The following is a 101,324-nucleotide window of genomic DNA, read 5'->3' as shown; positions in this document are numbered from 1 at the left end:
ACATTGCTAACACAAGAAAGATAAGCTTAATTCTGTTTCCAAGTGAGCACCCGTTCGATTGGGCCCCACCTCAGCGCTACGATGAGGGTGCTGCATTCTCAATTGATGTTCATTACAGCCTTTTGTGGGAGCTGCTATTTGTCTCCCTGGTATAGGACATTGATATTTCATGACATTCACGCCCACATGGCTGGACTTGGCAACCTCCATGTGTCCAGTTTCCCAGGTAGTCGTATTTGTGTTCCCTCTTTTGGCAAGAACACTGTTGAGCATCCTGCTTGGTTCATGGGACCTTAGACACCCCTGGCTCCATATCAACCACTCATATTAGAGTGGGCTCAGGGGTCGCTGAGCTGGGGTGGAAAGTGGGCTTTGGAAACACTGGAAAATGAAGGGCCATGAACAGGCTGGGTCTGGCTGAGTGCCTGAATGAGCTTCATTAGGCGGGCTTCCCCAAGGGTCGTTTCTGTTGTTACCACCTCAGCCCCATCCTGAGCGAGAAACATACATCTTCTGGCCTCTCTAAAAGTCCTCAGTGTCACCAAGTAGCTTCTCACCACAGTCTGGGCTGCTGCCCAAGGTCGAACCTGCTTTCTCTGTGAGTCACTACAGTGTCACAAACTTCTGGCCTCACTGCTAGCTGCTCACAAGTAGACGGCCCGGGACCCTGGTCTTGTCACTTCACTTTGCTTTTGCTTCAGCTGGCTTTTCAGGGGGAGGCCCAGGAGTTCTCAGCCTACCAGGGCCTCCTCCCCACAGTTGGTGAGAAGAAGTTCTGGCCATATCTCTGTGTGCGGCCAGACCTTATATACCCTCTGACCACTCCCCTCAACCCGATTTTTCTCCCTAGCTGCACCTCTTTGCAATCTCTTTCCTGAGTCCCCTGCTGGTTGCCTCCGACTACCACCACTGAGCATATAATGTGCCTCAAAGGCTCAGGGCAGACAGCTAAGGCATCAGAAGTGTGAACCTTTGAGGCATGGTACAGAGATGCTCTATGTGTCCTAAGGTCAGGGTGGTTGCCAGCCACGAGCTGATGAGGAAAGGTGTGGAGCCTGAGGGTACAGCCCAAAGGGTAGCAGAGGGGCTGCCTCAGTTTATCAAAACTGCAGGGTCAAAATGTCTCATGTAAGCCCAGAACCTGAACGTGTTGGTGAAGAGATCAATCTCTCCCTTGACTTCCGTCCTCTTTGTAATATTGCAGTATTGATAATACCATTCAATTCATTTCCCTTCTTCTCTCTCTCTCTCTCTCTCTCTCTCTCTCTCTCTCTCTCTCTCTCTCTCTAAATATTCTCAAATACCAAAGTATTAACAGTATGGCATGTATACTCATAGGTTAATGGAATATGTTATAGGGCAGGCCATTTTTCATTAAAGTACCACAGGGATCCGCAGTCCAGAGGTGGAGACAAAGGATTTCAAATGCGATGTCAGAATGCTAACAGTATTGATTACTGAGCCTAGAAATATCTGAAGTAAATCTCCACTAGCAAAGTGAATGTCACTCAGGATATCTGGCTGCCTAGAACATTGTGCAGTCATTGTTGGCTTGGCCTCAGTGAGTAAGAACATGGTGCCCACTTTGGGAGCTTGGCACAGGATAAATCAGAACAGGGGTTCCTCCTTCAAAACGTTCCGGCCAGCTCTATGTCTGGGTGTCTGAGGCCAAAGAGGAAGGTGTTCCCAGCTTTTGCACTTTAGGAAGACTGGCTGATGGCTTACTGCCCCAAGAGTCCTGCCTGATAGTGAGGTCTCAGAGAGGAGGCTCTCAGGAACCAGACATTTGCTGAAGGCCTAACTGGCAAAATCTGGTTACTCTCCAGCTTGTAGACCACGCCCACCATCCACCCCAACACACCAACCAGAGAAACAAGCAGTGATGCGAAAACAGAGAAGGGAGTCAAACAGAGTCCATTGGAGTGGTTGGCCGATGAAGGGGTCCAGTGGCCCCAGATTTGTCTTGGGGTGTTGACAGAAGCTTTGGGTTCAAACGGGATGAACCGTGGCAGGCAGATAGAAGTTTGTATATTTAAGCAGTCCTAGTCAAGGGTTGGCCCTTCATCACCTTGGCTTCTGACCTTTAGGATTCTTAATCATGGCTTTTGTCAGAGGGTCCAGTCTGGTTCTGCTAAGATAGGTGATCTGCTCCAGGATTTGTGCCTGCCCTCATGTCATGGGTGGTCTATCTTGCCTACTACTGCCTCATGTTGCTGCAGGGTAAGGACCAGGACTAAGTGTTTGAGCTTTAAAGGGGGATGAGATTAGGTGGGAGCTTCACTTTTTAGACACTTTGGCCGAGGAGGTGACTGTCAGGCAGTTTTCTAGCAGGAGTTTGACCCAAAGTAAAGGAGACAGGCACAAATTACAGATGGAAGTGCCTCACATCCTGTGTCAGATGCCTCGTGAGCCCAGGCAAGGAGTTGGAGCTTCGTAGGAAAAGCATCTTCTCTATATCTGGTAGGGTTGCAACCGTGTGTCTGCAGCCTTTCAATCAACTTCTTTCAGTTAGAAATACCCACTTCAGTTTTTTACATTGTCTTTCTATAGTGTGGTAAGTCAACCCCTCTTAAAATTGATCCCATTGTCATGGTGTCCGTCAGCCATGCTCGACCTTTGTGTCCTGTAAGTTAGAAGTCAGCATAGGCCAGGTCTAAAGTGCACACAAGTGAGCAGTTATTACAGGGAAGCACGTTGGGTTACTCAAGAGCCACAGGAGACGACCTCATCGGCAGGTCAGCCACGAACAAACGTGTATATTTCTGTTTATGGGGAAGGGTTAGAAAAGGTTTGGGGGACACATTGCTCATGATTCAAAATGTGTCTGTCTTTGTGTGAGAGATAACCTAAGATCCACAGAGATTTTATTATCTAAAGTCTGCCATGCTGGCCTGGAGAGATGCCTCACTGGTTAAGGGTGACTGATGTTTTTCCAGAGATTCCTCATGTTGGTAGCTCCAGGGGATCTGATGCCCTCCACTGGCCTCAGATGGCACCTGGACACACTTGGCACGCACCACACACACACACACACACACACACACACACACACACACACACACACACACACACAATGCTAAAGCATTATAACAAAGGCGTATCGAAGCTCCTTGGACCAAGGACAGTCTGGTTAGATTGGCATCCATCTTGGCAGTTACTGGTCCTAACCGGTTTGCCCTTGCCTTCTTGCTTTTGCTTGCTTTCTTGAGTGTTGCTGCTTCGGCAGGATCTTTACATTCCCTGGCTCAGCCCTAAAAAAAAAAAAAAAAAAAGCAACAAACCAGTCTTTCAGATTAACTTTCAGAACTCTTCTGTTTGTGTTCTGAACTTACTCTTGTCTCTGGGCTATCCTGGCTTGCAGTTGGTCTGGGGCCCACTTCAGTCTAAGTCACCCAGTTTCCACCGAACCTGTTCTCTATGGTGGCACCTGGACATTGAAAAGGAAACTGGAAGGGATCAGGAGCAAGTGCCCCACCCCCACCCCATACTTCCTCTCTGTACAGGAGGCTCCGAGTAAGTGAAGATCCCTGGAGAGGCCTGCAGTGCCAAGGCCCAAGGCTCTTTAAGTCCCTCAACATCAGAAGAACTGGCAGAAGGAAAGGGAGCTGCTGCCAGCTTCTCCACCCAGTGGGAGAGGAGTTTCTGAAGCAAAACAAAGGAGCCCATCTCTACCTTTCCCCAGCCTGCTGCAACTGAGAACAAGAGAGAGCCCCTGGAAAAGGCCTCAACACAGCCATCTTTGTTTGCAAGGTGTTCCTCCCTGGGGCTTCTGAAAAGCAAGTCAGGCCCGCAGCCAAGAGGCAGCACTTTTCCATCTCATCGGGCTGGGCTAGTCACTCAACAGGTATTTACTGAGCTACAGGCTCCCAGGCAGAGGGCCAGGGGCTGAGGAGGTGATGCTAACTGCGGGAGAGAGGGCAATGCTAGTTACCCTGACAAGTGGTGCCAGTCATAACAAGGAGACAGGCACTGAGAGCAGGGAAAAAAAGATTTACACATATTAAAGGCAAGATGAGACTTTATTCAAGAGGGTCTGAAGTGAGGGGGAGAGGTCAGATTCAACCTGGAGCACAAGGACAGGTAGAGATTTGTAGGAGGGTGTGTGGTGGTGGTGATGGTGGTGGTGTCCCATTGCTGGGGTTAGAACCCAAAACTTGGTGCGTGCTAGGCAAGTTTGCTCCTGAGAAGCCGTCTCCCCAGCCCTTTGGTAATTGATTTATCAGTTCAATAAAATTATTGCAGAAGGCAGGTCGAAGTGGGAAGATAGAAGGCAGAGAATGAGGAATTGGTCAGATCCAAAGGGTGTGGTTTTCTTGCTAAAGTAGGACTAAGTACATCAGGGTAGAGTCTGAGCATCCAAAGGGGGACTTGAGAGGGCCAGGGGGCTAAGAGGTTGATCCAAGAGAGAATCTGCAGTCTGTGTCCTTTTCAGAATAGGAAGCTCTGCCACCCTGCTCCTTGCCTCTCAGGGTTATGGTTTTTGAGCAGGGAGCTCCTCTTATCCCAGTAGCTGGCACGCTCTCTTGTGTTTTGCCCCAACCAAAAAGTAAGAGCCAAAATTCAGGATGAATCATCCTCCTGCTCCTGCCAAGTGGCTGTAGGTCCCAGGTCTACAGAGGCTTTCCCAATGCCCGTTAGATACTGTGTGTGGGTCTTCATCCAAAAAGAGTAATTCACAGTGGACTGCGGGGTTGGGAGGGGGCTGAGAGGGGACAAGAGGGAAGGAGAGAGAGAGAGAGAGAGAGGAGAGAGAGAGAGAGAGAGAGAGAGAGAAGGGGGGAGGGAAGGAGAGAGGCATGAAGAAAATGCTAAGCAAGGAGAATTGTTGGAAATGTCTTCCTTTGCTTGGGAACTGCTTTGCCTATGTGCCTCAAGCCTGCTTGCAGAAGATAAGCAGGTTTTTAACAGTAAACCTAAGGTAGGAGCTAAAGGTATCTGATGGGAGACGGGCTGGGCTGCTGCTTTATTTTGTAGCCCAGGAGCCAAATATTCAATGAAAGAAATTTATTTGCTTGAGATTACAGAAACGCCAAGTGGTAGAACCGTAATATCTGTTTTATACCTCTGTCACGAGAGATTGCTTGTTCCTATAAGGACACTGATGGGTGGAAATTGGGCGGGAAAGAGGATACAGAGCCCCACAGGGAGCAGAGACACCAAAGTTATGATGTCACTTCTCTTTACATCCATACATGTGTTTGTTTATTGTAGTGTATTTGTAGAGGTCAGAGGACACCTTACAGGAGTTGGTTCTCTCCTTTCACTATGTGGGTCCCAGAGATTGAACTCAGGTCATCAGACTTAGCAGCAAGTGCCTTGAGCAGATGAGACATCTCACCAGCCCAGTATCTTTTCTAAAAAGAGTCATGACGACAGCAAAGATGTTTGTAATCCCAGTAATACCAGTTTGTAATCCCAGCATTCAAGAAACGGCGATGAATCATGAGTTTGAGGCCAGTCTGGATTATGTAACAAGACCCTCTCTCAAAACAACAACAAAACAAAGAAACAAACAAACAGCAACAACAAAAAACCAAGTCTGACTTTATTATGAGGTCTTCTAGTATAGTCTTCTAGTGTAGCCGAATTTTCCCCTAATTAATTGATTGGATAATAAAGATGACAAGAAGCCAATCACTGGGTAAGAAGGAGGCGGGCCTTCTGGGTCCAAGGTGAGGGAACGAAAGAGAAAGGAATGCCCCGTTTTTGGAAGATGAGGGGAGCAAAAGCAGGCAAAATGTAGCCTGGGGACTGTTAGGTCTGGTGGTGGAATCCACCTGAATCCACCATGGGAAGATTTCTAACAGAATAGTTGATGAGTTTAGGACGATAGATCCCGAGCCCAGCGGTTCTGTTAGCTGTTGATTCTAAAGTAAGAGTGTCTGGTGTTTTCCATTTCACCTGAACTCAACTGAGCCCCAGGGGGAGGGTAACTGTAGTGGAGTGTAGGTTGGTGAGAGTGTGGCCCCAGCTGGCTGCAGAAATTTGGGAGTCTGCGCAGTTTGGCCGCAGCTAGCTGCAGGGGTTAGTGAACTGGAGGAAGTTGGGCAGACCACTGCATGGGGCTAGCCATGGGGTCAGGGAGACGCCCAAGGCCCGGAGAGTAGCCAGTGACAGTGTAGATTGTTTTTAAATCATTACACACAACATTCTAGAACTATCTTTTTTTAAAAATTGCATTGGCTGGCGTTTCTACTATAATGTGGAGGAGCATTGGCAGTTTTTACCCATTACCTGATCTTAGAGGAAACACCCCTGATGCTTTTCTACTTTTTTATTCTTAGAGACAGGGACTCATGTAGTCGAGGCTGGCCTTGAACTTCTGACCATCACTTGTCAGGTACTGGTATTACAGGCACGGGTCACCATGCTTAGTTTATGCAGTGCTGAGGACGGAGCCCTTCATACATGCCTGGCAACACTACTATCTGAGCTACATCCCGGGTTCCAAAGTATATATTATTTATATTAAGATGGACCCATATCTGATATTAATGGGTTTCTATTGGCACAACTCTTGAATTATTGAACAAACCCCACTAATTCGCGATGCTTTATTTCTTAATGGAATGTTGGACTCTGCTAATGTTTAGAAAGTTCCCAATGGTATTTGTCGATGGTATTTGTATATTTTTTTTACACTGACTCCCTCTTGTTTCCACATAGATATTATATTTGCTCTATAAAATTTTTTTTGTGCTCTGAAATACCTCTGAGCATTGGGCTATCTGATCTCTGACATATTCATAGGGATAGTAGATTTCTTGTTCTGGTTCTTTTGGGGAGGGGATAGTTCTCTGATGTATGTCTGTAATTGTGTGATATATTTTCCTTCCATGCCTTCTGGTACATGCTTTTTAGGGTCTTCGTTTCTGGGAGGCTCCTGTGTCATGTAAAACCTTTATTAAGTAAACTTCCATGGTTTTATTTAACTATATTTATCTTGTTCATGAACCTATGATGAGTGATGGAGATTTTAACCCCCTCTCCTAAGATTTCTTTTTAAGTGCACCACAGCGATACTGGATGCCCGGAGGCACTTGAGGATTTATCCTTGCTGGGGTTTGTCACAACTCCATTTGGAATAGGAAGCTGCTGTCCTTCAGGATGGCTCAGACAAGAAGCTGCCTGCATTTACATATCCCGAATGTGCTTTTCAAGTAATGAATAGATACCGGGCACAATCCCAGACACTGGGTGCTATGGTTGATGGAACGAAGCAGTGAATTCTGACAAAATCAGAGACTGCAGCAGGTCTCATGTGGGAGGTTTACTAAAGGGAAGGGGTAAGGGGAAACAGGCTGCCTCTGGGTGGAGGAAGGGAAATGGGGAGGAAAAGAGAGGCTTTTCAATTAGGGCTGTGGTGCATGGACAGGAGGAGATGTACGGAGGACATGGGACAAAGGCAACAATGGGAATATGTCACCTCTGGAGAGCTAGTGATGACCTGTCTTGTCACTGGGTCCCTTGGGGCTGACCGTGAAGGTGCCTGATGATCCCCTTGTTCAGGTCCTTCGGGGCTGGCTGTGGAGATGCCGATTGCTAACAGTGGTGAGTATGAAAGGTCTCCTAAAGTCGCATGTGCTTGAACACTTTACCCCCAGCAGGGCCAACGGCCTGGCCCTAGAGGGTCACACAAGGAAGGCTTTAAGGTTATATCCACTCCTGGCTCTGACCTATACTCTGTTTCCTGTTGCCTAGGTGCTATAAGCCTACCCCTATCTCCACACGTTTTCCCCAGGCTTCCATACCTTCTCTGTATAATGGACTGAAACGTCCTTGAACGGTAACCCCAAATATAACTCTTTTGCTTTCCTAAATTGCTTCTGCCTGCTGTTTTGTCACAATGATGGAAAAGCTAAAACAGGAAATGTTCAGTGAGTGGAGAAGATAGTTCTCACCAGTTTGTGGGTTCTCTCCTGCGACTAAGCAGGGTAGAATTGAGGGTATTAAGGAGCCAGCAGGCTGCTGTAGGTAGGGAAGGAGAGTTGTAGATGGTAGTAGTTGGTCCTAAAAAGGACATTAGTGGTCACAAGCAATGGTTAGTTAGATCCAGGTACCCCTAAAATCCCTGTATACCAAAGGCAGTACTGCTGACCCAACACCAGAAGTCTCTGTTGCTTCTCTATATTCCTGGCCAACTGATGACTTCCCCAAACACCCATGTTACATAGACTGCCATTATGCTGATGGAATGGGCCAAGAAGTGAACGAGACAGGGATCTCGTCATCCACACAGCACTCACAAAGTGACAGGGAAGAGGCGCAGAGGGCAGATGCCTCAGTTTAATATGCTCAGCTCTGGGAAAGGCCTGTCCTGCCACTTGGGGGTGGGGTGTGGTGGGGTATGGCAGAGTGGTGGTAGTGGTGGTGAGTGGTGCGTTGTGGGGACAGCCTGGAGTCTGAAGAGGACTTCTGCTGACAGCCACTGAGGCTTGGAGGACTGTGTGGTCCCAGGCACCTCGAGGAATCACAGAGGCTGTGGCTGGACAGAAGTTGGAATCAGGCTTGGGATGCACTGAGGCCTGGGACTTCATCCTGTCTGTCCAGCCCGAGGCCTGGAAGCTAGCCACCTGCCGTGAGGTTCCACGTGTAAACAACTGGACTCTTCTTGCAACGTTATTGCAGAAACCTTGAGAAAGGTTTGGGATTTAAGAACCAAAATACGAATTGCATGCAAGATTATCAAAGAAATCATCAAAACTGCAAGGGGCAGGGGTATTTTCCTTCAGAAGTGTAATAGTAACTTTTATTGCCAGACGTAATTGTCATCTCGGAGCTTTACTGCTAAATAAGGCCACCCTTTCTAGTTCTTTCTGAACTCTGGCTGGCTGGTTCAACTCAGCTGGTCTAGCTCAAAATTCCTCTCCAAGTTGACTGATTCAAACCAGCTTCTCTCGGCTTCTGACTTGGCTGCTCTGCTTGGAACAACTGTCTCTGGATTTCATGAAGTGAACTGTACTGTGATTGCACTGTTTGCATAAACTGAACGGAATTGCACAAACTCAACTGCACTGAACTGAACTCGATTCTGGAGTTCGATTGCACTGCCTGAACTTAACTGACCTCCCTTAATTGGTTGTCATTTTCAAAAATCACCACTTCCTTCTACAAACTAACCTTACCTACCTCGTTTAGGACTAAAGGTGTGTGTACTAAGGACATGTCTGTTTTGTAGTCAGAGGGATTAAAATTTTGTCTGTATTCCAGTCAAATCATAAAGACCCAGGTCTTTGGATGTGGTCCTTTGTGGGGCAGTGGAAGGGGCTTAAAAGGACAACTTTATATTTAAAAGTGTGGAAGGAAACCTGTCTTAGGCCACGAGGCTTCTGGATGCTCTTTGGGTACTTAGGCTGTCTGTCATTGTATGTCCCCTCCCTTTTCAGTTTTCCCAGATGTGTGGCTCTGCATTAGCTTTCCAGTCCCCACCCTTCCACCGGCTCCTTCCTCTCCTGTGGTCTGGCCATGCTGCTCTGGCTTCCCCAGAGTTCCTTAAGCAAGCGGAGGACCTGTTCCTGACTCAGGGCTTTGAATGCCCCAACCTCCAAGCCTGCTGCTCTCAATCTGCATCAGGCTTTCCCACTGTCACACTCACACACACACACACACACACACACACACACCCACACCCCCCTCTCTTCTACACAAACTGCAACCTTCCATACTTCTTCACTCATCCCCCCTCCGCCCAGCACGCACCGTGATCTGAGAGAACTATATATTTTACCTTTATCTTTTATCTCCTCCACTGGCAAGTAAATTCAGACAGGCAGGGATTTTGTTTGGGTTCTGCCCAGCTGGACAGAATTAAATCTGAAGCCACTCTTGGTGACTGACTTTGGTAATCTAAAAACAGCCCAAACATTCCACTTAACACTAAAAGACCTTTTGATTCACCACTGGGTATTTAAGGTATTACAAATAGTTAAGGTTTTGTTGTTGTTGTTTGTTTTTGTTTTGTTTTTTAAATAGGAAGCTTTCTCGGTGCATTTCCGGTTAGATTGCACTTCAAAGAGTTCTGCTTCCACATTACTTTTTTGTTTTAATTACCCATTGGTCAGTTTCGTTGTGTTCAGGAACAACATAAACCCATTATCCATTTGGCTTTCAGATTGGAGCAGGCAGTAGAAAGGAAACCGACTCTGTGGGAGCGGGTTGGATGTCTCCGGTGCATAGCTGGGAGGCAGATAGGCACTCGGCCCAGAAGTTTTGAGCGGGGTCAGTGCAGTCCGCGTTCCCTGATCACAGAGCTGCTGCTGCACGAAATCTGCTCAGCGCCGGATGTTCTGATAGCAAGCGGCTGGGGAAGCAGGGTCAGCGGACAGGGAGACCATTTTCTCTTGAAACCTTTTGGGTATCACTGTCCCACATCCTCCAGAATGCAACTCCAAGTGGATGTTGCACACCTCTGAGTTGTAGAAATCGTGGGTGTCCCAGGTCAGGAGAAACAGACCCCAGGGTTAGATTGGCTGAAACTCTGAAAACCCAGTGCCAGGGGTGGAGGGAACCTGGTGGAAGGAATGTTCTGGAATGTGGGCAGAAGCCCACGAAGGGTCTGTGCTTTCCAGCTTGATAACTTTCTTTCTCTGCTTGATTTGCTTTTTCATGAAAGTAGCTTGAAAGGCAAAACAATCGAGGTGGGGGCCTTTCTTCCCTGCTACGCCCTCACCTGCTTGGAAGGATAAAGCCAAGGATTACGGGATGGCTAGAGAATTGAGAATGATGAAGATACTGTGCGCGCTTGCCTTCATCTGTACCAGCGATGAGGAGTACCGCGGCATTTTGCTGTGCGCCACCAGGAGGCGGCAAAGTACCACAGTTTGACCCAACGATCGGGGAAGACCTAAAGTCCAGAGACTTTATCAGAGCTGTTAGCTCTATGGGCATGTTACTGTCCCCACGGGTGCTGGGGCCTACCCGGTGTGGAGGGCAGGAAGCATTGTGTCCTGATGATGCTGTACTTTTGTGACCAGCGATTTTCTTTGATTTGTGTGTGTGTGTGTGTGTGTAGCTCAGAGATTGATAGTGATTGTCTTCCTTTAGTGCTTTCTACCGTAGGTTTTTTTTGTTTTTTTTTTTTTTTTGTGGGTCTCTCCCTGAACCTGAAGGTCACTCACAGCCTATACTGACTGAACAGCAAGTCCCTCTGGAGGCTGTTGTGTCTCCTTTCTGCTCTGCTGGGATTCCAGGCCTGTACAGTCACACTGTCACACTGGAGTAATGGGCCCTGAGGATAGGACCCAGGTTCTCATGCCTGCATGTAATACAAGCACCTTATTATATGAGCCATCTCTCGTACTCACAAATTAATTTTTAGTATTGATTGTATTTAACATTGGGCTGCCACACACCATGGCTTGGGCTGTCCCCACAGGACACTATATACACTGACCCTCTGGTGAAGCCTCCAGAAAGAAAAAAAAAAGGCTGTGGTGATTTTCTAAAGATCAATGGCCCTCTGGAATCACCAAGGTTGTGGCAACCCTCAGCTCTTCCTCCTCCAGCGTTCTCTTCATGAGGAACAGGGCTGGTTTGGGGGCACGGGGAGAGAGCTGTCTCTCTCGCTGACTGGGAGATGAACGTGTTTCCTTCAGGTTCTCCTGTAGAATGCTCTGTGAATTTCTCCTAGGGACTCAGAATGCCAGTCAGCTGCATTCAATCTGGGCCCTTTTAATTAGCGGTTCAGTGTCCTTGGCCCACTGCCCTCTGGAGGATCCAAGCCTGTTTCCTTAACAACAGTAGGAGGATGAGGAGGTTCTGCAGTTGCCATGGGATCCTGGGCATGGGAAAGGGTGGAGTGTGTGGCCAGGAAGGGGTTTATCTTTGCAGAAGCAGGAGTTGTTCTTTCCAGCTTCCAGTTTTTGGAAGCAAACTTAACATGGGGATGCTCTTGTATCTGCTGATGCCATAGAGCACGGTGGACCAAATTCCCTTTACAAATAAAATGTTCGGAGTTGGGCAATGGTAGAAGGAGGGATGCTGGGCCAAAGCTATTAGCGGGTGTTAAGGAGCATAGCGTGCTTGGGCTGGGTGCCTCAGGCTTCTTCTCTTCCCACCTGTGCTTGGGTTCCTTTGGTGTGTGGGAGTGAGGCACTCCCTACAGCTCAGCCAAGTGCACTTGTACTGGCCAGCAAGAGGCCTGTGTGAGGTGTGACCTCTGGCCCCAGCAGGGCTGGCTGTCCCAAAGAAAGGCCGAGGCCATAAGGATAGACTGGCATGGAGTTAGCCACAGCTGCCCATCACTTCTGTGATGGAAAACCACAGGAGGGGTTTGCTGTATTGCCCAGTACTCAGCAGCTGAAGTATGTGCGTGCTGATGGCCATGAAGCCTACCAGTCAGCAGCAATGGATATGCACTGCCACTCTCCTGACATCACACAGTCCTGGTTCTGATTAGCTTCCCAAATCTCGTTTGCTCTTCTATGTCCAACCACCTGAACTTGGAGTCACAAGGGGAGAATTCGAGGAAACAATAGTCTACATTTTAAGTTGACTCAGGGAATTCTATTGTACTCTCTTTATGCTGATGAGAGCATGTGTGGATCTCTTCAGCGAGCTGCTCCAGGGCCTATGCCTTTGAATTGTATGGTCTCCACCAAATGACGGGACAAACCCCTGGGTGGCCTATAAGAAGGGTCACTGTAGTGTAATCAGCCTCCCTCCAGGGCTCCAGGACCTGACCTGCAGGAAGAGCCTGCTCTTAGCCTCTGGGCTTGCAGAGTGGAGCGGCAGTCAGCAAGTTCCAGCCCAGACTCTGCCTGCGGTTGTAGTGTCCTCATCTAGAATGTACCTGTGGGTAGGCGAGGTCTGTAAAACGCATTCCTGCAGCTGCGCATTCGTTCTCTCATTATTCCACCAGAGGGAGTCTTACCTCGTGTTTGGTTTCTGAAGCCTGTGGTTTCCTTGAGAGAAAGCAAAGGAAGCGCTGGGAAGAGTTGAACATACATGCTGAAGCAGTGAACAATTAGAGATGTGTACAGTTCTTCAGTCACCTCATCTGCTAAAGCCACCCTTTGCCTGCCAAACTGGTTGGTCACCGGAGTCAAGCACTGCTGGGAGAGGCTGGCTTCCTGGCTCTCGTGTGTCTATTCGGAACACCAAGAGTCCCCTCTCCACTCTCACAAAGTAACAACCATAAAGTAACAACCACCCAGTTCATTCCATGCTAAATGAAGAAATTTTAAATTGTGGTAGAGGATATGAAAACATAAAACGTTTACCACTTTAACCATCGGAAATTTAAAATCAAGTGAGATGCATTAAACATAATTTGCACTGCTGAACTTGAGGACCTCACACGCTCGAGGTGATCAGTCTACTGCTGAGCTGATGTGTGTGCGTGTGCTTGTATGTGTTCTTGTGTTAAGTATATGGGCGTGCATGCACACATGAAGACTCGTGTGTAGGCCAGGGGCCAACAGCAGCAAATGTTCCCCTCAGCCACTCCAGCTTATTTTTTGAGACAGGGCTTCTTAATGACCCTAGTGCTCATAGATTCAGCTAGATTGCTAAACCAGTCTTCACTTCCCCAATGCTGGAAATGCAGACTTTTTACATTAGTGCTGGGGATTGAACCCAGGTCCACACGCTTACATGGCAAGCACTTTGTCTACTAAGCCTTCTCCTCCAGCCACATTACTTGTTTCTAAGTGAGCAGTTTAGTAACCAATGAAAATACACTCTCCCACTGTTGTACAATTAACCCTCAGGGGTCACACAGTCTGCAGTGACTTTAAAGAAGGGATCACTTCGTACTTGAGGACTGGAACCCTAGGAGCACATTTGCATTCAACATTGGAATGCCGTTATTTCTATGTGCCTTAACGTCTTATTCATTAACAAAATTAACCAACCGTTTGGCTTCCTATAGGGCCTGCTATGCTAACAGTTTTTTTACCACCCTTTCAGCTGCAAAAATTCTGTTAGTATTAGACACATAGATCTCACAAGATGAACATACTCAATGAGGTCAAGTAACCCAAGAGCAGGTAAAACAGGACTTTTAGAAGACTAAATCTAGCTATTCTGCAAGCCTTGCGGTGGCTTGGGGTTGGTGCCGGATGAAGGGGTGGGGCTTCGCAGGGGCGGGATTTGAGGAGGGGCGGGGCTTACACACAAAAGCAAGCTGCTCACAACAAGCTCATTCAGGGGCCCCTGGTGATTCAGTTTTGAAGCCATGTCTTTTGAGCGAATACAGAGATCGGAGAAGTAACTCTTCCTTCTCTCCCTGTGGGATAATGAGAGCGAAGTATTTCCTTTGCCTTTAGGACTCCCCCGGAGGACGCTGGTGCTACCCAGTTTAGATGGCCCTTTTCCCTAGTGATGAGGGTGAGTGTTATAGAGGGTAGTTCAGCTGGCAGCAAGGAAGGCAGGGCAAATGGGAGTCTGGGCCTCTTAGTACTGCTTGCAGCCAGGGACACAGCGGTTCTCTTTGTAGCAGTAGCTTACCAGGGCCAGGGCAGGAGGGTGGGGTGGGGCTTTCTATCTCATGCAACTCCTGGTCGATAGCAAAGGTAGGCCAAGTGAGCCAGGGAGAGTGGTTTGTGACCTTCTCAGAAGACCTTGTGTCATCTCACATGAAGGAGAGAGGGGGTTTTGGGGGAAGAGATGACAAGCAGTAAGCAAAGATTCCTGTTGTAGCTCTCGATCCCATCTAGTTCTCAGAGGGAGGAGTGCCAGTGTGGTTACTTCAGAGGTGACTGGGTAGAGTGCTTTCAAAACTGGTGAGGAGACGGGGTCCAGCACAGCCAGAACCATTTGGGCAGTAACTAGTTTCTTTCTTTTTTTCAATTGGATATTTTATGCATTTTTATTTTAAATGTTATCCCCTTTCTTGGTCCCCCTTCCCCAAATCCCCTCCCCCCGCTTCTATGAGGATGCTCCCCCTCCCACCCACTCACTCCCACCTCAGTACCCTGGCATTCCCCTATGATGGGGAAAGAGCCTTCACAGGCTCAAGGGCTTCTCCTATGGATGCCAGACAATGCCATCCTCTGCTACATATGCGACTGGAGCCATGGTTCCCTCCATGTGTACTCTTTGGTTGGTGGTTTAGTTCCTGGGAGTTCTGGGCTGTCTGGTTGGTTGATATTGTTGTTCTTCCTATGGGGTTGCAAACCCCTTCACCACCTTCAGTCCTTTCTCTAACTCCTCCACTGGGGTCCCTATGCTCAGGCTAATGGTTAGCTGCAAGCATCCTCATCTGTATCCGTAAGGCTCTGGCAGAGCCTCTCAGAAAACATCCATATCAGGTTCCTGTCAACAAGCACTTCTTGACATCAGTAATAGTGACTGGATTTGGTGGCTGCATATGGGATGGTTCCCTAGGAAGGGCAGTCTCTGGATGGCCTTTACTTCAGTTTCTGCTCCATACTTTGTCCCTGTATTTCCTCCTGTATTTTGTTCCCCCTTCTAAGGATTGAAGCATGCACATTTTTTTTCTTTTTCTTTTTTTCGGAGCTGGGGACTGAACCCAGGGCCTTGAGTTTGCTAGGCAAGCGCTCTACCACTGAGCTAAATCCCCAACCCCAGCATGCACATTTTGATCTTCCTTCTTCTTGAGTTTCATATGATCTGTGAAGTTATTTTTTTGTTTAGGTATTCTGAGCTTTTGGGCTAATATCCACTGATCAGTGAGTGCATACCATGTGTGATCTTTTGTGACTGGGTTACCTCACTCAGGATGATATTTTCTAGTTCCATCCATTTGCCTAAGAATTTCACGGAGCCATTGTTTTTGATAGCTGAGTACTCCATTGTGTAGATGTACCACATTTTCTGTATCCATTCCTCTGTTGAAGGGCATCTGGGTTCTTTCCAGCTTCTGTCTATTATAAATAAGGCTGCTATGAACATAGTGGAGCACGTGTCTTTGTTATATATTGGAGCATCTTTTGGATATATGCCCAAGAGAGGTATAGCTGGGTCCTCAGGTACTTCAATGTCCAATTTTCTGAGGAACCTCCAGACTGATTTCCAGAATGGTTGTACCAGTCTGCAATCGCACCAACAATGGAGGACTGTTCCTCTTTCTCCACATCCTCACCAGCATCTGCTGTCACCTGAGTTTTTGATCTTAGCCATTCTGACTGGTGTGAGGGGAGTCTCAGGGTTTTGATTTGCATTTCTCTGATGACTAAAGATGTTGAACATTTCTAGGTTCTTGGGCTGTGAAGGAGAAGCGGCCCTTGCCTCTTGCAGGTGTTGTGGGGATTAAGGTATCTATGGTGCTTTGACAGGGGTCTGGCCCAGAGGCCTGGTTCTAGGACCAGCTGAGATTCCCATTTCCACTGTGCCTAGCAGGCCGAGATGGGCACTCTGCTCCGTGTGATGGGAGAAAAGGCTCTGTCAGAGTTTGGGTTTAGTTGACTTCTAAAGCAGCCACTTTAGAAGCATCCAGTGTGGCTGTGTTGGGGAGGGACTAAAGAGCCACAGCTGAGCGGAAGGTGATCAGGTCAGGGCACACCTCCCTCCAGGAAGGACAGCGTCTTCTAGGAGGAATGGGATTGGCTTGAGTTACTTCTTTCTAGAGCGGGTGGTTGAAAAGTGAGGACACCCATGGGCTTGGCCACTTCTGCAGGCCCCTGCTCCCTTTCTGCTTTTCCACAGGGGCCTCTGGACAGGGCAGTGGTGTGAGGCTGCTCAGATCTTCCAGAATTGTGAATCAAGTGATTTCCTCTTGAAGTTACTGTCCATCTTTTTTCTTATAATTAAAAAAAATATTAACATTAAAATTTATACTTATGTATGTATGTATGTATGTATGTATGTATGTATGTATGTATGTATGTGTGTATGTGTTGAAGACCCTACCAGGCTAATTGTGATTGGAGAGTGGAGATGTTACCAGAGCCCAGCTCTGGGCTCTTTTTAGCCTCCCTTACTGGCAATCTATGGCACCCACCTCTGTGTCTGACCGATGAACCCTTTTAGGATACGACAGATCACTTCCTTCTACCAACACAGATGCCAAGAAAGGCATCGGATTCCACTGTGCGTTTGAAAGGTGCCTGGATCTGTAGCTCTCTTTTGTTCTACAACTATGAAGACCCCGTAAAACTTACCACACTGAACATGGGATTTGGGATAGCCTCGTCTGCATTTCTAGGTTATGCTAGCTCACATCTGGCTCTAGAGCAGTGGTTCTCAACTTTCCTGCAACCCTTTAATTCATGTTGTAGTGACCCCCCACCATAAAATTATTTTTATTGCTACCTCATAACTAATTTTGCTACTGTTATGAGTCATAATATGAACATCCTGACGTGCAGGATATCTGATAAGGGACCCCTGTGAAAGTCCTTCAAACCCTGAAGGTGTCATTACCCACAGGTTGAGAACCACTGCTCTAGAATAAATTCCCTCTTCTTCCCTTTGAGATGAGAGTTAAGTTTTGGGTTGACAGTTACCCTGTGATGCTGTGAACTACAGGTATCAATAAGAAAAACAACTTCTGGGATGCCCTAGATTTAATTACTGAAGGCCAGAGGGTGATGAGAAGAAACGAAGAGGGGCTGACCAGGAGTAAACTACAGGCTAAAAGGCACAAAAGGCCTGTTTCCTCGGCAGCCACTGTTTCCCTTCCTATGGGTTACTGTGGGCTGAAGGTCACAGGGAAGAGCCCACCTGTGGGCTGGTGACCTGTCATCGCATCAGTGACCATCCGGGAGCCTGCCTGTGCAGACCAGCAATAAACCCTTGGGTTGGTAGCTCATGAGATGATATATTCGTTTCTCAGAGTTTTTTTAAAAGTGTCATTATTCCTCACTGCTCTTGAGCCCTGCTGCTGGTTGTTGGACGACCCTGTTTTTCTGTCTGCTACCTGAGCTGTTCAAGAGATGCTTTGAGGGACCTGTGGTAGTTGTGTGCGAGTCTGAAGTCCCAAGCTCTTTTCTAACATAGTGACCTTTTTAGTTTTAGATATGATCCAGCAGTGAGGCTGCTGGATCACAAGGCAAAAATTATATATTTTAGTTCTTAAGGAATTTGCATGTAACATCACTAATTTGCATTTCCTTTTATTCTCCTTTCTCCTTGTAGGGTGCCAGCATTCATTCATGCCTGTGCCTTTTGCCTCAGTGCGTTCCACATGGAACAACTTCACCTCCTTGTGGCTTTGAGTCTCTCTCCTTGATGATCAGTGATGTTTCCCATGGTGCCACACACCTGTTGTGCGTTGACCCATTTTTTTTCCCCTTTTCCTGTTTTTGAGAAATATCTGTTTAGGTTCGTTCCCATTTTTAAGAAGATTATGATGGTTGCTACTCGTCTCCTTACGTTGAAATCACCTCTTGTTAGGTGCATACTTTGAAAATATTTCTCTCATCATTTTAGGTTGTGTCTTTGTTCTTCTGTCTCCTTCACTGGTGTAGAAGGTTTTCAGTTCGCCGTGAGCTCTCTCGCCATTTTTCCCCCCTATGTTTTCTTATTTCACCTATGTCTGCTTCTACTTTTTTTTATGTGTGTAAGAGACAGAAGTTCAGTTGTGCTCTCCTGCATGGTCCCGTGTGTTCTGTTGTGCCGTGGGCCCATATTTTACATCAGTAGCACGTTTCAGTTCTTACAGCTTTGTAGTGTACTGTCAAGTTAGATATGGTGATGTGTCCTACGTTCTTTGGGCTCAAATTTGCTTTTATTTATTTATTTATTTATTTATTTATTTATTTAGATTTGGTTAGTATTTATTTGGTGCTTTCAAATGTATCGTAGGGTCTACTTCTAGGTATGGGAAGGAAGTCGTTGGCATTTTGGTTGGGAATAGTTGGTATGAACGTATTAACCAGCATCAACTCTTTGACCGTGCAGACACAGATACCTTTCTGCATCCGCGTGGCTTCTCGGTTCATTTTGTCAACGTTTTATAGCTTTCAGTATGGAGCTCTTTTCTCCTGGATAATTTATTTTTTAGTTGCTGTGTTCTGTTTTAACCACTTCACCATTGCTATGTAGAAACACTGCTCCTGATTTCAGCCTGTCTTGTGTCTTCTCTGCAACCATTTTGGAACTCACTTATTAGGTGTTTTTTGTTTTGTCTTTTTGCTGAGTCTTTGGAGTTCTCTAAATATAAGCTCACATCATTTGTCTCTTCTGCTTTCTTTATTTCTCCATGCCTCAGTCTTGGAAAGTCGTATACGGTATGAACCATACTTGGAATCTGTCCATCTTTTAGCTTATCAGTTTTTTGTATCCCATTTCTCACAGTCTCTCTCTGTTTTTACACTTTGTAGTATGAGTTGTATCTCTTTCCTGTCTGCTTTTGTGTTTGGTTCCTTTATCTTTTCCTTCATTGTTAAGTTTGTTTCTGGAAAGACCAACTTTTCCTTTTACTAATGGTTCATGTTTTTTCTTTAGTTTCTCCTCTAATCTTTATTTTTTCCTTCTATTAACTCTGGGGTTCAGCTTTGCCTTGCCTTTTCTTCCTTTCAGGAACAATGATAAGCTTCTTACTTAATAACCTTCTTTCTCTTCTTCATCCCCTTGTTTATTTCCCTTTTCTTCTCCCTCCCTATCTCCTTCCCTCCCTCCTTCCCTCCCTCCTTCCCTCCCTCCTTCTCCCCCCTTATTTCCTCCCTCTCTTCTTCCTTCCTCCTTTCCTCCTCCCTTCTTTCAGTTTTCTTTCCTTTTCTTTGTCCCATAGGTTGGAATTGTTATATTTCTGTTAAAGACATCTAATTTTTTTTACTTCATTATTTGTTATCTAGGAGTTTGTGGTTTAATTTCCATGTATTTGTAGTTTTCAAAGGTTTTCTTAAGATTTCTTAACAGTTTATTGCATTGGCATTGGCTGAGATGTGTGGGGTTAGGAGAATCGGTTGAGATTTCTATGGCTTATGATCATTCGTGTGATTTCATGTAAAGAGTTCTCCATATGCTGTTAAAATGTGTATCTACAGCAGCTGGTAGGAATGTTTGAGCTGCTTGGTGTGCTTGCAGTGGAGTGCAGGTTCTCTCTGCCCATTTCTTGTTGATTTTTCTGCTACATCCATTTCAGAAAGTAGGATGATAAAGTAACTTAGTTAGCATTGCATTATGGTCTATTAATATTTGTTTTACATTCTTCAATGATGGGCATGTATATATCTATAATCATCCTTTTGTCTTGTTGAATTGACCTTTTAAAACATTTTTAAAATCACATATAATAGCCTACCTTGCCTGTTGTGGTTTGCCCTGAAGTTATCTATTTTGATTCTAATTCCACTGCCCAGAAGACAGCTGCCAAGTCTCTACTCAGAACTCGGGTGACTTCACCAGAACCACCTCTCCATTGAATTTGTAAAGTACAGGTGAGGGGCAGGTACAGGATAGAAGGAAGCCTGTCATTGGAGGAGAAGGAAGGATGGGCAGAAGAGAAGTTTGAAGGAAGAGGAGGAGACTGGAGAGAGAGGAGAGAGAAAGGGGAGAAGCCATGGCAGGTGATGTTAAGATTCTGCTCTGTGTATTTACAGGTTGTTATCAATGTTCTTAAGGGATGGATGGTACCGGGCTTTGAATGTTTAAGTGGGCAATTATATCTTATCAATTGGGTCAAAGATTATTGTGTTGTATGTTCTTTTACGTGAGGGTTTGAGTGTAGGAAAGTACGCGGCTGGGATGTGTTTCCACCAAGATATTTAGCAGATACCTTGGGACACCGCGGTGCGGACCCAGCGGGGTAAAAGACATCCATACTCTTTTCATTTTTATGTTTTTATAATAACACTTGCCCATTGTCACGGACTCTGGTTTGAGGTGAATTTCAGCTGATCAGAGGGCAGCTGCTGACACTTTCCTTTGTGTTCCGTTTCCACAGAGCGTCTTTCTCTGCGGCGGTCACATTTGTGTGACACACAACTTAAGGGAGGAAATACTTATTTCGACTCACAGTTTCAGAGGGATCGGCCAGGTGCTGTGTGCAGCAGCGCACTGCACATCATCATGCGCCAGGGAGCAGGGAAACGTGGAACGCCAGTGCTCGACTGGCTCCTTCTTTTGCTTTTCCGTTGCATCGAGGCCTCCAACCCATGGGACAATGACATTCATGGTCAGGCTAGATCTCCCCCACCTCGGTTAACCTGGAAACACCCTCATAGCTACACTCAGATGGATGTCTTTCCAACCTCCTATATGATTCTAAATCCAGCTATGTGTGCAATGAAAATGAGCTCACACACCACCCTGTCAGCGTCTGTCCGTTACATATCTTTAGAAGTGACTTTCTTATAGGCAGCATATAGTTGGCTCTTAGGTTTTAATCCATCTGTTGATGCAGTAAGTGGGGGACAGGACCAAACTTACAATGCTATGGTGTGGTGTGCTAGTGGCAGGAGACAGCTACAGCTGTAGTTGATGCAGACTAGGCTACGAATCGATTCCATGGAGCCTCAGTTCTCTGACCGGAGCCAGAATGGCCCAGAGTCTTCATTCAGGAGCACTAGTTTGGGCGGAGTGTCACTGGGTTCTGCCTAGTTTGAAGTTTCCTGCTCAGTCTTGAATCCTAAGTCAATGTACTGTGCTTACACGTTCCTGTCCCCAGCAGATGCAGTCTTTCCCTACATTCCACTTCCTGAGGTCACAGGGTGTTGGAGGAAGTGGTCTGTTGGCCACCAAATCAATGTTCATGGACACTGGATCAGGGCGGAGAGCATGGACTCTCTACCAGGCTGGTATTTGGTTTTAGGTTTAAGGGCAGCATTCAAAGTTCTTTCCCTTCCATAGGAGCATCATTTCCAGGTTGTGTATTTGTGGCAGGAGAAGGGATGACATAGGCAATTCTTTTGTCAGCACATTTTTTTTTTCTTGTAATCATAGGATAACAAGATCCTGTGATCTCTCATCTGGTTTTGTTAGCTCTTGTAAAATCAGTGTTAACAGCGAATCGAGCTGTCTAAGATGTTTCTGTGGGGAGACAACTGTTGGAGGGTTTTAGTCCACTATCATCCTTTTTAAGCTTTTCAACCTTAAGGATTTTATTACAAAGATACAGTAACAAGAGGCAGGGCTGCTGGAGCACAGCAGGCTGCTGCCTCCCAGGACTTCTGGTAACTTGGATGTAGTCTCTAAGGGACCTGAACTAGCTTTGCAGGAAAGGAGGAAGATTATGTCCTAATGAACACTATGATAGCAGCAGAGCACCAGGTCTTCTGTGATGGGAGCCCTCTACCCCACTCATGCCCACGGGCAGCAGCAGAACCATGTTACCAAAATTTGAAAAGTGGAATTGCAAAGAGTACTAGGTAAAAGGCTTCTAGACCATTCTCACACATCCTCAGGTTGGTCCTGAGGCACTGTTTTCCTCCGGCTCCAGCCCTCAGTGAAGACGGCTTCTGTTTTTTTTAATTTTTCTTGTTGGAGGAAGGATTGATTTCTGCTTCTCTCCTTCCTTCAGTGGTGCTAGATAAATCAAAAGGGCTCCCTCTCCCTTTCAGGGTGTTCCAAGGAGACAGAGAACACTGTGGGGGTGACAGGCTACCCAGCCAGTCTCACAAGATAAGTAAACACCCGGGTGGCAGGCAGTCTCCATAATCTTTAAGGTTGGAAGAGGTGACTTATTAAAGACAGAATCCTCCCTCCCTGAACACAGCGCCCCATTCTTCCCTGAAACAGTAAGACGTCCAGAGACAAGGGGGTGAAGTCCTTGTTTATTGTTCCAGCAATTCTTATACAGACATTAGCGTTCAGTTAAATAAGGAGAGAGCACATTAAATACGTCACAACCCCAAACCAGACAACTGCCGCTACGGCACGAAGAAGGGGAGGGTGGGCCGGGACCGGTGATCAGACTGTCAGAGGAAATACATTCAGTGGGTGTGCAGTATCAACATTCCAGGCTCACGTGTAGATATATTTTATTTATATATATTTATATTTATATATAGAGATCATTGAGTTTCGTGTATACAAAGAACGATATTGTTACAAATACAATACTATACTTCTCCCGATGTTTTACAGTAAGCGCTAAAGCACCCCGTTGCAGAACAGGGGTGCGAGTTCGTACTCCAGGTGCTGTGCTAAGTATGTACAAGAGATCTCGTTCCCACGCAGTCATCACACATTGCCTTAGATGGAGGGAAGGTCAAATCAGAGTTGTGTACTCAGTGGACCTAACCAGGGGAGGAGCAGACAGAGGTGAAACTCAAACTAACAGGTAGCCTTGTGAAGGTGAGAGTTAAAACATCAGGAAGAGGTGGCCCTTGGTTGTAAACATTGGTGACAGCTACACCAGTGGGTGGAGAGACCTGGGCAGGGCTCTGTGGGTGGGTTTTCATCAGTGTGCCAAGGGGAGCATAGGTGTGGGCGGGGCCACAGGAGGAGGGAGGGGAACGATGGGGGAGGTAGTAGGTTACTCTGGACTCCCTGAAGGCCAATGTTGATGGGCAAAGTTCAGAAAGCAAACCTGTGTGCAGGGAGATGGCAGCCTGCCGCACACTCTGCTCTACCCCCGCCCCTGGACTCCCACAGAGCCTGCTGTGAAGGAAGGGATGGCTCAGGAAGTGGGCTCCTGGCCTGGATCTGTGAGGCTTTCCTCCGCTCGTGAACTCAAGGCTGATGGTGGCTCCCTGAAGTGCTCCCGAGGAGAAGGCAGAGGCAGAGTGGGTTCTAGTGCAACCTCATTGGACTGGGGGGAGGGGTGTGGATCTGGAAGCCTGCCCCAAAGCCAAGTCACCAGCGTGTTCCAGCTGAGTGGGCAGAGTGGCTTTGTGCCTTGCATTTTGAGGGAGGCAGCTCTGTGTGTAGCTGGCCCCGTTTCTGGGAGCTATGAGATATTTACATATGTAACTATGTATATGAGGATGCCAGATGAGACCTGACCCCAAGTTTAATCATTCAGTCTGATGCTCAAAAGAGGAAGAACATGCTTCAGCAGGGGGCCTGGACCAGGCTTTCCTCTGGGAGGGAGGAACCCTCCTTAACACAAAAGACTAAGTAATCCTTACAATCCTGCTAAACTATTAGTTCCCTAGGAGAGCTCACAAGAAAAGCCTTGCTTTTCAGCCCCTCTTAAGGCTTCCAGGGTTGGGAGCAACAAGAATAGAAAACACTTTCTCTTTCCTCTTCCCCTGGGGTGATTACTGGGAGTGAGGACTGTGGGGTCTACCCCTGACTGGTCCCAGGTTAGCCTCTGAGGTCCTGCTTCTGCCTTCCTGTCCAGGTGCTTAGGCGCCTGCTCATGGTGGCCACCCTGGGCCAGACGGACGGACATAAGCCTGTCAAGTGACTTTACCCAGGTTCCCAATGCCAGAAATGGCAGCAATAACGTCTCTCTTTGTTCTAGCTGTCCTCTCTGGCACAGATGGGCCTCACCCCTCAGCGTGTATTATATTAGATATCTGACAGATCAGTTATTTCAGGAGATGTAAAGAAAACCCAAGCCATGGTGCCTGCTCTCCACCTTTCCTGGGGTTTGACCTTGGGCCTGGTCATGCAGGAGCATTCAGTTAGACAGCCTTAACATCAAGTCCAGACGGCCTGGCTCCTAGGGTCCCAACTCCACATAGTTCTCACAGCAGCAGGCCCAGCCCTTCTCAGGCAGCTATCTGGGCAGCCGGAGTCTCATATCACTGGGACTTCTTGTGCTAGAGTAAAACTGAGGGCTCACTGCAGTTCCCAGCAAGCACGGGGCTCTCCAGAGTCTCTCTAGACAACTCATCAAGTCAGAGACCCCAGGGGTTGGCTGTTTCCCACCCTGGCTGAGGCCTCCTGTTCCCTCTCTTCTTCTATTCACATCTCTCCCTCCCCAACACTGCTCACTGAACTCCCATCTCCAAAGACACAATATAAATATCCCAGATGCAGAGAACAGGGATTATATCCATACTACAAAATATATTAGTTTTTCTTCCCCTGTCTCTACTGAGGTCATCGATGAAACAAAACAAGAACAGAAAAAAAAAAAAAAAAAAAGAGCCACATTCCACATGGAAACAAACTGCTCTTTGGACCAAGAATAAGTGGAAACTGGCTCAGAATGGCATTATTAAAACATGCACGGACTGAGATGTGATCAAAACGTGAGGCATGTGGGGGAGACCACGAGCCTCCCATACCAGCTGCAAACTCCCAGATCTGCAGGACAGTAGAGGATGTGTCTGGGGCACAGTTGGGGGTTCCTAAGGCCCAACACCAAGTGCGAAGTCTGCCTGATGTAGTGGCTTATCTGTCCTAGCCTTTATAATATCACATCCTCACTGGTAGTGGTGAACGGGCCCAGGCTGGCTTAGCCTTCAGGCAGGAAAGCATGACACTAGGGCACCCCCATCACGGTTTGTCCCTCAAGAACAACCTCCAGTTGAGTACATGGGGTGGGGGAGTCCTGGAGGGGACTCTGAGCCAATTGGGATAGAGAAGGCCAGGAGAGTGTCGTCTTAGGACAAGGCCTGCAGCTTTCTGCCTAGGGCAACCTTATGCTAGGGGAGGGGAGATCTTCCAGAGAGGTGCTGGGGGGTTCTCCACAGGGTCTGTGTGCTAGGTTTTTAGACTGCTTGGATGCAGGCAGAGGGCAAATGAGACACTGAGCAGGGCTCGTGTGTGTGTGTGTGTGTGTGTGTGTGTGTGTGTGATACCTAAGTGCCTGTGCAAGTACGTTAGGACAGTACCTGCCTGTGGTTATCCTCCAATTGGTAACCTTGGAAATCTGGGGAACCTTGGAGGCCCCGTGACTTGCCAGGACCTCTGAGGTGGATGTCACAGCATCCTTGTCCTTGTTTCTCAGAAGTTAGGCCTGAACTAGCACACACATTGCAACTAAAAGAAACTAGGGAAGGGATTTCAAAGTGGCTCAGAAATTCTGGGCAGAAATAATGTGCAGGGTTCCAACCACACAGCAGGCAGCAAACATCCTTAAAGATGTGGGCTTTAAGGATATTCAGTGCTGTCACCTGTCACCAGCCATCTTTCCATCAGTGAGGTGAGGAGGGCGGAGAGATCAGCAAGTGAGTTTTAGGCACTGCTCAGTCATCTCCTGTGCTGCCTCTGGGAGCTCCTTCAGGGAAGTATGTGTCTCCTGGGGAGGGATGATGCCTCCTTGGGCAGTAACAACCACTTTAAGATCCCCCAAAGGCCTCCACCATGATCCTAGGTAGATTAGCTGCTCTCCACCCTCAGGAGGGTACACACCAAACTTCCCTGGTGTTAAGGATCAAACATAAAAAAGCAAACTGGAGAGAGACAGAGAGCAAAGAGGCCCTTGCCGACTCTTCTCTTCCTGTGTAAGACCAAACGTTGGGCGCGAGAGGGGAATGTCTCAGTGGACACACAGATGCGGCACAAGAAACACAACCAGGGTGAGGAGAGTCCTCCATGCATGCTGCCACGCCGCGGAGGTGCGGCTCAGATGTAAACGGGCTGCTCCTGGGCCGTCAGCAGTCTGTACATGGCTGCTGGCATTGTCTTCATGTGGATCTGAGGGGAGAAAGCCATGTTAGCTGGGGCTAAGAGTAGGGCCTCAGAAATAGGGTCTCTCGCTACAGACACTTTCCAGGACTGCCCGCCCCCGGCCCCTGGACCTGGTCTTGGAAGACTGAAGCCCACAGGCTTTGTAGAAAGCTTCCATGACTCTTAAATGGTAAGAAGATAGGGGTAAGGCTTCACTTTCCAGTAAAAGACTCCAGCTTCTACAGCACTCTGAATAGAGACGGGACCACGGGGAGGGCTCTGGCTCTGGCAGCCTGCTTCCCTTTCTTGGCAACATGGAAATGCCAGACCGTCTAAAACTGCTCAGCTACTGAGGCAGGAGAGCAGATCCAGAGATAAAGTTAGGACTGGGTGTGAGCCCGTGCCAGTGCTGGGGATACTGCCTTGATGGGTCTTGAATCTAATTTTTGTCTTCTAAGCACATTTGGGTAGGATTATTTGGGGAGAAACACAACAAGAGCATTGAAGAGAGGTAGCAGGGGAGAGGGTTACATCAGCCAAGCCTGAGGCAGAGGGGATGCTTCCTAAGAAACATCTAGGGAGGGGAAAGCAGGCTCTAGAAGGTTCCCAGCAAGGCTAGCATGGCGCCGGGTGCACACACGGTACCTCAATCCTGTTCAGCCCCAGGCCTTACTCCTACCTCCCCAACAGCATTGGAGAGTATGTGGACGATCTTCTCGTGCGGCGTGGCTACGACACTCTGGCCGTTGATTTCAATGATCCGATGTCCCACGCGGACGCCTCCTCTCTCAGCTATTCCCCCTCTCATGAGGCTACAGATCTACCGGAAACAAACATCAGGTTACACCTAATGGGCAGTGCCCCACCTTAGAACCACGTCAGGGTGGAAGACGGTCTTCCCTGGAACCCTAGTGCCCTAGCATGAACACCCCTGAGAAGCTGACTTGGTGAGGCTTGGGCCATGTAAATCTCGCAGATTCTTCTTATGAGCGATGGGTTCTGCGGCCTGGTATGGAGCCTAGTGATTGAATGTTTAACCAGCATGACAGATCCTGTGTCTGATCCCTGGAATCATATCCTGTGGCAGCAAAAGCAGGTTCTGTAGGCCCGCCTGGTTGCTAGTGCAGCAGCTTTGCACAGGATATGACAGGTATGACCTTACTAGTGTCCTGAACTCTGACCACTTCCTATCCTTGTTGGGCCTATCAACCAGTGGTCAGTGTTTCAATCGGCTTTCCACAGTCACAAGCAGGCTTACCCATGGAACTGTTTGACACTGTATTTGGGGATTGCTACTGTGTGATCCAAAGAGCCATGGTGTGGCTCGAGGAGAGCCGTGCTTGCTGTTCTTTTTGACTTGGTCATCCCTGGCTAAACTCGCTTCTTACTGGCATGGACCTGGATGGCACAGCCAGTCACTGCATAGGGTTAGCCTGTGACCACTGGTGAACCCTCCCGGCACTGCAGGTTGGCCTACTTCTACCTCATACACTCAGCAAGAGTGTGTGGTGTGCGGGTGACCTTAGCAAGGCCGACTTTACATTACAGACCGTGCAAGTATTCAGAAGTTGATGCAGACAAGGCCTGCCCCAAGGGAGCTTAGTGTTTCTGCAGTAACTGGGTCCTCTTGGCTCTAAGGGGCTCTCAGGTCAAAGTACTTTTTAGCTGCTTTCCACACTGGAGACAAGACCAAGGGTCTAGGCCAGGGCTGTGGTTCATTGGTAGAGTGCCTGCCTGGCATACACCATCCCCAAACAAAGTCCCAAGAGTTAGTCAAATTAAAACCGAAACCCCAAGCCTATTTACTGAACAGAAAGATGAAGGGAATGGACCAGCCAGAAAAATACTCAATACATCTCCATTTTCATTTGTCATTGTGTTTTGGAAAAGGGTGTGGTCGGACTCGTACTTACAATTCCATTCTGCACGCTGAAACCCAGCTGGTAGCGAAGGTCCGGCCTCCTAATTAGCACTGTGGTCACTGGGGGGCACCTCACGATGTTCAGCTTCACGCGGGACTGGTTCTTTAAGCCCTTAAACAGGAATGAGGTACAGTGGAGATGGGGGCCACTGAGTCGGGCAGAGTGAATAGAAGCAGATGTCACCCGGCCCAGAAGCAGCCCCCAGACCTGCGGTCTTCTGAAGACATGGCTGCCTGCAGGCTGTATGTGCCTGAGCTGTCCCCACGAGGCCTCCCTGGAACCCACCCAGGGACGGTGCGAGACGGGTGTCCTGCGCATGGCGTCTTCACTTTGGAAAATGCACTGTATCAAGGGACCTGGCATCAGTACGACTACAAGGAAGAGTCACCTTTGCTTAAGGATGAGTGTATGCGCAGTTGGTGGAGGGCCCCGTGGGACGCAGGCCTCGTGTGACTCCTAACAAAGGGCATACATGTTCCGGCAAGCGGCTCGTTCACTCTCTTTGGTCTCTGACCTCTCCTTCCCCATTCTACGTCTGGAGAGACCATCTAGCTCATGGATATTACCCCCCCCCCCCAGCTGGATGCTTCAGTGAGTATCTGCCTCCGTGAGCTGTGGATCGTGAAGAAATGAAGACTGAATATGGGTTCATCCTTCCTCTAGGTCAGAATGGATTATAGAAGAAAAGCTGGCCTTTAATTATGAACAGGAAATGGTCTTTTTTCTCAGAGCCTGTTTGGAGCTTTCCACACATTAGCCACACAACCCCTCCCTCAGGCAGGCCCACCTACTACCTCATCGGCTATGTGCTGAGAAGTGAGGGTCAGAGAGAAGAACCCACCCCAGAAGTAAGTGTGCTCCCTCCAGTGCTGCTGTTTCCGAGGAAGGCCTGCTGCCAGGGTTGCCTCCTGCTTGCCAGAGCAGATACTTTGAGGAGAGCATGTTCAAGGCTCTCTGAGACTCTCCCTGCACCTGCTTTCCAGCTGCTGCTTCGAGTCCCAGTCCAAGATACACAGTGCAGAGAAAACGATGATTTTGGCGTCCTGGAGCAAACAGACCACACTTGTGTGACTGGAGGCCCTGCTGCTACAGGTGAGGCTGGGAGATGAGAGTATCCAGGAACTGGCCTCCCTGCCTGCCTGCCTGCCTGCCTGGACTCCTATCTGCCAAGACTAGCTGCTTAAGAAATGACTCAAGGTCAGCTTAGACTTTCCTCCAAGGGAGCAAGGGTCTCCTCTGAGAGAGGAGGGTGAGCATGCTCTCCTCTGAGAGAGCAACAATTGGAAGCAGCAGGGATTTGGGGGAAAGCTAGATTTCATTCATATCTCCCAGAGATAGCACCCCATGTGACTTGATACTCAAACCAATGCTGGCATCATCAGTGCCCCAAGTGCTTTGAAACAGGCTAGGGAACCCCTTCATTAAGGGAGTAGCATTTTCAACATGGTGGAATGGACGGAGTATGCTTTTCCTACATAAGATGCCAGTGACAGATTTGGGCCTTCGTTGACAACAAGTCTTGTTGTCATGTTGACAAGGGAGAAAGGAGGTCTGGCTTTCTGCTCCCTGCAGCAGGACAAGCGTAGCCAGGTGAGGAGGACAGTGCTGGTGTCCCTAGACCTGAGTTCCTGTCATGATTCTTCTTCTATAACAGGAGGCTCTTAGGCATTTTGCTCTATCTTACCTTCTCCAGTTCTCCACATCGCGATACTCACTGAAGTCTTTGTCAGGTCTATGTAGTTCTTCCTAAACGCCCTAGTCTATGCTGAGACAGCCATTTAAGCTTCAGAATTCAGACGCCCTAACATCAGAGCCCGTAGTATCATGAAGTGTGGCAGTCCAGACCTTTGTCACATGCAGATTATATTTTTCCTTGAGCACCTACTCTTGGTTCATTTAAAAGTCACTTATATACCAGGGAATGGGTTAGGCACTAGAAGGAGTAAGATTCTCTAGGTCTCCTGGAACTGGGAATGGGGAAGGAGAGGCTAAGAGAGGGCACACACAGAGTATCAGAACTAAGATGGGGGAGGGGCAAGGCAGCTCGAGTCCCCCATCCACCACATCCCTCTGAAGACCATGCACTGGAAGATCAGGAATTTGTGGAAAACCAGAGCTGAGAGTGACAGGATCTGACCAGATGGATTGTGGACCTTCACACAAAGCCACCCGTTTAAATGCAGTATTATTTATGTGTACTCAGGTAATTTGGAAGACTGTATAGAATACATTAAAAAGCACGAGAACAAAGCTATTTTCTCAGTGTTTCCTAAAAATTTCACATTGTTTTTGAACTGATTCAAGATGCCTGTTGGGTCCCTCAGCAAAATAACTAAGACTGGAGAAAATGTGCCCCGACGCAAGGCTTGGGCAATGGCGGTCTGAAATAACCAGGGCACGCTCGACTTAGCTATCCCTAATCAGCGTTTCAAGTTGGGTCCCATTAACTTAGATTTCCTACCTGCCATTTTGTTGCAGGTGCCAATGAAATAAGTGGCCATTCTGTACCCATGACAACAGTGAGTGATGCAGCAAAATAAGAAACACAGTGAGAAGGGAAGAAGTAAGAGTGGTCTCTATAGCAACAAGGGCAGAACGGCGATGCTCTTGAGAAGGACGGGGAAAGCTGGCACCAGGCTGGAGAAGAGCAGACATCTTGAGAGCGGGACTCGGAGGCAATGGCAGGGACAGAGACAGATGCTAGCAGGCTGTGCCTACTGGCGACTGTGCTTTAGCAATAAATTACAACTGGAAAGGTAAGAGGTAGGCGCAAAGGAGTGGAGAGGGTTTCTGTAAGTAGAAACATTCTACTTCCTGTAACGGGGTGGGGAGGGGATATAGTGTTGAAGTGGTAAGACACAGGACGCATGGCTTTAGATGCCTGTTCCTAAGAGTGCAGGCTGGAGGACTTCCTGAGAGTTTGAGGAAAAGCAGAGCCCTACTTAAGACTTGTCGGGACAGAACCAGCATCCTCACAGCATCCCTGGGTGGCTCATGTGTGAGAAGCAATGGCTGACCAAGATGAAGGATGCTGGTAGAGAACTATAAGGCACACTGGGACCCAGTGAGACAAGCAGCACTGTAGGGAAGTTCTGAAGCCCGGACATTCCCCTGCGGTAGCTGAGGGGTTTGGGGTTGGGCAGTGTGAGCATCTGTCTAGGTCTAGGCACAAAGTGGATGATGTCTACAGAACTATAAAAGATGGCTACTGAGTGTGTCTTCATTTAGTGTCGTGGCGAATGTTCCACACCTAGGATAGGTAGGCTATCTGGGTTTTCACGGAGGATCTTGGGGCACTGAGCGTCTAGCAGTCTCTAACTGGCCCTGCCTGCAGTGCACATCTCTGAGGGGGAGGATGCAGTGGAGCTGCTTTCTCAGGCCCTCGTCACCCGTTGGCTCTTTCATCACCACATGACACTTTCATCTTTTGAGTCCATGGTGATGCCATGTACGGACATCCAAGTTCAGCTCCTCAAACAAACTTTCCCTCCTCCCCCACACCCCAAGAAGCTTGAGGGCTGCTGTCTGCATTTGGGTTCTGTTTTCCCCTTGATTGAGCTGGTGATCAGTGGACAGAGTGAAGTCCCTAAGCGGTAGACAAGGGGGCCAGCTTGGCCACATGGACATGATCACCTTCATCTTGTCTGTGTCATTTAGAGGGCAATGGAGACAGGTAAGAGGAGAGTTGGGTTCCGATGGATGGCCATCTGGGGGCCCTAAGCCTTTGGAATTTCCGGTGAGGGGTGGCTTATGGGAAGGCCAGGTTCTGACACAGGGCTGGGAGTCATCAGGAATTCTTGCTTCTCAAACTCAGGTCCTTCCCTATCTTCACTCAAGTTCCCTGTGCTGCCCGGCCCCCACTCTTTCTTTTCAGTCACTGTGGGCTGCAGCAACGAAATATCATATACTGGGTAGCTTCTACTAGTTACACAGGCCAGAAATCTGAGATTAGGGTGCTGGCGGCCAGGTGATGATGAGGGGCCTCCTCGGGGCTGCAGACTGCTGGCTTCTTATTGCTTTCACAGGAAGGAAGAGAAGCCATAGCATCCCTTGCATAAAGGCACTGATCCAATTCATGAATGCATCACCCTTAGGACCTAATCACCTCGCCCAAATCCCTGGGGTTAAAGCCTCAACATGTATTTGAAGGGGACATATTAAGTCTATAATACCCCCTCCCTCCAACCTATAGCCTTTCCAGACCCACATCAACTCCCCATAGAGTCACCCTTACAACTTCACTCGCTGCTTTCTCTCTCACATCTGAATTCTGTACTCTACACACAGACCCTCAAGACTGGCGTTATCAACAGCAGGGGCTGTCCTTTGCATCGTAGGGTGTGTTTGTAGTAACTTCTTCACAGTAGGACAGCCAAGACAGTTTCCTGTTTTCTGGGGCTTGCATTATTACCTCTGGCTGAGGATGTACACTTAGACAGACGCCTTCCCTGACAGTGCTGTCTTGGGGGCAGACTGTTCACTGGCGAGTGATCTGTCTGTACCAGAGGTCAGCTATGACGTCATTGTTCTGTGCCTCAATGCCTACTTTTGCAATAGGTGACCACAGTACCTGCTACATAGAAGCTCATGAGCAACTAGAAGCCATGAGTTCGGAGAGCGTATCTATGACCGCCCTCTGGCCAGTGTTCAGTGCACGGCCCTTGACTTGTGTAACTGTGGGACCAGTCATCTCTTCTTGCTAGGCCTAGCTCCTGGGTGAGGTCCTGCTCACTGTCTGGGCCACACAGACCCTTGCACTTCTCACATGCGCACTCACTAATTTGTTTACAGGAGAGAGGGGAGAGGGCAGGCCAATGGGCAGTGGTCCTGCCTTTCAGTAAAGGTCACCATGACAACATCAGATCAAACCTTGCAGGTCAGACTAAGATCTTAGCCTTGACTAAACGCCAGTCCATCAGTCCAGGCAGACATGTGTAAACACCCCTGTCCTTCCTGACACAACCTAGGTTTTAACCTTTTCAGGGTCAACTTAAACACTGTTCTAAAAATGTTTCCCCATCTAAACGGTTACCACTCTTTACGTCTATGATGCTGCATGCCCTGTCAGCAACATAATTATCTTCCACATGTATGGTTCCTCCATGGTTCAGCTCAGCACCCAACAAGGGTCCAAGTAAACATATCTCAGTGAATCTCTGCATTAAGCAGATTCCCTGATCTCATCATTACCGTACAGCCATGTGCCGCACAGCTTAGTCAACCATAGTGATCCTGTAAGACAGTACTGAGAGATTCCTATTACCTGGAGACACCATAGACATCCTAACATCACAGTACAACCCATTCCTCATGTCTGTGGTGACGTCTGTGGAGACTCTCTTCACTGCAAACTTGTATGCATAAAAGCACAGCACGTGTGCATGCACACACATGTATGTAAAAAATATTACATATTAGACATAATTAAGTCTAAGCTATTAGTAATACAAATATTTATTATGCTGCATTTCTATCGTTATTTTAGGGTGTACTCGGTGTCATTAAAACCAGAACATTAACCATAGGATAGTATGCTGTCTTACGCCGGCAGCCCCTCAGGGGTCTTACAATACTGACCCGGTTTTATCAAGAGGCCGTATCAGGTGACTGACCTGCATTTGTGTAAGTACTCTGTGATGCTTGGGAAATTGACTAATGACATCTCTCAGAACTAATTCCTCCACATGTGGCGTATACTAAGCAGCACGTCTACCCTATGATGGAAGCAGGGACACTGCCCCGTGTGCTCACCTGCACCGTTGCCCTCTGAGGGTGCTGACTTTTGCCAGTTTCCTTTGCCACCGAATGCCTACTGTACGGGTTTATTCTCTCCTCCCAGCATTGAGTTCTCTCTGAAACCCCTTGGACCAAGGAGAGCTGAGCACCTCAGCCTGCTCGCTTGCTGGGTGTGGTTGCTGGCATACCGGCCACACAAGCAGCAAGGGTCAGCATTCTCTCAATACACAAATACACAAATGCTAAGAAGAAAGTCCGGCTCTCCCTTCAAGTGACCATGTTCAATTTTTCTTTAACTCTTTTCTATGCTGATGGCCTCAGCATGGGTTGAACTAAGAGGAATGTGTAGACTAGGTTTTCTCCCTCGGGCATTCAGGCGGAGGCTCGGGGGAAGGGGTACACTAGTGCTCTCTGAAGAGCTGACACGTTTCCAGGAGCTGGAAAGGGTGGTAAATCACATGCAGCTGCCTGGCGATAACGGGCTGTCTGGGTTAGAGGGCTGAGGGGAACCCTGCTGGGGCTGAGCCTGGTTATGTGGGAGAAAGTAAGTTAACTGATGAGCTATGCTTAGGGTGAGCATATATTACATAAACTGCATGTATTACATAAAACATGTATGTGATATGAGATAATAGTATGTGTATGTGTATGAGATAATAGTAACTTGATCGTCGGCTGCCAGTCCATGCAGTTTAGATTTGGGTCTTCCTCCTGCCTATGCTTAAAAATGTTCACAAACTTTGAGGCCTGGGTGGCAGTGACGTTTCACATCGTTTCGCGTCTGTGGCTGCAGAGGCTTCCTCATGCCTAGGTACCTTAATGATGCTCACCTTAATGATGCTCTGGCAGGTGGACAGGGGCAGGCCCACCAGGCTGGTGCCGTTAATGGACATGATCTGGTCCCCGATGTTCAGCTTCCCCGACTTCTCGGCGGGGCCTCCGTGCATCATGTTGGCAATGATCACGGTTGGCAGAATGGATCCCCAGCCAGACTCCACAATCACAACTCCCAGGATTTCTCCTTTCTGCTTCTCTATGAAGACCTGAAAGGAGAAGACAAAGCAGACATCTCAAATCATGGGACAAAGCAGCCATGGGAGAGGTGGAGCTGGTCCTCCGCCTGTGCGTGCGTTCCTGTGTGGACACTTCTTTGGGGCTGCCAATCTATATTCCATGGCATTGGGAGTCTGTAAGAAACCACTTCACCAAACTCACCTAGACCTGCCCTCATTTCATAGGACCAATCTGGCCTCACATGCGGGGACAAGGGGAAGAAGGATTTTCTGTTTTAGTTTAAAACGTTAGTTGTCCTTAGTAGTGAAAGCTTCGGCGGGAGGCCTTAATCCACGTGGCTCTTGGATGCTATGTGTAGGTTTCCCTGTTCCACGGTGCCCTGTGAATTCCTTTCAATATTTAAAAGTTTTTGAGTGAGAAATAAATGCATGGAGCTCTTCTCTGCGGAGAGGAAGGTGAGGGGAGAGTGGCCGTGACCTCTGTTCTGCCAAGTGTAGTGTCTTTCAGCAGTGCTGGTGGCTGGTCACCGGCCACTTTCAGTGCCCTTACCTGGACTGTAGGCTTTGTAAGGACAGAGGTCAGGGCCTGCATTCACAGCTACAGAATTCCCTCAGAACTCCACTCGACTTACAAGGGCAGGGGATGTGCACCATAGCTATACTTGGTTTTGATATTACTTAATGATAGGATCCTCTGGGAAGAAGCCAGAGATGGGCACGAGAACCGCCCAGTGTCCTGTGAACACCGCTGTCTCCAGCCTCTGCTTCCACAGGAGGGCCGCCTCGCCCTCCAGGGCCCCGCCCAGCTGGCTCAGCTGGGGGCGGGGGGAACAAGTTCCGGGAAGTACTCACATCTTTGCAGTTTTCCGACTTGGAGAAGTGGATCAGGTCATCGTTGTACATGTCCTGGGTGTTGAGCAGGTCGCTGTACTCCTTCTGGCTCAGGTCTTCTGGGTTAATCCCATTGGCCCTGAGGAACTCCTGGTACGCAACGCTGAAGGCCTGCCCGATGGACTGTGCGATCAGCTGGGCCTAGAGCAGGGCATAGGGAGAGACAGTGGTCAATCGGGGAACTCCTGGCTCACCCACCCTGGACAATTCCGCGTGCCATCTGAGGGTTCTAAATAGTAGGTCAGTCCGTCAGTCTACATCAGGGTGCCATGAAGACTTGCTGAGACTGGCAATCTGGGTCTCCCTCTTTCACAGCAGCCTGCTGGACGCGTGGCCACTCTTCCTTCTCAAGCAAACCCAGCACTCCCCTGCCTTGGGGCCTTTGCACTTGCTATTTCCTACTCTCAGTCTATTTAGGTCTCTGTTCATCCTTGAAAAAAAAAAAGACTATGCTGATGACCCTACTTGAACTAGTCCTGACCTTTGTGCACTGGTCCTATTTTATATCTCAGTAAAGCACGCTCCATGTCTTGTTATTTATTTATTTTCTATCCCCCTTCGACCTGCACAAAGAGTAGCTCCTGTGCTTTAATTCAGCCTTATATCTGCAGATCTAGAACAGTGCCTGGCACACGGTGGGTACTCAATAAATATGTGTAATGTGTGATGAGCCAGACTGATTCGGATTCTGATAACCTGGCCACTCGGTGGCTAACCCGGTCACCCAGAGGAAGGTTGGGGAAGCCAGCCTTACGTCCTCAGACTCAAAGACATGACAGATCATCTTGTACTGCCGTTTTCCATCCTGGGATGGGTGAGAGGCCTCCACATTCTCCTGGGAGTTGGAGCGGGGCATCCGCCTGCGGGCCATGAGCACGACGATGTTCCCAATGTCTGCGATGTAGGAAATGGTCCTCAGAGGGTGGTCCATCATAGGCTCCTAGAGGGGAAGGACAGAGCAGGTGAGTGCACGCAGAACCCTAGAACTTACCAGATGGTTATCTTCGTCCCTCATACCAGCTGAGTATGGAACCCAGGAGAGGTGGGCCAGGGACAAGCTTTCACTGCCAGACCTCTGAATCCTACCCACAAGGCCTGAGGAATTTTCCTGGGTTAATGAAGAACAAGAGATATGTATAGGGGAAAAGCAAATATCAAACCTCTCCAGTGGTGAAGCTGAAAAGACGTAAATTTATGCGTGCGTGCATGCGTGCGTGCGTTCGTGTGTGCATGTGTGTGTGTATACATGTGTATGTGTACACATGCATACTGTACAATTTTAAACAGACTTCCTTAAGGCCAACGAGCCCTCCCCAGAGAACTCATGAGTGACAGGCAACACACACATTCTGCGTTTTCCTTTGTGCTTTAGGAATGAATGTGACTTAGCCCACATTAGCCTTTGAGCTTCACTGGAGCCCGGTGTGGGGAGTGGATGAAGTCCTGACTGAATGTGTATCACTGACATGAACACAGTTACATCCAGGATCCCAATGTCGCAGACTCATGGGGATGGCAAAGCTTTTCCATTTTCATGTGTAGATATAAAAAAATAAGAGACCCCAGCCTTGCCCTCTCCAATGTTTATAGCCTGAGACTGCTCTCCTAAAGAGACATCCTACTGAGATTAGCTAAGCCTGCCTCCTTGTTCAGAGATATAAAATATACACACTGAGTTTCAAGGCTACTGCTGGCACATCTCCATCAGAGCGCATGCTCTACCAGATCCTAGCAACTCTGTCTGTGTGTCTGTCCTTTCTTCATTCCCTCATCACCCCTGTCAGCTTCTAGGACCCAGAATGCAAGTTGTGGCTCCCCGATACTTGGGGATAGGCACTTTACAGGCAGAGGATCTGTTAGAATTGCATGGGCTCTCACCCCTGAGAAAAGTGGGAACACTCTGGTACCTGTGTATCTGCATTCAACACTTTGATCCTCTGGGTGGAGATGAAGAGGTCCACCTCAGTCATTGGCTGAGATTCGCCTTCAGGAGCCTAAGAAGAAAGTGCACCAAGAAGAAGTTTTATGATATTATCTTAACCAGAGGCACAGGAAAGGTTAGCTCACACACTGGGTTACCAAGACACAGTCACCAGAACGGCAATACAAGGTTAAATTGCCAAAGCTGAAGGTACTAGGGGGAGGACGTGGGCAAGAGTTAGCATCTCTGGATCACAGAGGAAATGCAGAGTTGCTCCTGCTGCTTCCCCCAGAGCAGCAGTCGCCGGGCAGATTAACTCTGGACATGATGACAGGTGGCCCTTTCTGTAAGGCTTTTGGAAACTGTAGGGTAAAAGTGGCTAACTCATAGTGAGGACCTTGGAAGAGTCACTCAGTTTACCCCTCAAGAGCTAATGGAGGGCCGTGTCAGGAGTAGGTGCAAATGAAGCTACCGGATGCGGTTCTGGTAAGAGGGTCTTCATATTCACACATCACCACAGCACCACAGAAGCAGCTGCCTGTTCCCGCAGCCACCCCGTCACAAACGAGCCCCCAACCTCTCACATCCTCGGAGTTAAGTTACAGACGCCTAGAAGCTCTGTAATCCCCAAAGTGCAGCCTGGCTCATCGAGGGCTGAACCCTGCACATGTGTGGTTATTAGAGGGTTTTCTTTTTTTGCATCCAGCAATCTGAGAAATCCTCAAATGGAATGTAACTGTAATTGGGTAGTCCCAGGTCCCTGCCACATCATTGCTCCTGAATGGCTTGCAGCTTCCTCACTAGAGGATTCGTTTAGCATCTCCAATCTGCTCCCTGTCGTTCCTCTGACGTGAAATGACCAAATGAGCAACAGAAAATGGCCACTTGAGGCAACCAAGTTTGGAGAGAGGCTGGCTTATGGAGCGACTCAAAACGAAATCGGAACAAAAACTTGCTGGATGCAGAAAACAAAAACACGAAATCATAAAAAGGCGAAACACAAAAGAAAACGGACAGGCGTAACACCAAGTGATGAAGTTGTACTGCACCTTCTTCCTGCTTTTGGCTAATTTCTGGGCCGTCTGCTTAGCATGGAACAAACAGAGACAGGAGAATAGTTAGAAAAGAATTTGCAGACTCAGAGTCAAAAAGGGAACGGACACGCTAACACTGCTTAGGGGTATAAAGCGCTCGTAGGAGGAAGATGGGCATACACACCCCACTTTAAGGGGAACATTCCTAATATGAGTGTCGGGGATGGGCGTGGGGGTCGTCTTATGCTTCACTGTCACTTGACTTTCTAAAGAACCCACTTTGGTTCTGTTCTTATCAAGTGCCTCCCTTCTCACTTCACTGACTTCAGTCTATGCCTTTATTTTTCTCTATCTGCTTTCTTTGGGAGTAACTTGCTGAATTTACCCTCAGCTGCTTCTGATAAAAACCTACCGCTGTCCAGACTTTTCTTCTACTGAAGTTGTGGATCCGTCGCTAAGCCCTGCTTTAGCTGTGATGCAGTTTCATGCGCTGGCATTTCTCTACTGCATCAAAACACTTCCGCTGCGACGTCTTTGAACCCTGAATCACTTAGAGCTGTGTTCTTAATTTCAAACGTATTTGGAGGCTCTCTAGCTATCCCTTTGGCATTGGTTTTGGAATCAATTTTACTGCGGCCTGAGAACATGCCATGTATGACTTCAGTCCTTCTGAAAGGTGTTGTCCTGCACATGGCCGACTTGGGTGAGCATATGGACTTCACGGTAAGCAGTCTCAGTTGTCAGTTAACACCATCTTTCGGTTCTCGTGTGTGTGTTTGTGTTTGTGTGTACGTCCTGCTCGTTCTATCATTTTATGAATAAACTGTGTTAAGACCACAAGCTGTTACTGTGGACTCGTCCTTGTATTGCTTTGGTTCTATGGGTCTTTGCTCTCCCTGTTTGTAGCCGTGTTATAGAGTACATATATGTTTAGGGTAGTATGTCTTCCTGTTGAATCAATTCTATAATCTCACCCCTCCCCCATTTATCTGTAGCAATAATTTCCCCTTAAATTTCATAAGATGAATAAAGTTTGTACCTGACTAAAATGGACACATTTCTCTTTTTAATAATAATTAAAAGATAAACTAGTAGTAAAAACTAGCTGAGCTTTCTAAATCTGAATCTCAGTTCTACTGCCTATTACTCGTGTGATTTTAAGCAAGCCACTTAACGTTTCTGCTTTCTCTAGGTAATATATGGATCAAAATAGTATCTACCTCACAGGGCTGTTTAAAAAGATAAAATGAATACATGAAAAAAAGTCTTTGAACGGCACGCTGAGCATTCTCTCCATGTCTGCTGTATATAATGAAAGCGTGTGGGTGTAGGACGCAGTTCCCCAATCGTATTCAGTACATATTTTATGTCAAGGTGAGTCAGTGGCTGGGACTGTGGGCGATGTTATGGAGAGTAGGGGTAAAGCTGCATCGCTGTGACGGATGGGTAAGGCTGGGCTATTGTCGATGGTGGGGGTGGTAAAGTTAAGCCGTTGTGAAAGTTATGGCACCGGTGGGTAGGGCTGTGCTCTTGCGGGGGTGGCTGGGTAACTTACCTGTAGGAGAAACTTTACTCTCAGCACTGCATCTCTATTTCACTAGTGGTTAAAATGTGCTGCCTGCTGCCTGCATTATCCCCTAGCAGAGCCTGGATGAGTCAGCCCTCCAAACATCGCATAGCTAATTACTGCTGTACCCAGGAGAGAGGGCAACCCCACTCCCACACAGCTTCCCCACCATTCTTCCCATGGTGATGAGATGGCTGGGAGCGATCTACTCGGGAAGACTCTGGAGTTAATAAAACACACACATGCTTTGCTAACTGCAGCACAAGTGGGTGTATCTGTGCATACGGGAAGGCCCTGAGTGGACCTGAGTGCACGTGGCTGAGAGGCCTTCCCTGGATGTTCTGACCCGAGCAGTTTTCATCTGCCTCATAACTTCTCTAGGATCTGAAATGCTTCCTCTCCACTCTTGAGGTAACATGAAATGGTCCAGGAATTCCTTCCCATTCCTGTCGATATCAAAAGTCCAACGAGGTTCTTCAACTCTAGGGAACTGTGTTCCACCTTCATCATCAGGAAATTACCCCGATTCCAATCCCCCCCCCCAACTACAGAAAGGTGAGGGAGGCAAACTGAGTTTCACGACAGGTTCTGACGTGGTTTCCACAAAGTTGAAAATCTTTATGCAGCAGATTATAGCATTTCGATGTACCATGGACAAGATGAACATGTTGGAGCAGTTGTGAAAGATTGGGAGAGGCTGTTAAAACCCTCACAAGGCCAAGTAGGGCAGTACCCTGGGATCAGAGCTGTGTCCCCCCTCTCACTTCAGGGTCAGTGTGCACCGGGCGCTCACCATCAACAGTCCCTCTAGGCTGGTCCTGCTGTGGGGAGGGTCTTGGCTGCTGGCCTGTCTGTTCTGTAGCCAGCTAGCAACTACTGAGCTATGGTCCTTTGCCAGGACTCTTCTGACAGTGTCACAAGTCACCGTCAAAACTCACAACAACCCTGTGAGGCAGGAATGATATTAAGACACTCAAGAAGAGGGGAAAAAAAAGCACAGAAAGGCTTGGTAATTTGCCCAGTGTCACACAGCTGTGAGGTAGCAGAACTGTGATCCAAGCCCAGGCAATCTAGCCCTTCAGTCTATACTCCCCTTTATGCGGCTCTAGAATGTCTCAGTTCCCAGTAAAATGGGGCTAATACCTACCTCCCAGGACTCCCTACCCCCTCCAGTCTGAGCAGTGAATGAGGCAAGATATACAAAGGCCTGGCAGGAGGCAGCGGCATCCTCTCTACTGATCCCGGATCTCTTCAAGCAAACTGGGAAGTGACAGGACTTAGACAAAGCTACAATGATGGAACATTTAATTCTGCAACGAAACCATAAGTTTTGATATTTCAACAAAAACCACAGAAGAATGGAAAAATGAGGACTCTGGAAGAGGCTAGCACAGACAGATGAAAGGGAAATGGTGAAGGCTGATAGGAACAAAAATGTGTGCAACACGCAATCCGCAACAGCACTTGTGATGTCATCGCACGAGTCTCACAGAGTAGAGAATGGAGATGAGGACCCTCTGTGTGGACACCCAGGGCCTCTGAGGCCCAGAGAACCCCGCCCCCTAGACTCTGCTGAGGAGTTGAGAGTCCCGGAAGAGAGGAAGACAGGGGAGCTAGCACAGGCTTCTTGTACTCTAGACAGGAAATAGTCACAGTGTTCTTCCTGCCTGGAGAGGGACATTCCAGAACATCAGGACATGGGCAAAAACTCTCCAGAGGTCTCCCCCACAAACCTGTCTAAGGTCCTACCAGCGGACTGTAGCAGGACATACACGGTGATCCTGACGTTCCTTGCTTGAACAGTTAGGGAGCTACTGTCTAACTCTTACAAGGTGAGGGTGCTGCCCACCACTCACTGTTCTAGTCACGTTTTATGTCCTCAGGGGCTTTCTAACTTGTCAACATGAAGTTAAAAATATTATCCCCAAGGATGCTTTGATATTCTGTTGAGTCAATAATGTTCTGTCTTAATTTGTGCAAACAAATAACTCTTGGCTTTGCTGATCTTTTGTATTCTTTTATTTCTGATCGTTGTTATTTTGTAACTCATAAACATTATTTATTGCAACTCAGTTGCATTGTGTTGTATTTAGTTTGATTTATTTCTATTTTTTTCTGTTGAGAATTTCATATATATATATAGTGAAAATGTAACCAATGCCCCCCTTCTAATAACTCCTCTTCCTAACTGCATGTCTTTTATTTATTCATTTGAAAACTTACTAAGCCAGTTACTGTTGCCCATGTGCTCTGGTGTGCGTTCACCCTCTGGAACATGGGAAACCTACTATTAGCCACACTCCCTGTGCTGGTTTGAATAAAAATGGCTCCCATATGCTCACATGTTTGGATGTTTGGTCACCAGTTGGTAGAACTGTTTGGGAAGAATAAGAGATGTGTTATCTGGGGCAGGCTCTGAGGTTTCAAAAGACTGGGATATGCAGTTTGCTCTCTGCCTCCTGCTTAGGGTAGGAGATGTGGGCTCTTAGCTGCTCCTGCCACCATACTTTCTCTTTACCATCATGGACTCTACACTCCCTTTAACAGGTTGCCTTGGTCACGATGCTTTATTGCAGCAATAGAAATGTACTAAAATCCTCTCTGGCTGTCAATCTGGGAAAAGTATTCATTCGCCTGTCAGTTCTTCAGTGACCTTACTGCTCCATGTTGCTCCATCGCCATGCGTTTGTGTAATTGCTAGAGTTTCACTTGTTAATTGATTTAGAGTTTCATCGATCACTGTGATTAGAAAGGATCTAGCATCTGGTTTAAATATTTTGAAAATGCGTTGTGTAGCTACTGGATGGGTCATTTTCTAAGTGTCTGGAAGTCATGTGATTTATAGTATAACTTACTCTGGTATTAATTTGACTTCAGGAGGTTGGCTGTTCTTTTAACCAAAGTGGAATGATGAAACTATACACTATTTCTGTATTGGATCCTCTCTCCAAGTGTTACAATGTCTGTGTATAAAACTTGATGCTTTACCATTTAAGTAACTTACAATTATATCTTACTGTCGACTTGATTCCTTCCCACATGGTCACTACCTTTATCTCTGTCCCAGTGTCTAATAGATAGTCCTTGTTGCTCATTCCTGGTGTATCATGTCGCAGCTTTCCCTAGTCACTGTCTGTGTGATTACTTGTAGAGCAGATTCACTAGCAGGCAGCACACTGGTGGCCCCAGTCCTTTTTAAATCCATTCAGCAAGTCTCCTAAGCTTTAACTGAAAAAAATTTAGCCCATTTACATCCAGGGTTGTTAATGATAGGTAAGGCTGTACTCCTGTCATGTATATGTTATGTGCATGCACATACATGTTTGAGTGGTGAGGATGGAGGGCAGAGGTTGACACTAGGCATCTTCCTAAAGCACCTTATATACTCAAGTAGGGTCTCTCAATTGAACCCAGAGTGCATTGATTCAGTTAGCCTAGCCAGCCTGCTTGCCCTAGGAACCCTGTCACTACCTCCCTGGTGCTAGGAAAGGAATACAGACAATTCCATGGGTGCTCAGAATCCAACTCAGGTCTTCACACTCTGCAGTCGAGTGCTTTACCGCATGAGCCATCTCTGTCACTCTTAATGATTTTCTTACAGTTGTTGGAATGTTTTCGTTTTCTTCCCGTCTTAGCTTTGGGCTATTTGCAGAGGCAATGCCTGACTTTTTGTCTTTTGTGTAGTCACTCTTGTACGGGGGGATTATACTTTCACAGGCTTTGGTGATGTTAGCTATTTCTTTGATTTCTGTGAGCAGGGTTCCCTTAGGTGGTCTGGTGGTCATAAATCAGTTTTTGCTTATCTTGGAAGGTCTTAATTTTCTCCATTTTCTGAAGAGTGGTCTTGCTTGGTAGAGTAATCCTGATGGACATTTTCTTTGTTTCGGGACTTGGAATATGCTATTCCATTCTTTTGTAAACTGTAGGACTTCAGCTGAGATGTCTACTGCTATTTTAATGAGTGTACAGTAGAAGTGACATGGTATTTTTCTCCCTGCAGATTGTAAAATTATTTTCTTAGACTTTTGACAGTTTGACTAGAATGCTGGGGCGAAGATCTTTTCTGGTTAGATTAGAAATTCTATAGACCTCTTATACCTTGATCATCATACCTTTCCAAAGATTAGAGAGGTCTTCTGATAATTGTTTCATGGAACAATTTCCTTGTCTCCTTAAGCAATAATATAGATATTTATTTACTTTAAAGTGTATGGTGGTTTGAATATGCTTGGCCCAGCATATTCAATATGTTGTACTATTAGGAGGAGTGGCCTTGTTGGAGGAAGTGTGCCACTGTGGACCTGGGCTTTGAGAACCTTCTCCTAGTTTCCTGGAAGCCAATCTTCCTCTGTTTGTCTTTGGAATAAGAGTTAGAACTCTCAGTTCCCCCCAGAGCCATGCCTGCCTGGACACTGCCATGCTTCCTGCCATGGTGATACCTATGAACCTATGATGATGGGCTGAACCTCTGAAACTGTAAGGCAGCCCCAATTAAATGTTTGCCTTTGTAAGAGCTGCCTTGGTCATGGTTTCTCTTCACAGCAATGGAAACCCTAACTAAGAGTGTTACAAAGATTTTGTTTGCTTTTTGTTTGTATGAGACAGGCTGGCTATGTAGCCCAGTCTGTCTTCAAATTCTTAATTCTCCTGTATTAATTTCCCAAGTATGGGAATTACAGGTATTCTGGGATTATAGGAATATATAACCACTCCTGGCTTTTAAAGATTCTAAGTGCATATTCCTCCCTTCACTTCCTTGTCTTCCTCCTTGGGTTTTTTGGGGGTCTAATTTGGATAGTCAATCCCCTTCTCAAATCCAGTCATTACGTCTTCCCCTTGAACTAGTTTATTGATCTTTTATGGTTCTTTTTCATCCCAGATTTCTATTTGATTGCTCTTAATTTTTTTTTATTCTTGTCCTGTGCTGTATTCCTAATTTCATTTGATGCCTTTAAAATATTCTCTTGGATCTCACTGAGTTTCTTTCTGTCTGCATTTTAAAATTCTTTATCAGGCATTTCATCCATTTTGATTTCTTAGGAATTTGTGGCTGGAGAGAGTGACATCTTTGGACATGGTGCAACTCTTATGTCCCTATATTGAGCTTTCTGCATCTAGTGAATCCAATGACTACTACTTTAGAGGTGGCCTCCTACGTGGCTCTCTCCTGAAGTTGTGCCTTATTCAGTTTGCTAGGCATTTGGCTTTACTTTGAAGTGGACATTGTAGCATAGCCTTCCTATAGCTTCGTTAGTTATAACTCATGACCAGGCACTGTACACGCTGTGTCAGAGTCAGAGATGTATGTGGGCTACACAGGTTGAGGCTACGTTAGCAGCTTAGGCAGTACAGTGTCAACAACAGAATGTGTGGAATGCCGTAGCCAGTCTTGCCACAGGGGCACCCAGTCTGTCAGCCATGTGTTTGCAATTATTGGTGTTGGCTCTGCTACTAGTCAAGGCCTCTGGTACGAGCAGTCCTAGTGGTGTTAAGGGAACTGAACTCTGTCCTGTGAACAGACAAAAGTCTCTGGCTTTGGCCCAGAGACTGCACAGGAAGAGGCTGATGGGAACCACTGACCCCTCTCTATGGTGTTTATATCTGGTCCTGACTGCATTTCCTTTCAGACACGGTGTGAGGCCATCAGGAAGTAGATAGGTGGGGTAGTATCAACAGCTGTGGCTTTCTCCTCTGCTGGCTTCTGAGAGCCTGCCAGGGGTGAGGCCTCCATACCTACTGCTCTTGTATGTACAGGGACAGGTAAAGGCTGCGGCTTCTTGCCTTTCTTTCCCACTCCTGGACCCTAGTGATCAAGGAGGGCCTGGTAGGAACAGGGTCAAGTTTCCCTTAGGAACTCTTTAGTTCTGCATACATGGTAGGTGACAGATGGAGTCACAGAGCTGTCACAGAGCTGTTCAAGGCTGGCTCAGCACATTCTGGTGGGCAGAGCAGCAGGCAGGGCAACCACCATGTCCTGTCAGTAGCAAGTGTGTGTGGCACAGGGTATCAGTGTGGATCACCTTCAGTTCTGGTGCTCGTATGAGTCTTCATGCACATCACCATGGCAAGTGGTCTCAGAGGACGCTTACCTGATGCCTGGTTCCTAAGGGGTCACCATCTGTTCTCCACTGTGACAAAGCGTCCAGCTTAAGTCAGTTACTCTGATGTTAAGCTAGGGTGTTGTAGTTCCACAGTGAGCCAGGGCAGTGGAAATGTGTCTGGGATCTCAGAGACGGAAATGTTAGGGGTCACAGACCCACAGAGTAGTCCTAATTTCTGCTGCCAGTCATGTGTGGTGGTGCATCGCGTAATCCCAGCACCAATGTGGCCGGATGGTTGGAAAGAGAGGCTGGCTGTATAGACAGACCCATACTATAGCACCCTCTGTTGGCTGGAAGATGGTGTTGAGATTCTGTCCCACAATAAGGCTAAGGGAAGATTTCGGGTCACTTAAGTGGGGTGGAAGCCCACGAGGACTGTCAGTGCTTGCAAGGATGGGCTGCTGGGAATCTATGTTTCACCCATCTTTCTGCAGATGAGTCTCCCTCTCCCATGGCTGTGTTTCTCTTCCTATGTTGTCTCAGGTTTTTGAACCCTGACCTGGCCACTTTGCTCAAAGCACAGCTACACACTCCTGACTTGCAGTTCTTGTTTGTGGGGAAAAAAGTGAGTCCTGAGCACCATATACCCATCTGCCTTAAGAAAATCCATTCTCCAAGCCTCTAACAAGGAAGCGGATTTGGAGAGCATCCAGAGATAAACGTATTTGCTGATGGAAATCTATGAGCAGCAAGTACTCAGCTTGACTGGGGTTCTGGAGAGTACGGCTGAAGGGAAGATGCTTTGTAATGCTTTCAGAGAGCAACTCACAGGCCGCCCTCAGGCTGCCACACGGAAAGGCTCTCCCAGAGCCTGTCAATATGGACTCTTCATATCACCTCATCTGGCTGCTGTAGGTGTGTGTGTGTGTGTGTGTGTGTGTGTGTGTGTGTGTGTGTGTGTGTGTGTACGTGAGCACTTCCCGCAAGGACAGTAGCTCTAAGACAAATGTCCACAGGTGGGGAGAGCAACAGCAGATGAGTTCTCATTCTGCTGCTGTGTAGACTTGCTTTATCCCTGCATCTTAGTAGACGGGACAGGGTTTTGTTTCAGATCCCTCAGTTTGCCATACAGGAGCATTGGGTACACACCCTTTCCGGGTCACTTATTGTAGTGCCAGTTTCTCAATGTTTAATACTGGATATTGGTTAAATTTTACTTCTAAAGTACCTATCACAAAAATCTCATATACGTTTTGTGTGTGTGTGTGTGTGTGTGTGTGTGTGTGTGTGTGTGTGTATAAAACAAATCTAAAATTCTCTTTCCACAGCAGTGGTACTTTAATCTCAGCACTAAGGGGGCAGAGGCAGGTGGATCTCTGTGGGGCTGAGGCCTGCCTGTAGAGAAAGTTTGACAGCCAGGACCCCAGAGGGAAACCCTGTCTTGAAGAAAAAGAAAAAGAAAGGATCAGCTTTCACAACTCCATTGGTGAATCTAACCCTGGCCCAAAGCTGTGGGACGGGTGCCACCCAGCAGAGCGGGGACGTTCAGTGAAGTGGAAGCTTTGGCTTCAAGCTGGCACCTGCTGAGAAAATCACCACAGAACCAGAAGGCCCTCCGCCATCTGGCCACACACAGCACAGAGGCACCGGAGAGAGAGGAACAAAATGGGGGTTCCCACAGGGAGTGAGAGAGAAGAGAAGGACAGGGGGCCAGGGAAGAGACCAGCCAATTTAAGCGAGAGGAAGGGCCAGAGGTTACCATTGGCTTGGTGTCACGGACTGCACAGGCAGACTGGAAAAGGAATGTCTAGTATTGCTTTCTCTTCTCCTTTCCTGGGTGGACACTGAAAGCCATGGCCCTGCCGCACTCTGTGTCCACTGTGCTGAAGTGACCTAGAAGAATTCATTCTCAAAAGGCCAGAAGTACCCAGTCTCTCAAAGAGGATGTCCCCAGAGCATGCTGGGAGCCCATGGGACTGCTGGGGACACACCCTTCCTCCACCTGCTATGAGACCCGAGCCAGCTCCCAACCCTTCTAGGTGAGACGGACAACACATCTGCAGATTGTAAGATGTCTGCTTACAATGGGAAAAGGCTTCAGGCTGTGAGTGGTGTCATTCTGACAAGCATTTAGAGGAATATAAAAGGATCGGGAAGCAGAAAGTATTTATTGACAGGCAGCAGTCCCTTCAAGTGCATGGAGGCACTCGGTAAAATGATACTTATAAGCTCTAAGAGGAACGTAGCCATTTAATTTTACTACTTTGTAACAAATTCCTCACACTACGGTGGTTTACTTGTAAAAGGTAAATACACGGTTTTCATGTACAAATATCTACTCTGCTCTGGGCAGGTTTAAAATCTACTTAAAATCAGCTGGCCACTTGCTTGTTTTGAAAGCACCGTCTGATTTGAGGTTTAACTGAGCTGTGGGGTTTTGGGGGTGCTGGTTACTTGAGAGGGTCAGAGTTAGGGAAATCAGAATGGGAACCGGGGTCTGATTTCCATGAGAGAACTGGACTTAAAGGTAAAACCGCACTGTCAGCTCCCACTGTGGAAAGTGGTTCTGGGTTAGTTGGTGCTGGGGAGCTGGCGAAGGGACGCTGCTGCTCACCACGTGGGCTGCTGTCTGTCCAGACGACGCTGCGCCTGCCACCCCTGCCCACTCTGAGCACCATCTGAGTCCTCCTGAAGTGCCATAAGAGGACTGGAAAGACACAGATGCTCTTATGCTGGAGTCCAAAACTGTCAGGAGGTGAATAAACAGAGGGGCCTCAACTAAAGCCTGAACCCCAAAAGACAGCCAGATTTGGGGGGACTTGATAGGTAGAACCAATGAGAAACCAGCCTCAAGGCAACTCTCAGTCCAGGCCATCTCCAGTAACCCTTAAAGTCAGACTTGTTTTCTTCTGGAAAGACCACCTAAGTGGCCCTGGTCACAGGACTCCGTGTGTTGGCAACATTCTCATGTGTGGCTCTTTGTTCTGGATGGTTGCAGAGTGTGGAGCACACTGGGTTCTGGCCTGAAGGCCATGTGTTAGCGTGACAGCCAGAGATGTCTCTACCCATTCCCAGGCACTTCCTGTCTGTCAGGAAGTCGTCGGGCAAGCTATGCCAGGTCATGGTGGCCTGTTGTTGGGAGGCTCGTGGCATCACTCATTTGAGGGACTTAAGTGTTACATGGGGCGTTTGCAGGAGTCTAGATTGAGACTCCATTTGAACACTAGTTTGTTTTTCTTAAGATATTTATGCATTATTTTAAAAGTCTTGCTGGGAGGTGTTAAATTAAGATGAGGAAGACCATGGGGAAACCTTCGGGTATTAGTGTATCTCTGGGGTGAGGCAAACGAAAGGAAGTGGGCCAACTCCTGTGACTTAGATCTAGAATGTTCTCCCAGAGGTCCATGTAACCATCCCGTGCTACTCTGAGGTGCTGGAACCGTCAGGAGATGGGGTCTAATGGAAGGGAGTGGGTTATTGGGGGTATGCCCTTAAGGGGTTATCTGGGCCATAACTCCTTCCTTTCTCCTCGCTTCCTGGCTACTGTGAAGTGAGCAGCCTGCTCTTACCCTGCACTTCCTAATGTATTAATCCCCACTGACCCAAAGCAACACAGCCAAGTGCCTGTGAGCTGACACTTGTGCAAGCATGGGCCAAAACAGATACTTCTTCCTTTGTTTATCTTGGGTATTTGTCCAAGTGGGCGAAGTCACAGTGGTGAAAAGTTGACTGCAACACTAAGCCCAGAAAGCCGGAGGGTCAAACTGCTACTTTGCTCTCCTGGTGCTGCCCTGTTGGGAGTCAGGGGCAAGGCGCCCATTTGAGAGTAGCAGGAGCTTCTCTTAAAAACACTGATCATTTCCCTGCTTTCCATCATCCTGGAAGAGGCTCACTTTAAGGTAAGACATGTACATTATGAGGGGGCCTCAAGGCACAGGCAAGGTTTGTGTGTCACAGATGAAGTGGCTGAATGGAGCCTGACACATGGGATAACTGTTAAGTTAGACTCAACACCAAGGTTGCTATCAGTGCAGTGACACCTTTGAGGGAGTTGTTACTTAGTCCCTAGGTCACACATCCTGATTCCTAACATATCAACGGTAACTTCAAGTCACAGCTTACTACCGGTAGTTAAAAGAGAGGATGGCTCTGAGCTTGAGAGAGAACGGTTTGCTTTACAAGTGAGGCTGTCGCAAGAGCAACTGACACTTGGAGGCTGCAGCAGTGGGTGCAATGGAAAGCCACTTGATGAGGAAGCCATGAGAGGGGTGAGGGAACACCGCAGAGCATCCTGGGGAGCACAGACTTAAGATGCTTAATCTTGCTTATTTATTTAATCTAGGGACAGGACTTGTGATAGAGCCCAGGCACCTTCCTGTCTTTGCTCACTGGGCAGGGAAAGGCAGCTCTGGCTGACATGGTTAGTCTCTACTGATGTGGGTGCCAGCTTTTCAGCATAGACAAGCGCTCACTCTTACAGCCTGTCTGCTTTCTGGCTGCCAAGGGGCAAGCAGCATGGCTTCTTTCCACCCTCCTGCCATGGCGCTCTTCTCCACACAGCCCAGAAACAACACCTAGCTGACATTGGGCTCTGCAGCTGTGAACTGAAACCAATTCTTCCTCTGGAGCACTGTCATGGCAACTTACAAAGGAACAGTTGGTGCCCAGGGAGGTGCTATCTTCACGATAACCTTATTACAAGGCAGTTTGTGGGAGGAGTCTGGAGATATGTGTTAGCATCCCCAGAATTCTCTCCTCGGGGCTTAAGGGGTACTGATGGCAAGAGCTCGAGGATAGTACACCACGGACAGTAAAAACGGCTCATGGGGTTTCAAATGGAAATGAGGACTTTATTTGGAAGCCGGACCAGCGGCCATTTGTGTTAGCTTTTGTCCATATGCCAAGACTTTGTGTTAGGCTCTATTGAAATCTGGCAGAGGGAGTTTTAAGACAGCCTCCGTTCAGCCCTCTGCATGGATACAGCTGTCGCTCTGGGTCAGGTTTACGGTTAGAATGGGGAGTAGAGGCAGGGTGGGAAGACATGAAAACCTTGCAGTTTGGTTTAAAGTCCAAGAAAAGTTTGAGTTATGGAAGGCAGGGTTTCTAAACAGTGAGCCCCCGGCAGAAGAGAAGTACTTTGTTATAGTACAAGACGCCTTGAAGGCACCTCAGGAAGCAGCGAGATCTTGTTCACTGTGGGTTTAGTGAGGTGAGAAGTTGACTTGAAAGGCTTTCCCTGGATAGAGAAGGCTGCTGCGTGCTCTGCGTGCCTACGGATACATAGGAAGTTGATGCCATAGGAACCACTTTGCTGTGCCTCAGCTGCCCAGACATTCGGAGGCTCCTGTAGCCATGACCCAAGGAGGTCCAGCTACTGCTTGGGCTGGTGTCACATGGTGCTGCCCATGTGACAGTGGTTTGTGGGGAGCCCTCGAGGTGTGTGAAAATAGGAGGGTGAAGACAGTGATGAAATGGAGATGCTAGAAAAGCAGATGCAAGAACAGGAAATACGAGCCTGTGAAGCTCCAGCCTTCTGAGACAAACCTTGTGGGCCGCCATTGGTCGGGCTGCAGGGGGACGCTGCCCAGGACCTGTGAAGCTCATTTATAACACCTCATTCCTCCAGACGCTGGACAGGAGGCTACAGGATTTTGTTAGCTGCTGGGGTCTGGGTCTAACTGTTCAATTCCTTCCTGTCATTTTCCTGCTCTTCCCTTTTGGAATGGCGATGTTTATCCCGAGTCATTGTGCGCTAGACGTGTTTAACCTGCTTTTCACAGCGACTCATAGCTGAGGGCTTGTCTAGTGTACCAGGGAGAGTTGGGAGAGTTAACAACATCCTCATTGTTTTCTTCATTGATTATGGCGTGAACAGGTGTGTTAACAGTGTTAGCTTGAGAAGAGAGGAGCTTATGATGGTTATTGTTGATTCTTGATTGGTCTGAGAGACAGCAAGCGGTTCGGAAAGTACACGGGTGGGTGCTGGGGAGGGTGTTTGAAGGGAGGACTGGCATGTGGCTTTTCTGTCTGTTTCAATGAGGTGAGCACTGTGGCTCTAGGCTCCTTTGCCTCATATCCAACATGGGCTGAGGCCTCTGAAACCATCAGCTACAGTAAATCTTGATTCCTTTCAGATGGTTTCTCTCAGGCATGCATCTCCTTCCCTTCTAACCTCTAGGGTACTCCTGTGGCCTTCCACATCTGACATCCCCTCTTCCTGATTCCTGGTGCCTCTATTGGCTGGTTTATTCCCTCTGAGCTCTGTGGTTAGGCATAAGGGACTCCCTTCCTCCACCATTACCTTCCCCTATCATCCTACGTAAGACAGGGCTCAAGGATCCTCTTTTCTTCTCCACAGATAAAGGCTTCTCACTTCCTTCTCTTGTCCTTTTTTCACTTTATATAACCACACCAGCACCAGGTTCTATGGTACCAGAGGAGCGGGGCAGAGAAAATTCAGTCTTAACTACTTGAAACGAGAAAAGAAATGAACTGGTGAATCCTAACCTCTCACCCTGCCGGTTTGCGGAGTGTTTCACGTGCTGACGGCTGGGGGACTTTGGACGGTTTGCGTGCACAGTCAGCATCCCTGCTATCCTGGTGTGTCTGTGACTCTAGGTGGCATTACGGCGGAGAGTCCAGAGGTCTGCATCCACAGACTGATTTTGAGTAGCTCAATCTACTTGTGAAGGCTACTGAGGCTCGATGAAATTGGCTCTCCACGTATCCAATTGGCCTTCTCCTTTAAGTCTTGATAAAACTAATTTGAAGAGATCGTGACTGTGTTCAAACTAGTTTAAACTAGGATTTGCTTGACTTCTTCAGACTACCCAAGTTAAGATTTAATCAAATAGTTCATTTTACTGGAATTGAGGCAGTGTGAATAGAACCTAACAGAGGACTGCTCCAATCAATGGCTTCTAGTTGTCAGTGGAAAGCCAGTTCTGGAACTTCACCTTAGAAGCATAAAGAGCAAAGTCCATGGACGGGGGATTTATTCTCAAGAGCAATCTCAATAGTGTTTATACATAACGACTTGGGTTTTAGTTAGGCAGGAATAAGCTCTGCTGGCGACAGCTTAGTCCAGCCTCTATGAGCTGAGGGTTGATGCTGCTTGCTCAGTACCTCCAGCCACCCATCACCTCAGCCCCCGCCATCACCTCAGCCCCCGCAGACCCCCTCACCTTGATCCGGCTTACTGCTTCCTGGGCCTGCATCATGCGCACATTTTTGGAGGGAGTTTTGTCTGAGAGTAGCTGAGTGGAACCAAGGTAATTGGCAGCAAAAATAATTCCATCGATCAAGTCTTCAGGGTCGCAGGGTCCAGGAACTGTAACACATAGAGCCATAGTGAATGATGTCATGGAGGGGGTACCCAATGCCAACCCCCATGTTCACTGTTTACTTATGTGGTCTAGCTGCTGGTCTAAGACATCTTAAAATCATTTACTATGAGAAATGACTATTTAAATATGAATCACAGTCCAAAGTAAAAAAGAAATATCTCTTAGCTAGGCCTGTAATCCTAGGTGCTTGGGTGGCTGAGACCGTCTGTTCAAAGTTTGCCTGTTAGGCACTGCCTGTCACGTGTGAGGCCTTAGGTGAAACAATTCCTCCCTTCCCCAACAACAGTACTGGGAACCTGAGGATGCGCTCTCTGGCATGGGGGCCATGCCATACTTGTCTTTGACTTTCATGCCTGTCACGTGTGTCTATAAACTGTGTTTGCTTGGGTGAATGGCTTAGAGGAGCAGAAAGCTGTAATAGAAAACACCATTTCCTGACACTTCCTACTTCCTTTTTACCCACTCAAAATTTCCTCCTCTGTTTGGACTCTGATGGAGGAATCACACTTCGTACATGAAGAAAACGGGGGGTATTTCCTTCCTGTAAGTGGCATCAGACTGTGAGTTGGTAACATCACCACAAAGCCATGGTCCCACTGCTGCCAACATTGCCGATAGACCATGATGCTCCTGGCTCCACGTAGAGATCAATCCCAAGGAAAATCATATTTCCTTGTCTGCTGTTCTCACTCCCTACCCTACTAAATCAAATCTCGGCTTTAAATAGAGGGGGATCTGATTGTAATAACCAGCACCTATGATCCACAGCCCAAATTAAAGCACGTCAGCAACTATTAAGTATAACAGGTTCACTAAAGACAGACATTTTAATCACAAGTAAAACCTGTATTTTCTTTGACTTGAAGGATAATTCTGAGGAGACTGAAATATAACCCACCGTGAAGGCTCAGGTTCTAGAAACAAAATAGCGTTAAGTGGAAACAATTTACTTTCCCTCTTGTAGGGCTAGTCTCAAGAGATTTTTATTTTCATTTTTAATGGTCAAGCTTGCCTTGAGTTGCTACCCATGAAAGACTCCTGGCCAGGGTACAAACTTAACTTATTCACTTTGTTTATTTCTTTTGAGACAGGGTTTCTCTCTGTAGCTCTGGCTGACCTGAAACTCCCTCTGTAGACCACACTGGCCTTGAACTCACAGAGATCTTCCTGCCTCTGCCTCCCGGGTGCTGGGATTAAAGGCATATGCCACCACTGCCCAGCATCCTATTCACTTTCAAACAACTAGGATTGTGGTTAAAAAACAGATTTGGTTAAACCATTTGGTTCATGACTTCTCTTAGTCTGTCTATGTCTCTGTTTAATTTCTGTTTCCATGACCTGTCCATTGTTGAGAGTGGGGGAAATCAGGAAAGGGATTAACAATTGAAATGTAAATAAGAAATACCCAAGTTAATAAAGATGGAGGGGGGAAAACATATTCAGGAAGTTTGTCAGGCCCTTCGTGACATACCTGGGGCACTGCTTGACTGCTTGGCTCGCCCCCACCCTCTACCCTTGGTCTGTAATGAGAACAAAGGATTCATGCTTACTATACTTTTAGTCTAAGATACTCAGGAAGGGCACGTTTGTGGTCTTTCCCATTATGTTCTTATACACCCAGTGCCTACAAACGCTCAAAGATTCACGAGTGACCCCAGTACTCAATATTTTTCTCTTCAGTTCTTACCTTCAACGTAGGTTGGGAATGAAGCCAAGCTTTTTCTTGACTGTAATTAAGACAAAGAAGTTTCAAAGCGGGCAGAGAATGATTAAGCATACATTAGCACAAGTGTCCATGTAACATAAAAACGAGATACATCACCGGTGGCATTTGTTAACCAGTTATCGACAGTTTTCATTGGAGAGAGTGAGGCATGGATAAATACATGCACTGACTGCTAAGGTTACCTAAGACCCAGGACTGCTCGCTCAAGTCTGAAGGGATCAAAATGCCTCACAGTGCAGAGGTGTTTACCAGCTTTAAAAATGCATAATCAGCAATGAAGACTGTACTTTACATCCAACGAATGTACTCAGTGTGGAAAACTATTCCGTACTAAATGCGCCAGTGACGACTGTGTGCTCTGAATGTTAGGACTCCCTGGCAAATTTTCTTTAGGTCCCTGACACAAGGGTAGCCACTGAAAGGAAGATAAACTCTTATACCTTTTTCTCTCCCACTGGTTCATTTAGATCGGCAATTTCCATTCTGTAAATCATAGACTTGTGTTTCTTTAGAATAAGAATGAGAGGGCAGGCGGAAACCGTTATCAGTCCTTGAATTTTAAGTGCCATTGCATATGTTAAGGAGGTCAGCCTTAACAGCTCTGGATGAGGTGAGCTAGACACCTATAACCTGTGGAAGTTTAAAGGCCAGCATGCCAAGGGGAAAAGCTTGCCAGAGGCTCCTCTCGAGGAATACATGCTAGAAACCACCCTGCATGAGAAGAGCAAGGAACGCATTTCTGTTTCAAATGATAACAAGCACCTGGAGCTGAAACGTGTGGGGCACCCAAGGGAGCTCCTGTTCAAAAGGAAGCACCTACGATGGGCAAAAGGTAGGCTTTGCAGGGCTTAGATTTTCATGTCTAGGATTTGTTGTGGGGGCGTGTGATCACTCTGACATGTGCTTTTTGGGGACAGACATTTGTTCGGCACACTGATCCGATAGATGATGGCATGCTCTGGCGTACCTGATGGGTTAGATACAGGCTGTGGGTGAGGACTAGGGTGTTACTCCTAACAGGCAGAGGACTCTAACATGGCATGCTAACTGTTTTATGTGGAAAACTGGGAGCACCTCATCATTCAGGGCAGTGACAGGAATTCCAAACTGACTGCATGGCAGACCACACGGGGCAGCTTTGCACAGGCCCCTGAAAATGTGCTCACTGGGATGAAACACCAAAGAAATTGGGTCTCTTGGTTACCAAAGACTAAAGCTCCCAGCTGCTAGTGCATTGGTGGAAACTGCACGGTGTATGAGGCGAGGAGACCTCATGCTATGCAGGAGCAGCTAAGTTCTTCACAGGGGTCAACCGGCTCATTTCCCATCCCTCTCCCTGCCCTCGTCCTCAATGTTCTAGGATAACGAGAAGTCACTGGGCCTCATCGAAACAGCTTAGTTTCCAGGTATCTTTACAAAGACAATTCAGTTTTCTTGGGCTACTAGGACAAGTCTCTGAATTCTAAAACCTGTTTTAGCAGAAGCTTCAGAAGAATTACTTCAGAGAGACGACGGTAGGCAACTCACGCATGTTCCATTTGTTAGCTCACGATCAATTCCGTTTCTGGGGTAATACTTAAAAGACAGCTTTGTAAAATGTAAGGATCTCGATTGCATACATAATATTTCCATCGTTATTTCTAAAGATATGCAGAACCATGGGCCAAGCCTTGTAGGAACTGGGAGGCTAACACATCTATCTTACTTGCTACAGCCGATGCATAATTGAAAGCTTAATATTCAGACGCCTGCTTAGACCTGCCTTCTCACGTGTGGATGGAGATGAACATCAGTCACCCTTAGAAAGCATTAATAAAGTTGCTTTCAACACATGAAAAGCTAGGCTGAATGTGGTAGGGAACACCTGTAATTCCAGCACTGGACAGGAAGCGGCAAGAGGCTTGTGAGTTCAAGGACAACCTGGGTTATACAGCAACATACCCTTTCTCAGATACAACAAAAACAACCAAAGACATTGAAGCTGCAACTTCAAGGTTTTTTTAGGGGTCATGTGACTTCTCGATTCAAACCATGGCTGAGCAGTGTAGTCTCAGCTAAGGTATCCAAGTTCTAAATTTCAGAACCCACACGTGAGGACAGAACCATTAAAAGGCTCCTAAGAGATACAGCCTCTGACTTGCTCAGTCTGGTGCCTGGAATACCTCCAACGATTGATGATTTCTAACCTCCGTTAGTATTGCTGGCCCTGCACCAGTCACCCCTTCCTTCTTACCCATTGATGCGCTGTGAACAGACTTTCAAAGAATGGCAAAAGGGGCCGGCAGAAACCAGGGCCCTGCCACCCATGCTCCAGAGGCTCTAAAAAGACCAGGGGACAAAACACATATCTAGTCTAATGTTAGTATCACCTGAAGAAAACTTTAATAAAAACTATAGCCCTCTCTCATGAGTAGCACACATTAAACGATCTGTTACTAGGGTTAAAATAATGCTTTGACTTTCTCAGGTGACTCAACACAAAATTGTTAGCACAGTGAGGCAGTGTGAGACATTCCTCGTTACCACATCTCAGGGCTGAGGAAGGAGCATCTACTGCTGGATTGACATGTGCCCACACAGTCACTGGGAAACATCCACCTGGTGTGGCTCCCCACTAAGTAGAACCCATCACCTTGGGATAGGAGAGCATTGGGTCCTAATGGAGGCAGTGGCCCTGCTCAGTGAAAAACACCTTTTGAGCCCCAGAAATCTTAGCCATACTTTGTCACTTCTTCTGAAGTGTTCAGTGTGTCCCCTTTGAGTATGGCAACTTGTCCTCAGGGGACACCCTACAGCTTCCCTGTTGAGTAGCCCCTAGCCTATGATTAAAATGAGAATTTAAGTTTCCAAGTCCTACTGACCATGTTTCAAGAGCTCTCTGGGCACCAGAGGCTGGTGAATACCCCTGACAATACAGAAGTGGATCATTCCTTCATCACAGAATGTTCCTTTGGAAAAAGATGCTGGTAGATAGTTTTGAGGTTCAATGTCCAGCGGAACTTCCTGTGATATAAAAGTTCTGTAACCAGCTGCAGAAGGCACTGAACACTGGGATGCGAGCCCAAGGATGCGAATTCTCATATTCAATGTTGTGGCCTGTGACTACGCAACTGGACAGATCAACCACAGCAGTCATTGACAAACGGCAGGCCCACAGCAGAGGAGAACTACTCCTCAGAGTGGGTTCCATCAGGAGGGGCTGAGGTGAAAACAATAAAGCCCTACTGGGGTGAAGCATGGCAGGCAAGGGACCACGAAGATGGCGCCTTACCTCTTTATTAGTGGAGGCTTCCGTGGGGTCACCGGGATGAAGGGGTGTGATTGATGACTCAGCACCCAGGGGTGAGGAACTGCCAGGAGACGGAGACTGGAAGACAGCAAGAAGGACAGACAGCAGTGAGGATCTGAGGGCTGTGACATCAAGTTGCACAGAGGACAAGTGCCCCGAGAGGACTGCAGTAGGGAGAAGCCTTTTTGGCAAGAATTGCCAACTGCATGGAGCAGGCCTGGCCATGCAAGCTTTCAACTCCATCTCTTCAAAGGAGTTTTACAGCTTCGAGATTGTTTTTTCTTCCCGCAGGCTAATAATTTAAAGAAAATACAGACTTACAGTAGGCATCAAACATAAAGTCTTAAGGGTATTATACAACATGTTAATTGTATAACTTTCATTAACTTTTCTTAGTGAAAGTTAGACTCTTAGAATACAAATTTTCAAACGTCACAAGATGACCTGAATGTGACCCATTGTGCTTTTTCTTGTCTGCTCACAAGTCTACATGTTGTCTCTTTCAACTCATGGGCTGCTGAAAACCCAACTTTCAAACCACACCGTTTGGATTGCGCCAGCATGGTGTAGAAACTCCCTTGTCAAATAACAGGGTTGAAAACAAGGCCTAGATCAACAGTTCTGGGTAGCATGCTGGTATGGTGTGCCTCTGTAGGCGGGCACAGACGGGTACGAGCCGTGAACACAAAATGTGGGTTTGCACATAGAACACAGCTAGTACCCCAGTAAGTATGTGCTGAGCGAATGACCAAAAAAAAACCCCAAAACAACAACAACGACGACAACAACAACAACAACAACAAGCAAGCAAGCAATGAGACAAATACAAACCTGGAAACACACCCCACTATATACCAGATACCAGAAAGTTCCTTGAACTCCTGGAGTCTTGGGAGATGAGGGGCATTTTTGGGTAGTGATGTATCGGGGAGAGCTAGAGTGTGGTGTTTCCTGGCTGTGGGTGACATCTGAGAGCCCACATGTACCATGAGAAGAAACATGTAGGGTGTGCTCTCCCAGGAAGGTAGAGAATGGGAAGGCAAATTTCTGGGCAAACAAAGTAGCACTGACTTTTTGCAGCTGGCCCTTTTCTGGGGGTTGGGGTTGGGGGTGGGAGAGAAGGTTAAGCACAGAGAGGTCAGTAAAAGATCTTTGCACAGGAAAGGAGAGTGGGTCACAAACAGCAGAGTAGTGCTGGAGGCAGGAACAGGGCATGTTATCAGACAGGAAAACTTCAGTGGGCATTATCCAAAATTAGGGGAGAACTTCCCCAAAAGTCTGAATTACAAAAAAAAAAAAAAAAAAAAAATACAGAGCACTAAAAGATGACATCATGCAACACAGTATTCAGCTAAGAGGTTATGAGTCACCATACCAGTCTCTGGTCATATTATTACTTGATTCTACTCAGGGAGACGAGGGGCCCATGAGTCCCTTACAAGGTGAAACTGAGACATCTGTTGCCACAGTCAAGCCAGGAGGGCAAACAGAAGGTGATAGCAGATACAATGTATCCTAGACCCGTAGCCCCTGACCACAATAAAGCAGCTTTGTGAGCCTTTCAAAAGAAGCATGGAGAACTTTCCTGGGTGCTCCCCAATTTAGCAATTGGTCCACTCAAAATTAATGTGAGAAAGGATGAGAATTTAATGCCTTAAATCTCCCTAGTTTTTCATACTGAAAAAGATTATTTTGATATTTTTGGCTTGATTCCTTTCTCCAAAGAAATTTTCTCTGTCCCAAAACCTTTAACATGTGGAGTGAGGGAAGCTGCTACAGTGGGGTTTTCTTGAATTGCTTACTTTCAGGGCCATGGACAACTCACAAGGAACTACCTGACAAGACGCCCCCGTATTTCCCATTTCTTTATTTTTCTACTCCAAACGTTCTACAAATAGTCTTCTTACCACCCTGTGGGCACTGGACTACCCTCCTGTGGTGTGGGAAGACAGGCTATCTGGACAGTGGGCAGGGAGGTAGAAGACAGAATAGGTAGGTATGGCTAGTGTGGGGTGCCCACCAGGGAATGCTGGGGAAGAGGAGGATATGAGTCTGTTGGTCATTCCCTCGATCAATGTTTTCTATGCACTCACCTTGACCTTATCAGGCACCCACTTCTCCTAGGCACCTGTGGCCCATGCATGGGCTCAGATGTTTCCTCCACCCACATGGTTCCTTCAACTTCTGCTCCACTTAATGCTCAGTTCAGAAGCAAGCCTCTCATGGGGCTGAGATGCCAAGCACAGCTCATCTCTCCCCTGTGAAATTGCTCTAGTTTGTATTAAAATTTGTTTATGTGTGTACCTAATTCCCAAGAGCTCTTAAGCAGTAGGGATCCCGTCCCCATTATCATACAAGGGTCTAGGCTCAGGCCTTTGAAGTAGTTAGGTACTTAGCAAAGGGAGGCATGAGGAAAGGACTGGTTAGACTGCTTCTATCCCGCACTGAAAGGAGAAATGGAACAAGGCTGCCCACTGCCTCCTTGGGATGACGTCTTATAGCAGTGAATGGCGAGTCCTCCTCTGCTTCTCTATGTAGAATATTCATTGCTCATCCTGAGTGCTAGAAATCTATTTTTCCTGTGCAGATGACTCTAACTTGGGCCCCAGTGAAGTTCTTTTGACATACAGAGCTACAAATTTGCCACTTGCTGACCAAGGCAAGCAAGCACAAGCCCCTTCAAACAGATACAGCTCTTACAGGGCTGAAACAAAGGTATTCAAATGCCTGCTTCAGAACCTTCCTGGTGGGTATACTCTTAAAATAAATTAGAAAGTACAAAGAAGCTAGATCATAGGTTTCACTTTCAAAGAATGTATCAGAGGCAAGCTTTGGCCACTGACATGTAAGAGGAAAGAAGAAATATTATCGAGGTAGATTTGTGCTAGAGTCTCCCGGTATTCAACTCAGGCAAGTGAGAGGAAGGGTAGGAAGCAAATGTGATTTGATAATTCACAGACTGAATGCTGGAAAGCGGAGTATGTACAGCAAAGATGCTAGTACCCATGTGTTCATCTTGTGAGCCAAGGGAGGCCCAGGTCCAGTCTATGGCTCTCCATCAGGCCCAGCATCTCCCGTTCACTGCCTGAGAATCCTGGAGGATTCTCCATGGGTTGTGGCTGCAGAGGAAGCATTGTTGTTGTTGTTGTTGTTGTTGTTGTTGTTGTTGTTGTTGTTGCTGCTGCTGCTGCTGAAGTCAACGTCACCAGTCTGCCCCTGAAGGGTATGCACAGTCCTGTCCTCCCCACCTCCCACACCACCAAAACTATGGAAGCTGCCACCGTAGAGTCCCCAGACACATACAGAAGCCTGTGTCATGACCCCTCATAACACAGACACTGCTGACATCAATCAAAGAAAAGAAAATCAAAGACTGCTTTGGAATCCACTATCGCCAAACTCAAAGGAACCCACACAACTGATGTCTTTCTTACATCTCATCTAAACAGAAATGTCTTTCCCTATAGAAGCTATTTATAAAATGTGAAGAAAATAGAATGTTATGCCAGATGTGCAGACATCATCCAGACGCAAGAAACATGAAAGGGAACATGGTGCTCGCAAGGAAGAATAGCTATCCAGAAAAATAGCTGTCTGTGCAAACGAAACCTATAAAATGCCCACAAACGGACAAACAGGCAACAACAACACAACCACAGAGACAAAACTAAGCAGCAACCCTGAGGAAACCCAGTGAGACACGAATGGGATAGGAAACGAGAAGGGCAACTCAGGAGAGTTCACCCAGGACAAAGGACAGAGAGAACCAGCGAGAAAGCTTGAGAGTAAACACTTCGGTCGGTGACGTGAAAGACCCACAGGACGCTCCATATCAGGCGGAAGACGGCATCTCAGGATCTGAGGACAGAAGTCCTCTCAGAAGTCACTCGGTCAGACAAAAACTTAAAAACATCGTACAAGGTTGAGGAAGCTCTAGGAAAAACATGGGAAACCATTAGATGAAAACACCTTTGCATCATGGGAACTGGATAAAGAGGAAAGATGCTGAAAAATAATTTTCATGGGAAAATGCTCCCAAAGCTCTCAAATCTTTAGAGACACACAGACATTCCGTTCCGGAAACTCAAAGGACAACAGAGCCAACCAAAACAGACCTTCACCAAAGCATACTGGAGTCAAAATGACAAGCACACATGACAAAGTTATCTTATAATAGCAAGAGAAGGGGACTAGAGATGGCTTAGTAGCTAAGAGCACTGACTGCTCTTCCCGAGGTCCTGAGTTTGATTCCCACAACCACATGGTGGCTCACAACCTCATGGTCTGTAATGGGGATCCTATACATAAAAATAAATACACCTTTAAAAATATAGCAAGAGAAGAGTCACATGTAAGGGACAGTCCCTCAGACTCACAGTAGGTTGCTTCACAGAAACCTCACCACTGACTGACCCCAAGAGAATGGGAGGAGAAACCCTTGCCCCAAGAACTACGCCCAGACAGGAACAGAGAGGACAGATCACCTGAAGACCAGAAGTACTTAGGGGACCCTACTGTGAAAACGAAGGGTACTTACTGCCATGACGACATCTGGGCACACACAAAGCTTACCAAAAGGAGAGATGCATCACAGGCAGACAGACTTAAACCTCAGCAGGACAGGAAGGCTTTATGATGTGAAGGGGAACAAAGTTAAAAAGCCAGCCCTGTGCAATTAGCAGAGCAGCAGGAGCCCATGCTTGTCAGGAACAACCTTGAGTGTAAGTGGATTATATTCTCCAATCAACGTGACTGGATGGATGGGTTAAAAAGAAAAGACTACTTACTTATTAAAGTAAACTCACTTCTCCAGTAGAGAATCATAAGTCTAAAAGTGAAATCTTAGAAACCCCCCTCTTCCTCTCACCCTCCCTTTCTCCCTCTCCCTCCCTCCCTCCCCCCTACACACCGGTACTTGACCAAATAGGAATAATTATAGTGATATTTGATAAGCAGAATTTAAATGAAAAAAATGCAGAGACAAAGAATGTCATTTTACATTGATAAAAGGATCAGTTTACAAGAACGTAAAAGCTGTAAACATACACACCCAACACAGGATCAAATCAGATGTTCTTCAGTAGATAAGGAAAATGTGGTATGTTTATACAGTGGGATATTACTGAACCGTAAAACGAATTGAAAATGGTTGTGTTAAATAAAACAGACAAATGCTACATGTTCTTAACTCATTTGTGGAAATCAATGATGCCTATTTCAAGAAGAACGGAATGGATTTCAGGCCACTAGAGAGTGAGGAGGACACGGAGAAAGGTGACAGGAAGTTTCCAGTAAGAGTGATGGAGCCACTGTTCCTCTGGAGTTAGGCAGGTGTGAGTGAGCACACACAGACTACAATCCACAGACGAGTGTGTGAGGTAACCATGGCCTAACAGCGCATAACACATATGCAAGCTGAGTGTGAGGTGAGGTAACTATGGGTTAACGGTGTATAATACACAGAGAAGCTGAGTGTGAGATCCCAACACTTAGTAATTAATGGCTGGATAATGCAAATGCTTATTGCCCTAATTTGATTACTACATGGTTTATATGTATTACATTACCATAATGTGACCCACAAAAATATGCAAAATATAATAGTTCAACAAAGTATATAAATAATATACAAGAGTCAGATACTGGTGATCCCAAGAAGATGGTGCCATTACATAGAAATCCTCATGTAAGCACGCTCACTGCCCGTTGCTTAGATGGGAAGAGCTATAAAGAACACTCCTCGAGAGATTTTTGTAAAATTAAAGATTATGGTTCTTTACTCCTAAAATTCTACTCTACACTTTTCACTTAAATTTAGAATGAAAAAGAAGTGTTAAGATTTGCTAGGTAGCTAGTTAGAAACGAGCAGACTCGAAGGCCATGGAAGAGAGGACTCTCCTCTAATGAGTAACGAGATTGCCCCTCCTAAAGATTTAAAACATCATAAGGAAGAAGGGAAGGGTGCTGTCCAGGCCACTACAGCAAAGACTGCCTCCCTAAAGCATAAAAGGTTTATGGCTTTCTTAAAGGTTTAAAAAAATCTTTTCGGTTATGTGGCGATATTTTTAGTAAAAAAAAAAAATTGGGCTTTTTGTTTTATTAAAATGTATGTCAGTACATGCATGTGATTCTAGCATGTGGGAGGTAGAGGCAGACCAGCTCTTTGTGAGTTCAGGGCCAGCTTGTTCTAGACAGCAAGCGCCAGTCCATCCAGGCTACGCAGTAAGACCTTATCTCAAACAAGACAAGCAACAGCAAACACACAGGGGGTCTGACCTGACTCACATCTGGCCCTGGGTGAAGATGTAAACTGTCTGAAAGATTACAGAGACATATTCTTGTCTCTTCTCTTAGGAGTTAATCTAAATATGTCTGTCAATCACCTGGACAGGAAAATTCCCCTCAGAAAAGCTACATGAAACTCTACGACACGAGGTACTCCAGAAGGTACATAAGTTGGGGGGAATAGCTGGGTCCTAACGAGGTGCCTGCTTACACAGCCTCTGGCAGCTGCTCATTGACTTTACCTTAAGCCTGGCGGGTTTGAGCTCTACCCAAACTGTAACGGTCTTTTCCTTCTTCCAGCTCCTTTTCCTTGAGGCGAGTCACAGGCCTGGCTGTCTTGACGCTCCATGTGTCCTCACTCTCCATCTGGAGATGCTCCACACTCTGGATGATGTAGCTGCCTGCAGGCCTACGACTGCTGGGCCTGTTTGCCTCTTGACCTCGAACTCAAAACCGTGTAGTTTTCTCTTTCCCTTATCCATCTCTCTCTTCCTGCCTGGCCCTTTTTCCCTCTTCAATTCCAGTAAAACTGTCCTTGACTTTCCTCACTAGCTCTTTAAAAAAGTGATCTGTGAGATGAAGAAGCTGCAAATGGGACCCCAAGATAACCCCCGACCTCTCAGTGTTAATGTCAAGACCTTTATGAGATGACCAGTTCTTTGCGATGTTTCGGCTGTTCCGGGATATGGGTTAACTGTGAAAACAGGGCCTCCTCCTTAGCTTTAGCTGTCTGTCAGTGTCCATAGCCCAGAGTCATCTGAGGGAGTGCCTCAGTCAGATTGGCCCATGGGGTGCTTTCTTGATCGCTGATTGATACAGGAGGGTCCATTCCACTTTGCATAGTACCGTGCCAGGACAGAGGCCTCTGGGCTGCATGAGAAAGCCAGTTGGACAGAGGTAAGCAGCGTTTCTCTGTGTCTTCAGCTCCAGTTTCAGCCCTGACTTCCCTCAGTGCTGGAGGGAGACCTAGAAGCATTTGACAAAATAACCTCATTTCCCCCCAAGTTATTTTGATCATGTTGTTTATCAAAGCAACAGAAATCAACCAAAACAGACAAGAGTTCAACCTCCTTTTCTTCTGTGCACGCTTGCCTTCTGCCGTGCTAGTAATGGCACACAGGCCCTCGGCGGGTGAGGGTGCTAGACTCTGGGACTTAGCCTGCAGAACTGCAAAGCAAATAATCAATTCGTTATTGATACTCGGCCTGTTTTTAGCACAAAAGCTCGAAGTGCCCATAATTTAAATGATCTTTTCTCTGATCGTGCTGACAAAGTCACCTGTAAATGGAGAAGGCTGTCTGATCAATGGCTCCCTTTAAAAAGTGAATTGCATCCCCTCCCTTCAAAGATTTGCAGATGGGACACGACATCTGCGATGAAGGCAGCCCTGCACCACAGTGAGAGGAAGCGGAGGCCGCGCAGACTCTCTCCTTCCACAGCACGCCACGGCACTGTTCTGGGGACTTCCAAGTCCATGATTGGGTAAAGCACACATCGGTTAACTCATAAGATGTTACACTGAGTCCTCAAAGCTACTGAGATCCGGCTTTGTAACACTAAGGGCCCACTTTATAAAATACTAGACTCATGGTAAAGGTTTACATTTTCCCATAAAACTGACTGGGCTGTTTTAATTTTTTATCATGTCCAAATACATAAGAGCATTTGTGTGTGTGTGTGTGTGTGTGTGTGTGTGTGTGTGTGTGTGTGTGTGTGCGTTTTAGGATGATGAAGTGTTTAAACTTTCAAGCTCTGGTGTCTAATAGAGAAGAGACTGAGTTTAGTCCTGCCTACTCAGCTCCGAGCTGGACAGGGAGCCTATCCCCTGACCCTTCCTGAGAAAGTGGGAAGACAGTTCTGACGCACTCCCTGAGACCAGTGCAAGGACTGGCTGGGCTAATGCACACTGATGGGCAGCACAGCCATGGGCTACTTTCTTCATCTCATTTTGTTTCCTCATTAAAATTTCATTCATGGATAAAGCAAAAAAGGAAGCAGAAGTCTCCTCCATAAAACCACACCACAAAGACTCTACATTAATTCGCAAGCTCCAGCACTTTAATGGGATATTGGTAAAAATAGCTCATTAGTGGCTACAGCTAGGGGGCGGGTGTCTGCAACTGCTGTGGTATAACTTGTGGCACATCCACTGCTCTCCATGCAAGAAAGGTCTTCAGGATGAGAAAGTTGAAAAGGATAGTACTGTAGTGATTGATCTACAAACCACGCCCGCCTGCCCTCCTCCTGTTAATTACAGCCTGGTGCAGATGACCCAGCACAGCACAGAGTCAGGACACCTATGAAAGATGTCTGTTAGCTCTACCCAGCCCTGAGTCCGAGTGAATACTGGTGCTTTACAAAGAAACTCAGGGACAAGAATTCACTTCAATGAAGGGTGGGGAGAAAATAAATATTGAAAATGTATACAGAGTGGCCAAAACCACTAGGGGACTGAGTTCCTTAGTAATTTCAGCCATAAAGAACAATTCAGACACACGCCTGGGTTTTCCTTTCTGTTTTTCCTTCCTCTCCACCCTCTCCCCCCGCCCCTGTGACTGAGGATCTGATATACCAAATGGGATAGTAAGAGTTCACAAGTCTTCTTCACCAGGGACCTGTTTTCTCTCTTCATAAAAATCTCCAAGCAAATCAGTTCCAATGCAAGCCTTTAATCTACTGCCTTCGCTGGGGAGCAGCAGTTTCAGACTATTTCAGTGCCGAAGGCGCCCTGAAGCTCAGCTCTGACTCCTTTGTTAAAGGACTGCCGCTCTGGTCTACCTCTTTTTCATTAAGCCAAACAGCACCATGGGCTGTTTCCAACCTATGACCTCATGTTCCTGCTCAGTGACTTGATTTCTGCTCCTTGTCTGGACTCTACGTGTGTATGGGGAGGCCCATTCTAAATATCGCTCCTGTGCAATCTTCCCAGTCCTCTTTCGGTGAGAGGATTCCCTCTGGACTGTCTTACACGCATTTTATCTGTGCCATTCGTGTACTGCTTGACTTTCTCCCTTGTATATTATACAGTGACAGTACTCTGGCATAATGTTTTAATAAGTACAACAAAGGCAGGATTTATAATTAATTTACATGTTTCTTTCCCAAGTACCTAAGACAAAGGCCCTCATAAAATATACAACAGGATTTCAGTACATGTGATGAATAGAAAATGCAGACACCTATCTTGTATCATTTGGAAAAGCAGATGAAAACGAGTTTTGTGTAGCAGAGTAAAGTTCTGAGCACACACATGGTTATTAGTATCCGTGGCTCTCCACTCTTTCTTGAGGGTCTGTCACCCCTGCTTGCAAACCATCTCCCGAGAGAGTAGGGCACTGTGGCAGACGCTAGAGGCCCCTGTATTCACAGAAGCTGCTTTTACGTACACCGTCAGAGCACGCCATCATTCAATCCTTCCCAGCCTGAACAACATCCTGCTTCTAGTACTTTTCTGTGCGGGATTTCAAAGGTGCGGGCACACGGGGTGAGCCGTGGCATAAACTTCGGTTCTTCAGTCTCGTTTTGAGACTCTGTGGGGCTTCCTACTCCCAGCGTTTCCAGATGGGGCTCCCATTTATGCTTAGCTCTCTGTGTTTACCTGGCTTTACCCCTTTCTCCGAATCAGTACGTAGCTGCTTTCCCTACGTGTCTGAGTTCCTTTAAATCAAACCTTCTTCCTCTGTGGAATGATTTTTGAAGAGCCCCAGATATGAGCTTCTTCCCAACGTATGTTCGCGTTTCTGAAATCTGAGGCCGATTGAGAAGTACATGATTACTCACTCTGTACTATAACTCAAACGATATCATCAGGGCACATTTGTATTTCCTTAATGTGGAGAAGCAGTGAAGTTAGCATAGGCATTGAATGAGCGTAATTATGTCATTAAGACGATAATAGCTTAGCTTAATGAGGTGTTTTATACATACATTCATAATGGATTCAGTTAATACCGGCGGGATACTTGGAGAGAACCGCCAGCCCACTTTCTCAAAGCATTTCTGTTCTTTCCCCACAGACAACACCCTCCATTCCCATCTCAGAGCCCATAAACCTGTGTGGAGGCTGTCAGGACTCTAGGGAGCCGTGCTCGGCCGCACTCAGCTCAGGAGATGATTTTATCATGGGACCAACACGCACACAGAATTGTTTTTGCTGGACGGTATCACCAGAGCTCTAAGCTTTTAAAGCCATGTTCTCAAGGCAAAAGATTAACTGGCTAATCATACACCACCTATTGAGGATAAACCAACCCTTCACCTGATAAGGCTGCATTTGTCAACAGGGTATCTCGCCAAACAGCTCACTTGATGTTTGTGAAATACTTTACACTGGACAAATGAGAAAGCCTTTCATTCACTTCCCTTTCAAATCCATTCGTCTCTCGATGGGTACCTCATGATTTCCTGCCTAGGCTCTGACAGCAAAACCCAGGCACTTTAAACTTCTATTAAGAGAGGCAACTGAGGTGCGTGTGACCATGCCAGCTGTGGTGGTGCACACCCCTGATCCTGGTACTTGAGGAGCTGAGATGGGAAGGACAAAGGATTTGAGAATGCCCTGGACTATGTGGTGAGTTTGAGGCTGGCCTGAACTGTATAGAACCCCCACCCCTGTCTCAAACCAAAACGAAGGAGGAGATACAGCTGCACTCACAATGTCTGACAACACGTCTGCTGGACATGGTGAGAGCTATCGTTTCCAGAGGGCTTAGAGTGTCATTACACCCGCTACCTCATTGTCTAGGCTGCTGGTTATCTGTGCAAAAGGCATGAATAGCCACTGATATAAACCAGCCCTCGGCAGTGAAAGATGCCACAGCCTGGGGTATGCCCTGGGTGGGCAGTGTCCAGATGAACTCCTCCATCAGAACACAGAGAATAAAAGGCAGCACTGGAGAGATACGTCAACAAGCATTGCTTCCCCAGGTCCTGGCTAAGAACAAAATGGCCCCTGCTCTCTAGGCCACCATTCACTTCCAAACTCATTTTCCTCCATCCTGGGCAATGCCTTCTCCTCACTGACTCCCTACTGTCAAGGGAAATGCAGAGGGCAGCCTACAGTCTGGCCGGGCCAGAAGCAGAGGAATGAAGCCAGTCAGTATACCCAGGTGCAGCCCGAGGGGCACGTACCTCTTCTTCATGACTTTCAAATTGGTACATCCAAAAGTTCTCCATCTTTGCACGTACTGTTCGGGCAGCAGGGCGAGCGTCCTAGTGTATCCACTTGTGAGCTTCGGTGCACTCCTGATGTCAGTGCCACTTGGGGGACACTTCTGGTGGTGTCAGGTGCCCTTGTCAATAATGCAACTGGTAATAGGAGATGTGACCACCTCCAGGGTGCCTGACCCTCCATGTTAACCCTTTGGCATCGGGTGGCCAGGGCTGTCATTGGCGCAGTGGCGTCAGCTGATATTTCCAAGAAGGATCTAGCCCACCCTTCACCGTCAGCGGCACCTACTATTTCTGGGGAAAATAAACTCAGCACAGAGGTGCTACCAGAGACTTTCACACACCCCAGACTCTGCTATGTTTATAGAACCTGTGAAGAAGCGCCCAGCTGTGGTGAAGGGAGGGGAGGGAGGTGGCTGAAAATGTTCTTTCGGGCCTTGATCGGAACACACCTGGCTGTGTGGGGAGAGCTTAGGGATGTCTGATCATCTGCTGGCCTGGTCCCAGTGGTGCAGGCTGCTGGCAGGATACCACCCTGCACTGACCGCATGCTCTGTCACTGTGCTCTGTCACTGTGTGCCACAAGTGAGAGGGGGGTCTGACAGATGGAAAAGAACTGCCTTGTGGTTAGCATGGCTTGGACTACACCAACTGAGGACCCAAAATTAGGCTGAAAAACCAACCGTATCTATCTGTGGGGCCAGAGCCAACAAGAGGGGGAGCAAGACACATCTGGGTAGAAGTGATCTGGGGGACATGGGGAAGCTGAGGAGGGACCTGCGTGCACAGAGGCCGTCAAGCAACATCAGCTTCCTGGTCACCAAGCCCTCTGTCAGACCTGTTAACAGGGCTCTCTCTGAGGCTACCTATCCAGTTAATGAGCTGTGGACAGGGCTAAATGGGAGAACAAGCCACATAGGATATAAAGCAATCTACAGCTGGAAAACCAGCCATTTTTATATTTTTGGTTGTGAGCCTAGCCTTACGGGTAGAGCCATCTCTCCAGCCCAGAAACCAGCCATTCTTACTGGCAGTTTCCCATGTGTGGGCAAGCTCGGTGGCCAGGGGAAGGACCACAGAGACTGCATCTCTGGATTCACCCATCTCTTCCATCTCGAGAGTCCGATCAGACTTGCTGTCAATCAAGTGCACCCTCCACAGCCTCTGTCAGTGCCCTGCAGTACCTGTTAGCCACTACTCAAGAAGGAAAGCCCTTCGCAGGACAGTGCTCAGGGAGTCCCTAGATGACAAAGTTAGACACTTCTCCACATGCCCTTTCCCTCCTGTTACCTATTTCAAGTGGAGAAATCTTTGGGTGTTGGCTATGAGGTGTGCGGACTAACAGTCCCTGCCAGTTAACTCTCTGGCTTGTGGTGAAGCTGCTTTCCCTTGACCACTCTTGACCCTGTTTTGGCTTTAGTTTTGGAGCCATTAGAACAAGGCTCTGGAAGCCACTGCTGCCATAGAGGGTTTGTCAGCCTCTCAGGTATTAGCCAGAGATGACCAGCTCACACACAAACTCAGTTATCAGGCAACAGAAGACTCAAAATCAAAACCTAGGCCTTCTGTGAGGTAGGCAGTGTTTGCGTGCATCACCCTTTTGGCCCGACGGAGCTTGAACCTCTTCCCCTGGCTGTCTTGCTTTTGTTCTCCCTCTCCTTTAATGTTCATTCTGTACCTGAAACCTACTTAATTATTCATCACCACCTTCTCCAGGCTGCATCAATTATGGAACACATCTGTGATGGGAAACTTTACCAGTAGCAAGATCGTGCTGAGATGGGAGCGTAAGGAATAGGAACCACACACCACAATGGGGGGAGACAGCACAGTGCTGGGACAACAGCCAGCCTCAAGGCCAGTTCAACCTGCAGGCCTCCTACCCTACAGGCTTCTCCCAACCCCAGCAATTCCTCTGACTTCCATGCTCCCCAATCATCCCTGCATCTTGGCCCAGAGAGAAACAACACTATTCATAGAGTACACTGGGTCAACTAGAGGCCTGAGTGAGGCTGGGCAGTGTTAAAGGCTACCATCTGGTGGGCAGATACTTCTGTCCCCACAGGCAAAGGAGACCACCAGCAGAGAATGAATGCTTTACAACAGATTCTATGGACACTGGAAGCTCTCTAATATTGAAAAAACAAAAAAAACCAAAACTCACCCCGAGAGTGTGGTATGGGTATGTTTGTCCTCCAGGACAAAAGCCCCTCTTTAAAATTTCTCCACTGCCCCTTTACCTGTGCTCTTGGATGTAACCACCTGCTCCACATCTGTGCCAGCTCACTCACACCTATGTAGCAGGTGGCTTCATTCTCCCATCGGTTATTTTGGGACCTGCACGTTTTCTTTCCCACAGCTACAAGGTGGACCAACAGCCTAGGATCTCAACATGGTTGATGATGTCGATGGCAGAAGACACAGTTAGCCGTGCTCTCACCCTTGCGGGCTTTGCTGACATAATCACTGATACCGAATATGTGGGGAGAGGCTTTGCGGATGGCCCCACAAAGGTCAGACCCCTGTGTAAGCCTCTCCTTGGGAAGGACGTGAGGGTCAGATATCCGCCTTGACAATGAGATAAAACTGCAGAAGTACAATGTTACTGGGTCATTGGGTTACCATGGACTATGGCTGCCATCTTGCCATCAGACTCTGGAGCCTTCTTGCTTTGCATACTTTAAGGGTGAGACTGGGCCCATGGGACAAAGAACTGAGAATGCCCTGGCCACGATCAATGGGAAGCCAAGGCTGTCAGCCAATTGGTTTTGAAGAGCTGGATACTGCCCACAGCATGGGAGCTTGGGAGCAGAGCTTTTCCCAGGAAAGCTTTATGATGGTAACCTCCCTCCTCCCATGCCCACTTGCAACCTTGTAGTATGAAACAGATGTGTGTGTGTGTGTGTGTGTGTGTGTGTGTGTGTGTGTGTGTTGCTTTAGGCTGCTAGATTTTGGGATGATCTGTTATGTAGCAGTAGTCTAAGGCATCACAGAAGGATTCAGATGAAAGCCTTAGGAGCAGAGTAGGCTGAGAGGTTTGGCTGTGGACTTGATAAAGGACTGGCCTCAAGCACAACACTGTGCAGACAGACCTCTCTGCCTGTCACACAGTATCCCTGGGGTCTTGTACAATACCTTAGGTGCAGAATACACTTACAGCATATCAGTTCAATTTTAAGATGCTCTTTCAACCTACAAATAGGGGTCACAGTACTACTTCTCTTCTAGATCAGTCGAAAAGTGATGGACAGGTCTGGGATGGAATAAAAAGGCTTGGAACCCAACTGCTAAAGGTGCTCTCAGGTCAGGGGATGTACAAAGACTTAGGACTCCACTGCCAGGCTGTGCTCTGAAGTCAGGAAGGAGGATGAGACCTAGCGCCCTCTGCTGGCCAGTCCCCACCCCAACTAGCCCTGTGAGTCAAGGGAACACACCAAGACTTTTGCCCACTGGAGAGATTGCTTAGTGATTAAGATCACCTTTTCTCTTCCAAAGGACCCAGGTTCAATCCCAGAGTGAACACTTAGGACAAAAGCAAGAAAGCAAGATAGACACTCCTGCTCAATGTCCTGACACCAGAATGTGCTGAGAGCCGAAGCAGTAACCATCAGTGCCTTAGAACCAGACAGCCCTCACCAATCAGAAGCAGGGGTCACAAGTCTGCAAGGGCGTGTGATAAGCCTCACAAGTACCATAAAACCTCAGGGTCCAGACAGCTGGTCTCCAGTGTACACGAGCCATGTATACTACCAACAAGGGGCTCTTCCAGGGACCGTGTCTTCGTAAAGATGTCCTTCATCTGACCTTGGAGATCACTAAGAATCCAGCATCCTGGTTGACCTGGATGACTGGGTGACTGTCTAGCCTCCATTGTTCTTAAGCTCTCGAGGAACTTCAGCTGCAGAGCCAGCATCCAGTCATTGTCCTTCCCTCATCAGTGGACATGGGGGCTTGCTGTGCACTGGGCTGTTATGTCACCCCTACTCACTGTCCATGAGTGAGTCCTCCTCAGGCTTCCAGTGGCATCTCTTACAGCCAGATCATTAGATTGTTAGGTTTGCTCGCTGTGAGTTATTCCCATTTTTTTTTAATGCATGAACAAAAAACCATGCATCTGGGAAAGACACTTAATCTGTTTCTCTGTGATGGGTAAATCATGTGCATGACAGGTCCCCAGCACCCATACGGTGGCTCACAGACAACAGTAACTCTAGTTCCAGAGGATGTGGCACCCTCTTCTGGCCTCTGAGGGGATGAGGCACACACATGGTACAGAAGCAGACGTGCAGGCAAAACACTCATATACATTAAATGACATAAAATAGATTTTATAATAGGACTCCAGAGCTAGATTCCTCCCAGCTCCCCTTATTCTCTATGGCAACTCCTTATCTATATAATAGTCAGTGTGTGTGTGTGTGTGTGTGTGTGTGTGTGTGTGTGTGTGTGTGTATAAATTGTGTGTGTCATAATTGAAGGAGAAAGAAAATGTGTGTATAATAAAAACAAGTTAAAAGAATATATACTATCAAGCGAGCTCTATAGAAGATGCTAGAAAGAATACTTTAGCTAACAAGGAAGATAAGTAAATCTAAGAGGCTACAGGACAAAATAAATGAAGCTAACATGGTATTAACAAAAAGAGAACTAGGAAACATACAAACAACCACAAAATTAACAAAAAAATCCCCCAGGAATTAATACATACTTTTCAATAATAATACTATTAGTGGTCTTAATTATTTCATCAAAAGATTAAGAATAGCCCACTGGATTAGAAAACAGAATTCTTCTCTCACTGACTCCAACAAACACTTCTCTCTATCAAAGACAGTTATTATCTTAGGGTGGCAGGCTAGGAAAAGGTATTTCAAGCAGATGGAACGAGAAACAAGCAGGATCAATATTCTAATATATGTTAAAACATAATTTATATGTTAGATCAACAGAGAGAACATTACAATTCTAATACACACTGAACAGAATAGACCTGACTTCATAAAGCAAACATTACTATGCATAAAGTCATAGATTAATTCTACACAGTAACAGACTTTAATATTCCACACTCACCATTAGACCACCCAGAAAAAATTAAACAGGGGAACAACAGGATGAAATGACACATAGATGAACCTAATAGGTATTTACAAACCATATGACCCAAATACTACAGAATACACATTCTTTTCAGTAGACAAGGAACTTTTCTAAAACAGATCACATACTAATACACAAAGAACATCTCAAATATAAAATAATACTTTATAGTTTAGTTGACCACAATGGAATAGAGCTAGTTGTCAACAGTAAGAGAAACTACATTTTTTTCACAAAGTGATAGAGATTAAACAATACACTATTGAGTGATCAATAAATTATCATTCTTAGATTTAAATGAAAATGATGACACAAAGTACTAAAACCTAAAATATAACAAAGGCGGCTCTAAAAAGGAAGTTTATCGCTCTAAGTGCCTACATTAAGTAATAATTAATAGCAATATCTCAAATAAATAAGCTAATGATGCATCTAAAGACACTGAAAAAATAAGACTGAACCACACCCAAAGCAGGAGATATGAAGAAATGGTTATGATCAAGTAAAAAACTAATGAAACAAATATAAACAAAAATCAAAACCCAAACCTAAACCAATATAATGAGGCAATAAAACTAAGATTTTGATTTGTTTCTTTCTTTGAAAAGATAAATAATACTGACAAACCCTTAGCTAATTAAAAGAGAAGAAAGACCCAAATTAATAAAATTAGAAGGAGCCAGAGAAATGACTCAGTAGGTAAAAATACTTGCTATGAAAGTAGGAGGATCTGTTTCCAAATTCCCCCACACTCACTTAAAAGCCAGGCATGGCTGCATGCACCTAAAACCTTAGCACGGTGTCATAGAGACAGATGGCTCCCAGGAGGCTGAAGCGAAGAGCTTCGGACTCAGGAAGCAACCGTGCCAAAAAAAGGGGGGGCAATACAGAGGAAGACACCAGATATCTCCCTCTGGCCTATACATGCATGTGCATCAACACACACACACACACACACACACACACACACACACACACACACACACACACACCTTCCACACACATACTCTCACACACACACACACCTCACACACACCTCACACACACACACACACACACACTCACACACACACACACACACACACACACACACACACACACACACACACACACACACTCACACACACACACTCACACACACACACTCACACACACACACACACACACACACACTCACACACACTCTCACACACACTCACACACACACGCACTCTCTCACACATACACTCACACACATATATTCACACACACACACACACACACACACACCTCTCACACACACACACACTCACACACATATACTCACACACACACACACACACACACACTCACACACATGCATATGAGCATATACTATACACAAATACATATACATGCATCACATACACATATATACATGAGGTAAATAAAACTGGAGATTAAAAGGAGACATTAAAACAGATACCAATGAGATCCAGAAAATCATGACATACCTTAAAAACGTACACTCAACTCAGTTGTAAAATATGAAGGAAATGGATGAATTTCTAGGCTTACCAAAGTTAGACTAAGATGAGATAAACAATTTAAGCAGATCTAAACACTTGATCTTAGCCAAAAGGCTGAGAAGCGATTTAAGCAGATCTATAACAAACAATAAAATGGAAGCAGTAAAAATATTTTCAAATAAAAGATTCCCATGTCCAGAAAGATTCATTAAATAATTCTACATGTTCAAAGAACAATATGACCCAAATAATTTTGTAAGACAGGGCATGAAAGGTTTCTTCCAAATTCTTTTTATGAGGCAATTACTATCCAGATACTCAAAGCAGATAAAGGCATAATCAAAAACTTATAAACCAGATTATAGATCAGTTTCCCTAATGAACAGATGTTAAAAAATACATAATAAATACTTGCAAACTGATTTCAAGAACATTTCGAAAAGATTGTATGTCACAGATTGGCTTCATTTCAGAGATTTGGGAATGGTTCAACATACATAAATGGGTAAGTTTAGTTCAGCATGTAAATTGACCTAGACGGAACCCCATGATTACCCTAGGGGACTAAGAAAAGGCCTCTGACAAAAATCTAATATCCCTTCATAATAAAGCCCCTATAGAAGCTAGTGTTAGAGGGAACATATCTTTACACAATAAATGCTTTTTATGTATAATGAGACTATAGCCAACACCACGCTCAATGCAGAAAATTCAAAATATTTCCAAAGATCAGGAAAAGCACAAGGTGTCCACTCTCTCTACTCCCATTTATTATAGCACTTGACATATTATCTAGAGAAACAAGACAAGAAAATCAAATGGATAGAAACAGCGAAGGAAGGAATCCCAGCATCCCTGTCTGCAGATAGTATGAGTCTATACATAAAAGACCCTAAGGATTCCACCAGAAAATGGAATTTTATTCAGCTAAAAAGAAAAATGAAATTATAGGAAAATGAATGGAAATGAACAACATTATGCTGTAAAAGGTAACCCAGGCCCAGCAAAGTGGCACAAGTTCTCTCTCACACGCAGATTCTAGCTATGAACTCTCAGAGTGGCATGTTTAAAGTGGAATGCCTGTAAGGGCCGAGAAGCTAGAAAGGATCTACCGGAGGAAAAGTGAAGCCTTAAAGGAGGGAAGAGTCTGTTTTCTCAGTAGACACAGCTAAAGTTGTTTGGGAAGAGGGACCCTCAACTGAGAAAATGTCTCCATCAGACTTACCTGTAGGTGAGTCTGTGAAGCATTTTCTAAATTAATGGCTAATTAATGACTAATGTGGGAGGGCCCAGTCCACTGTGGACAGTGTTTCCTCTGGGCAGGTATATTAAAGTTTATATCAGGAAGCAGCCTGAGAGCTACACAGAGTGCAGGTCAGTGAGCTGTGTTCTTTCACGGACTCTGCCTTGAGCTCCTCCTGCATCATTCCCATGACAGACTGTAAAATGTAAAATGAAACAACCCCCAACCCGAGTGCCTCTTGGTGTGGTGTTTACCACAGCAAGTGAAACCAAACTAAGGCGGGAGGATGGAAGGACACATGTGATACAAAGTAGAGGGTAGATGTGGGGCTGGAAAGGTTTACGTGGGGATGAGGGTGGTAGGATAGAGCAGAGGAGAGAGAGCAGGGGAAGGGATAACCAAAAACAAAGGATGTTATGGAGAATCCCCATGGGAACTATTTTGTAAACAAAGTAAAACAAACAAAACAACAACAACAACAAAAACAGAACCCAACTCTCCATGGGTGGATCATGTTCTTTGGGGAAGCCCAACCTTATTAAACATAACTGAGAAAACATCTCCATGAGGTTGACCTGTAGGCGAGTCTGTGGAACACTTTCTTGATTAATGCCTGATGTGGGAGGGCCCAACTGAGGGATATCTCCTTATGCAGTGTTGGTCAGTGCGGTGGTTTGAATGAAAATGGTTCCTATAGACCCATAGCAAGTGGCACTATTAAGAAGCTTTGGTGGAGGAAGTGTGTCACTGGGTGAGGGCTTTGAGGTGTCAGATGCTCAAGCCAGGCCCGGTGTCGCTCTCTCTTCCTGCTGCCTTTGGATTTATATGTGGAACGCTCAGCTACTCCTTGAACACCATGTGTCCTGGCATGTTGCCATGCTTTCTGCCATGACAATGGACTAAACATCTGAACTTGTAATCCAGCCCCTGATTAAATGTCTTTTCTTTGTTAAGAGTTTCTGTGGTCATAGTGTCTCCTCACATCAACGGAAACTGCAAGACAGTCAGGGAGGCTCCAGAGACTCCTACAACATTATAGGTTATTGCCAGTGCATTTGCTTATTCATTAGAACTAAACCCCAAGACCCTACTGCCAAACACACCTCATACTTGGCTTGTAGGATGCTGAGAAATCAAACTGGGTCTGAGCTTGATGTTTTCTTGGTTTTGGATATCTTTCATTGTATCAGAATGTGCTATGCAAACTTCTAGGGAGAAAAGAATAATCAATCAAAATCATCTATCTGTGGACCCCACAAGCTACAACAACAAGAGTGCCCAAGAGCGTAATAGTGGCATGGGTATATGGGGTACCAGTGACCTTCTGATTGGGACTGAGGCTGCTCCACAGGAGGGACTCATAACAGGCACTGTAAACCTGGCCAAGAACCATGGGTGGGAGGTCACAGGCTCCAGGGGAAAACCCACTACTATTATTTACTTAAATGGACACGGTGTTAAACTGCTTTCTACATATGTTTATATCTATGGATCAGTGCTGCTCTCAACCTTTTCCTCAGAGAAGCTCTTTTTTTAAAAAATAGGTTTTAGTTTGTCTTATTTTGCTATGCTGTGATAAGATACCATGGCCAAGATAATGCATAAAAGAAAGCGTTTATTTGGGGCTTACGGTTTCAGAGAATAGATTCCATGACCATCATGGCAGCGAGCATGGCAGCAGACAGGCAGGCACACCACCGGAGCAGTAGCCGAGACCTACATCCACAATTACAAAGTAGAGAGAAAGAGACTGGGAATGGTGAGTCTTTTGAAAACTCAAAGTCCGGGGTTGGGGATTTAGCTCAGTGGTAGAGCGCTTGCCTAGGAAGCGCAAGGCCCTGGGTTCGGTCCCCAGCTCCGGAAAAAAAAGAACCAAAAAAAAAAAAAAAAAAAAAAAAACCTCAAAGTCCACAGAAACCCTTTCTTCTATACGTTGCCTTGGTCATAGTGTTTATCATAGCAACAGAAAAGTAACTAAGGCAGGAGATGGACCAGGAAGAGGGATATTGCTGCGTCAGACCTGGCCATCTTGGTCTTTTGCAGACATGTGGAAGACCTCTTTGGGATTTTGGACTGGGGAAGTAGTTGAATGCTCTAAGTAGGTCTTAATAGGACATCCTAGTAGGAGTCTGGAATACAATAGTGCAGAGGGAAATGTGAACTCTGGAGGCCCAGCTCAAGAGGTATCAGACAGGGGTAATAATAGCAGCTGGGTGAGAGACTCTTCTTGTGATATTTTGGCGAAGAATGTGGCTGCTTTCTGCCCTTGTCCTAAGAATCTGCTTGAGGCTAAATGAAATGTATGGGATTAATCTCCTTGGTGGTGGAGATTTCAAGACAACCTAATACTGAATCTGTCCTGTGGTTATTAGTAATCAACCTTCTGCGGGTCTACAATGAAAAGGGGCAACCAGGGGGAAAAAGAAGTATAGGATGTACAGTTTGAAAAGAAAAAGAACACCAGGAAATTTAATGTTGAAGCGAAGGCTTGTGCAGGGAGAAATGAGAAGACTAAAGAAAGGCCTGTTCACAAACAGAATGAAGCTACCCAGATAAGCTTCCAGCTTGTAAAAGGGAACAACAAAGGAAGGCTGTTGGAAACGTCATCTGAGGGGGCCAGGCTCCTCCCTGAGTGGTCCTCAAACTTGTCAGTATTCTTCATGTGGTTCTGGCTTTAGTCATGAAGGATACAGGAATAATAAGTAAAGGAGTTGTAGAATCTTCCTTTGAGGTGAAGGAGAGCTGGGGAGGCCAGGCACGTGACAGGGGAGTCCCTGCATGGAAACTCAGAGAAGCCATTTTCTGAAGCTTCAAAAGCGAAGCCTGGGTTGCATTGGAGAGCCCAAGGTGTTGGGGATGCCAGTGCCATGCATTATCTGACAAGAAAAGCTACAGAGAGGGAGTGAACAAGCCCAAGAGAAGAGTGTGTCATATTCTGCAAAGCCCAAAGGACAGAGGCATCTGAGTCCTTTGACATCAGATGTGGAACTGTCTAAGCGGCAGGTTTCCTTCCTTTCCTGAGGTCTGCTTGATGGAATGAATATACCAGAGGCCATTTCTGCTGTGTCTATGTCTCCATAGTTACACATCTGTCCAAACCTTAGGGGTGTTGGAACTATTGGATCCATCTGTACTATTCATCTAAGTTTGAACAGCCTGGACCCCGGAGGACAGTGAAGACTGCACTGGGATACATACTCTTTCACAGCAAGTCAGTGGGCCAACCTGAGCCATGGGTGCTTACTTGGGGTCCAGTCCTCTTCAGATATGAATGTATGCAATATTGGAGCTACATAAGGCCATCCTTCCTCTTCCTAAGAATACCACCTCACATCCCAGCAGGGAACTGACCCCAAATCGGGCACTTATAGAACACGTCTTCATCCTAAATTCTGTCTGCCTGATGTGGATCCCATTTCAACTCTATCCCTTGCTATCCAATCCTGGAAATATTGTTGCAGGCCAGAACCCATGAGCAGGTGGAGATCTGCAGAGGAAACCCCTCAATTCAGAGCACCTCACGGGAATCCTGCACAGAAATAGAATCCTTGGCCGTGGTGCAATTTCTTTTTTCTTGTCCTTGTAGGCTTGATAACACAGCGGCAAGGTCAACAGGGCAAGATGCTGCTAATGAGTCTTAATTAATTAGCATGTGCATTTGACCTTGTTTGACAGTCTCCTAGCAACAGTTAATAGAAAAAGCAAAATCCTTGCAGCTGTAAGCTGAATTCAGGGTAGAGAGGGGATAACATCGAGACATCTAAGATCTTTCTACTAGTTTACAGGTGATTGATCAGAGCGGATACTAACTTTAGGCCTTTACTTCCCACAGTGTTGATAATGCCTTCCTTTCAGCAAGAAGGTGGCTGGTTTCTGACTCTGACTCTGACAATGTTGAAACAACCTCCTGTTTCAAAGTAATTTGTGCACTGGTCTCTGGGAGGAAGATGGGAACAGGATGCCAATATAAAGTAAACAGGAGCGGGTGGTGCATGTTCCATTCCCACTAACTAGTAGGCTAGTTTGATTTAACTAGAACAGCCCTGGATAAAAAAGGCTGGTGGGTTGCTGCTTAATGCAGAAGCTGGGAACCAGGGTGGCTGAAGGGAGGACCAGGATGAGTGGCACGGTGCAGATTTGTGTGTTGGAAGATAGCAAATGGAGATCCCAGTGCAGAGATGGTGAGAAACACTGAGGCCAAGTACATTCATTCATTGTGCCTGTGACCCACCCTAAATAGTGAGCCCTAACTTCTGGAAGGAGCCAACATGCCATGCCCGTGAGCCTTACATCATGTTTCCAGAGAGAATTCCACATCTGCAAAGACATCTTATGGTTACTGAGAACTCCTTTTGTGTTAAGAGCACGATACCAACTGTTATAGATAGGGTTTGACTGCTGTGATCAGATACCATGGTCAAGGCAACTCTTATAAGGACAACATTTAATTGGGGTGTGCTTACAGGTTCAGAGGTTCAGTTCATGATCATGAAGGTAGGAGCATGGCAGCGCCCAGATAGGCATGGTGCAGGAGGAGCTGAGAGTTCTACATCTTCATCTGAAGGCTGCTAGTAGAAGACTGGCTCTTACGAAGCTAGGGTAAAGGGATTTAGCCCATTTCCACGGTGACACACCCACTCCAACAAGGCTACACCTCTTAATAGTGCCACTGCCTGGGCAGAGCATATGCAAACCACACACCAGCTATGCTTATAAAAAGAATAAATTTCAACTTAAAGATGGTTTCATTTATAGGCAATACATGCTTCATGATTCAGCAGGACTGCATGACCCTGGCATTTAACTGGGTGTACATACAGCTGCTCTTCTCACTGTACCTACCCTTTCTCTCCAGTCCACTTACCGCCTGTAATTCTGAAGGAGCCATGTTAGAGAGAACGAGACAAACACTCTTGGGAGTCACAGACAGTTTCTTGAGCCCCCTACTTCCTAAGTAAACCTGCCACATTTCTGAACTGTGGTCCTGCGTGCTAACTCTAGGGACCAAACTTTTCAGGGGAAACTGGCTGTTTGCTTTCTGTTGCTTTCCTTGTGGTTTCACATGCATATGATTTGGTGAGACAATTCAGAGAGAAAGATTCCTCGTAGGAGTGGGGTCAGGCGAAGAGAAGCTGAAGCCCAAGGGTTAAAAAAAAATTTCTTGCCCATAACTTTTTTCTTTTTAATTCTAAGGAGCATGGATAGCTGGGATAGTTGACTTGCGGTGGGCCACCATCGGGCAGGTCCTCATCTAGTGACTCTGATATGGCAATGGTTTGATGGTAGTAGGCAGATAGCTTTCAGGCATCAGGGCTTGTCCAGCATTGAATAGACAGGGGACATTCTAGAGATGAGGTAAGTTAACTTGAAGGTAACACTTTGAGTCTAGGAGACGCTCACAAAGCAAAACATTCCCTATCCCCTTCTGCTCTCTTCATGGCTAAAACGAATCATTTGCTCTTCAAACGGGAGTTTAAGGTCAAGCCTTTTCATTTTGAAGATATAACAGTCAAGACTATTACATCTTTAAAGAAAATTACCCTGGTCACATAGGGTCCTCGAGGTTCACAGGAAAATGGCTCCTTTTTGCTGTTGCTATTGACAACTGAGTTTTGCCACACAGCGCACCACCTCCTCATTGTGAATTCGCAGGTGCAGCATGGACTGGTAAATGCCTCAACAATGGTGCTTCCACCCTGGCAAAGGCAGCTCTCAGAAACATTTCCTCCTTAAAGCGAAGGCTGTGAGCTTACATAATTATTCACGTCTCTGGAGAAGTCAGTGCACTGCACTTGACCCTGGCGTATGCCATTCCCAGAGCATTTAGTATTCTTACAGCTTTCTTCCCCGCCAATGTTACCAGGCTTCCGAACTCTAAACACACATATAAGCCCATAGCTTCTAAACCCTTCGGGTTCTTTACTGTCCAGCTGTGTTCTGTGGTGGGCACAGCTCTCCTCTTAACCTCTAGTTGCTTATCCTTATATTTGTAATTTCCGCCCATTAGAGGTTTCACACTTAAGGCAAACGCTGCATAAGGCTCAGCACACCCATCCCACCACAGGTCAGTAGCTGACAGAGAAGTCCTTCCCTTCCTACACACACAGAAACATCTAACCCTTTTCTATTTTAGTTCAAGAAAACAGGACAGTGAGATAATCGCTTTGTTCAGCGAACTGTCTCGGCTTAAATCCACAAACACAGTTTTTCAAAGTCAAATCACACTACACAGCTTAGGGCAAAACTCAAATTCTTTTGCCACACCGGTGACTCCTCACTTCCTGGCCCCGTTTTCAATGCTTCTGGAACTTTCTTCTGCATTTACTTTCACGTTCAGAGGTGATGTGTTTGCATTGCCTCGCTTTCATTTCAGAGTTAGACATTATTTTTCTTCTTGGCTTCTACTGCAAATGCTAAAATCTACGGTTTTTCTGCCACACGTTTCTAGTTGGTCGATGGTCAGTGTTTGCATTCTGAAGACTCGACCTCTGCTCTTCCCAGCCCAGCCACATGCATACAGAATTACACTTCTGAGTTGTATAATTGTTGTCGGAAAGGACAAATAACCGAAGAAAGCTGGAAATAGAATTGCTTTTTTATTTGCTTCGTTTTCCATCCGCTGGTCGTCCATATATGCTAAACCCTCTCCAAATCTCCACTCCTCCAACCCCATGCTCATCAGGCTCTCTCTGCCTTCTTCTTCCTGGACGTCTCCCACTGGAGTCTGGATTCACTGCTTCCTTGTCTTTTTACACAGTAGCCATGCCCGTGTCTCCTCTTCATGTGCCCAAAGGGTCTGTGGGGGGAGTCCCTCCTACCTCTTTTCTTGGTTTGTGTTTTTTGGGTTAGGGAGCCTCCCTTTCCTTAGAGTAGCCACACATCTACAAGAAAGAATCACGTGACTAATACTAGAGGTACCCTGAGTTCTAATGTCTTCCGCCTGTCGACAGACCTTTCTTTCTCAATCATGTCCTCACGTTCCTGTTAACTGAAGCACTGAGGGGTATTTCAAGTCCCTTTCTGGGGTATCTAAGTTCAGATCCTCAGAAATCTTGGTAGAAAAGAGGAAGCCGAAACCCTTCCTGAATTATTCAGCACTGACCAGGCTGTGTAGTGGGAACAAACCGCCCCCAAATCCCTGTGCCCTCAGCTGAGGCTGCTTCAGTGTCTCACTGGTATCACCGGGGAACCCTGCTCACTCTGGGAAAGCAGGTTTTGCTCTGCCCAGGGTTACACCCGTCTGACTTACCATGTGGCTTCTGGGGTGGTTGCAATTAGAGTGAGAAGGATCCTTTCTGCTGCTCCTGCCTAGAAGTAACGAGTGTCTGAACACTCGAGTCACTGGCCTTGCCTCATGGCTCCAGGGATGAGGAAGAGCGAGCTTCTCCAAAGAAAACTGAGACTACACCCCAGCACGAAATGCCCCGCATCGTCCAGGAACTCAACCACAGTTTATTATGCTCAGCTTTTGCTGCTTCCTTTCTGCTTATTGCCTTACTGTGTCCTTTTGATAAAGTTTCAGAAGTGAACAGCACCCTTCAGAATAGCTCAAATCTCCCAGCATGCACTGTGCTGGCTGATGTCAAACCAACTGTTACTGGATGGCAGTGTTGCCTGGAGAGCGGTAACAGGGAACTTCTCAGGACAAACATTCACAATCAGTATTTGTCAAGGAGAGGGTTCGAAGGAAGTTCTCAAACATACCCAGAAGATAGAAAGTCTTCCCCTCCTCCCAGATTTTCAGAAAATAATTTTCACTGGGTGGTGGGTATCTGTCATTTCAGTAGGGTGAACATGTTCTCAGGGATAATTGATCCTCAATTTTCATTCTGTCTGCCACTCCAGCAAACAAATGCGTGTTTGCTCTACATGTTAGGTGTTGGGGTTCAGAGAGGAACGGGCAGGCATGTCAGAAGCAAGCTTAACGGTCAGCAATGACCTCCGGCAATCATGGCTGCTTGGAGCTTCCCCCTGTGCCTTTGCACTTTCTGGTTTTGCCTTTTTGGGATACCCTATGGCCTTCGGATAAGAATTTCAGGGCCCTCTGTTTCTGCAGAGCGTAATCACAGTGGTACAGGTTTTTACTGTTGTTGTTTTGAAACTGAAGAAAGCCTCAAGCCCACAAGCCCCTAAATGGGTTCCCCTCTTTGAATCCGTGGTTCTCAATCCTTTATATAACTGAGATCTCAGGGAGAATTTATGAAACAAACAAACAAATAAACAAATAAAAGACTCCTACTAGATGGGTAGGCTCTGCCTCAGGCACTGGGCTTTAGCACCGTGGGTAGTAATCTGTATTTTCAACAAGACTGCTGTGGACTGCAGACCGCCATAGTTTCAACGGTGCCATTCCATTTTCTGTGACAGCATGCGTGGAATGAGATTTCAGTAAATACTTTTTTGATGCTGAGGTGAGGTGGAATAATACCATCAAAGGGGGAGCAAATGAAGGTCCTTCCTATAAATACAGCATGACAGATGAAATACGACCCACAGATCCAAATGGCTTAAGGAAGATGGGGACATATTTTATGGCACAAGTTTTGGCTTGGCTTTCTGTTAACTCTTTCTATCCTGGTAAGCCCTACTCACCACTTCCTTAGCGTCAAGATGAATTTCTGACAGTATGGGGTCCTAAGTATTATTCAGTATTTTATAATGAATTCTGTTGGGATTAAAATATAACACAGGAGGTTTAACGTGTCCTGCTAGTTCAAAGGAACAAACATTTTCTTAGCCCTACCGCCGTCCTTGGGGCTCAGCGTGGAGCTCCTGGCCAAGCAGTTAGTAGGTCATTTCAAGGAGCCGACGCAGCTAAGGATGCTGGCGGAAGAGGCCAGTACCTGCACCAGATTAAATGAAACCGAGTTTAACCTCTTGACCCTACTCCGACTTCAAGCTCCATTTTAAAATGAAATTGCTTAGAAATTACTGAAGAGTGCAGAAAGGGGAGGGTTAGAGCAGAAAGCATTTTCCTAGCAAGGTAGAGGGGCAAAGGTCAGTCGTCTTGATTTATTTTCAATAGATTGTGACACCTGAGCTTGACATGGTCTCAAATGTCTTAGGTATTTCAAAAAATGGCAAATAAGCTGCCAACGGGGCCAGCAACAGCTCTGCCTGTGGCTTTTCGCAGTGAGGCACGGCTGGTTTTAAATGGAGGACATCTCTCTGTGGAATGACAAAAGCTTACTCTGTTCTAGAGGAAGTCACTGTGTGTGTGTGTGTGTGTGTGTGTGTGTGTTGTGTCTGTGTGTATATATGCCTGTGTATCTGTGTGTGCGTGTGTATCTGTATGTGTATGCGTGCATGTGTATCTGTGTGTGTGTCTGTGTATCTATGTGTGTGTGTATCTGTGTGTGTCTGTGTATCTATGTGTGTGTATCTGTGTGTGTCTGTGTATCTGTGTGTGTGTGTGTGTGTGTGTGTGTGTGTTGGGGGTGGTGGTGCTGCAGAACACCTAGCAGGATAGGGGGATTTCCATTAAAGAGACCACAGTGGCCATCCAAATCTATGGCTTTATGGCAATAGTTCTAACTGGCCCCAGGGTCAACAGCATATCCCAGAACCTTGTTAGTTGGGAAAACATTGGCCTCTGCCATCCTAGAAAACAAAAAGACGTTTAGATATCCCAGAACCACTCTTGATGCTCCCTGGAAATGTCTACTGCAAAGAACCGTCTTACTAAGACTCTCTGATGCCCCCTGTTTATTCATGACAGGGCTTGAGAGACTCTCCACATTGTTATTCTTCGTCTTTTAAGTGTGATTAGTTGAACTGCTGATAAACCAGGAAAATAAAAAATGCCCTTAGATTGACTTTGATGGAGTTACTCTCCTTCCCCAGGGGGTGGGGGAAGGGAAACACACCCTAGGACAGGCTGGTCTTTGACTAAAACTTTATCCTGATGCCTATCTGTGCTACCCCATTTCCACACACCTCTTCTTTTTCATGTTGAATACTCCTTCCTCCCAGGAACCCTTGCGGATCTTGTACTAACAGGACGCCATTTTGCAAAAATCCTCTCCAACCAAGCCTCTTCTTACAAAATGCAGACCTGATACAAATTGTGGGACCCCAGTTCAGACTTTCTCAATGAGCACAAAGAGGGCCATGTGCCCAAGAACGTAACTCTCAACAAGCCCTTCTGGTACAATTTAGAAAGCACAGGGATGCCTTATAGGACTGATAAGTAGTCCATTCTTAGCACCCTCTTGCTGGCGCCACACAGGAGGAAACCACCATGGGGAGGTGCATAGCGCCCCCACAGACCATTTATCCCATAAAGTAAGTTCCCAAAGACTTGCAAGGCCACAGAGCTCAAGTCTCTCCTCCCCAGGGGCCTGCAGTCCAGCCAGCCCGAACCCATACATACTTACATCTCCGTCCACGGGCCTCTGGTCGTCACAGTCCCTTGTGGGGCTAATGTCCTGGCGCATGACCCAGATGGGCTCTTTGGGTTCGTCGGGGGTGTAAGGCGAACGGATGGTCCTGGTTTTCACTTCTTCGATGGCCTCCTTGATGTCCTTGATGGCCAGCGAGATGGCATCCCTCTTTTCCTTGCTGTACCGCTGACCAACCTCGCTGCCTCCCGGGGTTCCCACGACCCGCTGCTGCTGCCCGGCAGGTGCTGGCAGCCCGGGACTGTCGGGGTGTCCCCCTCCCGGGGTCGGGGCGCGCTCCAGGTCCTGCTCCGCCTCGGGCATGTCTTCGGCCGCCTTGTCGAGGCTCTGCGAACTCATGCTCTGCTTGACCTCGGCCACGATCTGGTCGATGTCCTCTTCCTGCTCATAACTGTCCATGCGCGGGTAGGGCGCGAACTCCGCCTCCTTCTCGGGGCTGTCGGACTCGCCGTCGGAGCGCTCGTCGTAGTGGTGCAGCCGCGCGCCTAGGGCCTCCTGGCGGTAGGCGGCCGCCTCGTCGCGCTCCCGCTCATAGAGCCGCAGGCCGTCGCGCGCCTCCAGCTCGGGCGCGTCCCCGATCTCCTCGTACACGTGCTCCTGGAGGCCGCCGTAGTCAGCGTAGGGCTCGGCGTAGGGCTCGTCTTCGGCGCGGTGGAAGAGCCGGTGCGTGTAGACATAGCCCGAGTAGGCGGCGTTCATGGCTTCCTCGTGCTCCAGCGAGTGGAAGTGCAGGTGGTTGGGCAGCGCGCGCCGCTGCGCCGCCTCGGCGTGCTCGGCCTCCGCCTGCTCCGTGTACTCCTCGGCCTCGGGCCGGTACTGCACGGCGTAGGCGCTCTCATCGTCCGCGTCCTGCGCGCGCTCCGCCTCGTAGCCGTCTCGGGCCGCGGCGAGCACGTCGCCCTCAGCGGTGTCCGTGTGGTTGTGGAAGCCGCTCTCGGTGCTGGCCGAGCGAGCCAGGCACTCGCCGCGCTCCTCCTCCTCCTCCTGCGGTGGCGGCCGCGGTGGCGCCGGATGTGCGCGGTGGTCCTCGGGTGCGTGACCTGCGGGCGGCGGGGGCGACGGCTGCTGCTCTTCCTCCACCTCGGGGTGCTCCAGGTCGGCCTCCACGGACTCGTTCACCTCCCCTCCTGGCGCCTCGTCGGCCACCTCCACCTCCGCGGAGCCCTCCAAGTGGTTCATGGTGGGCGTCGGGGGATGGCTGGCGAGAGGCTGCGCTGGCTCACTGTGCGCTCATTTTGGCTCCACCGGGCCTGGAAGAAACAAGGACAGGGGCTGCTGAGTGGTTCAGAATGGAACTCAGAGCTGAGCATCCAGACAGACATAAAACCACTTGCTATTGATCCCTTCTGAATCTGGGTCAATTAAGGCATGATTGCAAATTTAAGCGTAATCTGACAGCACTCTTCACACACGTATCGTAATTTGTAATTGCAAATTTACTTGCTTAATTGCTTATTGCCTTCACCCTCCCAAACCTTCAGATAGGAAGCTTTGCGGGCACTTTGTTCTTAGCATGTTCTTCTGGTTGCATTTTCTGAGGTCTATGGATAGAATACTACTCAATTGAGTGGGCCCATTGACATATCTGCTCCAAGATAAATATCTCTAAACTAGGATCCTAGAGACTTTAGTAGCAATTCTTTAAATAAATTGTGTGTGTGTGTGTGTGTGCACGTGCGTGTGTGATCTTGCAATCTTTTTGACGCCATTGCCATGAATGTAAGGTTCCAAGGAGGCTGGTAATCACCAATAGCCTCTTTGTTCTCTTATATCCAACAAGGGTTTAGCTTTCTAGACCTTCACAAAGACATGAGAGTTCTTTTCTTACATGTAGGGTGAACACAGGAGAAAAATGGAATCCCTAGTTAAAATAACCTTGGGACCAGCTGGGTGACAGTTAACGTTTCACCGTGAATAGCCGAGGGGAGGAAGTTATAAAACGCAGGGTTCATCTAACTCATTTGACTCAGAAACACTTTCCCCTTAGAAAACAGAGTTCTGATAAATATACCAAGTAGGCGGCTTCCAGTACTTTCCCCATGTGCCCTTGATCTAAAACCTGGAATTCTGGGAATGCCATGCCATTTGAGGCTAGACTACATGGATAATTTTCAGAATGTATGGGGAGGGAGGTCTCCACCTGTTTGTGGGGAACTGGCAGTTAAGAGAGGAAGATGGATTCCAACTCTTAATCAATTCTCACCACAAAGTAGCTTTTAAAGGACAGGGAAGATGGCTCCAGTGTGTGCTAGCAATTGAGGTGAAAATAAGAGGACCTGAGTTCGGATGTCCAGCATGTAAAAAAAGCCAGCCATGGCTGTGGATGCCTGTAATTGCAGCGTTGGGAGAGAGGTGCAGGTGCATCCTGGGAGCTTGCCAGCTGGCTAGCCTAGCCAAAATGGAGAGCTTCCGATTCAGATAGAGACTGTGAAACACTATGGTAGAGCATGATCAAGGAAGATGCACATGCTCCTACTCTGGCCTCTAAATGTGTGTTTACTGGTACTGCATCCCCAGTACCCCCTCATACTGGTAAAGCGCTTGAGCACACACCTGCACACACACACACACACGCACACACACACACACACACACACACACACACACACACGGGCATGCTTTAAGCACAACCTGTACACAGCATATATAGAAACAGACACAGAGTATAATGAACAAAGAAACCAGGCAGGCTTCTTTGGGTTTCCAGAAGCCTGTGGTAAATGAGCTGTCATACTTAGCTCTGGCTGTCAACTTCACACAATCCTGTCACCAGGAACGACAGAACCTCAGGTAAGGCATTGCCTAGCTCAGATCGGCCTGCTGCCTTGTCTGCGAGGCCTTTTCTTGATTGCCAACTGATGTCAGAGAGCCCAGACCACTGTGGGCATGCCATTCCTAAGCAGGTGAACCTGGGCTGTATAATAAAGGGGACTGAGCAAGGCAATGAACAGGACTCCTTTGTGGTTTCTGCTTCAGTCTCTTCCTGTGTGTACCTACCTGCCTTGACTTCTCTCAGGGATGGACTAGAACTGTAAGATGATGTAATCCCTTTCTCCTCAGTTTGGTTTTGGTCAGAGTGGTTTATCACAGCAACAGAGAGCAAACTAGGACAGGGGTTCAGTAGTGTTTGGATTTCTCTCATTGCGTTCTTTTGTCAAGTCCTTCATTCAAACGGGCAGGAAGTACTCTTAACTGTAACAGCCCGAGGAAGAGGGTGGTGCCTAATCAACTCTAAATATCCACACCCATTATACTCCACTCAGCTTCTTACCAGAACCACACCAATTCCATTCCAACACTTATGGCCGACAGAGCAAATGGAAAAGGAGGCTATGTTGGAGTTGCCACACCCACCTTCCAGCAGAGCATCACAACACCACACCCACCCTGGTGGACCCACCCCAACTGATTCTCACTTGATGAACAATGGTGGCTTACCAAGGCTAACTTTTTGCCCTCCCCCACGGGGGGTTGAAAAGAGTACCAGATCAGAATAAATCTCTTCTGAGAAAAGTTGTGGTCTCTTTTCATTAAATCCCAAGAATAGTTAACTGCGGCCAGAATATAAGTAAGTTTCCCCCAAAATAAGAGTAAGTCATTACTGAAGCTTTGATGGAGGGGAATGAACGGACAGAAAACGTGTTGGTTCTGAGGTATGCATGGTTAAGAGGTCCCTAGTAGTTTGTGGAAAATACAAAACAAATGTTCAATACAGTACAAGGTCTCTGTTTCTGTTTCTTCTATAAGGACTCAAATACAGACAATAAACACAAACATATCACAGGAGCATTGACCTGTGCACCAACCCAGTTCTGTTGGGCATGTGGCAAGTTTTCATGGAGAGGAACACAACAGGCTTCCCTGGGCACCATCGCTGTGCTGCTTGGGTCAATGTTAGAAATACAATAACCACACAATAGCCTGAATGGCTAACGGTTCTTGATTCCAGGTATAGAACTGACAAAGCCACCACTGTCTGTGAAAACGGGCTTTTCTATTCACAGATGTATTACAAAGAAAGTTTAGTCTACCCTGAGTTAAATCATATCTGACTAACAAACACATTGATTTAACAAAAGTAGATTCTTTATACGTGTGTGTGTGTGTGTGTGTGTGTGTGTGTGTGTGTGTGTGTGTGTATCAAAATCCTGGTAAGTAAAGTTCTTTGGGGGAAATACAATTAAAAACATGTGTTTGAGTACAAAATTTTGCCTGCATTAAAGAATAGGGGGGGTTGGGGATTTAGCTCAGTGGTAGAGTGCTTGCCTAGGAAGTGCAAGGCCCTGGGTTCGGTCTCCAACTCCGAAAAAAAGAACCAAAAAAAAAAAAAAAAAAAAAAATTAAAGAATATACTAGTGATGTAATTATTCTCCCACATTTGAGTGTGTGGAACCCAACTGGCATTTATTGGACACAGCTAGACAATGTATGGGGCAAAGGTGCTCCAAAAGTTTCTAAGTTATGATCCTAGCCTTCATAGATGATAGTGTTAATAATTACAATACCTGGTGACAAAGGCAAGATAGAAATGGGTCCGAGGCATGGAAGGAGCCTCTAGTGAAAATGGTGGAAACTGCTGTGTCACCTCAGGGTCCAGTGAAGTACTGTGGTCCTTGAGCTCACCAGCATCCAAGAGCTCAGGCCTAGGAGAAGGATACCACCATCCAATTGAGACCTTGGTGGTGGCCCAGGCACCTCAGGAGGCAGGAGCAAAGGGATGAGGAGCTGGCTGAAGGAAACCCTTTCCACCTAGCTATAAAATGGTGATGGACCAGGAATACATAGGCAGGAAAATCTCATCTTCAGGGCATCTACAGCGTGAAGAGAGGGCAGGACCCAGAGAGTCTGCAGGCTGCCTGTGGAAAAGCACTTCTGGTTCCCAATTGTTCCCTGGCTTGGAGAGAATGAACGAAAGGAAGGCATTCCACAGCTGCAGAAATGTTCAGAAATCAGAATTTCAGGATTCAGAGGCTGAAACCGGGTATTTGATACTGTGGGTGGTTGGCCAGGATTCACATTAGTTTGGATGGATAGAAGGGGTTACACATTTACTGTCATTTGCCCTTAACTCGATGCCATGCATTGCCAGTCCACTGTCCGTTTATCCTTTTTTTGAGACATTCAAAAGTAGCTCTAGGAGAAATGTGTGACTGCACATAAAACAGAACATAAAAAAAAGGAACAAAAGCAGGCACACCAGGTTGTTAACACATAGGATATCGTGAACATGTTCACACAGGCGTGTGTATGATGAATGTGTGTATGTGTGTGTGTGTGGGGGGAGGTGGGAGTCAAGGGTGGTGCTAGTTCTGAAGATGTAGGGAAAACTTGAAGGTGCTAAATGGAAAAAGCAAGTTTGATCCTACTGTATAGGAGATTTTGTATCTGTCCTTATCTAAGCTTTTACTTCTGTGCCCAGGTGCCTCTGGGAAAGTGCCTGACTAAACTTTCATCCTTTCAAGCTGAATTTACCTTCCAGTGCTCTCTCAGCACAAGGGGCTGGGCCCTATCCTCACTCAGCCCTGGTAGACTCCATATTTACACAATTACCTCCATAGCATTTAATGCCCATTGCTTGTCTTTCCCCACTGGAGTTGGCAGTCAAGTTCCACTTCTTGAGACTGAAGTGTGTCCTAATATCCACACATACTACATTACTTCAGTAAAATGGTGTGTCTATCAGTCAAGGCGAGGGCAGCATGTAATCCTGAGATGTTTGTAGCAATAAACAATTCCAGTTGTTAGGATTGTGCCTTGGATGGAACAAGTGGGTATCTGTATATCCTGTATCCTGCATGCACACATCGCACACGTACACACATGCACAAGTGCATGAATATATCCATGTGTTCATATGTGTGTATATATGTGTGCATGCACATGGAATCCAACTACATTGAGTGTTCCTCAGGTGAAATCTTTCTTTTCTCTTAAAAACAGGGTTGCTCATTGAACTAGTATTAGGAACTTAGGCCAGAGCAGCTCACCACTGAGTCCTGGAGATCTGTCCATCGCCCCCGCCCCCCACCATATTGGGATTACAAGTGCTCACAACAACACACATGGCTCTTTTGAAAATAGTTTCTGGGGATCAAGCTAACGTCCTTGAAAGTGCTTCACCCCCATGTATCTCTCCAACTCCTAATGTTTCTCATTTTGCACAAAGGATGAGAGAGAAATCACACAGATTTCCTATGCTACAAATCTTCCTTGCTTCCTGGGTTAGATTAACTGCGAAACATCCAATAAGGAGTTCAAAGGATCTCGAGAGCCTTGGATCCCAAGCTCCTTTAACCATAATGCATCTATTTATAAGACTCTCATAAAGGACAAGAATGAAGAAGACCAGAGCTCATTAAAGCTTAATCCCTTTTGTTTCATTTGGAAATTAAATTTAGCAACAACGTAAGCCTAAAGAAGGATAGTTAAATAAATTTCTCTTTCCTGTTCAGTCCCTTTCAGATGGCTCACGTGGTCCAAAAGACACCTCCAACACAGGCCTATCTTGCTCCAGCAAAGGATTTTGCTCCATCCCATAACTTTGCATCTGACACCATGATGGGACCTGGCAGAAGGCACCTGCAATGATTTCGGAAACGAGCAGAGGTGTGTTGTTGAGAGACTCGATACCAGGCAATGTGAAATTGCAGCGTTGGGGTCCTGGGCTGAATCGTGTCCAGCTTAGATGATGATGAGGCTGTACATCCTCACTGCCCCACTGCAGAGCCACTCTGCTGCTTTGTCTGCCAGTGCCTTTCAAGGCACTCTTTGGACACTCCAGTAGGTATATGGTCCTCCGTTCATGGTTGGCCAACAAAGAGTGAGATAACAATGGGATGAAGGAGTCTGGGGTTGAGGTATTCATTCTCCCAGGCCATCTTTGACATGGCCACGCCTAATGGCATAACTGTAAAGGCATGAGCCCCCCTGCCCCCACACTTTTGGTCTTAAGGACCACCACGGTGCTGCAGTCCTGTTCAGGCTACATCTTTTTAGTCCCGATACTAAGTTCTTGTGTCTCTATAAATTACCTGATTTGAGTACCCATCTGTTTCCTACTGGTACCTAACTTATCTAAGGCAGGATGCTTTCATATAAGTATTAACGGATGGCAAAATTAGACACAGTAACTAGTCCCCTTGACAACAAAAATAATATTCTAAATAGTAAGGTTGTAGTCAAAACCATGCAGGTGACATTCTAAATGATAAGTTCTGTACCAGGGAGCCTCCCAGCCTGGTTTCAGGACATGGAGGTTCTACCGATTCAAGGAGTGACCCAGGGAATTTACGCAGAGCCTGATGGGCATAAGAACCCTGCCTGGGTCTCAGCTGCTACCTCTTTCCTCTCCCCAGAGCAAAGACCACCTGCCTTTCGTTCACTGGGATATTTCAATCTCTGTTGCCTGGGTCCCAGCCTCCATGAATCTCCTCCCACCTCAGTAGCAATAGTTTGGGTAGCACATGACTGTCCTATACCCTAGATGCACACTGTCAGTCAGACTGAACTTCTACCCACAGCTATAGCTGAATGCGCCTTCTAACACTTGCCCAGCGTGGGTTCATGAGGCCCCATCCTTTTGCAACAAGGGTTGGTAGACTCCATACTCCTATGTCTCAAGGGCACTGCCTTTGTTGAAAGACTCTGGACACTCCTTTCGGGAGTAGCATTGAATGTTAATTTATAGATCTGAAGTTACCAGAGTGTTGTCTCACTATAATACAATTACAGTACAATAGTAATATTCAATCACATTTGGGTTTTGACTTCAAGAAGGTATCATCATCTTATTTACAAGTACTGAAAATCAGTGTCATTCAGCTGTCAAGTCCCTAGAAGATTATCCCGTCCTTTACTCTCTCTGAGGTAGTACCTTAGTAATTGAGGTTTAGTAGTTACTCTGTATACTGTAGTGTTTAGTTAAAGGAACAGGCTTAGGAGACAAAAACATCAACTTTGGGCCCTGGTTCTATTATTTATTAACTCTAACTTGGAATAACCTACAGCAGATGCCCTATTTTATTGTTTCTAAAACATATAGTATATACTGTATATAACTTAGTCTAGTATGTCAAAACAATAACAGATTCAGTGTGAGTGCTATTTAATGTCTATTACTACATTTTCTGGATACACCATGATTAGCATTTAAGAAGTCAATACAGAATTAAAAAATTTAAGGGGCTGGAGAGATGGCTCAGTGGTTAAGAGCATTGACTGCTCTTCCAGAGGTCCTGAGTTCAAATCCCAGCAACCACATGGTGGCTCACAACCATCTGTAGTGAGATCTGATGCCCTCTTCTGGTGTCTGAAGACAGCTACAGTGTACTTCTATGTAATAAATAAATTAAAAAAAAAAAAAGAAAAAAATTAAAACAACATGAATGGAGGGGCACATGATATGTGATTGCTTACTGTCATAATTTACCGGCTAATAGGTAGAAAACAAGCAGTTAAGTCTCCTTTAGTCCATGAAATATGACTAGATGTATATAAATCCATCAGATGACAACCTAAGCAATGTAGAGACATGCCCCATCTACACACAGTGCTTCATTCCTAACCCTCACGTTCATCTCAGTGGACATTATTATCTCCAACTGCTACTTGGGAAGCAGATGCTGGGAGAGCTGAAATAAATAGTCCAAGGTCACTCGGAGCAGGAAGGAATGGAGAGAGATCTGCATGCTCTCCGCTGCCTTCTTCCTGCTACATTACACTGAGCCCAGAAGTAATGCAATTGATTTTTTTTTAAACAAACATTTAAATCGGTATAATCGCTTTCAGAATGGCGACCTTGGCAGACTCTCCTGTTCTGAAGGTACTGCCTTTGTTCAAAGCACTCTGGGCATTCTTAGGCTGGAATTGATTTCTAAGTTAACCGAAGGGCTTTAAAACTGCCAGTGGGTAATTTTCAACACTCTACAGTTATAGTGATATCTGATTTTTTTTTTTAAAAAAAGAAACATAACAGGTATTGTTCAGATCTATGACTCAAAAGATTCGGCTAGAGTGTTTTTTACATTTTAATTGTTCTCATCTTTCGGTACGTTCTGATGTTGTGCAAATAGCAAATCTGTTCCTAAAAGATAAAGATGTACAACCACCACAATTACTAAAGACTCTGTATGTCTCTGAAGTTCCTTCCAAAGGGTAACCTTGAGGATTGCCTCGGTCAGCGTCCTTTCATAATGAGGCTTTATGCTTACTGGAGACTCTGGTGCAGAGGCTAGCTGGGTGGGTGGACCCCTATGCCATGTCACCAAAGTAGGTCTGTTACTATCATCCCTCCTTGAAATCAGTACTAATGCTGACCAAGCAGCACGATTAACTCATCGGCTAGAATGATTTTAGTCATTTCAACCACAAAGCTCCATCGTAGCCCAGCCTTTGGGTAAGAAGAACGTTCTAAGTTCATTCGGATTTCCTTATTTTCTACCTCTTTCCCTCACACTTTAATGATCAAATCGCTTATTTATCATCCCGATCCCAAAGGAACACACTCGGCAAGCCTGAGGCAACCACAGAAAGTCAGAGGGGAAATTTTACAATTTTTACAGGAAACTCAAGGGGTACTGTCTGGAAATCAAAGCCGATTAAGTTTCTCTGAATTTCTTTGAAATGCTTCTGGTATAAAATCAAACATATCTACACAATCCATAATTTACAGAGCGCTAGACGAGCTGGATATGGTTTTCCTGTTCTAATTCCTTTTTTGTATGCCCCAACCTCTTTCCCAGTCCCTGTGGCATTTATGATTTCTGAAGGTTACACTCAGTTCGAAAGGATTAGGTCACCTGCCACAGCCAATCTAGAATATTTTCTTGATATTTCTTTCATACAGAAATACCCCACCCCCGTCCCCACCCCCACTATTAGCACCACCATAGAGTTAAAGATGATAATGAGACTCTGAAATTGGTTTGACTGTGTGACTTTTCAGAGGCTCATTAAGTTATACCATGAGAGGAGGAGACAGGGGAGTTTCCAGCTAAGGACAAATGGAACGGTAATTCATTAAAATGCAATCTTTCCTCCGAGACCACATCACCTCAGATTTACTGCTATTGTTGCTTTTTACAAATTATTTGGCTCATTAGAAAGCCAGTTAACTCGCTCTTCTTTAATTCCCCTAGTTTTCCATTTGTTTTCTTTTCCCAAACAGACTCCAGAATGGCAGCCAAGACCCTAATTACGAACGAAACCTCAAGTTAAGTTCTTGTTTCTGGACTTCTTTTTGTTCAGTGGTCAGGAATGGGTCAGCAGAGAGGCTACTGTCCATACAGGCAGACACTATTGTCACTTAATCCTGTGAAAGCACGGACTAAACTCGGTGATTAGAAACACCTGCATGCAGGAAGCCCTCACTCGCAAGCCTAAAAACAAAGTGCACGAAGCAACTACTTAGCAACGATGCAGAGACTTGAATTTGAATCTGATGAGCCAGAAATCCCAAACGGAACCCAAGTTTCCCAAGGCTGTAAGATTTCTATTTCTTCACATTAGCATAAACATCTATAGGGAAGGAAACATAAAGACTGAAAGCAGGAGCTCTACGTTCCCTTCCAAAGGAATCATGGGTAATCTGGACAACCATCAGAATCCACTGACTGTGTTGATCAAAGACAGTCTCAGGTGCTCCAAATGTTAATATTCCTGGGAAATTGGACATCCGTGTGTAGAAGAATGAAGCTAGATCTTTCCTCTACCACACTGCACAAAACTCAAGTCCAAATGGACCGCAGATCGTAACATAATACCCGAAACCCTCAGAGGTTAAAGCGGAGCTAACACTTGGAGATAATAGATACAGGAAGGAGTTTCTGAATAAAACTATGGTTGCTCATCCACGTTTTCTGCTGCTCTGTTCACAACATGAAAGAAATGGAATTAGCCTGGATCTCCTTCAACAGAAGAATGAATCCAGAGAGTGTCTTGTGTTCGCACAATGGAATTTTATTCAGCTGTGAAGAGAGATGAAATCATGGCTTTTACAGGAAAGGGGATGGAACTCGAAAAGCTGCCTTGAGTTAATCTAGGCTCGGAAAGACAATTGTCTTCATATTGTCTCTTACATAAAGATCCTAGTTTCTAATTTTGATATATGTGGATTTATGTGGGAGGGGCTGTGTACCTCTAGAGGGCAGGCAGGAAAGCAGAAAGAGGCTCATAAGAGCCAAAGAAGCTTGAAGGAAAGGGATGGTTAGGGTAATAAAACACATGTGGATGTGACAGAAGAAGAAGGAATACCAAGCATCAAAGGGTCTAAGTTGGGAGGAAGAGAGAGAAATGGGGAAAAGGGGTTGGGGTGGGGAAGGGCAACCAAATTTTGTATGTAAGAAAATGCTACTTTGTAAGCTAATTAAATTTTGAAAAATTTTTTTTCAAAAATGAAATTTAAAAATGAATTGGAGGGGAGATACTCTGCATAGTTGGACATTGCTGTTTATAGAAGCCATGTACTAAACAAAAATTCCAATGCCAGGTGTGTGAAACCTGTTATTAAGGGGAGCTCCGGAGACCCTAAAACACCTTTGACACTCTTCTTGCCTTCCCACTGGAATTGGATGATATAATCTTATCGATGAAAGTTCCACACATCTTGATTACAAACTATCGAGAAATCAAGCTTTAACAGCTGGAAATTTCTGCTCTGCTGGCCTGCATTCATAGAGCCAGAGGTGCTACGGAGACTGCTATGGGACAAAAGACGTAGATGGTCTTATGCAGCTGTGAAAAATACAATGCCAACGCGCTGTGCAAGATGAGCCTAAGTGTGCAACAGTGACATGGACATTAATGGTGGTAACCAACTGCTCTCTCACTGGACTTGAGACTTGTTCTGCAAGATTCCTGACAATGTAAACCCCAATAAAATTATATGTATATACATATATATGCAAAATTACATATAATATATATATGCAAAATTATATATGTATGGCTGGATATACATATATCAAAATTGTATACGTGCACACACACATATTATATATAAAACTAGAGAAGTCATAGGTCCTAGTGGGGAAGTTACTAGTTTTGTTTAGCTAAATTGATATAGCATTAAATTGCCTTCTAAATATTTAAATATTCCCCAGATAAACGCTACTCTCAGTCTTAACTGGAAAAATCTCTCTTTTGTTGGGAACAGTGGTGAATCGTGCATGCAGAGACTCATGGCTGTTCACAGGAGCTAGGAATAAGTGACTGTTGATAGCTTAGCCCTAAGAAGACACTTACACCCCTTGCTCTAATGCTCAGAGATACACAGAAGTGTGATAGAAATAATGTGAGAGCCAGATGATAGAGAGAAGGGCTATAAAATGCCGTCTTCTAGGTATGGCAAAAGTATTAAAAACATGAGCTCAAAGTAGTTGAGTTCCACATGTCAGGTCTGTACAACACTGACCAACCATGGCAATAGTCAGATTTGGATGGGAGTGGATTCTACCTCTCCCTGCTGAACTATCTGCTGATGGTAGACTCTGGGAAATGTGAAGTCATTGTCTTTGGTTGCTTACCTATTGGTGAGCCCACCAGGTTCCAGTGGGTAGTTCCAAACCCATGGTCTTGGTTAAACTCAGTGAGTCACCAAACAAACAAACAAACAAACAAACAAACAAATAAACAAACAGAAGTCGAGAATGTAGGGAAGTGACTTATAGAGATGAAGAGATGTTGACAGGGGTGGGGAGTGGGTGGGTGAGAGAGGGTGGGGTGAGAGTAGTTGGAATGTATTATATACATGTCTGAAATTGTCAAAGAACAAAACTAATTAATATAAACATTCAGCCTAAAA

At 46.5% G+C, this 101,324-nt stretch overlaps 1 protein-coding gene and 1 pseudogene across 2 annotated transcripts; both read right to left on the bottom strand.

Moving 5' to 3' along the window:
* Positions 1-24,719: 24,719 nt before the first annotated feature.
* Apba1 (amyloid beta precursor protein binding family A member 1) lies at positions 24,720-90,161 on the bottom strand. Of its 2 annotated transcripts, XM_032891727.1 has the most exons (12): positions 88,502-90,160; positions 58,824-58,919; positions 55,514-55,553; positions 53,665-53,810; positions 38,888-38,920; positions 37,825-37,911; positions 36,672-36,857; positions 35,879-36,058; positions 34,844-35,056; positions 28,269-28,388; positions 27,035-27,175; positions 24,720-26,382 (listed from the first exon to the last, which is right to left on the bottom strand). In XM_032891727.1, exons 1-12 carry the CDS (start codon positions 89,702-89,704, stop codon positions 26,311-26,313), a joined length of 2,517 nt encoding a protein of 838 aa, XP_032747618.1. In that variant the 5' UTR covers positions 89,705-90,160; the 3' UTR covers positions 24,720-26,310. The 2 variants fall into 2 exon arrangements, with proteins under 2 accessions (XP_032747618.1, XP_032747619.1); XM_032891728.1 differs by lacking the exon at positions 38,888-38,920 and having other exon boundaries at positions 88,502-90,161.
* Positions 76,872-77,008, bottom strand: LOC116895110 (annotated as a pseudogene).
* Positions 90,162-101,324: the final 11,163 nt, after the last annotated feature.

The sequence above is a fragment of the Rattus rattus genome, chromosome 2 (assembly GCF_011064425.1).
Source record: "Rattus rattus isolate New Zealand chromosome 2, Rrattus_CSIRO_v1, whole genome shotgun sequence".
Classification (NCBI taxonomy): Eukaryota; Metazoa; Chordata; class Mammalia; order Rodentia; family Muridae; genus Rattus; species Rattus rattus.
Note: the sequence above shows the minus strand (reverse complement) of the source record. Positions and strands in the feature narration are given on the sequence as shown.

What these genes read in the sequence shown, in the direction of transcription:
- Apba1 (XM_032891727.1), bottom strand. Translation starts at nt 89,704, where the DNA reads ATGAACCACTTGGAGGGCTCCGCGGAGGTGGAGGTGGCCGACGAGGCG. An exon ending in ATTCCCAACCTACGTTGAAG is followed by an intron (nt 53,811 to 55,513) that starts GTAAGAACTGAA and finishes TATGTGTTACAG; the next exon opens with TTCCTGGACCCTGCGACCCT. An exon ending in AGTCGGAAAACTGCAAAGAT is followed by an intron (nt 35,057 to 35,878) that starts GTGAGTACTTCC and finishes TTCTCCTTTCAG; the next exon opens with GTCTTCATAGAGAAGCAGAA.